This window comes from Chiloscyllium plagiosum, unplaced genomic scaffold, assembly GCF_037043375.1.
Source record: "Chiloscyllium plagiosum isolate Xiang-an unplaced genomic scaffold, Cpla_swu_hap1 HiC_scaffold_9, whole genome shotgun sequence".
Taxonomy (NCBI): Eukaryota; Metazoa; Chordata; class Chondrichthyes; order Orectolobiformes; family Hemiscylliidae; genus Chiloscyllium; species Chiloscyllium plagiosum.
In genome coordinates this window covers 59,484,736-59,618,125 of record NW_028270147.1, presented here as the reverse complement: position 1 = coordinate 59,618,125, position 133,390 = coordinate 59,484,736, and the positions used below count along the sequence as shown (strand labels likewise).

The window sequence follows — 133,390 nt, the reverse complement described above, 5'->3', positions numbered from 1 at the left end:
TCAACCAATATCTACTACTTTTCTTCTTAAGCAGTTTCTCATGGTCACAGTTGGTGTGCTTCCACACTAAATGTGAGTTTTCAGGTGACCAAAGAGTCCAATGCACATTCTTGCTGGGACAGATGAGGTTGGTGAAATGAAGGTCTGGGATGCCTGGGTTGCCACATACACCTTTCTCTGTCAATATTTTACCTCAGCTCTCAATTAGTGCTGAGCCTCAATGTGTACTGATACTTCCCAGATGTTTTCTCTGCAATTTGGGTAGCGTTGGGTCAGGTTTGCAGATGTTTGATGGCTTTGAAGGTGTCCTTGATGTGTCTTCTTTACCCTCCGGCAGCTTGCTGGCCAAGTTGAAGCACTGAGTAGAGCACTTATGTCAGATGTGCAGACAATGTGGCCCACACAGTGGAACTAATGGAACATAGTCAATCCTTCAATGTGGGCAATGTTGGCCAGAACAAGGGCACTGATATTGGTGTACATGTCCTGCCAATGGATTTACAAGACTTTGTGGAAGTAGCAATGAGTTTTTAAGGCACCTGCTGTCCATAGTCCAGGTTTTTGAGCCACATGGAAGGCTTGTATCACTACTACTATGTGAACCATGATCTTGCTGCCAAGTTCGAGCATCTGGTCTCAAACACTGTTTTCCTCAGCAGACCAAAGGCAACACTGGGGACATTGTGTTCAACCTCATTGTCAATGGCTGCCCCTGTTGACAGCAAGCTCCCAAGATATGGAAAGTGGACCATGTCATGATTTTACTAATGGAGGAAAAGTGTGATGAGTTGAAAGCAGGTTGGAGAATCTTTCACTAATGAATGTTTAGAGTATGGCTCATGCTGTCATATGTCTTGGCGAAGGTGTTGATGATGTTTGGAGTTTGGCCTCAGAGTGTAGGCAGAAAAATGTGGTGATCTTGGAACTGCAGATGGTGGAGGTTGAACCAGTTTCTCTGTGCATTATCTCCACTCTCGTGGGAAGCTTGCTGAGGAAGAGGTGGAGCATTGCAGCAAAATAAGTCAAGAAGAATATTTGTGCATGACACCAACCCAGCTTGACCCTATTCAACTATGAATTGTTGTTGTGTTATTTAGGATCACAGCCTGCATGTGTTATTTTTAAATGCATTCTCAGGATATGCGCATCTTGGGTTAAGCCAGCATTTATTGCCCAGAGAACATTTAAGGGTCAACTGCATTGCTGTGGGTTTGGAGTTACATGTCAGCCGGACTAGGTAAGAATGCCAGTTTCCCTTCATGAAGAACATTCGTGAAGCAGTTGGGATTTTTCTGACAGTTTTACGATCATCAGTATACTCTTGATTCCAGATTTTTATTGCTTTCAAATTTCACCATCTGCCGTGACAGGATTCAAACCCAGATCGTCGGAACATTACCTGGGTCTCTGGATGAATAGACTGGCAGTAATACCACAGGGCCATCATCATCATGGAGGAGGAGAAGATGGTGTCAAACCTTTGGGGCTTTTTGCTGGACCTTAGCATTAGTTGTTTGGAGAGCTGCTTTATAGTGCTTAAGTTGGACTCCTATTTGAGGTTCAGAAATGTCTTGTGCTTGAGGCTTATCATCTCCTGTATCACCTTTGCAACCTCGTCGAATCAGAGTTGGCAATTCCTGATTGAGGGATCAAGCATCTTGTTGCAGGTGCTGACTATGGGTGCCTTGAGGAGATGCCAGGCCCTGTTTGCATCACAGGAAGTTATCAGGTTGGTAGTAAGATGCAGGCAGAATAGAGAGCTCTTATCAGTATATTTGAGTGCCTAAGTGTTAATTTTACAATTACACTGTTTCTGTTGCCTTTGCTACTTTGGGGCAACATTGATACGGATGAGGGAATGAATTCAGCAGTGGTTCATCCAGCAGTTGCCAGCTCCTTTCATAGTATGAGTAATTCAATCATCCTTGCGATTTCTCACTTAGATAATGCTGTAGTCAAGCAGCTGCCAATGTTTGGAGAGAGGATGTTGCTACGAGGCCTTGTACTTGACTCTCTACTGGAACAAGGTGTTGTTTATAGAGGCAAACAGTCACAGAGATGTACAGCATGGAAACGGACTCTTCGGTCCAACCCGTCCATGCCGATCAGGTACCCCAACCCAATCTAGTCCCACCTGCCAGCATCTCATTCATATCCCTCCAAACGCTTCCTATTCATAAACCCATCCAGATGCCTTTTAAATGTTGCAGTTGTATGAACCTCCACCACTTCCTCTGGCAGCTCATTCCATACACATACCACCCTCTGTGTGAAAAGTTGCCCGTAGGTCTCTCACCCTAAACCTATGCCCTCTAGTTCTGGACTCCCTGACCCCAGGGAAAATGATTTTGTTTATTTATCCTATCCGTGCCCCTCATGATTTTATAAACCTCTATAAGGTCACCCCTCAGCCTCCGCGCCCCAGGGGAAAACAGCCCCAGCCTATTCAACCTCTCCCTATAGCTCAAATCCTCCAACCTTGGCAACATCCTTGTAAATCTTTTCTGAACCCTTTCAAGTTTTGCACCATCTTTCCGATAGGAAGGAGACCAGAATTGCATGCAATATTCCAACAGTGGCCTAACCAATGTCCTGTATAGCTGCAACATGACCTCCCAACTCCTTAAGTCAATACCCTGACCAATAAAGGAAAGCATACCAAACGTCTTCTTCACTATCCTATTTACCTGCGACTCCACTTTCAAGGAGCTATAAACCTGCACTCCAAGGTCTCTTTGTTCAGCAACACTCCCTAGGAGCTTACCATTAAGTGTATAAGTCCTGCTAAGATTTGCTTTCCCAAAATGCAGCACCTCACATTTATCTAAATTAAAGTCCATCTGCCAATTCTTAGCCCATTGGCCCATCTGATCAGGATCCCATTGTAATTTGAGGTAACCTTCTTCACTGTCCACTGCACCTCCAATTTTGGTATCATCAGCAAACTTACTAATTGTATCTCTTATGCTCACAACCAAATCATTTATATAAATGATGAAAAGTAGTGGACCCAGTACTGATCCTTGTGGCACGCCACTGGTCACAGGCCTCCAGTCTGAAAAACAACTCACCACCACCACTCTCTGTCTTCTACCTTTGAGGCAGTTCTATATCCAAATAGCTAGTTCTCCCTCTATTCCATGAGATCTAATCTTGCTAACCAGTTTCTCTTGGGGAACCTTGTCGAATGCTCTACTAAAGTCCATATAGATCACATCTACCACTCTGCCTTCATCAATCATCCTTATTACTTTTTCAAAAAAACTTAATCAAGTTTGTGAGACATGATTTTCCATGCACAAGGCCATGTTGACTATCCCGAATCAGTCCTTGCCTTTCCAAATACATGTACGTCCCGTCCCTCAGGATTCCCTCCAACAACTTGCCCACCACCGACGGTAGGCTCACTGGTCTATAGTTCCCTGGCTTGTCCTTACCACCCTTCTTAAACAGTGGCACCACGTTAACCAACCTCCACTCTTCCGGCACCTCACCTGTGACTATCGATGATACAAATATGTCAGCAAGAGGCCCAGCAATCACTTCCCTAGCTTCCCACAGAGTTCTCGGGTACACCTGATCAGGTCCTGGGGATTTATCCATTTTATAGAGTTTCAAGACTTCCAGCACTTCCTCCTCTATAATATGAACATTTTTCAAGATGTCACCATCTATTTCCCTACATTCTAGAACTTCCATGTCCTTGTCACAGTAAACACTGATGCAAAATACTCGTTTAGTATCTCCCCCATCTCCTGCGGCTCCACACAAAGGCCACCTTGCTGATCTTTGAGGGGCCCTTTTCTATTACTAGTTACCCTTTTGTCCTTTATGTATTTGTAAAACTCTTTGGATTCTCCTTAGCTCTATTTGCCAAAGCTATCTCATGTCCCCTTTTTGCCCTCCTGATTTCTCTCTTAAGTCTACTCCTACTGCTTTTATACTCTTCTAAGGATTCAATTGATCTATCCTGTCTATACCTGACACATGCTTCCTTCTTTTGCTTAACGAAACCCATAATTTCTTTAGTCATCCAGCATTCCCTATACCTACCAGCCTTTCCTTTCTCTGGATTCTTGTTATCTCATTTCTGAAGGCTTCCCATTTTCCAGCCGTCCCTTTACCTGCGAACATTGGCACCCAATCAGCTTTTTAAAGTTCTTGCCAAATACCATCAAAATTAGCCTTTCTCCAACTTAGAACACTTTCAGTGGCTAGTGTATCAGGAGACCCAGATCCTGTTGCTTCTCACTTTCCAAATGTATTGCCTTTTAAATAAAAATTTGCTTTCCTGTTTTTGCTACAAAATGAATAATGTCACATTTATCCACATTTGCTATGCATTTGCTCACTCACTCAAAATGTCCCAAGTCACATTGAAGCACTTCTGCATTCCCCCCACAATTCACCTTCCCAGCTAGCTTTGTGTCATGGCCAAACCTCATTCGCTCAACTAAATCATTAAGTATATATTGTGCATAGTTGGGGTCCAAGCACTGATCCCTGCAGTAACCCACTGGTCATTGGCTGCCACTCAGAAAAAGATTTGTTTATTCATGCTCTTTTATTTCCTGTCTACCGACCAGTTCTCTATCTATGTCAGTACAATTGCAATTGCAGGACCGCACTCCCATGTGCTTTAGTCTTATATAATAATTTCGTCTATGGAATCTTATTGTAAGCCTTCTGAAAAGTAAACCATATCCACTGGCTCCCCTTTATCAACTCTACCAATTGCATCCCCAAAAAAATCCAGTAGATTCATTAAGCATGATTTTCTTTTTATAAATCCACGCTGACTGTGCCCAATCCTTTACTGTTTTCTAAGTGCACTGCTATTAATTTTTTAATCATGGACTTTAGCACTTTTGCACTACTGGTCAGGCTAATTGATCTAAAATTTCCTGTTTTCTCTTTCTCTCCTTTTTTAAATACTGGGGTTACACTAGCTACCTTTCTAACCATTGGAACTATTCCAGAGTTTGTAGAACCCTGAAAGATAACTAACAATTAATCTTTAATTTCAAGGGGCACTTCCTTAAGTATTCTGGGATGTAGATGACTACACCCTATGGATTTATCAGCCTTTAATCCCGTCAATTTCCCCAATGCTATTACTTCACTAATACTGAGTTCCTTTAGTCGTTCACCCTCACTGGATCCTGCATTGCCCAATATGTCTGTAATGTTCCTTCTGTCTTCCTTTGTGAAAATAAAACTGAAATGTCACTGGACCCAAAACATTAACTCTGTTTTCTCCCCACAGATGCTGCCAGTTCTGCTGCGTTTCTCCAGCATTTTCTGTCTTTGTGCATTCAGTTGTTCTGCCATGTCTTAGTTCCACGTTATAATTTTCCTTGTTCCTGATGTATGTCTGAACAATTTTTTTCTCTCTATACATAACTATAGAAGCTTTTACAATCTCTGTTTTTGTCTAATCTCTATAAGCTTCCTCTTGTGAGCCTCAGGGTCCAAGCATTCTAAGTTCTGAACTTTGTGTTGAAGCCTCGAAGGTACATCCGGAAGGGGGAGAGTTACCTGGATGCTTTGTTTCAGGAGGCAGTCACACCTGGGAGATTAAGTAATTCACATTCAGCTAGTGATCAGGGACAAAAGAGTGTGACTGTAAGTGAGGCAGGTAGGGGGAACCGGAGTTCAGGAGTGGAGGAGCCTCAGCCCTTGACCTTGTCCAACAGGTACGAGATTCTTGCTCCCTGTTCGGATGAGGAAAAGGGCTCTGGACAGGATGAGCCAGCTGACCAAGGCACCATGGTGCAGAAGGCCATTCAAGAGGGGGGAGCTAATAGACAAGTAGTGGTTATAGGGGATTCTATAATTAGGGGGACAGATAGTATCCTTTGCAAGCCGGATCGGGAGTCTCGCATAGTGTGTTGCCTGCCCGGTGCCAGGGTGCGAGACATCTCCGACCGGCTTGAAAGGATATTGGAGCGGGAGGGGGAGGATCCAGTTGTTGTGGTCCATGTTGGTACCAACAACATAGGCAAGACGAGGGTGGAGGACCTGTTTGGGCATTACGAAGCACTAGGCAGGAAATTGAAGCACAGGTCCTCAAGGGTCATAATCTCCGGATTACTGCCCGAGCCACGTGCCAATTGGCATAGGGACAAGAAAATTAGGCAAGTAAACACATGGCTAACGGATTGGTGTGGGAAAGAGGGATTCCACTTCATGGGGCATTGGCATCAGTTTTGGAACAGGGGGGATCTGTACCGTTGGGACGGTCTCCACCTGAACCGATCAGGTACCAATGTTCTAGCGAAGAGGATAAATAGGATGGTCAGTAGGACTTTAAACTTCTGAGTTGGGGGGAAGGGAAAGTGAAAGCGACAGGGAGTATGGAGGTAAATGGCAAGATAAGCAGCAGGATAGCATGTTTCCAGGCGGATTTAAAATTGAGGCAGACTGAGAATGCAGTAAAAAGCAAGGATAACTTAGGACATATGACTTCCAACATCTCTAATGATAAGGAAGTTAGCATTAAGGCACTTTACCTGAATGCTCGTAGCATTCATAACAAAGCCGATGAACTAATGGCACAGATAATAGTGAATGATTATGATGTAGTAGGCATCACAGAGACTTGGTTACAGGGGGGTCAGGACTGGCAGTTAAACCTCCATGGTTTTTCAACTTATCGAAAAGACAGAGAGGTGGGCAGAGGGGGTGGGGTTGCCTTGTTAGTTAAGAACAAAATTAAATCTATGGTATTGAATGACATAGCGTCGGATGATGTGGAGTCTGTGTGGGTGAAATTGAGGAACCACAAAGGCAAAAAAAACATAATTGGAGTTGTGTATAGACCTCCTAACAGTGGTCAGGACCAGGGACGCAACATGTACTGGGAAATAGAGAAGGCATGTCAGAAAGGCAAGGTTACATTGATCATGGGAGACTTCAATATGCAGGTGGACTGGGTAAATAATGTTGCTAGTGGATCTAAAGAAAGGGAATTCATGGAATGCTTACAGGGTGGCTTTTTGGAACAGCTTGTCATGGAGCCCACAAGAGAGCAGGCTATTCTGGACCTAGTGCTTTGCAATGAACCAGACTCTATAAAAGATCTTAAAGTAAGAGAACCCTTAGGAAGTAGCGACCATAATATGGTAGAGTTCAGTCTGGAGTTTGAAAGGGAGAAGGCAAAATCGGATGTAATGGTGTTACAGTTGAATAAAGGTAATTATGAGGGCATGAGAGAGGAACTGACTAAAATAGACTGGAAGCAGAGGCTAATCGGGAAGACAGTAGAGCAAAAATGGCAGGAGTTTGTAGGTATAATTGAGGACACTGTACAGAGGTTCATTCCCAAGAAAAGAAAGATTAACCGGGGAGGGATTAGACAACCTTGGCTGACAAAGGAAGTCAGGAAATGTATTAAAGAAAAAGAGAGATCCTATAAAGTGGCTAAGAACAGAGGGAAATCAGAAAATTGAGAAGGATACAAAAGCAAACAGAGGATAACAAAGAGTGTAATAAGAAATGAGAGGATCAAATATGAAGGTAGGCTAGCCAGTAATATTAGAAATAATAGTAAAAGTTTCTTTCAGTACATAAGAAACAAATGACAGGCAAAAGTAGACATTGGGCCACTTCAAACTGATGCAGGAAGCCTAGTGATGGGAGATAAGGAAATAGCAGGAGAACTTAACAAGTACTTTGCGTCAGTTTTCACAGTGGAAGACATGAGTAATATCCCAAAAATTAAAGGGTGTCACGGGGCTGAGTTGAGTATGGTTGCCATTACGAAAGAGATAGTGCTAGAAAAGTTAAAAAGTCTTAAAATTGATAAATCTCCTGGCCCCGATGGGATACACCCTAGAGTTCTGAGAGAGGTGGCTGAGGAAATAGCATAGGCATTGGTTGAGATCTTTCAAGAGTCACTGGAATCAGGAAAGGTCCCGGATGATTGGAAGATGGCTGTTGTAACCCCCTTGTATCAAGAAAGGATCAAGGCAAAAGATGGAAAATTATAGGCCAATCAGCTTAACCTCGGTTGTTGGTAAAATTCTAGAATCCATCATTAAGGATGAGGTTTCTAAATTCTTGGAAGAGCAGAGTCTGATTAGAACAAGTCAACATGGATTTAGTAAAGGGAGGTCATGCCTGACAAACCTGTTGGAATTTTTTTGAAGAGGTAACAAGTAGGTTAGACCAGGGAAACCCAGTGGATGTGGTCTATCTAGACTTTCAAAAGGCCTTTGATAAGGTGCCACACGGGAGGCTGCTGAGCAAGGTGAGGGCCCATGGTTTTCGAGGTGAGCTGCTGGGATGGATTGAGGATTGGCTGTCTAACAGAAGGCAGAGAGTTGGGATAAAAGGTTCTTTTTCAGAATGGCAGCCGGTGACGAGCGGTGTCCCGCAGGGTTCGGTGCTGGGGCCACAGCTGTTCGCATTATATATTAATGATTTGGATGAGGGAACCGGGGGTATTCTAGCGAAGTTTGCCGATGATACGAAGTTAGGTGGACAGGCAGGTAGTACTGAGGAAGTGGGGAGGCTACAGAAGGATCTAGACAGGTTGGGAGAGTGGTCCAGGAAATGGCTGATGGAATTTAACGTGAGCAAGTGCGAGGTCTTGCACTTTGGCAAAAAGAATAAAAGCATAGACTACTTTCTAAATGGTGAGAAAATTAATAAAGCCAAAGCACAAAGGGATCTGGGAGTGCTAGTCGAGGATTCTCTAAAGGTAAACATGCAGGTTGAGTCCGTGATTAAGAAAGCGAATGCAATGTTGTCTCTTATCTCAAGAGGGTTGGAATATAAAAGCAGAGATGTACTACTAAGACTTTATAAAGCTCTGGTTAGGCCCCATTTGGAGTACTGTGTCCAATTTTGGTCCCCACACCTCAGGAAGGACATACTGGCACTGGAACGTGTCCAGCGGAGATTCACACGGATGATCCCTGGAATGACAGGTCTAACATATGAGGAACGGCTGAGGATACTGGGATTGTATTCGTTGGAGTTTAGAAGATTAAGGGGAGACTTAATAGAGACGTACAAAATAATACATGGCTTGGAAAAGGTGGATGCTAGGAAATTGTTTCCGTTAGGCGAGGAGACTAGGACCCGTGGACACAGCCTTAGAATTAGAGGGGGTCATTTCAGAACAGAAATGCGGAGACATTTCTTCAGCCAGAGAGTGGTGGGCCTGTGGAATTCATTGCCACGGAGTGCAGTGGAAGCCGGGACGCTAAATGTCTTCAAGGCCGAGATTGATAGATTCTTGTTGTCTAGAGGAATTAAGGGCTACGGGGAGAACGCTGGTAAGTGGAGTGAAATGTGCATCAGCCATGATTGAATGGCGGAGTGGACTCGATGGGCCGAATGGCCTTACTTCCACTCCTATGTCTTATGGTCTTATGGTTCCTGTGCATGAATTCTTTTAACATCGAGAGGCAGACCAAAACCAGTGACAAGCTTGTCCAAGATGACTAGTGACTAGCCCCTCCATATGGGCCAAGGATGTACAGGCACATATAAATCTTTTATCCTCAAAGCTGTCTAGACAACATTGCGTCACTGTTGACAGTGTTGGCCAACCTTTTATTGCAAACATTTTCTGGTAAAAACCCTGGTAACTTTGGTAAGATGCACCTCGTATGAAGAGCCATAAGGTGAGTGCTGGATGAACTTATGGAGAGGGGAGGGAGAAGGAGACAGGGCTACTCGCCTGGGCTCTGTCGTGTCCAGGGGCACACTCCTTGCTCAACAGCTGCTAAGTGGCATGGGCAGAGGCTGCAGAATGAACCAGTGGGAGGTGGGAAAGGCTCATCAACACCTAGTGTAGGCTAGAAAACACTGAATAAAATCTGCAAATCCCACATTTGCAGCTCTGAGGCTTTTTATTTAGCATCACGCCCATCTGTGTTTGGTTATGGCTCACGTGGAAGGCTGAGGTCATGCATGCACGTGGAATCATTGCTGTAACGGTAGAAGGCAAATCTTGAACTTGCAGCCATGTCAATACTTCAGAATATATCCAAGAAATATTTTTCTCTCTTTCTGTGTCTCACCTCAAAACCATCCTTGAAAGGAATTACAGGGTGAGTTGCATGCATGAGCTGAAACACAGTGTGTGAATAAGAGAGAGTAATGGGGTATAGATAATAAGGAGGAAACGATGCTGACTTGAGCATGGGAATGGTTCAAAATCTGGGGAGCAGAAAAAATATACCTTCAGAAGATCAAGCTTAGGTGTAGGTACTACAGAGTGCATTAGAGTGCTGCGGCTGGTAGTTGAGGAGTCTCACTACTCTGCAGCACTGCAGCCCATTCTGAAGCACTAGACAGCTCCAGCAGAAACCCTGACAACAGTTTATGCTTTTTCCTTGGCATGACAGGTAGGATAAAGTGGTTTTCCACCTTAGGTTGTGACACAAACAGGTAGATCCTTGGTCGTACTGATAATATTGGTATTCTCGGGTCTCATGATCTGTACTTCTATGCTGTAGAACTTAACACAGTGCTGTTAAGCTACCGGGGTTAAGAGTTATCCAAAGTTAAGCACAAAACAAAATTTCTTCCCTGAAGGTTTCTGGAAAACCCTTTGCAATCCACAGTTAATAATATTTTAAACATTTCAGGCTCTCCCACTAGCTAAAGATCATCATCATTTATCATTACAATGATTCTCTGATTGTTTTCAACGTCTTTTAAAACACCCACACGTCGATGCTATGGTACCAGATTAAAATGTTGTAGATTTAATTATGTGTCCTCCCAGGCCATAGTAAGAGGAGAATTTTCCCAGTTGGTTGAATTAGAATGTATTGATCAGAAGTGTTCTTACTTGGTAAACATTGCAGCTTTTAACTTTTTAGGAAAAGCTATCGGTGCTTTTCCTATAGGAGGTGTTTGTACATGGTAATCTTATCTGAGGGTAGGGTTTCTTGCTCAGGGATTAAAATGAAGCTGTCCTAATTTCCTACATCAATTGAGCATATAGGGTGTTTAATTTCGACAGCTTGTGTCTTTTCATTAGTCATAGTTACAGAGCCATTGACTTCCTAAAAGCACTATGGGCTTTTGAAGTTAAAGGTAATTTGTGAAATATACAAATTGAAGACAAGTATAAATGGAACAGGATAAGTATATGCCTGGAATTCCAAGTAGTGTTTATGTACCCTGTGAAAATATGATACAGAATCTTTGCAAAAGCTTTTCCTTTTATTCTTTTGTCTTTGATTTTCTTTTTTGTCACCTTAGGATTTTAGCTTGGATTTTCTGCTTCCTGGTTTTGGTCTATCCACATTTTGCAAGGTCACTTCAGTCCACCACCAGACTGTCCCATGTTCTATGGTGACAGAATGGCGTCATGTGTTCTATTTTTGATCATTACTGCCTCATTCAAGCTGGAGATAAATCATACTCATAAAAGAGGCAATTTGTGTTGCTAGGCAACAATGTATAGTTGGAAGTAGATTTAAAGAGGCTAAGCTGCCTTCATGAAAGGATGCATAAAATGAATCAACTGTTTTGAATTTTCTACCTGTTTTTTTGTTGCAGACAAATATTTCATCAATTTCATCATCTCCTTTTGTGTTTCTTAAATTTCCAAATCATAAAGTCTCCTTCACTTGATTTCTGGGTACATGCATGAAGATTCTTGAGTATAAAAGCTTCCTTTTATACTCAACTAACATTTTTTTTAAAAGCCACAATGGGTTTCCATCTAGCAACATCCCTGTAATATTTATTTGTTTTAAGAAAAGGAAAAATGTTGAGGGAAACCAGGACAATGAAGAGTTATATACCAAGAACCTGTTGATACCTTCTTCACAGAAGACACAGACTAAGGCTTTCATACCTCCAGCCCACGTAGGAGCAGTTTATTACAGAGATTGTGCCTCATAAAGTAAGCTATCAATGCGTCATGCAACATGTTGTAAGCTAATCTTGCCCATTTACACCAATGAGCTTGTGGCAGCTAACTTCCAAGCTGTTTCCCAAGAATTGTAATGCTACAGGGTTATTGCACATCAACATCTGTAATATTGGCCCCTCAACCTTGCACAGTTATACAAGATTAGTCTCAGATCAAATATTTGCTGGTGCAAGACATTTTATTCATTTGCCCATGGATACAGCAGTATGGGTCATTGCAGTTTCACACAATGCCAAGATTCTCCAAGTTTTGAGGTTTTCATCATCCATGTTTACGTGACATATGTTTGCTTTCCTAAAAACAGTTTCGTCATTTTAAGGCAGTTTCCAGTGAATGGAGACCCTTACCTGGCAATGTACATGTCTAGCAGGTCAGGCAGCATCCAGGGAACAGGAGAATCGACGTTTCGGGCCTTAGCCCTTCTTCAGGAAGCCCTTCTTCAGGGCTTATGCCCGAAACGTCGATTCTCCTGTTCCCTGGATGCTGCCTGACCTGCTGCGCTTTTCCAGCAACACATTTTCAGCTCTGATCTCCAGCATCTGCAGACCTCACTTACTCCTCAATGTACATGTCTAATCATTTGTTCTTATTTCAGATTTACTCAATCTGCACAAGTTTACTTTTACTCAGGCAATCTCAAAATAGATCAGAAAAAGACCTTTTACATCTTGGCACCTGCAGGATATCCAAGCAGCAGTAAAATGAAGTAGCCTTAGAGGGTTCAAACTCTGGGCATTTTTTAGTGGCTTGCCCAAGTGGACAATCTTCATGCATGTACCCAGAAATCAAGTGAAGGAGACCTTATGGTTTGGAAATTATGTGGTCCAGTCTCAGGGCCACTTGAGAGTGATTGCAGAAGGAACCCTAAATAATCATTTTCTTTTAGCCATCCAGGGATCTTAAGGTCAGTTGTTGCATCCAACAGTTAAGTAATGATCTGAGAGCAAATAGGAATATTGCGTGCAATTCTGGTCTTCCTATCAGAAGGATGTTGTGAAACTTGAAAGGGTTCAGCAAAGATTTGCAGGGATGTTGCCAGAGATGGAGGGTTTGAGCTACAGGGAAAGGTTGAATAAGCTGGGGCTGTTTTCCCTGGAGTGTCGGAGGCTGAGGGGTGACCTTATAGAGGTTTATAAAATCATGAAGGGCACGGATAGAGTAAATAGACAAAGTCTTTTCCTTGGGATGGGGGAGTCCAAAACTAGAGGGCATAGATTTGGGGGAGCGAAAGATATAAAAGAGACCTGAGGGGCACCTTCTTCATGCAGAGGGTAGTGAGTGTATGGAATGACTTGCCGGAGAAAGTTGTGGAGGCTGGTACAATTGTAATATTTAAAAGGCATCTGGATGAGTATATGAATAGGAAGGGTTTGGAGGGATATGGGCCAGTTGCTGGCATGTGGGACTGGATTAGGTTGGGATATCTGGTTGGAATGGACGAATTGGACCAAAGAGTCTGTTTCTGTTCTGTACATCTCTATGACTCCATGACTCTAATTCAGCACAAAGCAGTAATCAAAGCTGAATTATTGTGGAGTGGTAATTCTGTAGCACATCCTAGGACCATTCAATTAGACCATGGTTGATCAATATCTTAACTTCACTTATCACTTTCACCTTGTAACCCTTAATACCTTGCTTAACAAATAAACAAAAAAAGTACATAGCATGATTCACTTAACTCACTGCAAGGAGCTCAGTTTAAATGTTCCTTTAAAGTGCCCATCTAAACATATCTCAATGAAATGGAAGACATCAGAAGAAAATCAGACATCAATTAATTATAACTAGAGTACTGAAATTTTGCCAGCTGCTCTATATCCATAATCATGGGCCAAAAGAAATGGAATGCTCTGCGATCATAATTTGTACCAAGCTGTCAGATAAAATATCAATATTCCAGTTGTTTTTGTGGCTACTTTAGACATTGACTCAACCTCAGAATGACATTTGTGAATTAGTACTGAAGTGGAAAATGAGTTGAGTATCAATGATGCATAATGTAATTATGTTATTTACACCCTGAATTAGGTAAATGGATTTGTTACTGTCATGATCCTCAACTCAGCTCTGATCTGTGAAGGTCAGCATCTCAAACTTTTTTAAAATATGAATTCAATCAAAATAAAACTTAATATCCACTTGTGAAGTCCACCTGGATTTTCCAACCCCACCTCAGTTTTCTCTTTTGTCACCTAGGATTTCCATAAATTTTAGCTATTTCCCAGATTAGCATTACTGGCCTTCCTTCTAAACAGCCAATGTCTCTCACAGTTCCTCTGCTTTTATTCTAGCCATAACTAGTGACAGAAAGGATGAAGAGAGGTTGAATAAGTTGCTGAAAAGTAGAGCCAATATGTTCCCTTCAGCAGTAGAAGTTGTGAGTGTTTTGCACTGTACTTTGGAAATAGTAAGGTACAATAGCATGAGGAAGAAAAACAGATGATTATAATCCAGTGGAAAATTGATGCTTGGAATGGCTAGGTCACTGAGTCCAGTTTACTTGCATTCCCAGTTGCTCAAGAAGTGAAAGTGAAGGTAATGAAGGAATGACAGTCCGACCATAATGTTTCAATCTTCCTTAGATGTGGATGAGATGTTAGATGATTATGGAATGGCAAATATGACTTCTTTATTCAGGACAGCTTGAAATTAAATTTTTAGTAACTGCAGGCATTCAGTTCAATTCATCGATGAATAAGGTATTGAGAAGATGATTAGGCAAAGAAATGAACAGGCACTCCGAGATGTTTTAGTTCATTTCGGAGAAACAATACATATTTGCAAAAGCATTGTGTGCTCGAATAATCTAATGCTGAAACATTATAGAAGGTTGATAAATGGAATGCAATGGATTTTAAGAAAGCCTTTGGAAAAGTACCACATAAAAGGCTGGTTAACAATCATGAGCTTCATGGGATCGAAGGGTCAGTGTCAGCTTGGATAAAAATCATTGGCTTAAGAATGAAAAACAGAAAGTGGGTGAGAATCTGACTGAGTGTATTTGTATGGAGAATAAGTAACAGAGTTGGACTTGGTGATGTGTGAGCTGGAATCAAAGTAATCAGAGAAGCTGGACACTGTCTAATCGGCATTTAATCTTTGGTGCTTAACATTGGTAGCAGAGGGTGGTTAGCTTTCTGAAAGTCAACAATTAAAAACTAAGCATTATTCTAATAAAGAGTGATTGGAGAAAACTTCAAATAGATTGTTGAAACAAAATCTATAGTAAATCTGAATATGATTTACCACCCTTGATTTCTGAATATGAGCGTGATGACCAGAGGAAGAATGAAGTAACCATGTGGGCATGGGTTACTTTTTTGCTGAAGAGGAAACAAAGAATGGATTTGGCACTTCTGCATGATCCAAAAACAGGTTATGAAGCAAAGTTTTTTTTAAAATTTGATTACGATGATTTGAACATGGATGAAAGTTTGGACAAAATATTAACTTTTATGAATAAAATTGATCAAAAATTGTGATTTATTAACTGCTTGTGAAGTGTGGTCTAATTTTGACAGTTGGGAAAGAGCGAAGGTAGTTCTGTAGGAAAGTACATGATGGACTGCAGTAGATTGTATACATGACTACAAATATTCCACCTGGAAATTCTCCAATCTATGTTGGTATTTAAATTATTAGACTGTGAAAAGTATCTAATATAGACAGAATTCTTGCTTTAATGGGCATTAATTTGCAGTTGAACACACACTGCTAGAACAATTGTCAGGAGTGCTAAGGAAATTCTTTGGAATGTATTCTGTTCCAGCAGGGCTTCTGGTAGAAATTGGGCAATCAGCCATGTGACAGAAAATAGAAGAACATAGGCTGGTGAAACTGTCTTGATGCAGGTCACGGAAGACAGTATGAAATAATAATTTTAATTAAGAGAAAGAGGACAGAAATGCTTTTGGCAATTTTGTGAAGCAAAGAGAATTTGAGAATTATAATACCAGAATGAACTCCAGAAATGCTGAAGATTTGGTCAGTTGATATTTCAGATTCAGAGTGTAAATTTGTTCAAACAGTTCAAATTTGTGAACTGTTCCAAACAACATAATAGAGTACGCAAATCTAAACACAAAATTAATGATTCAGAAGAAGAAGATAGAGTTATGGATCAAACAGAAGATATTGTTTTGGACACAAGAAGGTGGCAGAAGTATTTAGTTGTGCGCTGTTAGATGGTCAATGCCTATCAGACTGGCTGAAATGCAACAAGACTCTGAATAATAAGTCTTGGAACAAAATTAAAGGACTTGAGAATTCTACAAGTTTCACATTTGGAGATGATAACAGTCAAATCTTTCAAAAGGGTAGCAATTCCCGGTAAAATAGTTGGACTTTATCATTTTATTAGCATGGATAAATTATCCAGTGAAATACCATTGTTTTCAAGATGGTCATTGACAAAAAACGCACAAATGAAACTGCATGTGGGAAATGACAAAACTATTGTATTTGGAAAATCTGTGCAACCGCAAGTGACACAATCAGGTCATAATTGTGCTGCTTCAATGGAACATAACCACTCCACTAAAGAAATTTAAGAAATGTTATTGGTATCAGGGGGCAGAAATTTAGAAGCCAAAAGTAAAATGTGTTAAACTACACAGGCAATGTACCCATGCATTATCCTAAAGATTAAATGTTTTAGTACAAGATGCAGAATGAGAGAAGAGGAATATAATTTGTTTATTGATGAGTTAAGTGATACATGTGAGATTTGTAAGAAATATTGAAGAACACTTTCAAGGCCTATGGTAATTCTGCCCTTGAATAGTGGCATAGGAGGATAGCAACAAGGTCGTGACTGTGGATTTAAAGATGTGGGAAAATTTTCATTTTATAGTGTTTTTAGATTTAGCAACTAGATTTAGTCAGTCAACAATAATACACAGTAAAGATAAGAAAATAGATAAAATAACAGAGAAATGAATAGGGGCTGGACTTGGACCATTGAAAATTTCTCACTAATATGCTGATTACAAATTTAGGGATGTGTAAGTATGAACTTAATAGTTAAGAATATGGCAATGCAGGAAATGACAAAATGGTTCATAACATTTTGGCAGAACAGCCAACATCAAATTTATTGTCTCCATTAGCATGGGCCATGCTAAGAATTCACAGCAAGATGTAGTCATATTAGTTAGTTTTTGGTAGAAATCCTAAAGTTCCATCAGTAATAAGTGATCAGTCTCTAACTTGGTGTGGGACAACAATTAGCTTTAGCTTTCTTGAGCATTCGAATACACTGTATGCAGGCAGAAATACTTTCATTTGAGCTGAAATCGCAGAAATAATTTGGAGAGCCTTAAGACATAACATAAGGTAATTGGAAAACAATTTTCATTCGGAGACATGATTTATTATTAAGAGAGAGGATAAAGAATGGAGAAGGTCTGGAAAGGTTATTGACAAAGATGGGATCCAGACAGCTCAGGTTTGCTCTTCAAGGTTGCTTGGTATGGTTTACAAATGTATAGATTCGAAAGGATAGATTAGATTAGATTAGATTACTTTACAGATTAGATTAGATTAGATTAGATTAGATTAGATTACAGATTAGATTAGATTAGATTAGATTAGATTAGATTAGATTAGATTAGATTAGATTACTTTACAGTGTGGAAACAAAGGAATTAAAGAAAGTAACAAAAAAACAGGTTTTTCTCATACCTGTATGTTGCACAGGCTGTCACAGTAGATAATTTGTGGAATGAAGGACAGATCAGTCCCAATGATCAAAATGAGGGATCAGTACCAAAAGACAACTACCAAAAATAGGCACTGAAGCCAAATATTTACCAGGATGCCCTGGTCAATGCAAATATGCAAGTATTATAAGTAGAGGAGGGAAAAACACTGGAAAATATAACAACTGTTTAATTATGGGATGAGGCACAAGAAATTTGATAAATGAATTGGGAAAGTGTAATAAAAAAATCGAAGTCATTAAATTTTGGTGTAATCTCAGACAGTGGCTGTAGAAGTCAATATGCTCTTGGAAAGACATTACAAATCATGAAAAGAAATCCTTTAACTAGGGGAGGGGAGTGAAATAGTAACAGTGCAGACACCGAAATTGGAGGTGTAGTGGACAGTGAAGAAGGTTATCACAGAGTACAAAGGGACTTTGATCAAGTGGGCAAATGGGGTCAAAGTGTGGCAGATGGAATTTAATTTGGATAAATGTGAAATGCTGCATTTTGGTAAGGCAAATCAGGGTCAAACTTTTACACTTAATAGTAAGGTCCTTGGGAGTATTGCCGAATAAAGAGATCTTGGGGTGCAGGTTTGTAGTTAATTGAAAGTGGAGTCGCAGGTAGATAGGATAGTGAAGAAGGCATTTGGTATTCTTATCTTTATTGGTCAGTGCCTTGAGGGCAGGTGTTGGGAGGTCATGCTGCAGCCGTAGAAGACATTGGTTAGGCCACTTTTGGAATACTGCTTTCACTTCTGGTCTCCCTGCTATAGGAAAGATGTTGTGAAACTTGAAAGTGATCAGAAAAGATTTAAAAGGATGTTGTCAGGGTTAGAAGGTTTAAGCTGTGGGTGGAGGTTGAATAGGCTGAGGTTATTTTCCTTGGAGTGGAGGCTGAAGAGTAACCTTATACAGGTTTATAAAATTATGAGGGGTATGGATTGGGGAATGGCCAAGCTCTTTTCCCCAGATTAGGGGAGTCTAAAACGAGAGGGCATAGTTTTAAGATGAGAGGGGAAAGATTTAAAAGGGACTTAAGGGGTAACTTTTTAATATAGAGGGTGGTTCGTGTATGGAATGAGCTGCCATAGGAAATGATGGAGGCTAGTACAATTTCAACATTTAAAAAGGCATTTGGCTGTGTACATGAATAGGAAGGGTTTAGAGGGACATGGGCTAAATGCTGGCAAATGGGACTAGATTAATTTAGGATATCTGGTTGGCATGAATGAGTTAGACCAAAGGATCTGTTTTTGTGCTGTACATCTCTATGACTGTCTGAAAAAATATCGAAGGCAAGACATAGCTTAAAAAGGGCAATAAATATAATATAGACAAAGAATGCCACTAAGGAAATATCCAAGTCATTGAGAAGTCTTAGTGGCTATGAACAAATTAAAAGCAGCCCAACGGCAAGTGTTACAAATCTGGAGTGAATTTGGGGTGTCCACAGAGGGACCAGATAGGGGACAGTCATCTGATGGCAGTTATGAGCCTTAAGTTAGGCTAATGCTTGAGATTTTAAAGAAAAAACTGGAGAGACCAAGATACGGGGCACGGTGGCACAGTGGTTAGCACTGCTACCTCGCAGCGCCGGAGAACTGGGTTCAATTCCCGCCTCAGGCAACTCTCTGTGTGGAGTTTGCACATTCTCCCTGTGTCTGCGTGGGTTTCCTCCGCGTGCTCCGGTTTCCTCCCACAGTCCAAAAATGTGCAGGTCAGGTGAATTGACCATGCTAAATTGCTAGTAGTGTTAGGTGAAGGGGTAATTGTAGGGGAATGGATCTGGGTGGGTTGCTCTTCGGAGGGTTGGTGTGGACTTGTTGGGCCGAAGGGCCTGTTTCCGCACTATAGGGAATCTAAAAAAAAGGAGATATTCACTTACAACAAGGAAAAGTTTCAAATATTTCCTTGGCTTTGTTAACAACAAATACTTCAGAATATAGACCGATCGATATCAAAGCTGTATTTCTGCAAGAAGATCAGCTCAAAAGGGAAGGGCTTCTTTGCCTTCCAGAAGACATGCCAAGTGTAGCAGGGACACTCTGGAAGGTAAATAAATGTGTACATAACCTAAATAACACCTTCGGAGTTTGGTACTTTTCAGTAAGTTCCATCTTATTAATATTGAATTATCTCTGAATGAAAGCAGACCTTGCAAGATTTTACTGGTACCATGTGGGTCATCTTTCAAGCATCTTTTTGATGTTCATAAATGAAACATTGTGTTTGAAAATTTTCATATATGGGATGCATCAGGAACATGAAACTTATTGTTTTCAGTGATGCTTCTTATGTAAATCTCTCTGATGGGCTGCCATGTACAGGAAGATTGTTTTTTTTCCTTTGGGGAGACGGAGACAAACGCTGGACTTTTGCTTGGGAAGGTCAGAAATTAGTTGAAAAAAAATTAGCAGAAGCCATTACTCTTGATAAAGTGGAAGATATGGCTATTTGTTATTGACAATATTGGAAGAATTTCTTGTAGCACAATAGAATGATCATTAACCTCCTGCCCCTTGCATACCTCCAATATGTGGAAGGTAGGTGTGTGATATTTTAAGCTATTGGTAATTTAATCCAAAGATATTTTTATGCAGCTTAATAAACTTTATCCTCACTCAAAATTTGCCACTGAATTGACTAAATGATGTCCCTTCCTCAGGGTATTACATAAACGATCTGCGAATAGGCTCTCTACTACCAGGTATTAGAAGATTACATACAATGTTCAGTTTGTCTTTTGGAATTCAAATAGTTATACAGGCACCAAGATTACATTTATTGAAAACTTGTTGGATAGGGCCCTTACCAACTAATCACCTTGTAAGTCTGATACTGAGATAATGGATATAAAAATGATCTTGTATGGTAATGACTACCCTTACAAAATCATTATCACAAAAGGGCCTATGTCTATTGCTTTTCACCCCGAATGGTGCACTTCAAATTACCTTGGCAGGAGAAGGTGTCTCAAAAGTTTGAGTAACAGATGAAGTCAATAGATGAACTATCTTGTGTGGTTTCTTTACAAGGTTGTTTTACAAATGGTTTTCTCCACTAACAGGATACTGCCACCAAGTCAAAAAGAGGTTTGGCCCACACAACTGAGTAATGTGATATCTGAATTTCAGTGCTTGTGTGATGCCAGATATGTATGCTGTATGCCCCAGTGACTGGCAGACCATATCAAACAACACATTCCATTGACCATTCACAATAGGCAGCATAGCAATTACTTTCAACAAACTCCAGAACTGGGGACATGTTATGGAGACATCTGTTTTCCCAAGGGCCTGAGTGACAGTCCTGTACAGTATGGTAGGATACAGTCATAGAGTCATGAAGGATTTCATACAGTGGTATTCACTCTGGTAAATCACAAGAGATTGTTCATCCTTTTGCACCAGCACATCCAGTCATGCCTCCAAGTTGATTGTACATAGACTGCCTGAGCCACCTCCAGTAATGCTGCCTTTATAGGTATTGGGAAAATACTCTTTTGCTCACCCTGGGAAATAGGGTTCATGTCCTTCCTGCAGGAGTAACTTAGGGGAGAGTTGTTAAATTTGAACACTGTGCTTTGTCTCTGTTCTACTATCACCAGGACTGGGTGAGGGTCAAGATACAATGTCCTCAGATGGACTTGGGGTTGAGGCAGTGAAGTGCTCAGTTGCTTTTTAAATAGAGAGCCCAGAAGTTAGAGCTTGCAAGATCCTTTTGAAGACCAGGACATTCTACCCAGTACCAGTGAAATGTGTACATGTGGTCATGTGAAACAGCACACAATGAGCTTTAAACAATGTAACTGCACAAGAAAACCCAACCTGCCTCCTGTTTTTCAGGTGCACTGTTACACTCAGCGACAGAAGTGAAAATTCGACCCAATATTTTCCCTTTGTCTGAGTGCAATTTGAATATACTGACTGGTATTGAGAGTGTTTAAAATATTTGACATTGAGTCTAATGCTAATAAATGCAATATCCAGCAACAGAGTCATAGAGTCATAGGGATGTACAGCATGGAAACAGACCCTTCGGTCCAACCTGTCCATGCCGACCAGATATCCCAGCCCAATCTAGTCCCACCTGCCAGCACCCGGCCCATATCCCTCTAAACCCTTCCTATTCATATATCCATCCAAATGCCTCTTAAATGTTGCAATTGTACCAGCCTCCACTACATCCTCTGGCATGTATACATACATGTATCACCCTCTGCGTGAAAAGTTGCCCCTTAGGTCTCTTTTATATCTTTATCCTCTCACCCTAAACCTATGTCCTCTAGTTCTGGATTCCCCGACTCCAGGGAAAAGACTTTGTCAATTTATCCTAGCCGTGCCCCTCATAATTTTGTAAACCTCTATAAGATCACCCTTCAGCCTCCGACGCCCCAGGGAAAACAGCTCCAGCCTGTTCAGCCTCTCCCTATAGCTCAAATCCTCCAACCCTGGCAACATCCTTGTAAATCTTTTCTGAACCCTTTCAGGTTTCACAACATCTTTCCAAGAGGAAGAAGACCAGAATTGCACACAATATTCCAACAGTGGCCGAACCAATGTCATGTACAGCCGCAATATGACCTCCCAACTCCTGTATTCAATATTCTGGCATAGGTTTAGGGTGAGAGGGAAAAGATTTAAAAGGGACCGAAGGGGTAAGTTTTTCATTCAGAGGGTGATGCGTGTATGGAATGAGCTGCCAGGGGAGGTGGTGGAGGCTGGTACAATTGCAGCATTTAAAATCCATCTGGATGGGTATATGAATAGGGTTTGGTGGGATATGGGCTAAGTGCTGGGAAAGGAGACTGGATTAGGTTAGGATATCTGGTCGGCATAGATGAGTTGGACCGAAGGGTGTGTTTCTGTGCTGTACATCTCTATGACTCTATGACTCTAACAATGTGGTTTTCTCTTAACTGCCTTCAGGGCAATTAGGGATGGGCAATAAATGCTGGCCTAGCCAGCGATGCTCTCATCCTGAGAATGAATTTTAAAAATTTACAAAGCAGTTTGAGAATTTTTAAAAACAGAATTTAATACTCTTTTTGCCTATTGTTCCCAGTAATACATCTTTGCACCACAGGGTGGCATAATTTGACAACCAACATTCACTGTTCTAACATTCAGAAAGATCAGAATCAAGGTTTGATAGATGTCAATGAACCAAGGTCTGACCAGTTTGCCTTCTATCATCCTGGTAGTCAATGCAATGGCAATTGTGTAGTGTACCCAGCAATGGAAAATTTTTTTTGTTCATTGAAGGAATGTGGGCATCACTGACTAGGATCTATTGTCCATCCCTATTTGCCCTGAGACAGTGGTAGTGAGCTAACCTTTTGAACGACTGCGGACCTTCAGCTGTAGGTTCACCCACAATGCTGTTAGGGAGAGAATTCCATGTTTTTAAATACTGAAGGAATGGTGAGTTATTTCCAAGCCAAGATGGTGAGTGGATTGAAGGGGAACTTACAGCTGTTGGTGCTCCCATGTATCTGCTGTTCTTATCCTTCTAGATAGTAGAGATCATAGACATCACAGTTTTGGAAGCTGAAACCATGGGTAAAGCTCCAGTGGTAGAGAGTTTTAGGAAGAATAAATCCAAAGTCATTTTTTTCCTTCAAACCAAGTTACACTTGTCCTAATCACATATGGTCAGTTAGCTCAGTTGGCTGGATGGCTAGTGGGCTTATGCCCGAAGCATCGATTCTCCTGCTCCTCGGATGCTGCCTGGCCTGCTGTGTTTTTCCAGCACCACATTTTTCAACTCTGGATGGCTGGTTTGCAATGGAGACTTGCCAACAGCTTGGGTTCAGTTTCCACCACCGGCCAAGGTGACCATGAAGGACCCTCCTTTTTGACCCTCCCTTATCTGAGGCATGGTGAACCCTCAGGTTAAATCCTCACCTGTCATCCTCTCTAATGACAGAACAATCTATGGTCTAGTAGGATTGTAGAAACTTTGCGCTTACACATTTACTTGCAATAACACTTTGGTAACCTGTTACAGGAAAAACAAAAAAAGGTGAACTTTAAATTCTACTACGGGCTCTTAAGAAAGTCCTATCTTCTCAGAAACATATAATTGAAAATAACTATAGACTTCCTAGTCAAATCTACATTATCAGGTAAAATTTACTCTTCAGTACTATTTCTTACCATAAGTGCTGGTTGATTCAGAGATACACTACTGTCAAACAGTGTCAGGATTGTTGCAAACTGAACATTTTCTCCATGTGTGTCTAGCCTGCAAGTTTAAGTAGTTAATTTGATCATGAAAGCATCACAGTAGGTTCTGACAAGTAGTCCTCATTTTGCACACATTAACACACATGCAGTTTTCTTCAAGTAATCAGGAATGAGAACCCAAATAGAATTCTCTTATTCCTTCAAGACAAATGTTACTGACGTCAATTGGAGACCGCAATTTCCCTTACCACGTGGTTAAAGATGCCCTCCAACGCATCTCGTCCACATCCTGCACCTCCGCCCTCAGACCCCACCCCTCCAACCGTAACAAGGACAGAACGCCCCTGGTGTTCACCTTCCACCCTACCAACCTTTGCATAAACCAAATCATCCACCGACTTTTCCGCCACCTCCAAACAGACCCCACCACCAGGAATATATTTCCCTCCCACCCTTTCCGCCTTCCGCAAAGACCGTTCCCTCCGTGACTACCTGGTCAGGTCCACGCCCCCCTACAACGTACCCTCCCATCCTGGCACTATCCCCTGCCACTGCAGGAACTGTAAAACCTGCACCCACACCTCCTCCCTCACCTCTATCCAAGGCCCTAAAGGAGCCTTCCACATCCATCAAAGTTTTACTTGCACATCCACTAATATCATTTATTGTATCCGTTACTCCCGATGCAGTCTCCTCTACATTGGGGAGACTGGGCGCCTCCTATCAGAGCACTTTAGGGAACATCTCCGTGACACCCGCACCAATCAACCACACCGCCCCGTGGCCCAACATTTCAACTCCCCCTCCCACTCTTCCGAGGACATGGAGATCCTGGGCCTCCTTCACGCTGCTCCCTCACCACCAGACGCCTGGAGGAAGAACGCCTCATCTTCCACCTTGGAACACTTCAACCCCAGGGCATCAATGTGGACTTCAACAGTTTCCTCATTTCCCCTTCCCCCACCTCACCCTAGTTCCAAACTTCCAGCTCAGCACTGTCCCCATGATTTGTCCTACCTGCCTATCTCCTTTTCCACCTATCCACTCCACCCTCTCCTCCCTGACTTATCACCTTCATCCCCTCCCCCACTCACCCATTGTACTCTATGCTACTTTCTCCCCACCCCCACCCTCCTCTAGCTTATCTCTCCACGCTTCAGGCTCTCTGCCTTTATTCCTGATGAAGGGCTTTTGCTCGAAACATTGATTTCGCTGCTCCTTGGATGCTGCCTGAACTGCTGTGCTCTTCCAGCACCACTAATCCAGAATCTGTTTTCCAGCATCTGCAGTCATTGTTTTTACCTCAAATACTGTCCTGGTTGAGATCTGCAGCCCTCACTTTCTCATGGCTGAGTTCACCCAATTCATACTCAGAATCAAACTGTGAACTTCAGATCTTCATTTATCTGCTAAACCATTGGGACAATCTTCAAAATCTACTAGGCATGAAGGATTATAGTGTGGGCTTGTATAAAGATTTGGCTTTCAAACAATTTTGTAATGTTTCCTTTGGTATGATTCACGATCAGCTCAGTCATTCTTCTACTGCAGGCATAACATAGTTTAGGGTTAAACAAACAGCACTGAAATAAACGACCAAATAATCTGTTGCAGCAACATTTGACGTGAGCATCCATTTCTCAGTTAAGAAAATAATCTGGTATTGGAAAATATGCAGTAACTTAATGGTAAAAGAATCCACTTTTCTCATTAATTGTAAATGCATTTCAGAGACTAAGTTGAGCATATTAAATTAGGTTGGCAAATAATAAGACAAGTGATATATATATCTCAGAATGATGATCATGTTAATTGTGAAATGAAAGAGATCCTGCTGCAGTTTGTCGTTACTCCACAGTTTTAATGGGTTGGTGTTTCAGTGTTTTTACTGACTGTTGTTTAGCTAACTTCTCACATGCCATTTGTGCATCTAACATGGCTAACGTAAATGTTAATCATTACATTAAACATGTTAATCATGTTTCCTGTCATTCTAGTGATATCTGCTACATGTGGAGTGAATTAAGCAAGACTGCTATGTTCTGCAAAGGCCCACAATATTATCTGCTCAGAGTCACCATGACAAATGGTCACCAGCTGTGTGAGATTTAGAAGACTTACAGACTCTTGAAAAGGTATCCAGCATAAATCAGCTCCTACACAATTGAAGTAACAAATTGTAACATCAAAATTCCTACATCCCATAGGAATAGACGAATTACTCAGGAATGGAAGAGAAAATTACAATTCATGTATCTGGTCACAATTTCTAGAAAATATCTTATCCTAAGCTCCCCTCCACATCTTTCTGTCATATTACTTTCTTGCAGTATTAATCCAACTAGTTTTTGAATGTGCTGATACTATCACTCTCTATTACCTGTCTGGGTAGTCAGTTACATACTTTCAGCACCACTAAATTAAATCAAAACTCTCCTTTTATGGATGGCTAATTTTAGGATGCTTTATACTGTAAAATCTCTGGCTCTGTCAATCATATCAGTATTTATCTTTTCCGTGCCCTTTAGGAAACTGCATTTTCAATAAGATCACTCAAGCCTTTTCTTTGCCAAAGTAAACATTCTCTGCTTCTTCAGCCTCTCCCCATAACTCAATGTCAAACTCCTATCTATCAATTTATTTATCATTTCTCACACTCTCTTTCTAGAAAAGCTTGGATATTTTTCTGAAAAAAATGTGACCAAAATTCCAAGTAGGGCCAGAGCAGTGCTCAATACAAAAATCAGGAACACTTACTGAGATTTAAATTGTTATATTTCACTCAATATTCATACCAAGGTCCTCCTTGCAAGGACAGAAAGGACAGACTTTCCAGTAAGATTTTCGTGCTTCTAATTAAGATTCAGTGACTTGTCCATCAAATGCAGAAATCATTCTCCTGGCCATTTCTGATCTCATTCTACAGGAAGGATGTGGTGAAACTTGAAAGTGTTGAAGGATTTGAGCTATAGGGAGAGGCTGAATAGGCTGAGGCCTTTTTCCCTGCAGTGTTGGAGGCTGAGGGGTGACCTTAATAGAGGTTTATAAAATCAGGACGGACACAGATAGGGTAAATAGTCAAGGTCTTTTGCCCAGGGTGGGGAGTCCAAAACTAGAGAGCATAGGTTTAAAGTGAGAGGGGAAAGATTTAAAAGGGACCTAAGGGGCAACTTTTTCATGCAGAGAGTGGTACGTGAATGGAATGAGCTGCCAGAGGAAGTGGTGGAGGCTAGTACAATTACAACATTTAAAAGGCATCTGGATGAGTATATGTACAGGAAGGGTTTTAGAGGGATACTGACCAAGTGGTGGCAAATGAGACTAGATTAATTTAGGATATCTGGTCGGCGTGGATGAGTTGGACTGATGGATCTGTTTCCATGTTGTACATCTTTATAACTCTATTTGGGAAAAGTAGAGGCAATTACAACTTGTTTCACCCTGTCACAGCAGATTGTAACCCTTAATCACTTGTAGATACATGGAATTTTTAAGTACAGCATCTGTTTTTAAAAAGCCAAAAGACGCTGAGATTGTAAATTCAATGGCTACCTAAAAGCTTTTTGTGATTTAAAATGAGTATTGAAAGGAATCAAGGAATGTTGAATGTGAAGAATGTCAAGTGAACTTCAGACAGCAACATTTCAAAGGGAGAGACATCATTCAAAAATTAATTTGTGTTGTCCGTTTGATTGTGTTATAGGATAGGTTGGGCAAATCAAATTAGCCACAATGCCATAGAGGAAAAATTCCTGAAGTGTATGCGGGATGGTTTTCTTGACCAATATGTGGAGGAACCAACTAGAGAACAGGCCATCTTAGACTGGGTACTGTGCAATGAGGAGGGAATCATTGTCAATCTAGCTGTGTGATACCCCTTGGGGATGAGCGACCATAACATAATAGAATTTTTATCAAGATGGAGAGTGATAGAGTTGATTCAAAGTCTAGGGTGCTGAATCTTAAAAAAGGAAACTGTGAAGATATGAAGCATGAGTTGTCCTTGATAGATTGGGTAGAGTTACTTCAAGGGATGACAGTGGATAGACAATGGCAAACATTCAATGAACGCATGAGGGAAATTTAGCTGTTAATTCCTGTCTGGCACAAAAGCAAAATGGGTAACAAGGCTAATCCATGGTTTACAAAGAAAATTAGAGATATTATCCAATCGAAGGAAGTAGCATACAGATTGGCCAAGCAAAATATTAGGTCTGAGGATTGGGAGCAAATTCAGCAAAGAAAGACCAAGGGATTGATTAAGAAGGGGAAAATACAATACAAAAGTAAGCTTGCAGGGAACAGAAAGATTGACACTAAGAGCTTCTATAGGTATGTGAAGAGAAAGAGATTGATGAAGACAAGTGTAGATCACCTACAGAGAGGGGAATGTATAATAGAGGACAAAGAAATGGCTGAGCAACAGAATACATATTTTGCTTCTGACTTCACAAAAGAGGATGCAAATCAGATACGAGAAATGTTGGAGAAAGCAAGATTTAGTGAGAGGGAAGAATTGAGAGAGATCAATATTATATTGTCTATATGGACTTTAGTAAAGCCGATGCTGGGAACCTTGTTATTTGTTATTTAAATAAATGATCTGGATGTGAATGTACTAGGCATGATTAGTAAGCTTGCGGATGATACCAAATTCGGAGCTTTTGCTGATAGTGAGGAAGATTATCAAAAACTACAGAGGGATCTTGATCAGATGGGGAACTGGGCTGAGGATTGGCAAGTGCAATTCAATACAGAGAAGTGCGAAGTGTTGCACTTCGGAACGTCAGAACAATGTAGGATGAAGACAGTAAATGGTAGGGTCCTGAGGAGTGTTATAGAATAGAGGAATAAAGTAAATAGTTCTTTGAAAGCGGGATCACAGGTAGACAGGCTGGTGGAGAGGGTATTTAGCATGCTGGCCTTCATCAGTCGAGACAGTGAGTAGAGGAGTTGGAATCTTATGTTACAGCTGTAAAAGTCGTAGGTGAGGCCGCTGTTGGAGTATTGTGTACAGTTTTAGTCACCCTACTATAGGAAAGGCATAATTAAACTGGAAAGAGTGCAATGAAGATTTACGAGGATGTTGTCAGGACTAGTAAGCCTGAGTTATAGGGAGAAATTGGCTAGGGTAGGACTTCATTCCTTGGAATGAGGGGTGACCTTATTGAGGTGTATAAAATTATAGAATCCCGACAGTGTGGGAACTGGTCATTTGGCCCAACATGTTCACACTGACCCTCTGAAGAGTAACCCACCCAGACCCATTCCCCTACTCTGTTACTCTACATTTACCCCTGACTAACCCATACATCCCTGAACAATATGAGCAATTCTAACATGGCAAATTCACATAACCTGCACATCTTTGGACTGTGGGAGGAAACTGGAGCACCCAGAGGAAACCCACGCAGACACGGGGAGAATATGCAAACTCCACACAGACAGTCGCCCGAGGCTGGAATCAAACCCAAATGCCTGTCGCTGTGAGGCAGCAGTGTTAACCACTGAGCCACCGTACTGCCAAAATAAGTGAGAATTTCACATTCCTTATGAAAAAGGAGAAAGTTTTGTGTATGTAAAATACAGCAGGTTGTCGGTTTATCTATAGTGTTGTACTTGTTTTAACAATTATTCTGCTGGCTGGGTGGAACTGTGTTACTTCAAAGCAAAAAAGAGGGGAGAAAGGCCTAGTGCTATTTTTGCAAGACTGTTAATCCAGAAATCCAGCTAATGTTCTGGGAACCCGGGTTTGAATCACATCGTGGCAGACGGTAGAATTTGAATTCCAAATTGCCAAGTATTGGAAAAGTCCATCTGGTTCACAAATGTCCTTTAGGGAAGGAAACTCCAGCCCACAGCAATGTGGTGGATTCTTAACTGCCCTCTGGGCAATTAGGGATGGGCAATAAATGCTGGTCTAGTCAACAATCCCTTCATCCATGAATGAATTTTCAAAAACGACATTCTCAGAAGTGCCCTTGGTCATAGAGTTTTGTTATTTTTGTCAGGGCTTAGAAATTAGAATATACTCTTCAGTTTTTAAGCTTCAAGTGAAGGAACATGTTTTTCCAAACTTCTTACCTTTCGAAGGACCGCCTAATTATGCTGACAATTTTTAGATTTATTCTGTAACAATCATGAGGGGCATAGATAAGATGAATGCCAATGGTCTTTTTCCCAGGGATGGGGAATTGAAGACTAGAGGGCATAGGTTTAATGTGAGAGGGGAAAGATTTAAGAATGACCTGAGGGGCAACTTCTTCACATAGAGTGGTACGAACATGGAAGGGACTGCCAGAGAAAGTGGTTGAGGTAGGGACAAGAGCAAAATTAGTATTTACTGTGGAAAAGGATATGGAAGATATAGACTGTAGGGAAATAGATGGTGACATCTTGCAAAATGTCCATATTACAGAGGAGGAAGTGTTGGATGTCTTAAAATGCATAAAGGTGGATAAATCTCCAGGACCTGATCAGGTGTACCCTAGAACTCTGTGGGAAGCTAGGGAAGTGATTGCTGGGCCTCTTGCTGCGATATTTGTATTATCAATAGTCACAGGTGAGGTGCTGGAAGAGTGGAGGTCGGCAAACGTGGTGCCATTGTTTAAGAAGGGTGGTAAGGATAAGCCAGGGAACTTTAGACCAGTGAGCCTGATATTGGTAGTGGGCAAGTTGTTGGAGGGAATCCTGAGGGACAGGATGTACATGTATTTGGAAAGGCAAGGACTGATTATGGATAGTCAACATGGCTTTGTGCGTGGGAAATCATGTCTCACAAACTTTGATTGCGTTTTTGAGAAAGTAACAAAGAAGACTGATGAGGGCAGAGAAGTAGATGTGATCTATATAGACTTCAGTAAGACATTCGACAAGGTTCCTCATGGGAGACAGATTAGCAAGGTTAGATCTCACAGAATACAGGACAAACTAGCCATTTGGATACAGAATTGGCTCAAAGGTAGAAAATAGAGGGTAGTGGTGGAGGGTTGTTTTTTAGACTGGAGGCCTGTGACCAGTGGAGTGCCACAAGGATTGGTGCTGGGTCCTCTACTTTTTGTCATTTACATAAATGATTTGGATGCGAGCATAAGAGGTACAGTTAGTAAGTTTGCAGATGACACCAAAATTGGAGGTGTAGTGGACAGCGGAGAGGGTTACCTCAGATCACAACAGAATCTTGACCAGGTGGGCCAATGGGCTGAGAAGTGGCAGATTGAGATTAATTCAGATAAATGCGAGGTGCTGCGTTTTGGGAAAACAAATCTTAGTAGGACTTATACACTTAATGGTAAGGTCCTAGGGAGTGTTGCTGAACAAAGAGACCTTGGAGTGCAGGTTCATAGCTGCTTGAAAGTGGAGTCGCAGGTGGATAGGATAGTGAAGAAGGTGTTTGGTATGCTTTTCTTTATTGGTCAGAGTATTGAGTACAGGAGTTGGGAGGTCATGTTTGCAGCTGTACAGGACATTGGTTAGGATACTGTTGGAAAATTGCATACAATTCTGGTCTCCTTCCTATCGGAAAGATGTTGTGAAACTTGAAAGGGTTCAGAAAAGATTTACAAGGATGTTGCCTGGGTTGGAGGATTTGAGCTATAGGGAGAGGCTGAACAGGCTGGGGCTGTTTTCCCTGGAGCATAGAAGGCTGAGGGGTGACCTTATAGAGGTTTACAAAATTATGAGGGGCATGGATAGGGTAAATAGGCAAAGTCTTTTCCCTGGTGTACAGAACTGGGAGTACAGAACTAGAGGGCATAGGTTTAGGGTGAGGGGGAAAGATATAAAAGAGACCTAAGGGGCAACCTTTTCACACAGAGGGTGGTACGTGTATGGAATGAGCTGCCAGCGGAAGTTGTGGAGGCTGGTACAATTGCAACATTTAAGAGGCATTTGGATGGGTATATGAATAGGAAGGGTTTGGAGGAATATGGGCCGGGTGCTGGCAGGTGGGACTAGATTGGGTTGGGATATCTGGTCGGCATGTACAGGTTGGAACGAAGGGTCTGTTTCCGTGCTGTACATCTCTATGACAATTAAAAAAACATTTGTATGGGTACATGGATGGGAAGGGTTCAGAGGAATATTGAATTGAATTGAATTTATTGTCACATGCACTGAGGCACAGTGAAAAGCTTTGTCTTGTGAGCAATGCAAACAGATCACTTAGTTAAATAGCATACATGAATAAATAATAGGTAAACAACAGCAAAACAAAAACACAGGGATAGGCAAATACTAGGAGTTTATGAGTCCATTCAGTAATCTAACAACAGTAGGGTAGAAACTGTTTCAAAACCGGCTGATGCATGTGTTCAGGCTTCTGTACCTTCTCCCCGATGGTAGAGGTTGTAGAAAAGCATTGCCAGGGTGCGATGGATCTTTGAGAATGCTGGCGCCCTTTCCTTGGCAGTGGGCCTGGTAGATGGATTCTATAGATGGGAGGTTGGCCTTTGTGATTGTCCAGGCTGAGTTCATCACTCTCTGTAGCCGTCTCCGATCTTGAACGGTACAGTTGTCATACCAGGTAGTGATACATCCAGACAGAATGCTCTTGATGGCGCACCTATAAAAGTTGGCAAGGGTATTCACCGTCATGCCAGATTTTCTCAGTTGCCTGAGGAAGAAGAGATATTGTTGGCCCTTTGTAACCAGTGCGTTCCCATGAAGAGTTCAAGAAAGCTTGCTGTTGATGACAACTCCCAGGAGCTTGACACTCTCAACTCCTTCCACCTCTGTGCTGTTAATGTGTAGGGGGGCATGAGTAACATCCCACTGAAAGTCAATAATGTGTTCCTTGGTTTTCCCGGCATCGAGAGCTTGGTTGTTCTCAGTGCACCATTTTTCCAGGTCTTCCACCTCCCGTCTATAGTCTATTTCATCACCATCTGTGATTTGACTGACTATGGTGGTGTCATCAGTGAACTTATAAATGACATTTGTCTGGTATTTGGCAACACAGTCATGGATATACAGTGAGTACAGGACAAATGCGGACAGTTGGAACTAGCTGAGTGGGTATCATGGTCAGCAGGGACCAATTTGGGTCGAAGGGGCTGTTTCCATGCTGTATTACTGTATAACTCTATTATTAGTGGAGAAATGATGCTGGAAAAATTCAGGGTGATTGAAGGTTGATAAATCCCCAGGGCCTGATAATCTACATCCTGGAATACTTAAGAAAGTGGCTGTAGAAATAGTACATGCGTTGGTGGTCATCTTTCAGGATTCTAGGCTCTGGTACAGTCCCTGCAGATTGAAGGGTAGCTAGCGTCACTCCAATATTCAAAAAGGGAGGTAGAGAGAAACCAGGGAATTATAGACAAGTAAGCCTAACAGAAAGACAGTCAGCATGGATTTATGAATGGGCAATCTTCCTTGACAAACCTGTTGAAATTCAATGAAGATGCAACTAGTAGAGTTGACAAGGAGCCAGTCAACGTGGTATATTTGGACTTTAAGAAATCATTTGACAAAGACTTGCAGAAGAGATTGTTGCATAAGATTAAAGTAAATGGGACTGGGGAAAGCATATTGAGATGGATAAAAAGCTGGTTGACAGAGAGGAAACAAATAGTAGGAATTAATGGGAGTTTTTCAAATTGGCAGGCAGTAACTAGTGGGGTGCCACAGGGATGGGTGTGAAGACCCCAGCTATTCACAATATGTATTAATGATTTGGATGAGGGAACAAAATGTAACATCTTAAAGTTTGCAGATGATACAAAGTTGGATGAGAGGGTGAACTGTGACGAGGATGCAGAGATGCTTCAGCACAATCTGGACAGGTTGGGTAAGTGGGCAAATCAATGGCAGATGCAGTATAATTTGGATACATTTGAGGTTATTCACTTTGGAAGCAAAAACAAGAGGGCAGATTACCACCTGAATGGCTGTAAATTGGGAGAGGTGAGTACACAGCAGGATCTGGGTGTCCTCGTGCACCAGTCGCTGAAGCTAAGCATACAGGTGCAGTAGGTGGTAAAGAAAGCAAATGGTATGTTGGCCTTCATTGTCAGAGGTTTCGAGTACAGGAGCAGGGATGTGTTGTTGCAGTTATATAGGGCCTTGGTGAGGCCACATCTGAAATACTGTGTTCAGTTTTCGTCTCCTTTTCTGAGGAAGAATGCTCTTGAGGGAGTGGTATACCAGGGAAGGTTTACCAGGCTGATTCCGGGGACAGCAGGACTGACATATGAGGAGAGAGGTTAGAATTGTTTTCGGTGGAGTTCAGATGAATGAGGGGAATCTCAAAAAATTCTAACAGGACCAGACAGGGTAGACTCAGGAGAATGTTCCTGATGGTGGGCATGTCCAGAACCAGGGATCACCGTCTGAGGATTTGGGGTGGACCATTTAGGATGGAGATGAGGAGACATTTCTTCACCCGAAGAGTGGTGAGCCTGTGGAATTCATTATTAAAGGAAGTAGTTAATGCCAAAACACTGAATGTATTCAAGAGGCAGCTGGATTTAGCACTTGGGGCAAATGGGATCAAAAGCTATGGGGAGAAAGCAATATTAGGCAATTGAATTGGATGATCAGCCATGGTCGTGATGAATGGTGAAGCAGGTTCGAAGGGCTGAATGGCCTCCTCCCGCTCCTATCTTCTGTGTTTCTATATTTCTATGACTGTAGACATGAAATGGGTTGGAAAAAGTTGCTTTGGGCAAAAGATGTGCTTGCGTTTGTACCTTTCCAGGAAAAGATAAGACAGAGAGTGAAAAACCAACTTTAATCACAGGTCTGTGTGTTCCAGAGAGCTGGTGGGCTCGTTATCAGCTTGTGGTTGAAGTTCCACTGTAGTGATATGCTGAGCAGTTTACTTGTGTGTGCAGGTAAAAATAACGTCTCTCTGTCTACCGAAAGCAAGCCAGCATAGCCACAGTTGAATTAAAGAAATGTCTTTCAGTTAGCTACAGAACCATAAATCTCCAAACAACTGCTCATCTGCCAAAGTTAGTGCTACCAGAGTCACTCAGCTTAATGGTTGCAATGTTTCAGAATCGATTAATCACAGAAAAACCAAAGCCTGATTTGCACTTATAATTTTTGCCTCCTTGGGGACTCACTTCTCATTTCTAATCCTTGATTACGTGTATCACATGTTTTGATCTTCTCTTGCATTTAACAAATAGACTCATTCATTCTTAACTGATTACATTGGTCCTTTTAAAACATCAATGTATTCTGACTGGGAAAATGTATCCTTTTCAAATTAATGTTGTTGTGAACAACCAAGGGAAGAGTTCTGTAAAGAAGAGTAGCCGGTTCTTCCCTTCTCACCCATGATCAACTGAATGGTAGATAGGATAGTGAAGAAGGTGTTTGGGATGCTTTATTGGTCAGAGTATTGAGTACAGGAGTTGGGAGGTCATGTTGCAGCTCTACAGGACATTGGTTAGGCCACTGTTGGAATATTGCGTGCAATTCTGGTCTCCTTCCTATCGGAAAGATGTTGTGAAACTTGAAAGGGTTCGGAAAAGATTTACAAGGATTAATCACAGGGTTGGAGGATTTGAGCTACAGGGAGACGCTGAACAGGCTGGGGCTGTTTTCCCTGGAGCGTAAAAGGCTGAGGGATGACCTTACAGAGGTTTACAAAATGATGAGGAGCATGGACAGGATAAATAGGCAAAGTCTTTTCCCTGGGGTCGGGGAGTCCAGAACTAGAGGGCATAGGTTTAGGGTGAGAGAGGAAAGATATAAAAAAGAGCTAAGGGGCAACTTTTTCACACAGAGGGTGGTATGTGTATGGAATGAGCTGCCAGAGGAAGTGGTGCAGGCTGGTACAATTGCAACATTTAAGAGGCATTTGGATAGGTATATGAATAAGAAGGGTTTGGAGGGATATGGGCCGGGTGCTGGCAGGTGAGACTAGATTGGGTTGGGATATCTGGTCGGCATGGACAGGTTGGACAGAAGGGTCAGTTTCTGTGCTCTATTAATCTAATTAGCGACCTTTACTTGGAGACTAGTTGTAATAATCCTAACACTTGATACTGCTGGTTCATTATTAGATTTAGCATCGTGGATGCAGGGAGCCCTGTGGTACTTGACAAAAAGACATTTACCTTATCTGGCCTCAGGCAATGATTGTCAGTTGGTTACTTGCATAAACTGGTGTCATTCAAAACCTATTGAGTGAGAAGTAGTGTGCAAGAAGCATGGTTGAATTTCCCTTTCCTAGTCCAGTAAAGCTCCCTTAACATTTAATGCTGCCTCAGTAAGACCAAATAATTCAGCAGAACCCTTGCATTGCACCTGAGACTTTGATATTGAAACATATAGATCTGAAATCAGGCAAATAGTCTTAGAAGGTAACAGTTTATTGTGGAAGAGTTGCTTTAATCTCAGCCAGGATTTGGTTTAATTAGGAACTGGAATTTACTGCAATGTAGAGTTTCATAGTTCCTCTCATTACCAGAATACTTCCCTCAATTAAATATTTCAAACAGTCTGGTGCTGATTTTTTCTTCAGTGAGAAATTAAGACAGTTAATAAATGTATATATTGCATAGCAACAATGCCATAGCAACTTGAGCATGGAAAGGTCACAGGATTAACACAGACCTGATAACAAGGTTTATTGCTTCAGACAGCCAAATAGTTTTTGAAAACATGCTGTCTCAGTTCCTGGCAGGAGTTCTGCAGATAAACCTCATCATCTTGTTGTAAAAGTGAGAGTACAAGAGATAATTCAAGACAGACATGACCTTTAATTCTGGATTGTTCAGCAGTTGCTTTCTCCCATACTACAATTAAAAAAGGGACGTATTCTTCTGACTGGAACCCAGCACCTGCTCCTGGAAAATCATGAAAGCCGGAAGAAGACTGTTTTGGGATTAGCTGTGATGCTTCCCTCCACTTCATCTACCCCTTACCCAAATAACTTGGTGACATTTATGATTCCATACTCATTCGTGGGTAATGTAGTGGAGGCTGCTGGCTCCCATTGTACTGCATCGTGGCAAATGACTGGCTGCTTTGGGAGTATTCAATCAATCAATAAAACACTGAAAATGTTTCTGGACTGGCTAAGCACAAAATTATTGTGTCTAACCTTTCCACAATGAGGAAAAGATTTTTTTAATGCAAATCACAGAACATTATAATCTTCATGTGAAGCAGTTCAGGTACAACCCTCACGGCATTTGTATAATTTACTCTCTGTTGCTTAAACCAAAATATGACAAGTTAATACTGCTGGATCCACAAACCATCTCCCCATCTTCAATACTTTCAGACATTGTAATATAATCGAAGGAAAGTTAATCATTTCATAATAATTTGCATTCAAACTGGTCCTGTGTATTCATGCAGCTCAATTTGGTGGTACTACAGGAATAAATATATTTACAAGCCAGGAAGAAGTGTCTAAAACACAAACCTGATACTCCCGAAAAAGATTTTATATATTTGCGTAGGTTTTCAGAGAGCATTTCTATACTAGCCTCCTAGAGCCACTCCTTCCTGTTTACAATTCCCACCATTTAATCGTAGTTGTAGAGGAACTCGATTCATGTAAGTATTCTCCCCGTTTGTACGTATGTGCAAACACAGTTCAATCCACGCACTGGAGGTCACCTGCCCCCTCACTGGGGCTTTTAGCAAATGTTCTCTTTTGCATTCCACTGGGCTTTCACTCACAGGAGTCTGGGTATTGGTATCAACAACAATATGATTTATATTATGTATTTAATGAAGTCAAATGGGCCAAAGCACTTCACTGCAGAAAAATATCAAGCAAAACAAGGCATACAAGGCAATATTAAGGTAGAACAACCAAAACACTTGCTTAGATAGGTATGTTTAACGAACAACTTGGAGGAAAGAGGTGAATTAGAGAAGTGGAGAGGTTTATGGAGAGGGGAATGCAAAGGAGATCAGCCTAGTCAGTTCTAGGCAGGAAGGGAAGTTGGGCTTTGTGATTTAGTTCCATGCAACATTGAAAATATATTGTACAGAATAGGACTGGTCATATTGGCTGCACTAGTCATTTCTAGTTGCAGTGTATAATATATTGTTCTCTTTTGTGCTTTTGCCAACCAAAGGACTTTGGACCATTTGCTCTTTTTGAACCTCTCGACTATATCCCAAGAAGCCACAAGAAGTCAGGATGATTGTGTGACATATTTCATTTGTTCCTTTAACTTGTTTTAATTCCATTGGGCTACAACTGCTATTTTTAAGCACAGCTGATGCACTGGTGCAGTATTCATAAATTAGAACTTAAAGATCTATCAATACCATTTAGCTTAAGAGTTAAATTTTGCAAAAGGGATCCAAAAGGTACCTTAATAACCCATAAAGGCTAAGATGCTGGTGCCATATCACCACATCCATGATGCAAGGGCCAGTACCTTTTTTAAGCGTATGGATTATCATTAAAAAGCATCATTATGGTTTTCCTTTTGCAGCAATGCCCCTTTTAAGATTCATTCAGAATACTAAACACTGAAGCAGGTGGCAATGGAATACAAAAACAGGAAATGAAACATTTTGCAATAATGAATAAATTTACAAGATTACTTGGCACATTTATTGTAAGATTTGGAATTGTAAAAATTTAAGTTCTGCTTTACTTCCAAAGTCAACATGTTTGTAAGTTTGAGCAGTCTTCAATTTACCCAGTTCCAATAAATTCCCGAAAGAGAGATATCTGATCAGCAACAATGGGGCTGAATGGAAAATCTATCAGTTAGTATGGTACTGAACCATGCAAGCTGGAAAGATTCCAAATTGGTTCCTTCATCTGTTCTAAATTAACCAATCTCAGTGACAATGAGACACTATGATTGACCTTAGCATCTTTTCGGAGAAAGTGAGGACTGCAGATGCTGGAGATCAGAGCTTAAAAATGTGTTGCTGGAAAAGCGCAGCAGGCCAGGCAGCATCAAAGGAACAGGAGAATCGACGTTTCGGGCATAAGCCCTTCTTCTTTGGGAGTGAATGCTGTGAAATTCTGACAGGTTAGACACAAGCCTTTCTTTAACTTACCTTGTTGGGCCAGTAGTATAAGAAAAATGCCTTTTTGGACCTCGCATGGCCAGGACGAGCTCACAGAATGGGTTGGCCTGGTGGAAACTCATTGATATTTCCTTTCACTCACCCAGTTACAATTTCAGACAAGTTTTGATAACACCATCAATATTCTCAAGTTGGTAGTTTTAGGTGGCTGTACTCTCTGTGTAAAAGCAGGTAAAAATCAGAGCCTGTTAACTCCTGATGGTTTCAGAGTAGTTAATTAATTTGAATGTTAATTGCCACCTACCTAAGAATTAAAATTGCCCAATACACGATGGAAATTTGAAGTTCATTTCCTGATCAATGCCAAGTTAGCTTATTTCAGAATATGCACACATTTTCACAAATGAAAATTACACCTGAGCATCATTTAAGTTTGAATCACTTACCAAAACTGATGGTCTCAGTTTCCAAGTTAAGAACAGAAACTGACTGAGGCACCTGCTTCTGTAGAACTAGCATGCTTATATAAATACAGAGAAAAACATGGCAAACATTTATCTAATAGAATGACTGTGCTGACAAATGTTACTCTCCAATAATGATTAAAACCTCCTTTTCTCTCATCATTTTGTATTCATCAGTTGCTCAAACTGCTGATTAAATTTGTTTTGCTGTCATATTTCAAACTTAACACAATCTGAACCAGACCAATATAGATGGCTTCAATTGTTCTGGTTTCTGCCAGTTCTTTAAACGCACTTGAGTAACAGAATCTTTCATACTGGATTACAGCTGAACTCAACCATTCTTATTCAGTATACAGTACATTGCAGGCTCCATTTCTATCTTTAAAGTTATACTAATGGCTCATATTTTATTACTTCAAAGTTGCACAGGAAATTATATTTTGAATTGCTTGAACTTGCTTTCATGCAGTTCTGTTTACTCCTGCTGCAGACTAGTTTGATGGAAATGCATCTTTCTAGAGTTTGATGCGTAGATTTTAGATACACAAGCAAGAGGAAATTTTGACACGCATTATAATTAGGTGCTCGGGATATAAAAATGAAATGGCACTTTGAGTGGCTTAGTGTAAAATCACACAATCCAATGTTGCACTCAGTAAGATGTCTCAGGAATGTTCAATCAGGTCCCAGCTGAATTAACTCAGTGAGTGAAACAATTGACATAGCACTTCAGATTCAGGCAAAGGAATGTGGAGAGTCAGAACGGATTGCATCACTCAATGCTATTAGCCTCTGCTGAAAAGGACATGCAATCAGGGAACAGAATGTTAGAACTTGCTGTGGGTGAATATCTTTTTGAGATAGATTTTTTGGCTTTATGTGAAATAAAAATCTACCTAACAATGGATGGAATGTTAGTGCCAATGTAATTGTACCACTGAGGAGTTGCTACCTTCAGTAGGAAGAAAGTAGGAGTATTGTATCCACATCCAAAGCTCGGAAAGGGGTTGGTTTAGGAATCATGTCAAAGTGATTGAATATTGCTCTTGCAGCATGAACAAAACAGATGGAGCAGTAGGATTATTTGAAAAAATAGATTTGGATTCAGTGGGATATTTTTTCAAAAGGTAGTCAAATACTACAGGCTGTTTGTTTTGCCAAAAAGAAATGGCCCAGATTGCAGTAGTTTGACACATACCTCAGCATTGACTGTTGGATTTCTGACAGGTTCTATATCACTTTGAAAAAGTTGGCTATAAACAGACTTCTATAAGAGTGATGTAGCATCAATGTTCTTATTAATCCCGACATTGAATGGTAAAGGAAACCAAGCAGATTTCTCATGGTATGGACCAATTTAACTCACATTGCAATCTCTAAATTGACTATCTTAATTTTGACAACTGCTGTGTAATTTATTTGATATCACTTTTTCTTAGTAAGGGACATCAGTTTATTTGTGATTAAAATGGGAATGGGGTAAAAAGATTTTTAAAAAGGCTAGGATGCACAGTGAAGTCAACAATTATATTGGATAAAATTTCACCTCTGAAACTGAGCTTTGATTCCAATAGGTTAACAAGGATTCACATGGTCTAGTTCAGTTCAATTGTGTGTACAGACGGAAAAATAAACATTGGTACAGATGTATTACATTAGGCAGGATAGTAGGTACATTAGGATGGCCCCATAAGATAAAGGGCAATGAAGGAGGATGATGTGGATGACCATTACAAAATAATGCAGAGGAGGTTATTTTGTTCACACAACCTCAAATAATCTGCTAATGTCAATGTCAGATCTGGACAAATCTTCAGGTGAAAAAAATAACTCATCTCAGTTTGTGTGAATCACAAAGGTGCAAAAGACAAGGCAAATTGCTACAAACGTAACAGTTAATCTTACAGATAGAAGACAATAGCTATTTCTTTCCCTCCCAAATGATCCAGTACAAAACTGCTGCTGTGGATTGATCAACTGTTACAGGAGCTGCTAGATCCTAATGGAAGTAATTTTCTGGCCATTCCTGGGCAACAACTCTTATTTCTCCTAACGTACTTTCAAAGAGATGGTGTTTAAGATTGCAGCAGGGAGGTGTAGAAACCAATAACCTGGTTGCTTTCAACAGTTTGATCAGTCACAGAGGATATACACAAATGACATAGTATACAAACTTTATTTAAAATTAGCATACAAGCAAAGCTACTTCCAAGTTAAAAAAAATCCTAGCCACCTTTCACCTAAAATAATAATTCTACATTGTTATATCATTAAATAACTACAGTCAGTAAAGCAGTACAACTGTCACCTCAAGTGTTTTGAGTCAAAGAAAGGACATGCCATGTCCCTTTTAAATAAAAATGTGGCCACTGGAGTAAATACTTTTTCAACTTTTAATGTTTGAGATATTGTATTGTGCAATATATCCCTACTCCAAGATACAGATGTCTGATGCTTACATTTTGCAAAGTTAAAAATCAATTAACACCAGGTTACAGTCCAATAGGTTTATTTGGAAGCACAAGTTTTCAAAGTGCTGCTCCTTCATCAGGTGAAAGAGCAGCACTTCGAAAGCTCGTGCTTCCAAATAAACCTATTGGACTGTAACCTGGTGTTGTGTGATTTTTAACCTTGTACACCCCACTGGCTCCACTACATTTTGCAACATCTAAGTTTGATTAGTTGACTGACATCTTTGTTCACATTTGTTGATATCAAGTCCTAATTTACATCTATTCACTTGACATAAGATTTTTTCCTTTTTGGGAACAAGATGAGAAACACTTTAAAAGCATCAGGCACAGTTGGGTAATTAATGATATGGTAATACTGAACGAAAAGGACATACAATATTAGCATTTTCCCTTCTGTTAATCTCAGCTATATCATTGGCTTCCATGTCTCCATTGATCATGGTAGCCTGGGCTAAGAGGAGGGAAAATCTTAAAAAGATCTTTGTTACATTCCTGATCTGTATCCATATATTTGTTGATATGATCAGATTGTTGCTGTACCTTTGTTTGGTTGCTTAATGGTCAGCCAAAATCTATTCAGAGCAGAACACAGATGAAGTACCAAGGGTTGCTGAGAGGTAATGGACCCAGCATCTTTAGTAAAGGAAGGAAGGAAAAACAGGGGGGAAAGAGATACAGAACAAGGCATCCTGTATAATAAATTCATTAATGTTTTTGGGTGTGGGGTCATATACCCAGTGTTTTGCTCAAGTGAGACACTTAACATGGTGGGTTGCACCTCCAATTCCTCATAATCTGTATTTGATTTGAATGAAGGTCTGACACTTTCCTCAAAATTCCAGATTGATCATGTAATTGTTGAATTACTCTGCTGTCTAAAGCATTATTTTACTTCCTTTTACTGGACAGAAAGGGAGTCACATAGAATGTCAACTTTGACAACATCTGACAGTTGTGAATGGAAGCCCAGGGTACAATATGAACACCAAGTGGACTATGGATGAAAAGTGCAACATGGAATTTGCAAAATGAACAATGCTGGTTTACAATTACACAAGTCTTCTGGCTATTTGTATATAGCATAAACTAGCATGTGTATTTACTGGCAAGAACAATTTCAACAAATTAAGCTCCACATTCAACCTCCTTTAGGTTTTGCTTCCTCTTTCAAAATAATATGTATTTAATATCACCAAAAGCAACTGTTTGTGTATGCAAAAAATCAGAGTTTTAACAATGCTTTTGTAGTGTATGCAGAGGCGAGTGTACTGAAAATAATATTGATGTCTATCAGGAGTTACATCTGCACTAATGCCCTTCCTTATAAGATTGGAACTAAATCCATTACCTCCATGTAATTTGTTACATGCAAAGTGCTTTGGGGCATCGGGAGACTTGATAAGGCATTGTTAAATGTGAGTTCTTTCTTTCCTTCTTGCACACTCACTTAGGACCAATCCCTTGAGCACTGGAAGTGGTTGCCTACAGAGAGCAGCAATGCTACAATATTTTATATACTTACCGAAAGTAATGTCAGTGAGATATAAACTACAGTGACAATGATTTGCTTTGACAAGTAAAATGTGCATATGGATTCTTTCAGACTTAAAAATCTCATTTTATGAAAGCCAACTCTAGAATCTTCCACAGACATCACAAGTTGTGGTAACATTATTGGAAGGAGATCCCTCCAGCAACAGAAATGTGACATAAGTACCTATCACAGAATGTCCACACAATGAGCAGTGTAATACAGCTTTCCCATTCGACAGGAAAGCCTCATTTGACTTGTGTTGCTGGGATCGGATTTCCTCAATTCCTTTCCAATAATTATTCTTGTGCTTCCTTGCCAGCCAATCTGTAGATTTCAGTTGGTCCATCAGCATGGGTAATTGTGGTGGTCAACTGCAGCTCCTCACCACCACTTACTCCAAGATCACCTAGGAAATGCATAAAATGCAGAATGCTATTAGGCCAGCACAGGAAGAGTTTTATTTGCCCCCTTCGATTTCACTTCTCCCATGAGGCAGTGTGTTCTGTGTACAAAGTTTCATTGCTAACTGGCTGAGGCAAGCTTTGTGACTTATCATCAAAGTAAAATTTTGTGTCATTCATTTAATTCGAATGTACTGTTTTTGCAGTTAGTATCAGTTTTGCTTGAACATTATTTCATCTGGTTCTGATGCAGGATCACATCACCCAGTAATCGATACCTCCCATTCCCTACCTCTTCAGCTTCTAGTACTGCTATAACTCCTCTTCCTGCAACTTTTCAGAGAAAAATCATAGAGATGTACAGCTCAGAAACAGACTCTTTGGTCCAAGGTCTCTTCGTTCGGTAACACTCCTCAGGACCTACTGTTAAGTCTAAAAGTCCTGCCCTGATTTGCCTTTACAAAATGCAGCAACTCACATTTTAGGAAGAGTTTGGGACAGGCATGTGGCAAGAGAGCGCGGGTCAGCAAGCACCATTGACAGTGACTTGGGGGGAGTGGATGAGGCAAAGAGCTAGTGTAGAGGCAGTACATTACTTACACCTTTTACATTTCAGTTATTTAATCTATCCAATTTAGGAATTTAACAAGTATTTTAACTTAAAGGATATAATGCTTTCATTTTTTTTAATACAAAAGAACCTAACTCAGTTTTTATATTGACTATAATGTGAAAATCTTATTCATTTAAAGATGCACTTTTTAACAATATAAACTAGAACAATAAATGAGGAATTACTGCATATGAAAATGTTTAATGAGCAAGTGTAATTTTTAAGAGGTCTCCCACATTTTCAAACCTTGCTTTACGGTGGTGGTAGTAAGTTTTCAAAGATGATGGTTGAACGGATTTCCAAAATGATTTTAGTATGATTTGAGTTTATGAAGAACCGTTGCAGTCAATTCTGGCCTGCTAGTTTCTGTATTTTTTTGATGCTTGCTCACTTATATGCCTATTTGTTAATTCATGATTTGTGAGGAGCATACTTGGCAAGTGGACATTTCTAGCAGGGCCAGTACTTGACTGTAAATTCCAAGGTTCTTAGTTTTTCCTAACAAGATGATATCATGCATTTTTCTTTAACTGCTGTAGTTTATAGTAATAGGATACATCAATCCCTTACCAGGTTGCCTCACGCCCGAGTAGGAGTCAGCCACCTTGGTGTGGGACTGGAAAAAGTCCAAATTACAATTCCTAAAAAAAAGGAATGAGTGAACCAGTTGGGTTTTTAACAACATTCCAGTTTATGAACAACATTGAGCCAATTGAATTATCATGGTTTGTATTCGCAACAAACCAATACCTTTAACATTGATAGTTGGACACTGGATGTGGTGACTGATAATATTAGTAAACAACTATTTTATGAAATCAAAGAGCAACATATTTGTAACCATCATCCTCCTATTGGAAGGATGTTGTGAAACTTGACAGGGTTCAGAAAAGATTTACAAAGAATGTTGCCAGGGTTGGAACGCTTGAGCTACAGGGAGAGGCTGAATAGGCTGGGGCTGTTTTCCCTGGAGCGCTGGAGACTGAGGGGTAACCTTATAGAGGTTTATAAAATTATGAAGGGCATGGATAGGGTAAATAATAAAGTCCCTGGGAGGGGGGTGGGGGTCCAGAATTATAGGGCTTAGATTTAAGATGAGAGGGGAAAGATTTAAAAAGGGACCTATGGAAAAACTTTTTCACACAGAGGTGGAACGTGTATGGAATGAGCTGCTGGGGGAAGTGGTGGAGGCTGGTACAATTGTAACATTTAAAAGGCATTTGGACAGGTATATGAATAGGAAGGGTTTGGAGGGATATGGGCTAAGTGCTGGCAAATGGGAACTAGCTTAGTTTAGGATATCTGGTCGGCATGGATGAGTTGGACCAGAGGGTCTGATTCCGTGCTGTACATCTTTATGACCCTATCTAATCTGAGCTATACAAAGTGAATATATGAGGCACATTTGATGAGGAAGGATGTTAACTGGTCACTATTCCCACAAGGGTAGATAATGTTGTTGGTTTTCAATTTTGACTAATTGTATTGAAAAGAAAAAGTTAAATATCCAAGTCAGATTTTAGACTGAAAGAATGTAGCAAGGAAGTCAATGCAACATCCCTGTAACCTTTCCTTTGAGCTTTTATCACCTTTTACTTTTATCACTTTCGCAAAGCCAAGTGGTAATGTCCCACATGGTCAGTGTAACATCAGATTGTAAAACTTGCCAAAATCATTCAGTAAGGATGCAAACAATTTGCATAGAGCCTTGACATATTAAAGATCTCAATTGCCTTTCTGCCAATATTCTCCAGAGGAACAAGTGTTCAGACATTCAGCACTTGACTTAAAAACAAATACGCACCATTTGACTGATCAGCATCACTGTAACACTTGTGGGATGGAGCATACAGAAACATGATCGCAACGACGTAAAGGTTCCACATGCCATAAATGCCAGTGAAGAATGCACTGTTTACTTGGACAATGTATTCACCCCACTTCCAGTGTCCCTCATTTACCTGAGGAAGGAACATTAGAATTTGACTTGTTTGTCAGAGCTGAAGAAAAACAAAAGTGCTGAAAGGAATATAAATCAGAATCAAATGAGTTTCAACTTTTATTCTGCAGATGCTTTTAGGTCTACTATATATTTTCAGATTTATTTGCAGCATTTACTATTACACAGTTCCTTCTTTTCCTGAAGGTGCAGGTTTTTATTGAACTTCAACTTGCACCAAAACAACAAACTGGGGAAATGTCAGGCAAGCTAAAATGAAAAGGTCAAATGGAAATGTCAGGACCAGCTCAGGCCAAAGTGTCTCCCTTAGATTTTAAGCAAAGTGCTGAAGTAACTCATCACGTCTGGCATCATGTGTAGACAGAGAAACAGAGTTATTGTTTTGAGTCCAATAGGACTGTTGCTCGTTCTGAAGAACACAATTTTATAAGACTTAAAATGTTAACTCAGTCCTCTCTCTACAGATGCTGTTAGACCTGCTGTGTTTCTCCAGTGCTTTCTGTGGAATCTGGAGTACTTAGCTTTAATTTGACTGTGTCTCCCTTTTCTGGTTTTACATTGCTATATAATCTGTTGTTCATGCACAAGCTGTGGCTATGGAATTGGAGGTCAGTTTTCAGAACTAAACCTCCCGTTCTCCTTGCGTTGGAGTTCACAAACAGACTTTCCAGCAGCAATCACCACATAACCATCTGAAGTGAAGTGATGTATTTCTTTGTTTTTGAGGCCGATTGTAGCAAACTTATAGGCATGCTGGTTAAGATCAGAGTCATTACAGACTGGAGACTGACAGAAGTAGAATTATTTCCACAGACTTCAAAACTCTTCTTGTTTTTAAAGACACAATAGATATCTCCAGGGTAGAAAGTAGTCATTCTTTGAGAAGATTAAAATATAATGGACATCAGTGCCTTTTGTAAACTCAAACTTATGCAGAGTAGTAGAACTTTTGTCAAACATTTCCAGTATTCAGTGTGTAGTGGTTGATGAGAATTTCTACATTGGATTCACAGGTTAAAGTGATGACAGCCAAAGCATTTCCTAAACATTTACCACAGGACATCTATGTAGCAACTAAGGCAGGAAAGAAAGTCAAAAATGCAGCCAATTGTTGTTAAACACATTCACAAACTCAAAAATTGTCCCTGACGTGACAAGTAATTTAGGAGCTAGAAAGAGTATCAACATCAGTTCCTCTTTACATTCCTGTGCTGTTGCAAACAGCAAGCTGTGTGAGTGCTGCAATGTGAGTGACACATGTGGGCATATTCATTACTCCGGTTCTGGATCGGCTGTTCAAAGCCAATTTTGTTCAATTATTTGACAAAATTAAACAAGACCTTCAAAGATGGGAGCCATTTCTGGTCTCGTAGTTGGGTCAGATAGCGCTTATTAAGATGAATATTCTCCCACCGCACCCCCCCCCCCTCCCCGCCAAAATGGAAATTTAACATTTACTGTGAAATCTAAAATCCATTTATTGTGAAATTTGTAAAAAGAGAAATGCTTTCTAAATTTGATACTGGGCTCAAGTTCACAGAGCTTTTGCTGAGTTCTGCAGTTAAGGAGATAGCTTGTTTCTGTTTCTGCGGAATTTAGTAAACATTCAACCTAGCCTTGTGAGCAGTCAAAATTCAGCAAAAGCTATGGGATATGAAGGACAGTATGTCCAAATAACAAAAGGAATGAAAACGAATAACAATTCAAATGTGCATAGTCTTTTCCTTGATAATGAGATAAGAAACACTATAAGTCAAGCATTTGAATTATGCTCTGGGCCTTTGCTCGCTGCATTGTGCCCCTCTGTAATACAGAGGATAGACTAATATAATAAAACTCTTTTTCTTCACTTTTGCTAATAGTTGAGTTGAGTCGATTTAAGTTCCACGACACCGCACACCCCCACCACCCCCCCCGCCCCACTGTTTGTTATACCCTATACAGATGTTCCCCCTGATTTTCAATAAACAAACATTTAGGAGACTGACCAACGGGTTCAGCTCTTTTATTTGGCATCGTAAATGGTCTCTCATTAAATTATCTAAACTGCAGTTGCCTCACAGATTGGGGGAGTGGATCTCCCAGATATTAAAAGCTACCACCTAAGCTTGCTTTTATCCTACGTGAGTGATTGGGCCTATGGGGACTTTCAATATGGTTAAATATGGAAACCTCCCAGGCAAGGTGCCCCCTTACTAGTTTGCTGTTTTTGGACAAAATGAGGACATTTAGGGAATATTGCCATAACCCATTATTTATAAATACTGTTGAAGCATGGAGCGCAATTCAGCAGAGGGAAGGCAATATTTGCAAAACATCTTCTCTTACACCTGTAATGGGTATGCCGGGTTTTCAACCAGGAATGATAGATTCAGGAATCAAACATTGGGCAGCTAGGGGTGTGTCTTGCATGGGCGATTTATTTGAGGGAGACACAATGATGTCCTTTGATCAGTTAGCACGGAAATATGAGATATCTAACAGGACCTCTTTCATTTTTTTCAAGTTAGTCTTTTGAATAAAATCCTTACACTTTCGACTGATCCCTACAAATCCGACATTGAGAGGAGGGTACTCAGTGCTCAGCGTACACATTCTGTCAGTACTTCATATCATCAATTTGGTGGTGCCCCCCCCAGATGTGTTCGATTGACTCTGCAGGGTGTGGGAGACAGAGCTAGATGTTGAAGTCTCCTCAGAGGCATGGGAAGATTTTGGGAAAGCGCAAGAAAGATATCAATTTGCAATAGAACCCATGCTTTACAGTGAAAGATTCTCCACAGGGTCCACTTGGCTCTGGACCATTTGTCAAAATTTAAACCGGGGGTATCTTCAGCATGTTCCAAGTGCAAGGTTTCTACGGACACTCTTACCCATTGTGTCTGGTCCTGTGGTAGGCTTCAAACATTCTGGAGTGCTGTGGCAGGTGCAATGGAGAGGATTTTGGGTGTAAGGGTGGAGAAGGACCTGACCTCTCGTCTTCTTGGCCTGCCCAGTGTGTTCATTGCAGGTGCACCTAAGAAAAATACTTTTCAACATCCTCACTTTCTGTGCAGGAAAGAATATCTTGCAAGGCTGGGTATCCGAAAACCCCGCGGGCCTGTTGGGTTGGCGGAAGATTGTTATGAGCATATCCCTTTGGATTTTCTCACAAGCATGGTACACCACAGAACTAGGAATTCCTGTGCTTGTCTCTGTTTGGCCTGTCCTAGGATGGATACGCTATCCCAGGCGAAGTAGTGTCCTTCTTCGCCTGGACTCACTATCACTAGTATCCTTACGTAGAGATGAAGAAGGGCACCACTTCGACTGGGACATAACATCAGTGCTTCACCAGAGGCTTACTGATGATGTTATCTTGTATGGTAACGAAACATCTGAAAACAAACCTTCCAGCTGATATGGACCAGGCACAACCCCTCAAAACATTTTTAAGCAGGTAGTGCAGACTGTAACTTTGGTATATGTTTTAGGTAAGCATATAGTGGATATTCCTGGAGTGAATTAGCTGGTCCGACTACTGCGAAGTTTTAAGAGAGACAGAGAGAGACAGAGACACAGAGAGTAACAAAGAGAGAGACAGAGAGAGAGAGAAACAGAGAGAGAGAGAAACAAAGAGGGAGAGAGAGAAACAAAGAGGGAGAGAGAGAATGCTACACAGCTAGCTGGCCACTCCCCTTTGATAATACTGGCTTTCTTCAGACATGAAAACCTAAGGATTATCTGTTAAGGGCTAAACAAAAAGTACCCCTATAAACTTTTCAAACCAAGCCTAGTTGGAGCCTGGCCAATTACCCCCCTATCTGGAAAAAAACTCAGGGGCATAGTAACCTTGTTAAAAAGACCAGCATTGTGACACAGCTCAGCGAACAAACTTACAACCTGAAGCAAAAAGGTATTGGAGGTTTTGGCAGATTCAAAAGTGAAGGAAGGAAATTATCGGGACTCTAACCTGAGGTTTTAAATTGCTTCTGGACACAGGGGAGGTGCCAGAAGACTTGAGATCAGCTAATGTGATTTCACTTTTCAAGAAGGGTGGTATAGACCAGGGAATTACAGGCCACAGAATCCTTAGAGCATAGAAGCAGGCCATTTGGCCCATCAAGTTCACTGTGTCCCTCTGAAGAGTATCCCACTCAGACTCACCTCTCTAACCTATCTCTGTAACCCTACATTTTCAACAGCTAATGCATCTAATCTGCACATCCCTGGACACTATGGGCAATTTATCATGGCCACCTAACCTGCTTATGGGTCCAGGGTAACTTGGAAGATGGACCTAAAATTAGCTTAGTAACAGGAAACAGATGGTGCGGTAGAAATTTGTGTGACTGGTGCCCTGTGTACAGTAGCACCGGGATCAATGCTGGGTCCCTTATTATTTGTGATATTCATAAATGTAGTAGCTGAAAATGTGTGAAGGAAAACAGGTAAGTTTGCAGATTGCACAAAGATTGATTGGATGGCTAACAGTGAGAAGGAAGGTGATAGGTTATAGGAGAATATAAAACAGATTGATCAGATGGGCAGATCAACTGCAGATGGAATTTAACCCTGATAAATATGAGGAGATGCACTTTAAAGGAAGGACAAAGGCAAGGGAGTACTCAATAAATGGCAAGACACTAGGAAGCTCAGAAGTCCAGAGGAATCTTGGGATGCTTTTCCTCAGATCCCTGCAGGTGGCAGGACATGTTAATAGTGTAGCTAATGTAACATGTCGGATGCTTGTAGTTATCAGTTGTGGCACAGATGATAACAAAGGCAAGGGAGGTCATGTTGGTGCTGTACAAAACTTTGGCTAAGCTACACTGAAGTACTGTGTGCAGTTCTGGTCACTGCTCTGTAGGAAGAATGAGACTGCATTGGAGTGGAGGCAGTGGAGATTCACCAGGATGTTGCCTGGGATGGATCGCTTTCGCTATAAAGAGATGCTGAATAAGCTTAGATTGCTTTTTTTTGGAGCACAGAAGGTTGAGGATGAATCTGATAGAGCTGTGTAAGATTATGAGAGGCATGGACATGATGAATAGAAAGCAGCTGTTCCCCTTAGTCAATTACAAGGGAGCATAATTGTTAAAGTGAAAAGCAGGAGGTTTAAGGGGCATTTTTGGATAAATTTTTTTATCCAAAGGGTGGGAGTCTGGAATGCATTGCCTGGGAGGGTAGTAGAGGTGGGAAACCTCACAACCTTTAAAAAGGTCTTTGGATGAGCATTCAAGGCAATATAAGAAATTGGGACTAGTCTGGAATGTAGGCTTTTTTGGCAGTACAAATTCGATGGGCCTAAGGGCCTCTTCAGTCCTGTGTGATTCTATGATCCTTCTGTCTGACCTCAAGAATACAACAGCTGTCATTCTTTAAAAAAGATGAGATAGATCAGTTTTGCAAACTACTATGCTATTTCCCTCTTGTCCGCAAGAGAGGAAGTCATATTTTCTGCGGCTCAGAAAATCCTTCTGAGGTGCTCTTCCTATTGGACATCACGATGTATTGGTGCTAGATGGATGTTCATTATTAATCAAAGAAGTAAACAATATGTCCAGCAGACAACAGTCTCCTGAGGATCAAGTGATACAGATATCACTGACACAAACAATGACAACACTGACTTAGGATGGCTTTGTATGTGCCTGTATGTGATAGTTTGTTAAAATGAGGCCATGGTGTCAGCAAACCACTTTTTGCAGTGCTTTTCCTCATGGCTCCACTCCAGACATCATATGACCAAACCAGCCATTAGAGTTCCCAGAAGGATGACCTTTTCTTCTTTTGGAATAGCATTGAAGATTTCATCAAGATCAGACTGGCCCTTTTCCTTAATATCTTCATCTGAGTGAAGGGTCAGGACATAAATGTTGATGATAGAGTCATTTTGGTTATGGCTCCCCGTCAGTGAGGTGTCATAAGCATTTCAGTTAAACAGCTGGAAAATTCTAGCACTGTACCAAGATCCAATTTCCAGATGGTAAAACCAATTGTTTGGATATTAGGATTGCTGCATTCTTTCTGGGAGTGTCCCCCCAGCCCTTGTTCCTTCAGCTGCCCCTGCCAAGAAGTCAGGTCTCACTAAGGGCGGTGGTAGAACTGAAGTTCTCCCTTCCAAATGGCTATTTGGGTGTTCAACATTTTCTAAATTGTGGGACATTCTTCCTTTGACCACAAAGATGGGGATCCCAGAGGGACTAGTCCCCAGTTAGGAGAAATTAAGACACTATTTCTAGCACTCATTTCAAGGCAATAAAGCATACCTTAAGTGGACTCCTCAGTCACAGATGCTGCTGTGCAAAGACATCTGTGACCCACTGTTGTCCAATCACTTTCGCGCATTTGTAGGACATGTAAATTCTTGATTTGGGACTCCATGCTCACAGTTCTGTTCCTATCACCACGGGACTTAGCAAATGGACCCTGGGAGAAACCTGTGCAAAGTCTTTTTTAAAATGAGTCCTTGGGACTCAGCACTGTAGGCCAAAATCTGACCACCAACCTGAGAAATCATAGAATAGAATCCCTACAGCGTGGGGCAGATCATGTGCTGTGTCAAACCATGATAATTAGGATCACCTCAATTTGCTTTGTGGTTGAACAGCAGTATTCCTTTGCCTGTTTTGCTGTTGAGAACTTCTTGAACCACACTTTGCCTTGTCATCATGGGTGCCCCTCCAAGAGTAAGGAGCTCCCAATGGTATTGCTCAAGCACTCACTGAAATGCAGAAACCTCAACCACATCAAGGTAGCAATCCACAGCAAAGCAAATTAAACACAAATGAAACAAAGTTGCTAAATGTCATGGATCAGATTGATTATAGGCCACATGACTCATGATTAGATGATCAAACTCTATTGAACAGGTTATTTGAATAGTCATTAGCTGTTACCACTTCCTCCCAAATGGGCGAACATGAAGATTTCACATCGGCACACTTTGATGCACAAAGGCATAAATAGACTTATGATTAAAAAAGTGTAGAATTCTATTCTTATTACATGGGGTTCTAAAACTTTTACTGATACTTTGGGGCTCATATTCAGTCCTTGTATCCATTCTTTGAAAACAACAATGTAATAGCCCTGCCCATTTTTTTTTTAATAGATATTTTTATTAGAAATTTAACATTTTTACAAGTTTACAAAAATAAACAAAACCCTCAGATATAAACATTGATATACAATTAGCTCAAATATACAATAGCCAAAATTTGACAAAAAAAACAAAACACCAAAAAAAAAACCGAAAAGAAAAAAAAAACAAACAAACAAAACTCAACTATCTACTAATCTAACCTACAACTAACCAGGGTGTATATTTAAGTCTCTTACATGCTCGGGATGTGTTAGCATCAGATATAATAAAACCCGTATTCGTGCGGGATTCCTCCCCCGAGGGGCCGCGGACCAGCCAGGTTTGTAATCTCAATTAAATAAAAGCCCTTGTTAGAATAGCCGAAATATCTGTATTTATGTAATTCAAAAAGGGCTGCCATATTTTATAAAATAATTCGGTCTTTCGGTGCACCATATTTGTAAGGAAGTCAAGGGGAATACATTCCATAATTAGTCTGTGCCAATTTGAAAGTCCAGGGGGGAGCCCTGCCCATTTTTAAACTTTATTTAAACAGTCAGAGGGAAATGGGTCTGGGTGGGTTACTCTTCAGAGGGTTGGTGTGGACTTGTTGGGCTGAAGGGCCTGTTTCCACACTGTCGGGAATCTAATCTAATCTAATCTAATTGCAAAAGAGGAAATTTGCATCAAAATAGATTGGAAGCAGTTGGTCTTGCTTGTAATCAGAGCCCATATTTAATAGGTGCCTGTCTTTCAGAACTGATTCAACTCATTATGGGAAAGCAAACATATTGCAGAATGAATGCTGATGGTCTTTAATTAGATTCAGTGTTAGCTCTAGGTAATCAATGCATTTTGATGTGCTGAAATATTATGCAGTGCTTCCAAATAAACCTGCTGGACGCTTACCTGGTGTGTGATTTTTAAACTTTGTCCCTTACTGAAGGAAGACCAGGAGAAATCAACAATAGGGTCAAACATGAATGCATAGAAAAGATGAATATTCAATGGCTCACCATTCACCCTGACAACTCAATTGATAAACGTAAAACTTCATTTAGTGTAGTTTGTTTGCACACTAAGAATCATAATTATTGTTCTGTAACTGGTCTCCTTATGGCAATAAAGGAATCCATGACTGGCCATTTGGCTACCATTTACTGTTGATGATATCCAGATTTCATTTTCAGCCAGAGAATTAAAGTTGACTGAAATTCTTTACCGTTTGGTCATATAGGACACCAGTGACAACTATTTTAAATTGTGTTTAAGAACACTTGAACACGTGGCATGATAAAAGTCAAATGTGATGATTAATCTTATTTGTCTGAAATAAAAACAAAGTCTTGGAGAAATCCAGCAGCCCAACAGCATTTGTAGAACAAACAAAGTTAATGTTTAGTCCATTAGGATTCTTTGGATATCCAGCATCAATGGTACTTTGCTTTTAGTTTACATTATTTACTTGCCTTCTGCTGTAGTTTCTAGTCATTAGTGTCATTTGTTTACCTATGCTGCTCAGATAATCATCAAAATGAAACCACTCCAATTTACAAAGAATGGTAAGTGTTCTATTGTATCTAGCCTTTAAGACAGGGTTCACTTTTAGAAGAGTCCCATGTGCTGAATGCATACACATGTTGCGACTCTGCCTGACTGTTCATCTGTTTTTGCGTCTGCGAACTGCATACATGGGAAATCTGTTGGATTGTTGTCATGTCTGTTTTGCAGCTTGTAAGAGTCAGAGAGTCGTACAGCATGGAAACAGACCCTTTGGTCCAACTCATCCATGCTAAACAGGTATCCTTCTAAACCCTTCCTTTTCATGTATCCACCCAAATGTTTTTGTTTAATAACATAAGAGGTACAGTTAGTAAGTTTGCAGATGACACCAAAATTGGAGGTGTAGTGGACAGTGAAGAAGGTTACCTCAGATTACAACAGGATCTTGATCAGATGGGCCAACGGGCTGAGAAGTGGTAGATGGAGATTAATTCAGATAAATGCGAGGTGCTGCTTTTTGGGAAAGCAAATCTTAGCAGGACTTATACACTTAATGGTAAAGTCCTAGGGAGTGTTGCTGAACAAAGAGACCTTGGAGAGCAAGTTCATAGCTCCTTAAAAGTAGAGTCGCAGGTGGATAGGATAGTGAAGAAGGCATTTGGTATGCTTTCCTTTATTGATCGGAGTATTGAGTACAGGAGTTGGGAGGTCATGTTGCGGCTGTACAGGACATTGGTTAGGCCACTGTTGGAATATTGTGTGTAATTCAGGTCTCCTTCCTATCGGAAAGATGTTGTGAAACTTGAAAGGGATCAGAAAAGATTTACAAGGATGTTGTCAGGGTTAGCAGATTTGAGCTATAGGGAGAGGCTGAAAAGGCTGGGACTGTTTTCCCTGGAGCGTCAGAGGCTGAGGGGTGACCTTATAGAGGTTTACAAAATCATGAGGGGCATGGATAAAATAAATAGACAAAGCTTTTTCCCTGTAGTGGGGAGTCCAGAACTAGAGGGCATACGTTTAGGGTGAGAGGGGAAAGATATAAAAGGGACCTAAGGGGCAACCTTTTCAAGCAGAGGGTGGTACGTGTATGGAATGAGCTGCCAGAGGAAATGGTGGAGGCTGGCACAACTGCAACATTTAAAAGGCATTTGGATGGGTATATGCATAGGGAGGGTTTGGAGGGATATGGACTGGGTGCTGGCAGGTCGGACTAGATTGGGTTGGGATATCTGAACGGGCTGGACCGAAGGGTCTGTTTCCATGCTGTACATCTCTAAATCTACTCAGCCTTTTCTACTCCATTGGAAAAATACAATTACTTAAGATTTTCTACTGTCACTATAGTTCTCTAGCACAGATAAAAGCCAATGGAGCGTTGAGAGTCTCATAGTACAGATGCTTAAAAATACTGTAATCCCCTTCAGTTTCCAAATAGAATTCATTCAACTTAGCTTGCACAGCAGTAATCCCCTGCAGGCTAACCTTGAAAACCAACTAGATGTGGAAAGATTGTTTTCTCCTTGTGGGAGAGTCTAAGACCAGACAGCATTACCTCAGAAAAAGGGTCACCCACTTGGAACACAGATGAGAAGGAATTTATTTTTTAGAGGGTTGTGAATTTGTGGAATTCTTTACCACAAAGGGCTCTTAAGGTTGGATCATTAAGTATGTTCAAGACTGCGATTGATTTTTAATCAATGAGAGAATCAATTATGGGACAAGGTGGCAGGGAAGTGGACTGATCTCATTGTATGGCAAAGCAGACTCAATGGGTTGAAGGGCCTACTTCTGCACCTATGGTCTTACAAAAGTAAGAACTCGACGCAACTTCTTTCCCCCAGAAAAAGGTGGGATGCCTCCAGATATGATCAGGCAAATGGAAAAAGGTTTGCCCTTGTGGGAAAGAGGAGCATCCTTATTCAATAAAAAAAAATTAGTTCGTTTTAAACTGTGTGGGCCTCTTCTGACCCTCAATCTAGATCTGGTGAGAAAGCCAAGCAGACCTCAGGTTAAAATCCCTGGTGAGGTATTCAGAGCCCAAGATGTATATTAAAAGAGAACCACAATTGGCTTGGAAGAGTGATCCTTGCAGACCAGGATTTAGTGTTGAAGTCAGTCAATCAGATCTGGTAGGTAAAGAGTTGCCAAGTCTGTCTATTTTAACAGCAACACCACCTCATTTCTCATAGCTGGTTATAATATGTGGGTATCACTGTGTGTCCTGTTTTCATTTACTCAACATTGAACCAGAAGTAGAAATATTTGAACAGGTTAATTTTATGGGTTATAGCTTACCTGGCTTATAATGAAAAACACAATAGTCATGGCAGCACATGTCAATGTGACAAGCATCAAGAATTTGAAACGAAAGATTAGGCCCTGTTAAAAAATAAAGAGGCAGTCAGCAAAACCACCGGTGATATGCTATTTGATACTGGAAATGGTTCACGCTTCTATCCATTTCAAAACTCCAAAATTATCAGTCCTTACCTGTCAGAAATTCCACACCCAGTGAAACCCTGACCCTCGCTTCTGTCTTCAAAGTCCTCATGTATTTCTTAAGATCAATGCCCATTGTTCCTGCAACTTCCTATCCGAACCCCCTAGCCAGGTTTCCACTTCTCCTAATTAAGTATCACAAATAAACTCTTTGGACTTCCCCTCAGCCTTTAACAGACCAAACCATTCACCTTCCTCCAGTGCCTCTCCTCCAGTAGGTCAGCGAGGTTCCTTTTATCCAAACATCCTCAGAAAAACTTCCTAACTCTGTTCCATTATTTCTAGAGTCACACAGAGAGCCATCCCTACATCCATCTTGTTTGGTTGGTACCTTGCAGCAGCAACGTTCACAGACTTAGACCAGGTGGGTATTAAGTGCAAATGTCCGTTACCTCCACAACTAATCCCAACCTTCCAAATTTCATTCTTGGACAAAATCAATTTCCTTTTACCGAACAATGGGATAACCATAGTGATAAATTTCACCTCAACCACAAACACCATAATTCATTTCCCCTCCCTTATTCACTTTCAATCTTGAGTGGAGCTTGAGCTTGCAAAACCAACATTCTCTCCAACACAAAACATCCCTTCCATTTCTGAAGCAATTCCTGCCCATATCAACAACAAAAATTAAATAAATTGCTGGGGGGAAAAAAAAAATCAGCTCGTCTGGCAGCATCTAGAGATAAAAACCAGAGTTAATGTTTCAGGTCCAGTGACCCTTCTTCATAATTCTCCTGCTCACCTCAGTTTATTTTGTCACTAAAATCTAACCCTTGTTCTTGTTATCCTAAATTCTCATCCACTTTTATAAAATTTTACCTCATCAACATCCAATCCAGCAATTTCATTTGCATGCCATCCATTGAGTCAACTTATTCCCAGATCACTGATATCAATTGTCATCTATTCTAAATTCATTCATGGTTTTGTCCTTGCTTGGTCAGACAACATTGATTAGCATTAACATTAGTTACTATGCTTTCTATTTAATCATAGCTGTACCAACACTATGGAAAGTGGATGTGTTTGTTTTGCGTTCTGGGGTACAGTCAGTGGAACGGAATCTTGGATAGGTGCCAGCAGGTAACAAATGTGACACAAATTTGAATTACTGTTCAATAATGAATTTTTGCCCCTGTTCACATCCATCTTTCTTTCATTAGTTCACACCTATCATGGCACCCAAGGGCTGTGAAAAATCAAGTCACTCAGACATGACTATCTCTGGTCTTTCCCACTGCAATATCTTGCTGCCTCATTGCACTAGTATTGACAGCCCCTCCATGTATTGCCTTGAACCAACATATTCTCCCTCCCCCCATCTGATTCTGGGAGCCCAACAAATGTTGGGAGACTCAAGGACAGAATTTTCAGAGTACTTGCACTCCTTCCAAAGCACAAAGCAAACTATTTGTACTACACTTATTCAGTGATCTAGACAAAGTGGGAAATTTGTACTTGAACTTAAACATTATAAACATTCTTAATGCTCACTATCAACCAGTGATACATTCAAAGGATTGTTAGTTTAGGAGTTATTAATTGTAAAATGTTACATTTTGAATGCATTCTACTAAAATCATTAATATAAATTACAATTTTTAAATTCTTTCAAATATTTGCATACTGGAGTTCTTCATCATTCAGTCCCTTCCTATACCTCCTCTATTTTAAGTTTGTAAGGCTGCTTTCTCCTCTTTTCAACCCCTCATCATTAAATCAAAATTTTAGATTGAAATTTAATGTCTGACCTGGCAGTGTGTTTGAGGATCCATTTAACTGGGTTGAAGGGCGCTTGCTGGGAAACCAGCCACTTTCCTGCCTCCATCTGATTAAATCCAGGAATTTCCACCCAGATACTAATTGAAGTCTATTGGGTTTGTTTGCTGACTTCCTTGGGTGAGGTAGGGAGGGGAAAGCATAGTGCTTGATTGATGATACCAGTATCAAGGGGTATTTTCCGAACACTGCCTAGTTCAGCATCTAATTGGTACCTACATCTAGCATGTCTTCCCTAATGATGTGACGCTGGATTCCCACAGACAACCGCCCTGTCAAATTTCACCCATACAATGTTTACAACATAGAGGAAGGCCATTTGGCTTGTTTCCATTTCCACACTGGCTCTTTGAAAGAGTAAGTAGTTTGGTCCCCACAGCCCTCAAAAAGGCTGTTCCTTTCCAAATAATTATCTAACCTTGTTTTGAAGGTCTCAATTGAATCTGCCTCCACCACAATCTCAGGCAGTGCATTCCAGCTTCTAACCACACAGTTTGAAAAAGTTTTTCATGTCACCATTTATTCTTTTGCCAATCGCCACAGAGCAGTGTTCCCTTCCTCTGGATTCTTGCACCAACAGAAACAGTTTTGACAATCTACACTGTCCAGACCCCTCAATCCAGCACTATTGTGGCCCAGACCCACCAATGGTTTGTACTCATACTTTTTTTTCCAAGTACTGTTTTGAGTGATCATTCCTGTCAGGCACATATTTCCACTATTCCCCACATTTCCATCCCCTGTTGATGCTGTAAACAGCTGAACAAGAGTGCATTCTCTTGTAATGCCATGTACCATTAAATCAATACTGGATGCAGTTTTAGCAGAGTAGTCCAACCATGGTGTTATTGGTAACCATACTAACATCATTCAAATGTCTTTGGAAAGATAAGGTGAAGGTTCAAAACTATTCCTTCATAATTTATTTGGGTTTGGATTCATTCCAGACTGGGGTGAGAGAACAAGGTGAGAAACTCACAGCAAATAAGACTCTAACAGGGATAAATGGGGGCTGGCAATATACAGGTGCACAATCCTTTATCCAAAATGTTTTTCATGGAGTGTGGAGCATCATTTTGTCATGCGAGCAGGTGACCCAACCCCACACCCACTTGAACCACGTCACTCAGATGTGACGTGGCGATGTGGCCAAGCACTGACAGGCATCAATTGTGTCTCAGCGCATGTACTATTCACACGTGCATCTGCTTTTAGTTTTTTTTTAATTTCATTGTGAAAATGTCATTTATTCTGAAATCTGAAAATGTCCGAATTCCAAAAAACAACAGGCCCCAAGGATTTTGGATAAAGGATTGTGCAGAAATAATAGAGTCAGCAAGGAGCTATGGACTAGACAGCGTTTCTATGATTCATACTGAAGGATTAAATTAAAACAGATCTCGACCAAGTATGCAGATTTATAAAAAGATCATGCTTGACAAATTTAATTGTATTTTTTGAGAGAGTAAAGAACATGTACTGAGATTTGGAATTGCAGTACCGCAGGATTTTTTAGAAAAGGCATCTAGTTATGAAGCTGCCATAGACTGGATAAAATTAATGCAGTGGTGTTAAAAGGGAATATGTCCTTTTTCAGGGCAATTACATTGGACTGGCCTTCTTTGAATGAGCTATATAACCCATGATATACCCAGGGGCCAATGTTACAATCACGACTGAAAAAATGGTACACACTTGGCTGTAGAAGGTACAGCATCAATGTTTGCAACTCAGTGTGATTTATAGAGGAGGAGGATAGCTGTCAAGTGAAATTTCGCTAATTGTGCGAGCTTACATCTTTGGAGGAGGAAGCATTACATGTTAAAATGTGGAAAGTGTACAAAAAGCGAAGTTGTGGGCTTCAAATGGAAAAACAAAACTACACATTAGGAAGATTAAAAGTGCATTTAAGATTAGAGAGTATATAAAAGAGGCTAGAATACAAATAGAAGGAAATTAGACTCTACAAAATTGTTGAGGAGAAAGTGAGGTCTGCAGATGCTGGAGATCAGAGCTGAAAATGTGTTACTGGAAAAGCGCAGCAGGTCAGGCAGCATCCAGGGAACAGGAGAATCGACGTTTCGGGCATAAGCCCTTCTTCAGGAATGAGGAAAGTTTGTCCAGCAGGCTAAGATAAAAGGTAGGGAGGAGGGACTTGGGGGAGGGGTGTCGGAAATGTGATAGGTGGAAAGAGGTCAAGGTGAGGGTGATAGGTCAGACTGGGGTGGGGGCAGAGAGGTCAGGAAGAAGATTGCAGGTTAGGAAGGCGGTGCTGAATTCGATGGATTTGACTGAGACAAGGTGGGGGGGAGAGGAAATGAGGAAACTGGTGAAATCCGAGTTCATCCCTTGTGGTTGGAGGGTTCCTAGGCGGAAGATGAGGCGCTCTTCCTCCAACCGTCGTGTTGTTGTGGTCTGGCGATGGAGGAATCCAAAGACCTGCATATCCTTGGTGGAGTGGGAGGGGGAGTTAAAGTGTTGAGCCACAGGTGATTGGGTTGGTTGGTCCGGGTGTCCCAGAGGTTATCACTGAAACGCTCTGCAAGTAGGCGGCCTGTTTCCCCAATATAGAGGAGGCCACATCGGGTGCAGAGGATGCAATAGATGATGTGTGTGGAGGTGCAGGTGAATCTGTGGCGGATATGGAAGTTTCCTTTGGGGCCTTGGAGGGAGGTGAGGGGGGAGGTGTGGGCGCAAGTCTTGCACCTCCTGCGGTTGCAGGGGAAGGTGCTGGGAGTGGAAGTTGGGTTGGTGGGGGGTGTGGATCTGACGAGGGAGTCACGGAGGGAGTGGTCTTTACGGAATGCTGATAGGGGAGGGGAGGGAAATATATCCTTGGTGGTGGGGTCCGTTTGGAGGTGGCGGAAATGACGGCAGATGATGCACTGTACATGGAGATTGGTGGGGTGGTAGGTGAGGACCAGTGGGGTTCTGTCCTGGTGGCGGTTGGAGGGGCGGGGCTCAAGGGCGGAGGAGCGGGAAGTGGAAGAGATGCGGTGGAGGGCATCGTCGACCACGTCGGGGGGGAAATTGCGGTCCTTGAAGAAGGAGGCCATCTGGGTTGTACGTTTTTGGAACTGGTCCTCCTGGGAGCAGATGCGGCGGAGACGCACCTTTTCCTCCGCTACATCGATGCCCCCACCTTTTCCTCCGCTACATCGATGGACTGAACTGGTCCTCACCCTGAACAACTTCTCTTTCCAATCCTCCCACTTCCTCCAAACGAAAGGAGTAGCCATGGGCACCTGCATGGGCCCCAGCTATGCCTGCCTCTTCGTAGGATATGTGGAACAGTCCATCTTCCGCAACTACACTGGCTCCACCCCCCACCTTTTCCTCCGCTACATCGATGACTGTATCGGCGCCGCCTCGTGCTCCCACAAGGAGGTTGAACAGTTCATCCACTTCACCAACACCTTCCACCCCGACCTCAAATTCACCTGGACAGTCTCAGATTCCTCCCTCCCCTTCCTCGACCTTTCTATTTCTATCTCAGGCGACCGAATCAACACGGACATCTACTACAAACCGACCGACTCCCACAGCTACCTGGACTACACCTCCTCCCACCCTGCCCCCTGTAAAAACGCCATCCCATTCTCCCAATTCCTTCGTCTCCGCCGCATCACAACCACCTGATGAAGGAGCGGTGCTTCGAAAGCTAGTGCTTCCAATTAAACCTGTTGGACTATAACCTGGTGTTGTGTGATTTTTCAAGTTATGGATGAGTTGCAAAGCAGACTTAAGATACAAGGATGAGTCACTCAGAAGCAGGGAGCAGGGAGCAGGAAATGACATTTTTCACTAAAGTAAAAGAGATCAATGGAAATATTCAGAAGAGTAAAGGGCATTGCTTAAAAAAAATTATTTGATCAGTCATTGGAGGATACAAGGTTAAGATTGTTCAATGAAAGAGAGATTAGAAACGTTTCAAACTGCACAGAGCTGTTAAGTAACATGCATAAATAGGATACAGAGTTCATGATGCATTTTGAAAAGGGAAATGAATAAATATTTGAAAAAATAATTAAAGGGAATTGTGAGTAAGACTAAATGGATCCCTCTTTAAGGGTTCGTGAAACGATGAACTCTTGCTGTGCTGTAAAATTCAACATTGCATTATACAGTCTTCATTTTTACCTCATAGTGTAGTCTCCTTGCTTTGGACATGGCTGGGAGTGAACATCGTTTGCCGCTTATATTTCGGAAGACCTGGAACACCATGAAACACAAAAAAAAGAAATACAGACAAGCGCAGATCCCTGCGACTATAATGAAGGCCATCTATATTTACAGTTGTCAAGGTAAACACTGATTTGACTTAGTGGTTTAATATGCTCTTGAACAGACCATCTCCAACAGAAAACAACAACATTAACCATTAATTTGTGAGAAGAATTGTAGCTCAGGTGCTCGCTGTTGTGGTTCTGTTCGCCGAGCTGGGAATTTGTGTTGCAGACGTTTCGTCCCCTGTCTAGGTGACATCCTCAGTGCTTGGGAGCCTCCTGTGAAGCGCTTCTGTGATCTTTCCTCCGGCATTTGTAGTGGTTTGAATCTGCTGCTTCCGGTTGTCAGTTCCAGCTGTCCGCTGCAGTGGTCGGTATATTGGGTCCAGATCGATGTGCTTATTGATCAAATCTGTGGATGAGTGCCATGCCTCTAGGAATTCCCTGGCTGTTCTCTGTTTGGCTTGTCCTATAATAGTAGTGTTGTCCCAGTGGAATTCATGTTGCTTGTCATCTGTGCGTGGCTACTAAGGATAACTGGTCGTGTCATTTCGTGGCTAGTTGGTGTTCATGGATGCGGATCGTTAGCTGTCTTCCTGTTTGTCCTATGTAGTGTTTTGTGCGGTCCTTGCATGGGATTTTGTACACTACATTGGTTTTGCTCATGCTGGGTATTGGGTCCTTCGTTCTGGTGAGTTGTTGTCTGAGAATGGCTGTTGGTTTGTGTACTGTTATGAGTCCTAGTGGTCGCAGTAGTCTGGCTGTCAGTTCAGAAATACTCACCAGAACGAAGGACCCAATACCCAGCATGAGCAAAACCAATGTAGTGTATAAAATCCCATGCAAGGACTGCACAAAACACTACATAGGACAAACAGGAAGACAGCTAACGATCCGCATCCATGAACACCAACTAGCCACGAAACGACACGACCAGCTATCCACACAGATGATAAGCAGCATGAATTCCACTGGGACAACACTACTATTATAGGACAAGCCAAACAGAGAATAGCCAGGGAATTCCTAGAGGCATGGCACTCATCCACAGATTTGATCAATAAGCACATCGATCTGGACCCAATATAACGACCACTGCAGCGGACAGCTGGAACTGACAACCGGAAGCGGCAGATTCAAACCACTACAAATGCCGGAGGAAAGATCACAGAAGCGCTTCACAGGAGGCTCCCAAGCACTGAGGATGTCACCTAGACAGGGGACAAAACGTCTGCAACACAAATTCCCAACTCGGCGAACAGAACCACAACAATTAACCATTAATGCTGCCAAATGGTTTATAAATAAAAATGGAATGTGAGTCACAAATTATACATTGGAAAGAGCATGAATGCCCAAAGTTACTAATTCAATATAGGATATAATCTCAGCCTTTTACATGTGACAGCAGCAGCAATACATCCAGACAAGGTTTCACGAAACCGTCACCTCACTAAATAAAAATCCAAAATGAGAACCATAACTGATCCTTATCCTGAAGCGGAGCCCAAATGTACAACCTATCTAGCCCCATTCTACCCCTCCAAACCCACCATAACTGAGATCAGATCACATAGAATCCTTGTATCTTCTAGTTTTTATGGGCCACACACCCTCCCCATACTTGCTTGTGACTCTGCAGGTGAGATACTGAGAACCCAGTATCACCTGTCATTTTATAATGCATTTAATAAAATAATTGCCAGTGGTACACAGCATTTATAAACAATTAAGAAACAAAACTGCAAATTCTGGATACCAAAGTGAATAACAGAAACAGACAAAGCCGATCAGTACACAACAGCTCCATATGCTGTAAAAAGGACAAATGGGAGTGCACTCATTATACCTGCCCCATGGAAATCATTCAAGGAAATTTCTTCTCTACACTGAAGTCTATTTTATTTGCATTGGATTTAAATTCTAGTGCCCAATCTAGTAAACAATTGCATAATCAGGTTTCTTGTCATGTTTAACCATTGCATGGTACAGTATCTTATCTTTTTCTCTTTAAATACACTGTCAAGTTCCAACATTTTTCCATGCTTGTTTTTCTCCCAGTTTTGTACATTTTCCATCTAATCCCATGTGTGTGGGTGTCAATAGAGTCACAGAGTCGGAGAGATGTACAGCATGGAAACAGACCCTTCAGTCCAATCTGTCCATGCCGACCAGATATCCCAACCCAATCTAGTCCCACCTGACAGCACCCGGCCCATATCCCTACAAACCCTTCCTATTCATATACCCATCCAAATGCCTCTTAAATGTTGCAATTGTACCAGCCTCCACCACATTCTCTGGAAGCTCATTCCATACACGTACTACCCTCTGCGTGAAAAAGTTGCCCCTTAGGTCCCTTTTATATCTTTCCCTTCTCACCCTAAACCTATGCCCTCTAGTTTTGGACTCCCCCACCCCACGGAAAAGACTTTGTCTATCCATGTCCCTCATAAGTTTGTAAACCTCTATAAGGTTACCCCTCAGCCTCCGAGGCTCCATGGAAAATAGCCCCAGCCTGTTCAGCCTCTCCCTATAGCTCAAATCCTCCAACCCTGGCAACATCCTTGTAAATCTTTTCTCAACCCTTTCAAGTTTCACAACATCTTTGCAATAGGAAGGAGACCAGGATTGCACGGAATATTCCAACGGTCGCCTAACCAATGTCCTGTACAGCCGCAATATGACCTCCCAACTCCTGTAGTCAATACTCTGACCAATAAAGGAAAGCATACCAAACGCCTTCTTCACTATCTGATCTGCCTGCGACTGCACTTTCAAGGAGCTATGAACCTGCACTCCAAGGTCTCTTTGTTCAGCAACACTCCCTAGGACCTTACCATTAAGTGTATAAGTCCTGCTAAGATTTGCTTTCCCAAAATGCAGCACCTCGCGTTTATCTGAATTAAACTCCATCTGCCACTTCTCAGCCCACTGGCCCAGATCCTGTTGTAATCTGAGGTAACCCTCTTCGCTGTCCACTACACCTCCAATTTTGGTGTCATCTGCAAACTTACTAACTGTACCTCTTATGCTCGCATCCAAATCATTTATGTAAATGAGAAAAAGTAGAGGACCCAGCACCGATCCTTGTGGCACTCCACTGGTCACAGGCCTCCAGTCTGAAAAACAACTCTCCATCACCACTCTCTGCCTTCTACCTTTGAGCCAGTTCTGTATCCAAATGGCTAGTTCTCCCTGTAAACTATGAGATCTAACCTTGCTAATCAGTCTCCCATGGGGAACCTTGTCGAACACCTTACTGAAGTCCATATAGATCACATCTACTGCTCTGCCCTCATCAGTTTTCTTTGTTACTTCTTCAAAAAACTCAATCAATTTTGTGAGACACGATTTCCCACACACAAAACCATGTTGACTACTCCGAATCAGTCCTTGCCCTTCCAAATACATGTACATCCTGTCCCTCAGGATTCCCTCCAACAACTTGCCCACCACCGAGGTCAGGCTCACCGGTCTATAGTTCCCTGGCTTGTCTTTACCGCCCTTCTTAAACAGTGGCACCACGTTTGCCAACCTCCTGCCTTCCAGCACCTCACCTGTGACTATCGATGATACAAATATCTCAGCAAGAGGCCCAGCAATCACTTCTCTAGCTTCCCACAGAGTTGTCAGGTACACCTGATCAGGTCCTGGAGATTTATCCACCTTTAACCATTTCAAGACATCCCGCACTTCCTCCTCTGTAATCTGGACATTTTGCAAGATGTCACCATCTATTTCCCTACAGTCGATATCTTCCATATCCTTTTCCACAGTAAATACTGATGCAAAATATTCATTTAGTATCTCCCCCATTTTCTGTGGCTCCACACAAAGGCTGCCTTGCTGATCTTTAAGGGGCCCTATTCTCTCCATAGTTACCCTTTTGTCCTTAATATATTTGTAAAAACCCTTTGGATTGTCCTTAATTCTATTTGCCAAAGCTATCTCATGTCCCCGTTTTGCCCTCCTGATTTCCCTCTTAAGTATACTCCAACTTTCTTTATACTCTTCTAAGGATTCACTCGATCTATCCTGTCTATACCTGACATATGCTTCCTTCTTTTTCTTAACCAAACCATCAATTTCTTTAGTCATCCAGCATTCCCTATACCTACCAGCCTTCCCTTTCACCCTGACAGGAATATACTTTCTCTGGATTCTTGTTATCTCATTTCTGAAGGCTTCCCATTTTCCAGCCGTCCCTTTACCTGCGAACATCTGCCTGCAATCAGCTTTCGAAAGTTCTTGCATAATACCGTCAAAATTGGCCTTTCTCCAATTTAAAACTTCAACTTTTAGATCTGGACTATCCTTTTCCATCACTATTTTAAAACTAATAGAATTATGGTCGCTAGCCCCAAAGTGCTCCCCCACCGACACCTCAGTCACCTGCCCTGCCTTATTTCCCAAGAGTAGGTCAAGTTTTGTACCTTCTTTCATAGGTACATCCACATACTGAATCAGAAAATAGTCTTGTACAAACTTAAGAAATTCCTCTCCATCTAAACCCTTAACACTATGGCAGTCCCAGTCGATGTTTGGAAAGTTAAAATCCCCTACCATAATTACTCTATTATTTTTACAGATAGCTGAGATCTCCTTACAAATTTGTTTCTCAATTTCCATCTGACTATTGGGGGGTCTATAATACAATCCCAATAAGGTGATCATCCCTTTCTTATTTCTCAGTTCCACCCAAATAACCTCCCTGGATGTATTTCCGGGAATATCCTCCCTCAGCACAGCTGTATTGCTATCCCTTATCAAAAATGCCACTCCCCCCCTCTCTTGCCTCCCTTTCTATCCTTCCTGTAGCATTTGTATCCTGGAACATTAAGCTGCCAGTCCTGCCCATCCCTGAACCATGTTTCCGTAATTGCTATGATATCCCAGTACCATGTTCCTAACCATGCCCTGAGTTCATCTGCCTCCCTGTTAGGCCACTTGCATTGAAATAAATAGTTTAATTTATTAGTCCTACCTTGTCCCTGCCTGCCCTGACTATTTGACTCACTTCTGTTCTCAACTGTGCCCGTCTCAGATTGATCTATTTCCTCACTATCTCCCTGGGTCCCACCCCCCACCTTACTAGTTTAAATCCTCCCAAGCAGTTCTAGCAAATTTCCCTGCCAGTATATTAGTCCCCTTCCAATTGAGACAGAAATATTTCCTTGCTTGCCTGCTTGAGGATACAGAGGCAAACTGTACCATTTCCTAACTTCAAATGCTACAGAGGCCAGGGCTTCCTGTTCTGGATAATCCATTCCAGTCCACTTACAGGGCTGAACAACTAAGTGATGAAACAGCAGCATAACTAAGCATGGACAACAAATAGCCAGGTTAACAGTAATGCTCAAATTCTAAAATAGCGGAATAGTGGACAAAACAAAACAAAATACATCTGTAGGATGATGGAAAATGTAGCTTTAAAACAAGTGCATTAAAAGATATTTGTGCTAATCTTTAACAACTTGAAGTCATGGGTTTTAGACATCCTGACATGGGCAAGTTGCCAACAGATGGTTCAGTTGTGAAGCTCACTCCAGAAGATCATGATCCTATTTTCATTGCATGTCCACAAACTGTTCACCCCCCAAAAAAAATGAATAAAAGCAACTGGATTTTCACACATCCAGGCCAAAGGCTTTAAGGAATTGAATTTAAAAACTGCCAAAGAATGAGAAAATAGTCATTTGGTAGTAAAGAACGTCAGCATTGCTGAAAATAAAGACATTGGGTTAAATCCTACTTTGTTTTTTGCTAAGTGCATTGAATATTTTTACAAAAGGGGATTTTCACTGCAAGGCCCAATGAAATTTTGGGTTGTATCCGAACAAACTTACCTCATTAACCACCTGCCCAGTTATATCCTCGTACTATGCACCATACCCAGCACACCTCACACGCACTGGATATGTGCTGAAAGAACAGCATCCTTTGTACATGCGCCATCTTTAAAAGCCCATTGTGCATCTACACAAGCACAGTGGCTGGAGCTGCCCTGACATTTACCCTAGACATGGCAGACAGAGGAAAATGGTCCCTACGTTAAAGGCAGGGACCTGGAGGTCCAGCTGGACAGGATGATGCAGAGGTGGAACATTTTCTACTCCAGGATCAGCAGAGGGGAGCACAACATCAGATCCTGCCAGTCTGGTCTATGGTTGCCAACCAGGTCAATGCAGTCTCAGCTGTCTGGAGGAATGACCAGCACTGCAGGAAAAAGGTCAATGACCTTGGCCACTTTGCCAAGGTAATGTCATCACCTTCTCCCCAATACTCATTCACTGTCTCTCTGCTTCAGTACCCATCTCCGACCAAGGTTCATACTTTCCCACTCTGACTACCTGCAACATCTTCACTCATTTACTCTCATCTCCCCAACATTATGAACAATGTGTGGCCTCAGCGTTGCCTTCTCACTTGCAAGGGAACCCTTCCACCTGCAATGAAAGTAACTATGCCACCCTTTTTCATATCCTACAACTAATTGCCTTTCTCATTCCAGGAGGAAAACAGACTGCAGGAGAGCAGAAAGGGTTAAGATGGCTGGTGGGCTGCCTGATATTTGGCTTCTCATTCCTTGGGTGGAGAGCATCCTGACTGACTGCCCTGAGGTACAGCATTGAAGTGCAAAAGTATCCTGTAAGTTGATCAGAGATATGCCAGCCTCTAAGAACTCTCACGGCCTATGTTGGATCCTGATGTCTATGGACAGCGATGCAGTGCCTACAGAATGTGCCCTGAGATGTTGACACCTGGCCATAGAGGTCTACAGCACAGAAAATGCCCTTCAGCCCATCAAGTTTACGCCAGTCTAAAGCATCCACCTAACTATTCCATTGCCATTTTCCAGCACTGGTCTTATAAGCATTGACATCGCAGGTTTACATCTAATTACTTCCTAATTATTGGAAGATTTATGCTTCTACCACACTTATAGGCAGTGTGTTCCACATTGCAACAACCCCTGGATGAAAATAAATTATCCTCACAGTTCCTCTAAACTTCCTGCCCACTATCCTAAACCTACACCCCAGTCAGTGAATCCTCCACCATGGGCAAGTTTTCTACCTAACCTGTCCATGCACTTGATAATTTTGTACATCTCAAGCATGTCTTCCTCAGTCTCCTTTGCTCCAAGGAAACACAACTCAAGTCGATACAATCTCTTTTCTTAACTAAAGCTCTTCAGCCCAGGCAACATCCCAGTAAACCTCCTGTGCATCCTCCAGTACAATCACACCCATCTATAATGTGGATTCCAGAAAAGCATACAATAGATGTGGCCTAATCAACATTTTATACAGTTCAAGTATAATCTCCCTGCTCTTAAACTCTATGCCCCAGCTAATAAAGGCAAGTATTCCAAATGCCTTAACTACTTTATCCAACTGTCCTGATACATTAAGGGACCTATGAACGTGCACAAAGTTCATTTGATCCTCTGTGCCCTTCCCAGGGTGTTTTTTCATCATGTGTTTCCTTGTCTTGCTTGTATAATGCAAGTGGGTCATCTCACACTTATCTAGTTTTCATTCCAATTGCTACTGATCAGCCCATTTGACCAACCCAACTTTATCCTGCCGTAATCTAATGCTATCCTCTACTATTTAACATTCCACCAATTTTCATATCATCTGTGAACTTACTGACCAACCCTCTTACATTCAAGTCTATACTACAAACAGCAAGGGCCCAACGCTGATCTCTCCACTGGACACAATCACAATCACCTCTCAACCTTTACCTTCTGCCTCCTGTCACTCAGCCAAATTTCCTTGGATGCCACAAGCTCTTGCTTTTGCTGTTAGTCTCCCATGGGGAACCTTATTAAAACATGGTGATCCTCTGGAGCAAGCAACATGTTGAAGTTGCTAGGTACCTGCTCTGACTTCAATGTCAATAATTCTCAACAATTAGCTTATTTGGCACATTTGTTAAGATAGGAAGCTGACTGGTATTGAGAAAAGTTGCAGCTTGCTGCTGCCGAGCAAGATGGTCCAGGCAGAGACAGGTCTTGGTGGACTTCTCATTTGATTCTGCTCCAAATCCCACCAATGCTGACATCACTCAGACCTCCAAAAGGATTCTGCCAATAATGTCAGAGCATTAGGAAAGGGGTTGCTGATTGGCAAGAGGACACTGAACAATCAATGTGTATTCTCCTCACATACAATAGAAACTGTTTTCCACCTACTTGGCAATTCTTGAAAATTATCCTCATGAGTGCAAGATGAAAAACTTTGACGACTGTCTTTTTAAAGAGTGAGCAATGAAGAGAATGAGAAAAAGCTAGAAATATAAAAATAGGTAGCAGGATTTTTAACAGGTATTTTAAAAGAAAAAGGTGTAACCTTGAGAGAACATGTATCTGAGGCATGAATAATGGGAAATAAAACAATGGCTGACTGAAAGCTGTTTATTTTCACTATGGAAGACAAGTAACATTCCAGAAATACTCCTCAAAAATAAGTGAAAGGAAGAAAGGAACTTAAAGTAATTACATTCATTAGGGACAGAGAACTAGAAAATTGTTCAAACTAAAGAGAACAAGTCATCAGGTTCCAACAGACTTTATCCAAGGGTTTTAAAAGAAGCCACTGTTGAGATAACAGGAGCATTGATCGCAAATTAGGAATTTTGACAATTATACCAATCTCCAATTGGAAAATAACAAACTTTTGCATTGGTGAAATGGAGGGAAACAAATAAAATGGGGAACTAGAGACCAGGTAACATGACATATCATCAGAAAAATGCCAGAATCTATTATAGAACTCACAACAAGGTCCTTAGAAAATGTTAATACAATCAGACTGAGTCAGCATCGTTTTATGAAAAAGAATAGATAATATTTCAGTAGTTTTTGATTACAGATTACATTACAGTGTGGAAACAGGCCCTTCGGCCCAACAAGTCCACACCGACCCGCCGAAGCGAACCCACCCATACCCCTTCATTTACCCCTTACCTAACACTACGGGCAATTTAGCATGGCCAATTCACCTGACCCTGCACATCTTTGGACTGTGGGAGGAAACCGGAGCACCTGGAGGAAACCCACGCAGACATGGGGAGAACGTGCAAACTCCACACAGTCAGTCGCCTGAGGCGGGAATTGAACCCGGGTCTCTGGCGCTGTGAGGCAACAGTGCTAACCACTGTGCCACCGTGCTGCCCACATATGAAGTGGGAAAATGAGAACCTGTCCACCTCTGACAGAAAAGCAGCATATTATTTAAATGGAGAGAAAGTGCAGAATTCTGAGGTAGAGGAATCTGGCTGTCCTGGTATATGAATCACAAATTACTATTTAAGTACACCAAGTGGTTAGGAAATTGTTCCCTTGTGGGAGAGACTACAAATAGGAACAGTATAAAAGTAAGGTAGAGATGAAGATATATCTGTCCTGTTGGAGGACATGCTGAATTCTCTTTGCCTGAGCAGAGGAGGCAAGATAATTGAATATATCTTTTTCTGATTGGGTTAGACAGATTTGTTATAGGAGTGGACAGGAAAGCAGAGAAGTTCACAAACAAATCAGCCATGTTTTGATCAAAAGACAGTGCAGGTTTGTGTGGTCGAAAAGCTATCTTGCTTCCAATTCATATGTTTGTCTGTAAATATGATTATCTATAAATGTGATTGTAACATACTGTTTTAACTTATATCAGCAAAATTTATGCATTCACAGGAATCAAACAAAAATCTGATCTACATAGCTTAGCTACATACTGCTTTGAGCAACTTAGACACCAAGAGAGCTGAAGCAAAAGACTTTCCTTTTATGACAAACTCTATCTTATAGTTTTTTATGGATCAACTTAGTGGATCCTCCATTTGCTTTTGCAATCTTGTAGTCACTAAATGGTGACAGATATGGTAAGAAGCCATTGTTTCTGTTCTACTCTGGGCACTGTGAGTACAGTCAGTCAATCTTGCAAGAGGAAGGAGGAGGAGGAGGAATGCACCCAGGCTGTTCCCAGCGCTGGCACTTGTCCAAACCAGCAGGCTTTTCACAAAACTAAGAACATTCTTCAGAGTGATCTCTGCACTAGAATTAAACAATGACTGAAATGTTGCAGAATGCAAAATGACTTTTTGTAAAACAGTTCCACCTACAAATCATTTTCTTGCAGACCAGTTGCTCTGGATGAATCAATAAGGGCACAAAAGAGAGTTTGCACAGGCCAAAGGCAAATTACCATGAAACGCCCAATTGAAATATTTACTAAGCGTTTGGAATTAGATGTCAGCAGTCTAGACATGTTTAACCCCGTAGGGTATACTGCTGGTGATTTTCTGATTCTTCTTTTTTTAGTTGCAAAGAAAACAGTCTGTTAAACATTTTGCATGCCTCCACCTGTCCCCCCCCAATGTTCCCCTTCCTTGTGAAGGTAGAGATCCTTTGGGAGCTCAAATTCAAATAAATCCTCTTCGGTACTGTCAAGTAGCCATACAGCCATGTGCTGACAGGAAATGTAATTTCTGTGAAATAGACTGTTACTGTCAAGTTCATCACAGCTGCTGGAATCTCGAAGATCTTTGCTTTCATAACTCAGTTAAGCTAATTTAATAGGATGCAACACAGAATTTAGCACAAATCTGTCACAAACTCAATTCCCGAGGGACTGACTCATCTCTTTCTCTCTCCCTGGGAACTCTCCGAAGATGAAGCGAACAGTACCCAAGCTTGGTGTCAGCTGTCTGCAAGGGGAGTTTTTGGCACATATCTAGGCCATCACTAAGACCACATCAGACAGAACACCTTCTGAATCCACCTGACCCAAATTCATCCATCAACAAAACCCTTTTGCATGCTTTTTGACCTCTAGACTTCTAACAAACTGCTGTCAGCATCCAACAATCCATCTATAATACTTAGTCCTCCAACAAGTTCTGCTAACCAAGTTCTTACCTGCACTTAGTCTTGATCATCCATTACCCCTGTACTTAATCACCTATTCTAGCTCTTGGTCAAACAGCTTTTGCATTTTAAAATTCTGCTTATCTACAACCTGACCAGGCATCTGTACCAGGGCAGATGACTTGTGAATTTTGTCAAATTGTGCTGCATAACTCCTTTGAGGCACCTAGGGATGTTTTATCACATTAAAATGCCAAAAGACATTTTGTATAAAACAAGGTTTTGATGTTGAATTATGCTGCAAGTAAAATATGTAAAAGGAATCATTACCCAAAAACCAGACTTGCCAAAATAAAAAAAAAATCAAATTTCCCATAGTGACCCATGAGTGAGGACTTTTTTTTAAAATGGTGAGGTTCCTGCTCCTGAAATCTTTTCAGTTTCCTCATGGAAAAGGCACATAACCCTGAAACATACCAGGTGTCAGCTCAGTTCCAGTAAACCTGTGACACAAGGAGAAAAAACAACTTGCACTTCTAGAACCTCCCAGAGCACAAAACATCCAGACAAACTTTACTGACAATGATGTTTTGTTGTGAAATGCAGTCACCTGAATAATGTAAGAAAACTGGCAACAAATGTGCACACAGTAAGCTGCCACAAACAGAACTGTGACAATGATCTAATTTTTTTTTCTATATATTGTAAACAATGAAAGGATTAGCTCTCTTCCTTAAAAATGCCCAGTGGGATTGTTACATCCACCTAAGAGATTAGATCACCCCTTGGTTTAACAGCTCTTCTGAAAGACAGTATCTCCAACAGGACAGCTCCAAACTACACAACTGTCTGCCTTGATTTTGTGTTGGAGTCCTAGAGAGAGATTTGAATTCTCAACCTAACACTGGTGGAGACAGCACTATCAATGAAACCAGTTGGACTTAAAGTAATGGGCATCCATAGCCAGCAATAAAGTCAGCTGATTCTGCAGAGGAAGAAGAGAGAAATCAGTTTGTAAAAAACAAAACAAAACTTGAGCTTTCTTTCAATAGTCGAGCTCATTGTTGTAAGTGTTGAAGCAAGTGAAATATTGCAATTAATTGCTTTGGGGCTGAGCTGAAATTGACTCTTCTTTCAAAATCTCCCAGCATGATTTACTGAGAATACCGCATGTGTTCAAAGGAACTGGAATTAATCACAGTAGCTTATCTCTAATGCACACAAGAGCCAGAAAAAGCATATGCTTCCAAATATTTTAATAGCAAATGCATCCATCTCACACTCCAGCTCAGAGGCTTTAGAAACAAGGAGGTGAACTCTAATTGTGCAATTAGCTCAGCATTGGGAAATAAACAACTGCCCCTGCTATTTTCTGAGACTATTTTGAGATTGACCTGAAGTGCTTTTCACCAGCATCTCCAGAGGCAGCTGCATTATAAACAATGCAGTTGCTGGCAGAGACCATTACATCTAAAACAAGCAATGAGCAACCACGTTACTCAGGCTAGAAACAGAATTCTATTACTAGCCTATATAAGCTTTCCAAAACAATCTGAGATCCAGTCATCAGCAATGGAAGATTTTGTTCCCCTTAATTTGCATGAACATTGTTTCCCTGAGAAACCAACTATTTAATACCATCAGAGTGATCAAACTTGATACCTTTTTTAAATGATGGAGGGAGCACTCAGGCCTACACATTTCATGTAATTAAATCACTTCAGTTTCTTTCCCTGCATGGATATAAGTTTTCTGATGAGAAATTCACAATAAAAAAGGATACAGCCAATTCAGTACCAACATCAGTGGCCCAAATACTGTAGAATGGGTTGGTCAGTTGTACACCCCTGTAGGAGGATTACAAAAACTTGAGAACAAGTCTTTGAGGAAAAAAAATCTGTACCTGAAACATAACATTTAATGTAAAGAAAAAACATGCTTGGTACTGTTTAGTTTTAATATGCAGCTTGGGGAAAGGTTATACAACACTGTTAGAATGTTTGCTCCTAACCCATCAGGACAGGGAGAGAGACACACAGACACACATACACGTGCACACACAGACAGAGCAAACAATGTGGAGTGAACAAACACACGACACCAAGGCGAAGCAAGCAGTCGCAAGAGATTGAGAGAGGTTATACCAAAGCAAAAAAAGCTAACAGTCAGTCTAATTCTGGTGGTTAAATGCAACAAAGACTGGGTTAGGTATCCAATTACATAGCAATGTGTCTTGGCTGTTGGTTTCTCAGTGTTGCCAGAAGAAAGCAGTGCTCACAGCTCAAGGAATACAATACTCCTGATGGATTCCATGTCAATCAATGCTCTTGCGAAATATCATATTTTCAGGCTGTTTCCTCACTGCTCAGTTGTACAGACCTTCCTTAATACTCAGGAAGGTTGGTGAACAGCAAACAACAGAGATTTTCCTAACAGGTGATACATATTAGCTTGCATATCCCTGACACTTTCCCAGTCACCACTGGAGTTCTAACTGTACGGGAAAATGAAATGGGCTACAGAATCTCGAGAAATATGCTAAAGTGCATTGTGAAATGTCCTGAATCTTTAGTTCCTACTTCTTTATCTATCCAAAATTAGCAAAGTTTACATTTCGTGGAGTGATTAAATTTACAAAAATCAGCACCAGGTATTTCATTCTATCAACTCTGTCCAATCAGTAATGATACACATACTGTGCCAAGAGAGTGAGAGCGGTCATAAAATCCTTGTCTGTGGCTAGATTAAACTGGACCACTCACTGAAATGTGTAACAAATATTTACCTCTCACAAAGGTCAAAAATGAAGAGGCAGAAGGAACCAAAACCAATCGGCACAATTTGCTTCAGGTAAACAGACAGTCGATTCCGCTCATTCTGATCCTAGGGACAGAACCACAATGCAATGACAGTATACATGAACAAGAACTTAATCCGAATACTGAAATAAAAAAAAACCAAGACTCTTAGCAAGAAATAGAATTTCCCCAATAGTCCAGAGTAACATTAAGTCAAGAAGCCCATTAGATTTGGGTTTAATTTCCAAGCTGCACTGCGTATCCAAACTCTGTTGGGATATCTATAGCCCAGTGCTGCAGAAGGGTTACATCTGAATCGTGACTTCTCCACCTCCTGATGCTGCGTGGCTTGCAGTGTTCTTCTAGCCTCCTGCCTGTCTACTTTGGATTCCAGCATCTACAGTTTTGTTTATCTCTAACCAGGAATATCTACAACTGGCATTCTAATTTATCCTGGGGTTAGGGAATTTAAAATAAAAGTCAGCCACTGAATTACATTCTCTTGGATATTTGCATACAGCAAAGGTTTCAATTAACAAATAATCTGTTAATGTTTGGGGTCAGCACTGAAATTAACTATTTGGGCCAGGCATCAACAGGCTCTTGATACCTACAGAATGGTAACATCACAGGTTGAGTCTTTTAAATAAAAAAAAGTTTTAAAAAACCATTGCTCCCCAATCTCTAGTCCCATAATCCCATCTCCCTGGTACCACATTTCAAATTGTTTCACAAAGCTGTTTAGTCTGCCTTTGTCTAACGCTACCATGGGATGCTAAACATTAAGGGGCAGGATCAAAAATTAAGCAATTGTTATTAACAGCACAACATCATTTACAAAATAAGAACAGACTGGAGTTGCAAAACTCTGGATGCAGTGTCACTGTGAAAATGAACATCTTTTAAGATGTAACAATTCTTGGACTTTGATTATTTTAAATTGCATATACATGCCTGCATGATCCAAAATCAAGAGTATGAATCTTGCAGTAGTGAGACAGTCTGATACCAAAGGACAAACAGATGAATATTAAAATGGTACATTTATGCTCAAGTTAATGGATGTTTGTTATGCTGGCATTTAGAACATGCACCACGCACTGTAAGTTCATATCTAGCAGATAAATTTTGAGTGAAACTCTCTCTCCTTCATCCAACAATGCACTTAATAACTAACCTTATTAATTTCATTGAAACATCTGTGCTCTTCAATATGGTCAACTTACAGGTCAAATCAAAGGACAGTTTTACAGAGTAATAGTGTGAAATGTCAGTCTAAAAGCAGCATCCTACAGCAACATAACTCCATCTATGCATTTGCCCAGCAGTGAAATTCATTTACCCACTCCTGAGTTAAGGAACTAAGAAGGAAAAATACAGGGAAAGAGGACACAGTGGAAAAAGGAGGAAGCTGTTGATTTTGTTATTGATAAAGTTTAATTTTTCTCCCATAACAATAATAGTAATAATGCACTGCAGACAGTGCACTGAAGTGCCATATTGTATTTAAGAACCTATTTATTAGATAATACTGTGCCCAGTTAGTAAAGCCCAGAAGCCTTTCATTCTAATAAAGTGTAGACTTCAGCCATTGCTTTTGAGTCAATTATTACAAAATATCGATTTTGCTGTATGCTCAGATGGGAGTGAGGCTCTAAAAATTTTATTCTACAAATCTGTCACCAAGAAACAAATCTAAAATGGAGACAAAAGATAACAGCTGAGCAATCCTAATAAAGATTTCAAAGATCAGAGAGGAGGAGCTTGCCTATTAACTCAACCTCAAGATTGACAATTCCTTTTAGCAACATTATAACACTACACACAGTAAGTAAACACAGCATTAGTTATAACCAAAATTCATTAACTTCAAACATCCACTGTAACCAAGAAGAACAATAAACCATGCCTCTATCCTCAGCAATTGTTTATGCACACCTTCTTATAGTTTGTTTTGGCACTGAAGAACACCAATACTTTCATAGGTTGTCATTATTTGACAAGAACTTGTCCCTCTCAGCTTTTGACTTCCAAGTGCAAGTTGATGTTCTTTATCCAATAAAGTCAAAGAATTACAAGCTCATTTGATCTACTCCCTTAATCAAGGACTAGCTTATACAATCATCATTTATACTGGCTCCAACTGCAGCCCAATTCCATAAGTTTCTCTGGCATAATCTACGGATTTCCCAAAGTGAATGGGTGACTTATTTTGACACATCTTGAGATATTAATAGGTTCAGTAAGTGGGTAAAAGGTTGGCAAATGGAGTATAACGTGGGAAAATGCAAAGCTTCATTTAGGAAGGGAGAACAAATGGGCAGAGTATTATTTAAATGGAAAAAAGCTGCAATACAAAGCAACTTGGAGATACTTGTGCACAGGACACAAAGTTAACAGGCTCAACTGATAATCAGGGAGGCTAATGCAACATTGGCCCTTATTTCAAGAGGATTGGAGTACACTGGAAGTCTTACTGGAACTGTACAAGGTACTGGTTAGACCACATCTGGAGCAGTTTTGGTCCCCTTAAGGAAAGATCGCATTTCATTAGAGGCAGTTTTGAGAAGGTACAGTGGGAAGATCTTGGGTATTCAGGGGTTACCTTATGAGGAAAGGTTAAACGTGTTGGGAGTCTACTCACTGGAGTGTAGAAGAATAAGAGGTGATTTCATTGAAACCTGTAAGATTCTTATGGGACTTGACAAGGTAAATGCTGAGAGAATATTTCCCCTCATGAGACAACCCAGGACCAGAGGGCATAGTCTCAGAATAAAGTGTGCCAGTTTAAGATTGCGATGAGGAGAAATTTCTTCTGAGGGTTGAGTATCTTTGGAAGTACTTGTTTCAGAGAACTGTAGGGGTGGCAGAGTCCTTGTGTATTTTTAAGGCTGAAATAGATAGATAGATAGATTCTTGATCAGTAGAGGAGTCAAGAGTTACTTGGAAAAGGCCGGAAAGTGGACGTGAGGAATATCAGTTAAGCCATGATTGTACTGAATGATGGAGCAGGTGCAAGGGGCTGAAAGATCTACTCCTGTTCCTATTTCTTACGGTCCTATGGGCCAGAAGCATCCAGGACAACCTTCGTTTACTGTCTCTGTTCAAAATGGCATAACTACATTCCACAAACTTCTCACTTCCGAGTTTTCAAATTCAATGTGAAAATACCTCCCATTGGGTAAACATGTATCTTAATCAGTCAGTCTTCATTTGAATTTGAGATAAAAATAAATAACTTGGCAACATTTGAAGCTGAGTAAGTGTGCTTCACAGAAAACTAACCATAAGGTGCTCCCCACAGAAGATAATCCAAAATGACAGCAACATTGCATAGAAGATCCCCTGTCGAATGTCACCAAACAGCAGCATCCATGTCCAGTCAAATCCAATGGAAAACCATTCCACTGGGATATTTATAAAGGTCATTGAGATTCCAAGTGCAAAGATTACTCTGTAAATAAAATATGAACAACTTTTAAAAATGCTACTTCAATAAAAGCCTTTTACAGCATTGTTTGGAAAGAGCTTGCATAACTATTACAGTAGCTGGATGAGTGTCTGTTTGTATCCTCAAAATAAGAAATGTTTTAATCCCCACCCATTTTTAGAATTTCACTGCAAAAATATCAATGATGCTTGGGGATACAACAAATCATTTCAGTAGCTTTTGAAAAAAAGTCCTTCCATCACTTATCACAACTTCAAAGCGAAAAAATAATTACCGTCAGATTAAAATCTTGGTGAAAAAAAATCTTACTTCATGCCACATTGTACTGAGATAGCAGCACTTTACTCCATTTTTCACATAATGGCATATTAAAAGTGGCATTACTTCAGATGCTTCCAGAGGCACACCCATCAACTGAACTCCTGAAGTAAATATTTTCAACAACTTAATTTTCTAATTACCATTTTTAGAACAATTTCCAGTTATGTGAATACTGAATCCCACTTCTAACACTAACCAATTGCAAATGAGAGCCAAAACAGATGCAAAACACATCTGTTAAGAGCCACAGAAGAAGAGTAAAGTGAGTCACAATGAACAACAGTTGGAAGATGACTACAGTAAAACAGCAGCTATGAACAGTCAACATGAAAAGCAGCAAACTAAACCATTAAAAATAAACACGCTAGTTAGCCATCAGACCTCTCTTAGTACTGGACTTACTTCTCTAAAAGAACAGGGGGCCGAGTCATCATTGTTATACGTCTCCAATACCAGATCATAATGATAAGAATACTTGGAGTCAGGAAGGTCTTCATTGCAAACCAGACCCTTGTGAATCCCCCATTCTGATGGATTCCCTGCAGAAAGAATCAGATTGATAAAGATTAGTTTAAATTGAGCAAAATGATAGGTTGATAAAACACAACATTTTAATTAAGCTTCTCAGAACTTCTCCAGCACTGCATATGGCATTAAATTTAGCATAACACCAACCAGTCAGGCTTGAAACACTCTCAATTCCATTAGTAGATAATGTTACATTATAAGATAAATGCAGGCCATTCAGCCAAATTGGTACATTGCTATGTTTAATGTTCCACACAAGTTTGCCCTCAACTTCACTCCATATGCAGAACTATTCCTTTATCTCTGTATTGTTTATCTTTCTATGCATTCAGTTAATTTGCCCAAATGATTCCTTATGCTAGCAGGTTTTACAGGCCACCCCCTCTTTGAGTAATAAAGTGTCTTCTGATTACATTAGAGTTATTAGTGACTATCTCATAGACATATCCTACCCCATAGCTCCAACAAGCCCCAGAAGTGGGATTCTCTCCATTTATCTGTCAAACCCTTTAAGATTATGCAAGGCATCAATTAGGTTACCCTTCCCCTTTCGAGAAAAAGAAATCCCAGCTTGTTCAATTGGAGATTTCTATCAGAGGCCACAGCTTTGACAGAGGAACGATGAAGGTTTTTACTGCCTTGTGTAAAAGTTAAGTTATCCAGTGCAATATTGTCCACATTAATCCAATGGCATCAGTCAACCGTCCCACTTATCCTACTCAAAACTCCATTAAAGACAAACATTATCCCTATTAAAAACAAATAGAGCGTAGAAGATGCTCTTTCCCAGCTCCCAAATTCACTCCCTTTTTGTCTGTTTATTTTGAAGTTTAACAACTGTACTACAGGCATGGTAAAGAGAGTTGAATAAGGATTGGTGAGTGAGGAATAGGTAATAATTCATGAAGCACTGCTGCCAGTACCTGGGGCATCTGTTCCATTTAGGGAGCCTGTTACCGTAGTAAAGCAAAGCAGCCTGCACTGAAACCTCATTGGGATTGGTATCTTGGCAAATCATATAACAAGGCTTTAAACTAAATAGTGAGGAAGGATGGGGGCTTCAGAGAGAGGGCATTTGGAAAGTTAATAAGAAAGGACAAGGCAAAAGTGCAACTATGCAGCTAATGTTGACCAGAATAGGAAGGGACCAAGTGTATGAACCCAAGTGCAGCAGCAAAAGAAAGGTCAGAGTAAAGAAAATGACAAACAGGACAGAATTTTATCTGAATAAACAAAGCACTCAAGGTGGTGAATCGATATCACAAGTACAAATAAATGATTGTCTTATGATTTCAGCCATATTTCTGTATTGGCTAAGTTACCAAGGCTGGCAACTAAATAGTCGTGAATATTTGGCATTTCAGATAAGAGAAAAAAGGTGGTGGGGTAGCTGTGTTAATAAATATTTGGACCTTTAAAGAGGTTACTGCTGAAAGTAGTTTACAGACAGGGTTTGTATTGCAAAAATTGTGCATGGTTTCAATCTTCAAATAGATAGAATGTATCAAATTGTTAAACATATCCTCAAGGCTAAATTCATAGGATGTATGTCAAGCAATTTCTTTGAATAATGCATTACAGAACCAACTGGGAAACAGGCAATTTTAGATCAGATAATCTGTAAAAGAGATGGGAGTAGTTAATACAAACTTAAGTTGAAATAGCCTGCTCCGCCATTCAATAAAATCTTGGCTGATCTGGTTGTGGTCTCAACTGGACTTCCCTGAATGCACACCATAACTCTGTTCCCCTGTCTACAGAAAACCTAAAAACAATTAACTATCAGTGTTAACTAACGCTACCCACTGAGGAAAGGAATCCCATTCTGACAACCAAAGAATAAAATCTCATTATTTTAAAAGGGAAGCTTCTTATTTTTAAGACAATATCCTCTAGTTTCATTGCTGACCGACAAACGGAAACATTTTCCTGACATCCATCCTAGTCCTCTCAAGATCTTCTGATTCAGTAAGATCACCTCTCATTTTTCTAAATGCCACTGTGAAATGTTCCTCTAGGCAAAGTGATCATTATATCAGTTTGAAGGCAAAAAGCTAGATCTGAAATCAGTGTTTTGAAGGGATTTACAAAAGTATGGATACAGAGTTGGCTACAGTGGACCAGGGAATAGGTTTAAAAAAGGTAAGACTCTTAATATGCAGACCTTAAAATGAATTTTTCAAAAATCAATATATTGAAGGGAGGAAAGAATGACTCACCATTGTTGCTTAACTAAGGAAGTTAAGGACAGTATATGTTTAAAAGAAAAGCCAGATAATGCTTCAAAGATGAGAAGAATGGAAACATTTTGGAAGCCAGCAAAGGATGATTAAAAGAATTTGAGAGGGAGAAATTAGAATTAGGTTAAACTGGCAAGAAATAGAAAAAAAACAAGTGTTTCTACTAGTATATTAAAAAGGAGGAGACTAGCTAAAAATAAGCATTTATCCTTTAGATAAGACTGGGGAACTAACAAAGAGAAAACAAGGCAATGAGCAAATATTGTGTGCTTATTTGATGAAGATACAAGAAGCATGCCAAGAATGATGAGAAAAAAAGATCAAGGGACAAAAGGGAAAGTAAAACTTAAAGCAATCACAAGAGGAATAATACTATAGATAACTGATGGAACCGAAAGCTGACAAGCCTCCTGGATCAGTTACGTATCCAAGAGTATTAAAAAAGAAGTGCTAGCTGAGAAAAAGGCTGCAAAATTCTCTGTAGTCTGGAAAGATCCCTGTGGATCAGAAAATGAAAACCTAACATTATTTTTTGGGAAAGTCATATAGATGTACAGCATAGAAATAGACTCTTCGGTCTAACTAATCCTTGCTAACCAGATATCCTAAATTGATGTAGTCCCATTTGCCAGCATTTAGCCTACATCCCTCTAAATCCTTCCTATTCGTGTATCCATCCAGACACATTTTAAAGTTTGTAACTATATCCATCTCTACCACTTCCTCTGGCAGCTTGTTCCACACATGCACCACTGTCTGCATGAAAAAGTGCCGTTTAGACCCCTATTAAATCTTTCCACTTTCATCTTAACCTATCCCCTCTAGTTTTGGACCCCCAGACCATGTGGAAAACCTTGGATAATCACCCAATCATGCTCCTCGTGATTTTATAAACTTGTATAAGATCACCCCTCAGCCTTCGACGCTCTATGGAAAATAACTCCAACCTATTCAGCCTCTCCCCATAGCTCAAACCCTTTAACTCTGGCAACATCCCCGCAAATCCTTTCTGAACCCTTCTGTACAAAAAAGGAGAGAGACCAAAAGCCATTATAGACCAATTATCCTAACATCCAACATTAGGGAAGGGCTAGAATGCATTATTAATTGCATGTTATTGAATGATAGGCAGGTTTGAGGGGCCAAATAGCTTACTCATGCTCCTAATTAAATGTTTTTTGGTACTGGCAGCCTTCATGTAATGCACGAAGCTATTCTACAAGTGTGTGCGTCACAGTCTATCCAAACACAGACCTCACTGACATACAAATCACAAATTCATTATATTGACTACGGTACAGATGACCGAATACCAAGACAGAATAGTAATGATATCAATGACATTACCACCAGCCTGAGATCCTTGTGCTTTCCAATTTTCATGTTGATATTCTTCTTCTCATTGACAGGAAGTCGAATGTTAATCAAGTAATATTTGTGTGCCACACTCCCCAACTCCATGAAGGGAAGCAGATCACAATCATACAGTTGACCCTGACTGTCATGATGCTGTTCAAGACAAGAAATAATAGAATGATACAAAATTAGAATTTATTATGCTGCACATCAAAGTAACTGTCTAACAGAAGATTAGAATTATTCCTGCCTCGCCTCATCGTATCAACTGGTGCTACGAGAAAGTTTCACGGACGTTAAAAAGCGCACTCTTTATTTGTGAAACTGATATTAAACTTCAGTAGAAGAAATTAAGAACAATGCTGACCCGACCCAAATCCACATGATTTAGGAGCAAGAATCCTGGTTTTAGTTTTATTGATATGCAACTTGCTATCAAGATTTTTTCTTAAAGTGATCTCAGATTAATGTCAAATTGATTGGCTCTTGGGCAAGATCAACCAAGTGTATTTCAACCTGAGCTTGAAATGGGGTGAGGTGGGCTTTGTGATAAATACTCACTTATCTTTTAATGTTTATGATGATATTTTTGTATTAGCCTTAACTGTGATACTTGCCATGGGAAAGTAACATTTTCATGTGTCATGAGGATCAAACATGAAGATGAGGCGCTTGCAACAAACTGGAGGATATATGCGTAGTGCTTGTGAAGTTGCACCCATTCAAGTCTAAGGACTCAGAAGGCACATCAGTGGACCATTGAGCTATCTGAGATTTCAGAGCCCTGGCCTCAACATAACATTCAGATCAGTTAATTTTGCAGGGTGGTAACTGGATAAAAGCATGAATAGAAACTTTGGCTGAGTTTTGCCTATATTTAACTGTCTGTGTGACTGTTAATTGTACTGCCTAACTGTCATTCTAACTAAGAACAACTCACTCAGGTCAGATCAAGACCTGGAATCCATTAATCTCATAGCCATTAATTTCAGTGGGGTATTGCATAACTGGTTCATAAATGGGATGCTATACATAATTTCGTTTGTAAATTGATTAGCAATAATGACACAGATCAAATAATGGAGAACTTTAAACGATAGATCTTCTATACATACAGTATTAGTAACACACTGGAGAAATGAACTATTACTTACCTTTGGAGATGAGAAGTTACAATTCAGTTTCCGGCTCTCAAATGAATGGGCCATCTCTGTCCATTCACTAAAGCGGTCATCACGATAGCCAAGCGAAACATCCAGTGTCACCACAGCTCCCTCGCCTGAAGACAAAAAAAATTTCAATTTTAATACTTATTAGTTAATTTTGGAAATAAATCCTTCTCTACATACAATGAAGCAACTATGACATAGCAACAACAAAATGCAGGGGCAAATGTATTTTCTTGAATGCACTTGCCAACTAAATAGCAGTATGTATAATTCCACCAGTGACTGTCTACACAGAACCTGTAATTAGGATTTTTGTCTCAAGGCACCAGTGTTGGCTGAAGTTTGCTTGCATATCTCCAGAATGGTCCAAGAGAAGGAGCATCTAGTTATGTTTAAGATTTAACCAAACTAGAGAGAAGGGTCTTCAGTTTTTTGCGTAGTGGTGCAACTATCTATCTTACATTTGCTGTGATAACTGATGTAAAAATACACACATGTAAAAAAAAAACTTTATCATCAATGCATCATTCCAACCTCCTTTTCTCCAATAGCACCACTGCCAGCAACAGCCCCAAAGGATACAAGAGATATTGAATAAGTTTTTATTTTTGAGTTTAGCAGAAGGAATTACATTACTGAAAGATTCTTAGAGGACTGGACAATTGGAGATGCTGCGACACCAGTTCGTCTGGTTATTTAGTCTAGAACTTTGGGGCAGAGTCGTTGGATTAGGGGTTGGTCATTTACAACTGAAAGAAACAGGATCTTTCACACAAAGGACTGTAAACTTTTTTCAATTTCCTAAAAGTGCTGCAAATGAGCAAGGGTGACAGATAAAATCTTTGGGCATTAGCTAGGAAAGTGGAGTGGTGATAGAAGATTGGTCATGATGTTATTGAACAGTGGAGAAGCCAGTGTACAATAAATAGGCAAATGTCAAGATGTTGCAAGACTCACATTTGATAGCTTTGCCAGATCTCCTTCACCTCTAAGGCATTGCTCCTAAAAGGCAGAGACTACTAGTTTGTTTTTCAGTTCGTCACAGAAGTCAACGATAAGATTTCTTTGATACTTTGCACTCACTAAACATCTCCAGGGATCTTCCAGCCAGAAGTGGAAGGGAGTTAAATTTTTTTCAGAGTGAGATGTAGATCTGATTGTTAATTTGTGAGTTGGATTTGTCAGAATTCAAAACACTCAAAAATTTGTCCAGGACATTCTAATTGGAGACTTCAATCTGCTATTACAAGTCAAATGCTTTGAAGGTTCAGCTTAGTAATTAAAATAAAAAACTAATTTATGACAAAGGGACCATTTTAAATAGCATTTGAAACAATTATTCTAAATATCAAGATTATATTACTGCTTTGAAAGAAGTGCCCAAGCATCACTTGCAGTTGCTGGGACTAGGGGTAATATTTTTGATCAGTACCTGCTCATATGTAGGTATCATTGATGCATGAAGGGACCAATTCAAAAATTGACATATCTCGGAATACAGATTTATTGGAAAATAAGCACTAAACAAATCATATTTTGCAACAAGGGCTTGGAGAGAATAAACACCACTATAATTGCATTATAATCTGTTTTGTTATTTGTTTCTCGATTTTGGTCTTATGACATGCTTTGGTAGTCCTAGTTTAACATGTGGTAGCTTCTATTAAAGCATAATCCCACAATTCTCATGAGAACATTCAGGTTTACTTGGATACCTTTGCTAAATGACATTAGTGGAGTATCACTGCAAAGTCTGGTTTGATTCTTAACCAAATACTGTATTCAGGCATACACAGCATTTTCCAGCAGGATCACTTGGAATGAAAATCCAACTGCTATTTTCATCTGCTCAACCGTCTAGGATAAAGCAAATTACCAGAAGAAAACAGAATAAAAAAAGGAACCCAGGTCTTTATCCAAAGGTGTTCAGTGGAGTGCAAGTGTATATACTACACATGGACAAAGCACCAAACACTGGATTTTTAGAAAGGCAGGGTTGCTAATGAGTGAATTCTGAAATCAATGCAGAAATGTAGAGCTCAATCAAAAGTAAGAAGAGATCGATGTTTCAGGCATGTTTATCGTACAAAGTCTGTTGGATCTATTTTTGATTAGGGCTAATTGCTACATACACTTTCCTTACGTATTTAATCAATATCGGCATAATCAATATTGACATTTCAATTAATTTTATAATAGGTTCTGGACACCTTAAAAAAAAAGTGCTGCAACAGCTAAGTTAAATGGCAGCCATTGCCAAAGTCTTGTCTGTCTTTTGCTCTGATTATTTGTATATTTAATACCAAATACTATACTTAGTTAGGAACTAATATTAATATATACCAGCATTCTTAAGTATTATTCCTGCTATAAGCTAATCTGTGTGATTCTCCCTGTGATAGAGGGAAGATCCCAACAGGAATAAAAGTATAAGGAAGCCTTTTTGTAATGTGCAGACACACCACATATGTGCAGTAGCTCCATGACACCTAAATCTGCCCTGTCATTTAAACAATTTAAATTCAGCAAGAATAGGAACTGTCACTATCTTGACTTGCCCTGAATGGAATATGAATGCCAAAGCAGCATTTAAAAAATACTCAGACTTTCACACTTTAATTTTTGATGACTAGGTAATTTAAACAATTTTAAGAAGGAGCCATTTTTGGCATCAATGCAACAGCTATTTCCATTTCAAAGTCTAGGCATCAAAGAGTTATTGGTATTACAGGCATCCGTCATCACTGTATCATGCCCCTGGTTTCACTAACTTCAAAAACAAAAGGAAAAATATATTTTTTACATAAGGTCACTTTCCAGAATGGAGTAATAAATATTTTAGTGCTTTACTTCCTTCTTTCCTTCCTACATAATTCTTTCAAATTGAACTAGCAAAGAGTTAAAAGGAAATCATTGTCAAATACGGATGTACAAACCCAAAGTGTTGCCCATAAAATGCCCTAGTTGGAATATTTCACGGCCCCAATTAAGCAACAGGCCCATTTCCTAGGAACACAAACTCTGGAACTATTTATTTTTTCAGTTCCAGCTCTTCACTACTATCCAACATCTTTCATTAACATGGGTATTGAGTTTAATAGCCGCGAGGTCTTGCTGCAGCTCTACAAGTCCCTAGTGAGACCACACTTGGAATATTGTGTCCAGTTCTGGCCGCCTTACTATAGAAAAAATAGAGAGACTTTGGAGAGGGTGCAAAGAAGGTTTACCAGGATGCTGCCTGGACCGGAGGGCTTGCCATATGAAGAAAGGTTGAATAAGCTCAGACTTTTCTCTCTGGAGAGAAGGAGGAAGAGAGGAGACCTGATTGAGGTGTACAAAATAGAGTCAATAGCCAGAGACTTTTCCCCAGGGCAGGGTTGACTGGTATGAGAAGTCATAGTTTGAAGATATTAGGAGGAAGGTATAAAGGAGACATCAGAGGTAGGTTCTTTACGTAGAGAGTTGTGAATGCATGGAATGTATTGCCAGATGAGGTGGTGGAAGCAAAGTCATTGGGGACATTTAAGTGACTGCTGAACATGCACATGGATAGCAGTGAGTTGAGGGGTGTGTAGGTTAAGTTATTATATTTTATATTAGGATTAAGTCTCAGCACAACATTGTGGGACTAAGGGTCTGTTCTGTGCTGTACTTTTCTATGTTCTATCTCTTCCTACAGATTGTGCGAAGACATTGAGTCAAATAGTCAATCAGCTCTCATATGGAACATGGTCAATTGGAGGGAGTTCCTGAGATGTTGCATTCACCTGTTACACCACATTAATCTGGTCAGCAGCTTTTTTTAAAAAAAATGTTTATCTCAAAATCATAACTCAAAATCAAACTTGAAAGAGGAAAAAATTGTAGTGCTATGGAAAGGAAAGTTATTTCAGAGACCTGGTATGGACAAAACAAAAAGAAAATTTGCAACACAGAATATTATTCTGCTTGCAGAAGCTTATAGCATAGGTAGCCTCCATTCAATCCAGCATATCTGTGCTGGTGCTTATCATTTGAAAAGAAAAAAGGCTTTTCTTTTAAAAGAAAAGGTCTGCAACTCATAAATTGGCCCGAGAATTCTTGCTGACATTCTAATCAGGATGAATGTTGAGTAATGAGACACAAGAATAAGTGAGAAGAAATACCACAGGAAAGTCAGTGATACAAGGTCAGTTAATATCGTCAACATACTATAATGATACAGATCATATTACAGAGATCGACTAGTGAAACACACTGGTCATTTTCTGCTTTTAGATTGAACAATCTTTGTTATCCATATATAGACTGTTATCAGTAATACAAATATATCACTTGTTTGAAAATTTTTTAAAATTTTCATGCCTATCCTGAAGTGATTGATTGTACAAGCACAGGTTTCCTTTCCTAATAGCCAGTTGAGAGCCATTGAACAGCAACAAATATTAGACAGTGGTGGGCACTATACAGACACACTTTAAATATCTGCATTTTCTACAGCAGACACACACACACACTACTTTAAAATATTTTCAAGTGTAAGATATGTAACTTTTGTCAATATGCCAACCAGCAGCTGGAAATTCAGCAAAGTGGTAACAATGGTTATTGCAGCAGTGGTTTGGGAGGGATTAGTTAAGATTCTCAAATGGTTTAAAGAGCAAATGCACTGCCTAGTTTTGGTGATCCCCACACCGATCCAGATTAAATTCTCAGCTCATGCTGATTTAGCTGAATTAGGTTACAGCAACAAAAGGGAGCAAATAAATGAATAGCGATTTATGCAAAAATATATAATGAGCACTCTGAGTTTGTGTTTACACTTGAACTACACGTTCTGGAATGTGCAGTCATGAGCAATGAGTCACAGAAACTAGTGACTATTTTCTTGATCCCAGAATATAATGCAACTTGGGAAAGAAAGAAGTGTTTTGTGGATTTTTCAGCCCAGTGACAAGTTCATTTCACATAAACGTCTCCTCCCTTCTCCATTAAAATGTAGGCGCATAGACTGTCTAAGGCACAACAAAAATTCAATAATAGTTTAGAAACACTCCAAATGTTGGAACATAAAATCTTTTTTGTGAAGCTTTTCTTTGTCCAAGAGCAGAACAGAAAACTTTTTGTGGTCAAGCGCCAGATTAGTGTGAGTTCTCTTCAAGGCCTGGAGTACTCGCCAATCTAACATTCTGTCACTCCACCATGTCTGTCACCCCTGACAACTAATCCACTTCAACAGCTGTGTTATTGCTGGAGAGCTGCCAAATGTTGTTGAAGTAGAGTATTTATTTCATCCTGATTGTGTGAATAAGCTTCATTTCAGCCACAGGGGATATGATTGCTATTGGCAGTTTTTGCTAACTCTTATCAATTATCTTCCTGATCTATCAAGACGCATGCAAACTAAGCTCTCGATCCGACGGCCTGTTCAAGTATTTTGCAAAGTCTTTCAGTACAACTTAGTCAAATATAAGGCTCGATCTTCCTCCCACCCTTATGATTAGCCATAAAAAGCTCTCTTACAACTTATTTAAATGACCATTATTTAGGTAAAGCCTTTCCAATTGGTGCTGGCTAGCTATTTACTGCAGCGTGGATACTTTCCTTGGGTGATGTCAAAAATGCCCAGCACTGTAGCAGGAAACACTGTGATGGAAATAGGAGTGCGTTTTTCAATATCAGTTCTTCCAAAATCTCAACTATCTGTAAGAATAATAGGGTAGTTATGGTAGGGGATTTTAACTTTCCAAACATCGACTGGGACTGCCATAGTGTTAAGGGTTTAGATGGAGAGGAATTTGTTATGTGATTACAAGTCAATTTTCTGATTCAGTATGTGGATGTACCGACTAGAGGTGCAAAAACTTGACATACTCTTGGGAAATAAGGCAGGACAGGTGACTGAGGTGTCATTGGGGGAGCACTTTGGAGCAGACGACCATAATTCTATTCAATTTAAAATCATGATGGAAAAGGATAGTCCAGATCTAAAAGTTGAAGTTCTAAATTGGAGAAAGACCAATTTTGACGGTATTAGGCAAGAACTTTCGAAAGCTGACTGGGGCAGATGTTCGCAAAAGCTGACTGGGGGCAGATGTTCGCAGGTAAAGGGACGGCTGGAAAATGGGAAGCCTTCAGGAATGAGATAACGAGAATCCAAAGAAAGTATATTTCTGTTAGGATAAAAGGAAAGGCTGGTAGGTATAGGGAATGCTGGATGATTAAAGAAATTGAGGGTTTGGTTAAGAAAAACATGGAAGCATATGTCAGGTATAGACAGGATAGATTGAGTGAATCCTTAGAAGAGTATAAAGAAAGTTGGAGTATACTTAAGAGGGAAATCAGGAGGGCAAAAAGGGGACATGAGATAGCTTTGGCAAATAGAATTAAGGAGAATCCAAAGGGTTTTTACAAATTCATTAAGGACAAAAGGGTAACTAGGGAGTGAATAGGGCCCCTCAAAGATCAGCAAGGCGGCCTTTGTGTGGAGCCACAGAAAATGGGGGCGATACTAAACGAGTATTTTGCATCAGTATTTACTGTGGAAAAGGATATGGAAGGTACAGAATGTCGGGAAATAGATGGTGACACCTTGCAAAATGTCCAGATTACAGAGGAGGAAGTGCTGGATGTCTTGAAATGCAAAAAGGTGGATAAATCCCCAGGACCTGATCAGTTTACGCTAGAACTTTGTGGGAAGCTAGGGAAGTGATTGCTGGGCCTTTTGCAGAGGTATTTGTATCATCACTAGTCACAGGTGAGGTGCTGGAAGACTGGAGGTTGGCAAACGTGGTGCCACTGTTTAAGAAGGGCGGTAAAGACAAGCCAGGGAACTATAGACTAGTGAGCCTGACCTCGGTGGTGGGCAAGTTGTTGGAGGGAATCATGACGGACAGGATGTACATGTATTTGGAAAGGCAAGGACTGATTAGGGATAGTCAACATGGCATTGTGCGTGGGAAATCATGCCTCACAAACTTGATTGAGTTTTTTGAAGAAGTAACATAGAGGATTGATGAGGGCAGAGCAGTAGATGTGATCTATATGGACTTCAGTAAGGCGTTCAACAAGGTTTTCCACGGGAGACTGATTTGCAAGGTTAGACCTCACGGAATACAGGGAGAACTGGTCATTTGGATACAGAATTGGCTCAAAGGTAGAAGACAGAGGGTGGTGGTGGAGGGTTGTTTTTCAGACTGGAGGCCTGTGACCAGTGGAGTGCCACAAGGATCGGTGCTGGGTCCTCTACTTTATGTCATTCACATAAATGATTTGGATGCGAGCATAAGAGGTACAGTTAGTAAGTTTGCAGATGACACCAAAATTAGAGGTGTTGTGGACAGCGAAGAGGGTTACCTCAGATTACAACAGGATCTTGACCAGATGACACCAAAATTGTAGGTTTAGATTAGATTACTTACAGTGTGGTAACAGGCCCTTCGACCCAACAAGCCCACACCGACCCCGAAGAGCATCCCACCCAGACCCATTCCCCTACATCTAACACTACGGGCAATTTAGCATGTCCAATTCACCTACCTTTTGGACTGTGGGAGGAAACTGGGAGCAAACCCACGCAAACACAGGGAGAATGTGCAAACTCCACACAGACAGTTGCCTAAGGCGGGAATTCAACCCGGGTCTCCGACGCTGTGAGGCAACAGTGCTAATCACTGTGCCACCATGCTGCCCAAAGGAGGTGTAGTGGACAGCGAAGAAGGTTATCTCAGATTACAACAGGATCTGGATCAGATGGGCCAATGGACTGAGAAGTGGCAGATGGATTTTAATTCAGATAAATGCGAGGTGCTGCATTTTGGGAAAGCAAATCTTAGCAGAACTTATACACTTAATGGTAAGGTCTTAAGGAGTGTTTCTGAACAAAGAGACTTTGGAGTGCAGGTTCATAGCTCCTTGAAAGTGGAGTCGCAGGTAGATAGGATAGTGAAGAAGGCTTTTGGTATGCTTTCTTTTATTGGTCAGAGTATTAACTTCAGGAGTTGGGAGGTCATGTTGCGGCTGTACAGGACATTGGTTAGGCCACCGTTGGAATATTATGTGTAATTCTGGTCTCCTTCCTATCGGAAAGATGTTGTGAAACTTGAAAGGGTTGAGAAAAGATTTACAATGATGTTGCCAGGGTTGGAGGATTTGAGATATAGGGAGAGGCTGAACATGCTGGGGCTGTTTTCCCTGGAGCCTCGGAGGTTGAGGGGTGTCCTTATAGAGGTTTACAAAATCATGATGGGCATGGATAGGATAAATAGACAAAGTCTTTTCCCTGGGGTCAGAGAGTCCAGAACTGGAGGACATAGGTTCAGGGTGGGACGGGAAAGATATAAAAGAGACCTAAGGGGCAACCTTTTCACGTAGAGGGTAGTACGTGTATGAAATGAGCTGCCAGAGGAAGTGGTGGAGGCTGGTACAATTGCAACATTTAAAAGGCATTTGGATGGGTAGACGAATAGGAAGGGTTTGGGGGGATATGTGCTGGGTGCTGTCTGGTGGGACTAGATTGGGTTGGGATATCTGGTCAGCATAGACAGATTGGACCGAAGGGTCTGTTTCCATGCTGTACATCTCTACGATTCTAAAAGCACACACTGGGATCATCCTACTCTATATGGCTCCATTTCATTCTAGACTGTTGCAGGGAACACACATGCACAAACATAGATTGGGATCTACTTTCAACCATTTGTGAGATTCATTCCTGATTGGAACACTTTCGTTATGCCAGGTGAAGATTATACTCTGACAAATTGGACACTTGGACTCCCACAGAACAGTGCTCCAGAACCTAATGCTTGGATGCTGCAAAGTCAAATAAAAGTAAAAACATCCAGAAAGGGAAACCGGATTAAAGATAAGAGTACTGTCCTAATAGATCAGTAGATAAAAATACAGACATTGGATAAAAAGAAAATCGAAACAAAAAGTAATAATATTTTTCGGGTTATTCTGGGTTATCCTTAGCTAGTGGAAAATAATGTGCACGCACATTCAGACCAGTGTCAAGAATTTTAATCCGTACCCAAATAAATAAAAGACTTCATCTCAATTTCCTATCCCTACATTGGAGGGCAATGAAAACTAAGAAAATCCTAGATTTGAAATTTAGCCTGAGCTGACTCTACTGATCAGCTACGAAGTGTTACAATTACTGTGCAAACAGGTTTAATTCCCCCCTCCCCCCATTTATCTCCCCATCTCATGGCATCGACTTATAACAGTAAAAGTTTTTAATAGTTTTGTAATATCGCAACCAAGAGACCAAATGTTGAGCCTTGAAAACAAGTATGACAAGCTGTTTAAGATCAGGGTCCAATGCAAACAAATCACTGGAAAGTGATCAGGAGCCAGAACCCAATCTGTTCTTGCTGTACTCCTTCTCCTGCAAACCAGGATATTGAAGCTGATTGTTGTATAAATGTCACTGGTCAAATTCAGCTTCAATGATGAAAGGTCACTGACCTGAAACATTGACTAGTTTTCTGTCCACGGATGTTGCTGAACTAACTGAATAATCCTGACATTGTGTAGTTTACATATTCAACTCCAAAGTATTTTATTTGTAAAATATGTATTTTCCTGTACTTTCAGAACCCATACAGCAAATCTCCAGTGCTTTTGACTTAACAATCTCACAGGGTATAACTCTGAATCAAACCACAGAAGTCCACATGAAACAAAATTCTCCCCTTTGTGGAAAACAAACTTGTTCTGCACTATTCTGGATCCCAAGAAGAGCGTGCAACCACATATTAGCAATATCACTGACTGATAGCTAATTCCCATCTCCAGAACACACCACTCCCCATTACTACTCCAGCTTTTTCAGCTGCTAAACCCTCAAAAATACCTTTGTTACCTACAGACTTTTGTATGCTAATACCAACCTGGCCAGCCAACCTGTGTCCTAACTCACATGAAATGCTGTTTACCCATCAACCCCATACTTGCTGACGTACAGTGGCTTCCGCTACATGAAGAAATGCTCCATTATTACAATTTCTTATCCTCTAATTCAAAATTTTACATGGCGTCCCCTCTTCCCATTTCTGTAATCTCCTCTAGTTCCAAAATCCTCAGAGTTCTTTGCTCTCCTCTAATTCTGATCTCATTAGCATTTGATTATAAATTGGTTACACCTTTCATGGCTATGCTTTCAGCTTTTGAAACTCCACGATGTGGAATTGCTTCCCTTAGTCTTTCCATCCTTCTCTTCTTCAATACCCCACTTAAGCAACTATATCATTTGCTCCATTGCAGCTTGTTTAGTTCCTCCCCAAGAGAAAATCATACATATATTCATAGTGCTCTGTGAAGCACTTCAGAACTTGCAAAGCACTAATGCGCTATACAAATAAAAATTCTTGTTATATCTATCCCTTTCCCACTCAATAATAAAATGAACCAATTTTCATAATGCAAATGTCTCTCTATCCTCATTCCAACACTTACTAATCTCATTGCCGATTTGAAATTCGATCTCAAACTGCAGAACAACCAGCAGAAACTGAAACCAGGAACTCATCTCAAGACTTTGGTGTGGAACATGGATTGCAAACACGATATCATTGGCTCCAATCTGTTGCTGCATAGCTTCAGAAAACTTCTGGATTTTCTTTTCACACTGGTTGGGACCCCACGGCATGAACCACTTTGATTTTTGATGATGCTTCTTTACATCCACACATTTTGTTGCAAGGTATGAAACTCCTGAAGTTGGACTTGGAGCTGAAAAACAAAAACAGAAACATGTTAGAAATGTTGCAGTTTTATAGGGATTAGCTTCCTTCTTTGTCAAATGTTCTCAACAGCTGGTTTCTGGATTCAGCTAGTTGCAGACTCTAATAATCTCTGCCACAGCTGGTTTCTGGATTCAGCTAGTTGCAGACTCTAATAACCTCTGCCACAGTTCACTTAAATGGCTCCTCTAAGTACTGTATGAAGACTAGATATCAATTAGATTTGCAACTACCATTCAATTTTCAGTCAACTCCCACTACACTGGGAGTGATAAAAACTTCATTGGCTCTCAAAGAAGTGCTGTTTCCTCAGCTTAGCTCCCATTTCTCTCTATCATCAAAATCAGAAAGATTGTTCAGATGAATCGTAGCATTAGAAATGCAGCGGCCAATTGACCAGAAACCAAACCTCCCAATCTACATTTAACTGCTTAGAAACTGTAAATTTTAAACCCAAACACTAAACCACAATTTCTGAATATGGTTGATTATTGATGCTTTAAATTGAGAACACAGTCCATGAATGAAAATTACAGAAACAATGAAGCTCCAAGGCAATTAGCTTTTCAGCAGTCCCATCACATTCTGTCCTTACTTGACATGTAGAGACGTAGAGAGATTACAGAAGCGCAGCCAGTGTATGTGGCAACTCTCCCACATACTCTCCCAAATAAGCATTGTGTGGACTGCCATCCTACTGCATTCTCCCCTTTCTAGCATACTTAGTAATACGTATATAATTGCTTATGGTTTTCATTTGCCAGAATGACTTAGTTATGAGCCAAATGGAAAAATACTGAAATTATCTGAAACCATAAGGTTTGCACTAAAGGGTGAAACAGTAACAAGAAGCCATACAGATGGGATTATCCATAAGGAGAATGGATAGGGCTATTTGAGAAAATGTTGCTCCCGCTGCTCCACTCTGTTCCCCACACAGGTTGGTTTGTTAAACGGCTGGATTGCAGTGTGGGTTCAACTCTGATACTGGCTGAGATGAAGAACTCACCTCCTTAACCTTACCCCTTGCCCGAAGTATGGCTACTCTCAGGTTAATCCACCACCAGTTGTCTCTCTAATGACAGAGTCTCCCTTTGGTGTGACAACTTTATTGGAATATGGAAATCACCACTGCAAGTGGTTCTAGAGATGTTGAACAATTTAAAAAAGCTGGAGCAGGGTTAGGATGATGGAGGGTTGCCATTCTAAAATGCTTACTGGTCTTCTAGCAACAAATAAATTACCAATGCATGTCATGTAGTTTCAACAAAATGATACTTAATGAGAAGGTATGAGAGCAAACAATTTGGTTTGCTATACTTTTATTAAAAACAAATAGAAAAACTTCAGAAAGGAATTCCAGATTTAGGGCCATTGCAGTGAAGGCATAGCAATCAATAGTGAAGCTTTGAGGTAGTATCTTTTCCCACCACAGCACCTCCCTCCCCTGCCCCTACATCAAGATCTTTCTCTGTAACTACAAGCAGTAATGCTTTTCAATGTGTCAAATAACAAGAATAACAATCCTCAACATCCACGTCCACTCTCCAGGAACAGAAACTTCCAGCACTTTCTATTTTTAATTCAGAATTCCAGTCACTGCATTGTGCCCTTCAAAAGTGAGATTACAGGTAGATAAAATACTTGAAAGGAAAAGTATACAAAGAGAGAAACAAAAACCTAAAAGAAATGGGACTAAACGATAGTTCCAGTTAAGAGCTAGCATGGACACAGACATAGTGGGTCTTTTGGTCACCATCTGTGTTGCAATTTCTGTAATGTGAACTCTGGATTAACACCTTTCTTTTTAAGTGGGAAGACAATCAATAAAGAAATACAAAAGTGTATGTAGGAAGATGGTGTGGACGTTTATTGCACAAGTATGTTATTGAAGCAATTTCATTTCTTATATCACATAAAAAGACACAGGAGAAATAAAGAACTTTTCAAAACTGGTCTCCATAGTATTCAACCTGAAGCAAACTTCACTTAATTAACATCTGAATATGGTCATCTGCCCTTCACAGGCTATTGACAATAGTCTCTCACAAGATTGATACTATTCATTTCCTCTTGCAATGACTGAAGAGGACATTTCCTGAACAGACAATAGTTGCCCTAAGGGAATCTGCTAATGTGCAAATGGATTTAATAGCAAAGCTAGAAACATCCTCAGTCACTCACACACTCAGCAATAATGATATGGAAACAGTACAACAAATAACTGCACTGCAGGCAGAAGCAGACAAAAGACGATTACTGGGTAAGCAATAAATATTTGCATTTATGTAACCCCTTGGAAAAGTGCCTTGCCTTCCTCTATTGTGAATTCCTTTCCTAAACCTCTCCTCCCCTTTCCTCTTTAGCACCGTTCTCTGAGGAGGTTTGCGATTATTTACCGTATTGGCAGTTGGGGCTGTTCAGACCACAATTCAGGTGGCTGTTTTAGGATTGCGTTAAAAGTAATTCATTGGATTTGAAGTATATAGAGATCCTTCCCGTTTGGCATTAACTCTATGAAGAATTAATTTCAGTGGAGGAAACAGTCCGTGCCAAGAAATGTGCAATGATACAGCTTGCAAGCCCAGGTGGAGTTTTTTTCCAAAAATATACTTTCACAAAAATCTATAAGTACATATAAATGTTTAAAATCAGTTCTGTGCAGTCTCTTCAGAGAGAAAAATAAACCAAAACATTAGAATTTTGACACTTCTCAGGGCTTCACTACTGCTGTTTAAAAAAAAGTGTTTTCTACTTGTGCAGGAAACTTCATTTTGAGGCACCCAAAGGGTCAGACAACTGATTGGTCTCTTGTTGTACTTTGTCAGAAAGACCCCAATTGGTGTTTTTCCCCAATATGCCTTGGTAGCAACTGCTTTAGAGTGTCCTTCAGCACATAGTCCTGGACTTTGGAATGTGCCTGTCAGAGGTCAGTTCCTTGTTCTGGAAGACCGACAAGTTTCGGGCAGACCGAAGAGCCTCTTTCACTCAATTAACGGTCCTCTAGGCACAGTTGATGTTTGTCTCAGTGGTGTCCTGGAGAACAGACTACATAACACAAAGTTAAGCATCACGGAGCTGCTCTGGATGACACTCCACAAAACCACTGCATTTCTCTCCAGACCTTCTTTGCATAGGCACTTTCCAGCGGGAGATGTGGACAGTGTCTGCCCTGGTGAAGAAACTGTGCGCAGTGGTACACAGAGACTGTGCATGAAGGACTTGACAGGCAGTGCCCTTCTCACCACCAGCCAAGCAACATATTCATGCTTCTGGACAAGTTCTGTTGCTGAGGCATTCTGCCAAATGACTGAGTGTCTACCTCAGGATCCACTCAACATGATCCACTGTCTGCTTCTCCTCTGGGGTCTCAAAGACGTTACATGCTGACCACTTCTTGAAGGACTGTGGCCAAAGGTGTTTTTCTTTGTAAATGTTTCCATGAAGGACAGGTGATATGGAATGTGCAAATACTTGGAGCATTCTTCGGCACAGAGGTCAGACTCATCCTTCACAACACCAGGGATAGGTAGAACCTCAGTCTGTGCTAACAACAAGTAGGAACCCAATTCTGACCCCAGTAGGAGGTGCACTCTTATTGTTCCCCTGTCTCCTGAGGTTTAGCCCATGGACTTCCACATGATTTACCACAATATGGACCAATGTTTTGTTTTTGCCTTCTGAAAGATGACAGACCAGAGACATTCCCACTTTTTCATTTGCCATCAGGCATACTGGAAGAATTTACAGGGTGGCAACCAACATGTTTGGCCACATTACAAACACACTTTCCAAGGCCAAGTAGTCCTGAGGAGCTTCTGACCCAGAGACAGGGAATCTACCATGATGCCACACTATGTGAACAGTTTGAAGTGAAAGAGAATGATATTGCAGGGTTTGGGGTTAAGGAGAAAAATGAATAAATGAAAATAAGAACTAGGAGCAGGAGTAGGCAATCTTGCCCCTTACAAAGTAATAGAGGTCTCCAGCATGGAAACAAGTCCTTCCACTCAACCTGCACAATTTAAACTAGTCCCATTTGCCTGCATTTGATCCACATCACTCCGTACCTATCCCATCCACGTACATGTCTAAATATTTCTTAAATAACAAAATTGTACGCGCTTCTACCCTTGAGCCTACACCATCATTCAATATCTGATTTGATCTCAGCTCAATTACCCTTTCCCGCCCATACCTGCCACTGGCAGCATGGTGGCTCAGTGGTTAGCACTATTGCCTCACAGTGTCAGGGAGCCAGGTTTGATTCCAGCCTCGGGTGACTGTCTGTGTGGAGTTTGCACATTCTCCCCATGTCTGTGTGGGTGTGCTCCGGTTTGCTCCCACAATCCAAAAATGAGCAGGTTAGGTTTAATTGACCATGCTAAAATTGTCCATAGTATTCAGTGATGTGTAGGTTAGGTGTATTAGTCAGGGGTAAATGTAGAAGATTGGGTTTTGGTGGGATACTTGGAGGGTTGGTGTGGACTTGTTGGAAGGACTTGCATTAAATTGGGTCTTGCAAGTTGGCTATTGGCAAATGAGAAACATTATATGCACTTACCCTTTCAGCAGCAAAGCCAAAACACAAAATTAAGGATATAGAATAAAGGAGGAAAATTGTTACACAGTTTTAATTAAAAGGTATGAAAATATTTTTAGAAAATAACATTTAACCCATAAAATTTTAAATTTGTAATAGGCCTCGTATAAGTTCTCAATGCATCAAATCAAATTCCTATGATCACCGACACCATTAACCAGCATACATCATATGTAATTTTGCTGAATAATGTGCTTATGGGTCTGCAAAATTTCTATTAAATGGTGCTATATTAATGCAAATTCATAAGTAAACAACTCAAGGCACATTGACAAGGTTTGACACCAACTACAACAACAAATGTTTGGTGATCAAATGTTTGGTCAAAAAAGTAGCTTTAAAAACAAAAGGAGAAAGTAGTAGGGAGGTTGGGGGGGTGGGGGGGCGGCAGGGAGAGAGGGGGTGCGTGATTCCAGAGCTCAGGATCTATGATGTTTAGGGCATAGCGAGCAATGGTGAACCGTGGGCTGGAGATCCCAGGGCTGCGGTGGGGGCAATAACATATAGAGGAACTTGAAACCAAATAAACACGAAAGATCGAGTAAATATAAAATGGAGAGCGGGTGAAAGAGACAGAGAGGCAGAATGTGGATACATAAACCCCATTCCATGACTCAAACTACAGCTGTATCACATGTTAAAATGTATTAGTATTTTCAGTCCACATTATCAGTACATTTAATTCAGTACATTATCTTCTCACACCCACTACTGCAGTGACAAACACTGCCAATTAACAGTTTGCATTAGTTCAAAGAATTATGTAAGCATCATTGTATAACATTTTCTTCACAATCATCTTCTTGGTTCCTTTCTGAATGCTGAAACTTGAAACAAAGTTTTGAAAAGAAAACTTTTGGGAATTGGATTGGATCTTCAAACATAGGTTTTAAAGAAGTATTCTCGAATGATTCCATCTCCATAGCAAAATATCAACAGTACACCAACAGAAATAACCTCTTATATCTTACCCTCCCTTTACCTGTTTTAACTTTAACACAAACTGACTTTCTACTCATTAACCTCACAACTCCATGGACATAACTATGGGATAAATTAGACCATGATTCTGCTTCATTTCACTAACTTGCTGCAGGAAAGGACAAGCATAATAATTTAATATTCAGTAAGAAAACTTCAGCAGTAACAGTGCCATGTGCTCCTCATACATTTTGGAAGAAGCTATTAATAGATGATGGATTGTAGCTTTTGCAGTGAAAGACATCACTTTCAGGCATCATTCTGCTGGAGTGGCACTATTGGGTGAACAGTGTTTTGATCTAAACTCTCATGTGCTGTGCCACAACTTTGTTCTGTTGAAGTGCCGCATTTCAAAAACTTGTGAAGTTAAATGTTTAATGGTTTTTGAAAGAAGCCAGGAGCTCCTTCCAATGATCCAGTGGCTAAATGGAGCAGCCAGAATAGCAATGTCAGATCAATCATAGAGTCATTGAGTCATAGAGATATATAGCATGGAAACAGACCCTTCGGTCCAACCTATCCATGCTGACCAGATATCCCAACCCAATCTAGTCCCACCCGTAAGCATACGGCCCATATCCCTCCAAACCCTTCCTACTCATATACCCATCCAAATGCCTTTTAAATGTTGCAATTGTCCTAGCCAACACCACTTCCTCTGGCAGCTCATTCCATACACATATCACCCTCTGTGTGAAAAAGTTGCCCCTTAGGTCCCTTTTATATCTTTCCCCTCTCACCCTAAACCTATGCCCTCTGGTTCTGGACTCCCCCACCCCACAGAAAAGACTTTGTCTATTTATCCTATCCATGCCCCTCATAATTTTGTAAACCTCTATAAGGTCACCCCTCAGCCTCTGACACTCCAAGGAAAACAGCCCCAGCCTGTTCAACCCCCCCCCCCCCATATAGCTCAAGTCTCCCAACCCTGGCAACATCCTTGTAAATCTTTTCTCAACCCTTTCAAGTTTCACAACATCTTTCCGATAGGAAGGAGACCAGAACTGCATGCAATATTCCAACAGCGGCCTAACCAATGTCCTGTACAGCCGCAACATGACCGCCCAACTCCTGCACTCAATACTCTGACCAATAAAGGAGAGCATACCAAGTGCCTTCTTCACTATCCTATCTAACTGCGACTCCACTTTCAAGGAGCTATGAACCTGCACTCCAAGGTCTCTTTGTTCAGCAACACTCCCTGGGATCTTACCATTAAGTGTATAAGCCCTGCTAAGATTTGCTGTGTATCAAGGTGGTACTATGGCCTCTACAGTTGATTGGACAAGGTACTGTAGGCCAATCAACCACCTGCCAATGAGAAGCTAGACATCATTCAATGATGTGGCATTTGATCCACCAGTCACTGGATAAGGTTAAGTGATTACTTTTGGTGTAAGCAATGCTATGACCCAGCCAGGGAAAATTTCCATATTCCCTCTGCAGGAATAATTTTAAAATGGGACCAATGAATTGAAAAGTTCATTCAGGAGGCCTTCCTGATGAAGGGTTTTTGTCCGAAACTTTGATTTTCCTGCTCCTCGGATGCTGCTGACCTGCTTTTCCAGCACCACTCTAATCTAAGTCCATTCAGAAAACCATCTTTACTGTTAAGGTTATTGACTGAAGGAGAATAAACACCTATTTTTCAAACAAAGTGAAAATGTCTTAGCAAAGGGAAAAACCAACCAGGACTTCAAAATGAAATACCCCCAAATTTGGTGATTTCTGCAACAGCAAACTGCCTGCCTGATCTTTTACTCACATACTGGGGCGCATGGTGGCTCTGTGGTGAGCACTACTGCCTCACAGCACCACAGTCCCAGGTTTGATTCCAGCCTCAGGCGACTGTCTGTGTGGAGTTTACACATTCTCCCCATTTCTGCGTGGGTTTCCTCTGGGTGCTCCAGTTTCCTCCCACAGTCATGTGCAGGTCAGGTGAATTAGCCATGCTAAATTGCCCAGTGTGCTAGGTGCATTAGTCAAAGGGAAATGCATCTGGATGGGTTACTCTTCGGATGATTGGTATGGACTGGTTGGATCGAAGGGCCTGTTTCCACATTGTAGGGAACCTAATCTAAAAAGGTGCCGGCCAATCAGTATCCAAACTATTGTCTCCTTTTTACAACGTCTATGCACATGTTTCTAGCAAACATCACGTGGCAGCTTTCAACTATCTAAATCACTGTGACAAAGGCCAAACTCTAAGCAGTGCAGCGTGTGTAATTTGAGATCAACTCAGTACAAACTGACATTCAGACATGGGATTACTGATTTGTACAGCTCATGGGATAATAAGCAGTTGGGAGTGATCTACATAACTATCGACAATATTAAATGACAATAGATAATTTTAAGCAAAAAAAGCAAGAATCCAAACCTTATTTTAAATACAAAACAATAATGAAAGATGGTGAACTTATCGTCAAGGGGCATTAAACAAAAAGTGCAAGTGAGGGGGACCTGAAGACACAGTCAACACCACCCAAGAGAGAGAAAGAAAGGAGACCCTTGTGCTTCTGCATCAGCACAAAAGCAGGGATAGCTGCTTCATAAAGAGAGGAGTGCACCTGAGTGAGAACGGCAGTGGCAGTGGCAGTGGCAGTGGCAGTGGCAGTGGCAGTGGCAGTGGCTTAAGAACCAGCAGCACAAAGCCCCTTCAACTTGTTTCACCGTCAGAGTCATACAGCATGGAAACAGATGGTCCAAGCAGCCCATATTGACCATATTCCCAAAATAACTAGTCTCACCTGCCTGTTCCTGGTCCACATCCCTCCAAACCTTTCCTATTCATGTACCTTATCCAAATGTCATTTAAACATTGTAATTGTACGAAAATGTTATAAAGTTAGCATTATACAGCACAGAAACAGATCCATCAGTCCAACATATCCATGCCAACCAGATATCGTAAATTAATCTAGTTCCATTTGCCAACATTTGGCCTACCTCCCTCAAAATCCTTCCTATTCATATACATATCCAGATACCTTTTAAATGTTGTAATTGTACCAGCTTCCACCATTTCCTCTGGCAGCTCATTCTACACATGCACCATGCTCTGCAATGAAAATATTGTTCCTCTCACTTCAAATCTATGTCCTCTAGTTCTGGACTCCCCTACCCTGCAGGATAAACCTTGGCTATTCACTTGATCCGTGCTCCTCATGATTTTATACATCTCTAGGACATCACCTTTCAGCCTCCAATGCTCCAGGAAAAAAGCCCCAGGCTGTTCAGCCTCTCCCTATAGCTCAAACCATTCAATATCAGCAACATCCTTGTAATTCTTTTCAGAATACTTTCAAGTTTCACAACATCCTTCTTATAGTAGAGAGACTAGAATTGAATACAGTATTCCAAAAATGGCCCAACTATGGGTGGCACGGTGGCTCAGCGGTTAGCACTGCTGCCTCACAGTGCCAGGGTCCCAAGTTCAATTCCAGCCTTCAACAACTGTGTGTAGAGTGTGCACATTCTCCCAGTGTTTGCGTGGGTTTGCTCTGGTTTCCTCCCACATTCCAAATATGTGCAGGTCAGGTGAATTTGCCATGCTAAACTGTCCACAGTGCTAGGTGCATTAGTCAGAGGGAAATGGCTCTGGCTGGGTTACTGTTTGGAGGGTCAGTGTGGACTTGTTGGGCCGAAGGGCCTGTTTACGTACTGTAGGGAATCTAATAATGTTGTATACAGCTGCAAAATGACGTCCCAACTCCTTACTCAATGTAGTGAATAATAAAGGCAAGCATACCAAATGCCTTTTTCACTACCCTATCTACCTGCACCCCCACTTTCAAGGAACTATGCACCTACACTGCAAGGTCTCTGTTCAACAACAGTTCCCCAGGACCCTACCATTAAGCGTATAAGTCCTGCATGGATTTGCTTACATCACAGGAAATCAGGTAACTAATTGGCTAAGTGGCTTAAATTAGAGACATTATTACAGTGGAACAGAGCAATTAAGAAAGTCTTTTAAGTATTGAAAATTATATATTAATATTAAAAGGGCTTCTTTTAAAAAGTAGAACCACGAATGTAATGATTTCATAAGTACTACCTGAACCGTAAGCAAATTGGCACAGGGTAAATAGAGAGGTAAATGTGTGTCTCAAGAAGATTGATGTGGGAGAAATAGATTCTGATTTTTGCGATACAGGTACCAGTACTGGGGAAAAGACATGTTCCATTGGGATGGGTTTCATTTGGACCATGCTGAGAGCAGTATCCTAGCTAGTCATAACTAGGGTTGTAGATATGGCTTTAAATTAGTTACTTTGGCAAGGGATAGGGTGTTCAGATAAAAACATTCATAAAATTCAAAAAGAAACAAGAGAGCAGGTGTAAATGAAATGGGGAAGCAAATAATAAGCAAACTGTGACAGGAATGCATACAAAATATATACAAATCAGAGTAAGTAATTATGATATAAGTCAAAGTTTAAAGCTATTTATAAATGTTGTATGCATTTATGTTAGATGGAGGAGTTGATGGCACAAATAGAAATATAATCAATTAATACTTGATTAGATTACAGTGTGGAAACAGGCCCTTCGGCCCAACAAGTCCACACCGACCCGCCGAAGCGAAACCCACCCATACCCCTTACCTAACACTACGGGCAATTTTAGTATGGCCAATTCACCTGACCCTGCACATCTTTGGATGGTGGGAGGAAACCGGAGCACCCGGAGGAAACCCACGCAGACACGGGGAGAACGTGCAAACTCCACACAGTCAGTCGCCTGAGGCGGGAATTGAACCGGGTCTCTGGCGCTGTGAAGCAGCAGTGCTAACCACTGTGCCACCGTGCCGCCCAAATTACTTGATAGTTATGTCAAAAATGGGGTTGCAAGTGACCAACACAGGAAACTCAATATTCAAGGTTATTCAACATTCGAGAAGAATAGGCAAAAAAAAATGAAAAGGAGGTGAGTAATTTCGTTAACAAAGGAAGGCATCAGTGTGATGGTGAGTTGGGATATAAATGCAATAGATCATGATATGGAATCAATTTTAGTGAAAATAAGGAATAGCAAGGGAAGGAAGTCATGGATGGAACTTATCTACAGGTTACTGAAGAAGACAAAGGATAAACCTGAAAATGTTTTAGAAGGGCATGATGATTGTTGTTATTGAACTATTCCAGAATTCATTGGATTCGGAGAAAATTCCAGCAGATTGGGGAATCACTAATGTAATGCCATTCTTCAAGGAAACGAAAGGCCAAATAGCCTACCTTATGTCTTTATTAAAGAAGAAATAGCAGAACATTGGGAAAAGCTTAAAATGCAATCAAACAGCATCAACATGGTTTTGTGCAAGCAAAATCGTGTTTGACAAATTTACTAAGAGTTATTTAAAGATATAACAAGTAAAGTCAATACAGGGGAACAGGTAGATGTAGTGTATTTGGATTTCCAGAAAACATTTGTTAAAGCTGACACATACGAAGTTCTTGTACAAGATACAAGGTCACAATATTGGGGTTAACGTACTCACATGGATTGAGGATTGGTTAATGCACAGGAGACAAAATTTGGACAAATATAACTGACAGTGTCAAAAGGGTCAGTCCTATATTTGGTACTTTTTCAATGATTTAAAGGAGGGGAAAGATTGTAATGAATCAAAACAAGATGTGGGTGGACATGTTGTTATGAGGACATAAGTAATCTTCAAGGAAATATAGGCAGATTGAGTGTGGAAACAACTTGGCAGATGGATTTTAATGTAGGAAGGTGTGAGGTCCTGCACTTTGATAGGAAGATTCAGAAGGCATACTATATTTTTAAAAGGGGACTCCAAAAAAAGTGCACAAGAGAGAGATCTGATTGTTCTTGTGCAAGAACTGCTGCCTCACAGCACCAGCGACCCGGGTTCGATTCCCACCTCGGGCAATTGTCTGCAAGGAGTTTGCACACTCTCCCCGTGTCTGAGTGGGTTTCCTCTAGGTCCTCTGGTTTCCTCCCACTATCCAAATGATGTGCTGGTCAGGTGAATTGGCAAATTGCCCATAGTGTTAGGTGCATTAGTCAGGGGTAAATATAGGGTAGGGGAATGGATGTGGGTCGGTATGGACTTGTTGGGCCAAAGGGCCTATTTCCACACTGTATGGAATCCAATCTAATTTAAGATGCAAGTGCAGCAAGTAATTACAATGGCAAATGGAACTTTGGCCATTACTTCAAGGGTTGGAGTTTGAAATTAGAAAAGTTGGATGGCACAGTGGCTCAGCGGTTAGCACTGCTGTCTCACTGCGCCAGGGACCCAGGTTCGATCCCAGCCTCAGGCAACTGCCAATGTGGTGTTTGCATATTCTCCCCATGTCTGCGTGGGTTTCCTCTGGAGGGCTTCGGTTTCCTCCCACAGTCCAAAGATGTGCAGGTCAGGTGAATTCACCATGTTAAATTACCCGTAATGTTCAGGGATGTGTAGGTTAGGTGCATTGGTCAGGGGTAAATATAAAGGAATGGGTTTGGGTGGGATATTCTTTGGAGGGTCGGTGTGGAACTTGTTGGGCCAATGGGCCTGTTTCCACACTTAGGAATTCTAATTCAAAAGCTTTGTTACGACTTTACAGAGTGTTGGTGAGGGCTGGTGAAGCGGCACATGAAACGTTGTGTACAGTTTTGGTTCCTGCATTTAAGAAAGGATATGTTGGCATTGGAGACAGCTCAAGAGATTCATAAGACTGATTCCTGAGGAAAAGGTTGATTTTTCAAGAGCAGTTAAATAGTTTAGACTTTTATTCACTCGAGTTAGAATAATGTAGGGATGATTTTATTAAAACGTACAAAGTTCTGTGGGATCATAAAACGGCAGATGTTGAGAAGACATTGTGCTCTTATTTGAGGTAGTAGAATTGTCCCCTTACTCTAAATCTCATTTAAAACTGCGATGCAAAGGAATTTCTTACTGTACAGAGGGTAGTGAATATGTGAAGTTGTAGCCTCCCCAACTCTTTGGGATAGAGATCACTAAAAGTATTCTAAGAAGAGGTGGACAGATTCTTGAAATACTGTAAAGTTCAGGATGGTGCAGATCACCATGATATTAGAGAATGCAGGACAGGCTTGTGGGGCCAAGTGGCCTATTCCTGCTCCTATCGTATGTTCTTATGGCTATGAAACTATCAAAACAAAATTATGGATCAACTGCAATCCTGAACAAAAGTATTTAATTAAAAAGGACAGAGAGTTACAGCAATGGGACAAAGCTATATCAATATGGAGCAGGGCTACTAATGTGAAAGGAATGTATTACAGAAAATAAACTCAATGACAGAATAGACAAAAAAATTGAGTTAACTGAATCCATTTTATAAAGCTGTGTCATCAACATCCAATCTAAGCAAAAAAAAATGTTTAAGAATGGAGTTCCTCTATTGAAAGAGGCACATATAGGTGTTATATTCAAAATGTCCAAGAGTATTCATGGCTCAGTTTCTTTTGCAAATTTTAAAAAGGATGATGATTTGTACTTTTCAGAAAAACCTAATTTCACAGAGTGTGAGCACTGACATGGCCAGCATTTATTCCCCATTCCATGCGACATTTCAGAAAAGAGTTAGTGAACCCTCTTGAACTACTGTTTCCACACTGTAGCGAATCTAATCTAATCTATTACAATACATGTGTTGAAGCCACTCCCACATAAGCACTGCTAGAGCAGAAGAATGAAGAATTTAAGCCAATTATGATGGAATGACAGAAATCATCCGTCCTTGAAAACATATTAAGGGCAATTAGAAGTGTTCCCCTTGTTCTGAGCAATAATGTGAACATGCACAGTTCTGTCAAAAAAAACCTGGATACATTGCTACAGTGCATGCTTTAGATGATACACATTGCAGATTCGTGTAGTGACAGATGGAGTGAATGCTATAATTGATGAATAGGGTATTGAATCAAACAGGAGTTTTGCTCTGGATGGGTCGAGTTTTCAGTATTTTGTTGCTGTATTCATCCAGGCAAGCATAGAGTATTCCACCACACTCTTGACCTCCACAGCAATGTCGGGAGACAGGAAGAGTATCACCATCCCAGAATTCCCAGCTTTTGCACTGTTGCTGTACTATACATGGCTGATTCAGGTCCATTTCCTGTCAATGGTAACCCACAGGATATTCATAGTTGAAGGTTCAATTATAGTAATGCCATTAAGCATCAAGGGTTGAAGGGTGAATTTGCTTTTGGAGATCCTCATTGCGTGGAATTATGTGGCACAAGTGTTACTTGCCAAGCCTGAATATCATCCAGGTCATAGACTGCATTTGGACACAGACTGCTTCAACTTCTGAGAAGTCATGAATGGTGCAGATCATCAGCTCCTGCTGAAATATCCTAAGCGTGAGGTGACTGGTTTCCAGCAACCACAATCATTGTTCTTTGTGCTGGGTAGGACTCCTGCTTAAAAAGAATATTCCATAGACCTCAATCTTTTGAAGTACTTAAAACCATAGTTGGTCAAATACTGCCACAATGTCAAGAGCTGTCATTCTCACCACCTCCAGAATTCTGCTCTTTTGTTGATGGTAAAATCAATATTATAATGTGAACTGGAGCCAAATGGCTGCGGTAGGCCTCAATATGAGCGCTGGTGAACAGGCAATTAAGTATTACTTAACAGCATTTTTCAATGATACCCTCCATATGGACTGATATGGTGGCAACTGGACTTGTCTTGCTTCCTGTGGGCAGGACATACTGGGCATTTCTCCACATAGATCTCACTATTGTAGCAGTAATGGAACAGCTTTGTTTTAGGCACACTCATTCTGGAGCGCAAGTCTTCAGTACAACTGATAAAGATGTTGTCAGGATATATAATGTGTGCTGCAATAAGTGCATTCCATTATTTGGAGACTAATGTTTGGTAGGTATGGTTCCAGAGCTATCAGTGGCCTTGCCTAAATTACATTCTCTTATGTAAGCCCAGACAATGAAGCGGCTGAAAACAAATTCAGAGCAATTCACAGATAATCAAACCCTATCCACACTACTGTTGTAGCTATTAGAAAACAGCATATTAATTGTACATGTTAGGAAATGGTAAAGAAAGTGTGCAAGGGTGATGGGTGTTAGCACCTAATCATTTATAACCTTTTGATTTCCCCAATGGCTGAACCTGGAAAGACCCAGTCAAAGTAGGAAGGCCCAGGTTCAATATCTATAACGTTCAAACTGCAGCTCTCAAGCAGGGCTCCGCCATGGCCCATAACTCACTTAGTTCAAAATTGGGGCAAAGAAAGCAAAAAGCCTGAGTTCATTCTTTTACTCACCATCTGATGCCACCTGCCCAATACTTTAGATGAAGACAAAGAGATATGCCCCAATCAAATAGCTGCATACTGGTCCAACAGGTAGCAAAATATTGCCTCCTAACGGAGATTAAAAGTTCCAAGGAAAAACAATAGTAACTAAAGGAAAGTTTATTTATTAACATCCATGACTTAGGGAATTGACAAAGGACCAGTCTCTAAATCCACCTTGTTAGCTACAATCAAATCAGAAAGACGGGATTGTTTGGGATAAAGGATTGGAATCTCAGCCTCAACATATAAAATGTATTTTCTTCCCAATTTATTACAATTAATTATTTGAAACCCCAAGGAATAATTAAATTACTTGCAACTGTGGAAACAAAATAAAATCCACCACCATAGATCCAACATACAAAAGGAATTCTCTCTCAAATGCAGAATGAAAATAAGCCTCAACTGAAAATATCTTTTCCACAGAGCATATTTTCTAATATTTAAAAAAAATTGATTCCTCATAACTTGTGGTCTTACAATAACAAAGAGATATTATGGTTGTGGCCAGCCATTGCATGACAGGAACAAAATGAATCAAATTCTTCACTTGAAACTTTATTATTATGGTCAGCCAGATGGCCACCATATGTGGAAACTCATCACCACATTAAGAATTGCGAAACCAAGTTCTGAGGGAACAGACTAGTTTGTCTAATGTTCTCCCAATGTACAGATACACCCCTTTTAACCAAGAATATAAATATTTAGATGCAATTCAATGTGTGAAGAGCTTGGCTGTAATTTGGGAGGAAAAAGTGAGGACTGCAGATCAGAGTCGAGAGTGTGATGCTGGAGCATCCGAGGAGCAGGAGAATCGGCGTTTTGGGCAGAAGCCCTTCATTAGGAATGAAGCTTGTGGGCTGGGGGGCTGAGAAATACACGAGAGGGAGGGGTGAGGTGCAGGTAGCTGGGAATGTGACAGGTAGATGATGGTAAGGGGGAAGATGACAGGTTGGAGAGGGGGGTGGTGCAGATCGATGGGAAAGGTGATAGACAGGTCAGGAGGGTGGTTCCTAGTTGGAGACTTGGGACTGGAATAATGTGGGGGAGGGGAAATGATTAAACTGTTGTAATCCACATTGATTCCATGTGCTTGCAGGGTTCCATGGCGCAATATGAGGCGTTCTTCCTCCAGGCGTCAGGTGGTAAAGGTTTGGTGATTGAGGAGGCCCATGCCTGCACGTCCTTGACGGAGTGGGAGGGGTGCTGAAGTGTTCAGCCATGGGACAGTGGGGTTGGTTGGTGCTGGTATCCCAGAGATGTTTTAGATTAGATTAGATTCCCTACAGTGTGGAAACAGGCCCTTCGGCCCAACTAGCCCACACCGACCCTCCAAAGAGTAACCCACCCAGACTCATTTCCCTGTGATTAATGCACCTAACACTATGGGCAATTTAGCATGGCCAATTCACCTGACCTGGACATCTTTAGACTGTGGGAGGAAACCCACGCAGACACAGGGAGAACATGCTAACTCCACACAGGCAGTCACCCGAGGCTGGAATCGAACCTAGGATCCTGGTGTTGCGAGACTGCTGTGCTAACCAGTGAGCCACCATGTTCTCTGAAACAAACCGCAAGTAGGCATCCTGTCTCCCCGATGTAGAGGAGACTACATTGGGTGCAATGGATACAGTAGATGATATTAGTGGAGGTACAAGTAAATTTCTGTTGGATGTGGAAGGATCCTTTGGGGCCTTGGATGGAGGTGAAGGGAGTGGTGTGGTGCAGGTTTTGTACTTCCTGCGGTGGCAGGGAAAGGTGGGGGGGGGGTGGACCTGACAAGAGAGTTGCGGAGGGAATGGTATCTCCGGAATACTGATAGAGGTGGGGAGGAAAATATATGTCTCTGGTGGTGGGGTCCGTTTGTAGGTGGCGGAAGTGGCAGAGGATGATGCAAAGTATGCGGAGGTTAGTCGGGTGGAAGGTGAGCACCAGGGGGGTGTTGTCCTTGTTGCATTGGGAGGGGTCAAGTTCAAGGGCGATGGTGCGGTAAGTGGAGGAGATACACTGGAGGGCATCGTTGATTACGTGAGAGGGGAAATTGTGATCTTGGAAGAAGGAAACCATCTGTAATTGGCTGTAATTTTACCAGTCACAAACTCAAGTCGACCAAAACAGGCCAAAGTTACTTAACCATAATTATACAGTTTAACTGTTGTGGCATCGTTCAGCAGGATAATCTGGAGGCAAGGGAGAACTGTATTCTGTGACAAACCATTGCTGCAGTTTTGATTACGGGGAAAGAAAAGGGTGAAGTAACAGCTTGAAGTACTGAAAACTGCCTGACTCAGGTTCCAATATGAGTCTGCAAGAGTAGATCAATTTGTTTTTGAACTTCCCCCACTTGTGCTCTGACCATGACTCCAAAATCCATTGGCTTATGTTCCCCCCAATCTCAAGGGGGGACAGCCATCAGGTGGCTAATAAACAGCCCCAAACTTTGAGCTTAATGCACACTGAACAAAGTCTTCGGAACACCACTCAATTGGTGTACTAGTTAGCGTCATTCCTGAGAAAATTGACATCAATTATCAATATTCGCCTAAACATAGAATGGGAAGAAAAATAGTTTTGTACCCAATATTGTGTGCACTGTCAGTTTATATACAGTTACCTGATATATCAAGCTCATCCAAAACAAAAAACACAACAAAATTAGATTAGATTACTTACAGTGTGGAAACAGGCCCTTCGGCCCAACAAGTCCACACCGATCCGCCGAAGCGCAACCCACCCATACCCCTACATTTACCCCTTTAACCTAACATTACAGGCAATTTAGCATGGCCAATTCACCTGACCTGCGCATCTTTGGACTGTGGGTGGAAACCGGAGCACCCAGAGGAAACCCACGCAGACACGGGGAGAACGTGCAAACTCCACACAGTCAGTCGCCTCAGTCGGGAATTGAACCCGGGTCTCTGGCTCTGTGAGGCAGCAGTGCTAACCACTGTGCCACCCGGTTGCTGACGGGAAAAAGGTATTCAATAATTTCTCTCCTTATGAAATGCTAATAACAGACCTGGAATCAATCCTTTCAAAGCCAAATAATCTCAGGCAAAGCAATTCTTTCTGTCTTACACCAATTCCATGCAGAACTTTGTCACTTTAGAGTTCAACGTCAGTCAACTCTGTACACTATACAACCCATCTGCGTTTCCCATTTTCAATCTCACAGGCTCTATTTTCTTTGGAGCCAATGAGACTGCTCAACCTAGCAACATAAAAACTACTGTAGGTCTACCCACTGCGCGACTGCAGCGGTTCAAGAAGGCAGCTTACCATCACCCTCTCATGGGCAAGGAGAGACAGGCAATAAATGTTGGCCAGCCAGTACTGCCACGCCTCAAGTGAATAACACAGAACTTGCTCAGACATGTGAGACTCTCAGAAATCAAGTTGAAACAGAGCTGTATCAGCAGATGAGAGATTATTTAAATGTCACATGGTTTTAACTTGCAAAATAAAACTATTTGCAATAGTTCAAGAGAATAAATGCTGCAATTCAGCAGACACCTGCTTTGTTTTCATGTCCAGTACGAACTAAATATCCAAGGATACAGGTCCTATTGAAAGGATGTGCAGTGGAGTTGCCATCTTGTTATGCATTGAGTACAGGTGTTGGCAGGTCATGTTGCGGCTGTACAGGACATTGGTTAGACCACTTTTGGAATACTGTGTGCAATTGTGGTCTCCCTACAATAGGAAGGATGTTGTGAAACTTGAAAGGGTTCAGAAAATACTTACAAGGATGTTACCAAGGTTGGAGGGTTTGATCTATAGGGGGAGGCTGAATAGGCTGCGGCTGTTTTCCCTGGAGGGTCGGAGGCTGAGGGGTGACCGTATAGAGGTTTACAAAATCAGAAGGGGCATGGATAGGGTAAATAGGCAACGCCTTTTCCCTGGGGTGGGGGAGTCCAGAACTAGAGGGCAGAGGTTTAGAGTCAGAGGGTAAAGATTTAAAAGAGGACTGAGGGGCAACATTTTCACGCAGAAGGTGGTGCACGTACGGTATGAGCTGCCAGAGGAAGTAGTGAAACTGGTACAACTGCACCATTTAAAAGGCCTCTGGATGGGTATATGTATAGGAAGGGTTTAGAGGGATATTGACCAAATGCTGGCAAATGGGATTATATTAATTTAGGATATCTGATCCCCATGGACAAGTTGGACTGAAAGGTTTGTTTTCATGCTGTACATCTCTACAACTCTGACTCTAAATGAAATTAAATTGATAGCAAAAACAATATAGGATTGGAAGGCATGGGATCGATGTGAATATAGTTGAGGAACCACATAAAAAATAAACTCTGATAAAAGTTAATGTATCGGCCTCCTAGCAGTAGTCAGGATATGGGGCAAAAAATAAATCAGTAAATAAAATCATATGTAAGAAAAAGGTCTGATAACAATAACCTTGGGAGACTTCAATATGTAGCTGGACTGGGAAAATCAAATTGGTAACAGATCCCAGGAAAAGCAATTCAGGGAATATCTCCAAGGTGTTTTTTGGGAGCAGCTTGTAGTAGAGCCCACAAAAGAACAGACAATACTGGGTTTGGTGAGGAACAATGAGGCCAGACTTGATCAGGGAGCTGAAAATGTGTTGCTGGAACAGCGCATCAGGTCAGGCAGCATCCAGGGAACAGGAGAATCGACGTTTCGGGCATAAGCCCTTCTTCAGCTCAAGGTCAAAGAATCTCTGGGGGCAGGGACCACAATATGATAGAATTCACCCTGCAGCAACAGGAAGAAGCTTGAATCAAATGTAACAGTATTACAATGGAGTAAAAATGTAACGACAAAGATGTGAGGGAGGAGCTGGTTAGAAAAGGAGCCTAGCAGGGAAGATGGTTGAGCAGCAATGGCAAGAGTTTCCGGAGGTAATTCAAGAGGCATGGTCGAAATTCATCACAAACAAGAAGAAACATGCTAAGGGGAGGATGAGGCAGTCATGGCTGATGAGGGAAGTCAGGGACAGCAGAAAAGCAAAAGAAAGAAAGCAATGTAGTGAAAATTAGTGGAAAGCCATTTAAAATCCAGCAGAGGAAAACTTAAAAAGCAATAAAAAGGCAGGAGATGAAATATGAGGCTAAGCTAGCTAGTAATAAAATAAATTTATTGCAAGAGTTTTTTTAGATATATAAAAATGTAAGAAAGATGCATGAGTAATCATCAGGCAGCTGGAAAATGAAGCTGGAGAAGTAGTAATGTGGAACAAAGAAGTGGTGGAGACACTGAATAGGTACTTTGCATCAGCAGCCAAAGTAGAACATTGAACATAGAACAGTACAGCACAGAACAGGCCCTTCAGCCCATGATGTTGTGCCGACCACTGATCCTCATGTATGCACCCTCAAATTTCTGTGACCATATGCATGTCCAGTAGTCTCTTAAATGTCCCCAATGACCTAGCTTCCACAACTGCTGCTGGCACTGCATTCCATGCTCTCACAACTCTCTGTGTAAAGAACCCGCCTCTGACATTCACTCTATACTTTCCTCCAACCAGCTTAAAACTATGACCTCTCGTGTTAGTCATTTCTGCCCTGGGAAACAGTCTCTGGCTCTCATTATCTTGTATACCTCAATTAGGTCTCCTCTCCTCCTCTTTTCTCTGATGAAAAAAGTCCGAGCTCAGTCAACCTCTCTTCATAAGATAAGCCCTCCAGTCCAGGCAGCATCCTGGTAAACCTCCTCTGAACCCTCTCCAAAGCATCCACATCTTTCCTATAATAGGGCGACCAGAACTGGACGCAGTGTTCCAAGTGCGGTCTAACCAAAGTTTTATAGAGCTGCAACAAGATCTCACGACTCTTAAACTCAATCCCCCTGTTAATGAAAGCCAAAACATCATATGCTTTCTTAACAACCCTGTCCACTTGGGTGGCCATTTTAAGGGATCTATGTACCTGCACACCAAGATCCCTCTGTTCCTCCACACTGCCAAGAATCCTATCCTTAATCCTGTCCTCAGCTTTCAAATTCGACCTTCCAAAATGCATCACCTCGCATTTATCCAGGTTGAACTCCATCTGCCACCTCTCAGCCAATCTCTGCATCCTGTCAATGTCCCGCTGCAGCCTACAACAGTCCTCTATACTGTCAACGACACCTCCAACCTTTGTGTCGTCTGCAAACTTGCTGACCCATCCTTCAATCCCCTCATCCAAGTCATTAATAAAAATTACAAACAGTAGAGGCCCAAGGACAGAGCCTTGGAACACTAATAGCATACCAGAACTTCAAGACAGTCAAGGGAGCAGAAGTGACTATACTGGCTAACACTAAGGGGAATGTCCTGGGGAAGCTAGAGTCTGAAGGTGGATAAACCATTAGGACCTGATGAGACTACACCACAGGGTTCTGAAGGAGGTCGTGGAGATGGTGGAAGCATTGGTGGTGATCTTTCAGAAGTCACTGGAGTCAGCCAGAAATAGAAAGTGGCTGATGTAACATCCCTGTTTAAGAAGAGAAGACAGTAATTTATAGATTGGTTAGCCTGACCTTAGTCATTCACAAGATTTGAATCCAACTTTAAGGATGTGATTGCACAGTACTTGGAAGTGCATGGTAAAATAGGGCTGAGTCAGCAACACTTCATCAAGGAGAGGTCATGCCTGATAAATCTGTTAGAAGTCTTTGAGGAGGTAATGAGCAAGTTAGACAAAGAAGACCCAGTGAATGTGAATTATATTTGATGTCCAGAAGGCTTTTGAAAAGGTGCCGCACCAGAGTAAGCTAAAATAGGTAAGAGACCTAAAATAGGTAAGGTAAGCAGTTTTGGGCTCCATATCTAAGGAGGGATATGTCAGGGCAAGATACTGGCATGGATAGAGGACTGGCTGAGTGGCAGAGTGGGGATAAAAAGTCTATTTCAGGATGGCATCTGCTAACTAGTGGAATTCTCAGGGGTCAGTATAGTGACCACAACTATTCACATTATACATTAATGATCTGGATGAAGGAACAGAGCATTATTACTAAGTTTGCAGATGAGACAAAGATAGCTGGAGGGACAAATTGTGTTGAGGACTCAGGGGCTGCAGAAGGACTTCAACAGGTTAGGAGAGTAGAGAAAGAAATGACAGTTGGAATACAATGTGTAAAAGTATGAGGTTATGCACTTTTGTAGGAAGAAAAGTCATATACTATTTTCTAAATAGGGAAAAACTTTGGAAATCTGAAGCACACAGGTACTTGGGAGAGCTAGTTCAGAATTCTCTTATGGTTAACATGCAGGTTTAGTCAGCAGTTAGAAAGGCAAATGAAATGTTAGCCTTCATTTCAAGAGGGCTACAATACAAGAGCACAGATACACTGCTGAGGCTGTACAAGTCTCTGGTCAGACCACAGACTGAATAATGCTAGCAGTTTTGGGCTCCATATCTAAGGAGGGATATGCTGGCCTTGCAAGGTGTCCAGAGGAGGCTTACAAGAATGAACCTAGGGATGAAGGGCTTGTCACATAAGCAGCAGTTGAGGTCTCAGAGTCTGAAGTTTGGAAGGATAAGGGAATCTAACTGAAATTTATAAAATACTGAGAGATTCGGATTGAGTGGACTGAAGATGTTGTATCCACAAGTAGGAGAGACTAGGACCTGTGGGCGCAGTCTCAATGAAGGGACCACTGCTTAGAATTCCTCTTACATGAGGAGGAGGGGTTTCTTCAGCCTGAGGGTGGTAAATCTATGGAACTCATTGCCGCAGAGGGCTGCGGAGGCCAAGCCATTGAATGTATTTAAGACAGAGATGGATAGGTTCGTGATTAGTAATAGGATCAAGTGTTATAGGGACAAGGCAGAAGAATGGGGTTGAGAAACTATCAGCCATTACCGAGTGGTGGTGGAGCAGACTCGATGAAATAGAGAGGGTTATCAGTCTTTTGAACATTTGAAATAAAAGTCAGGGTTTTTCGGAGGAACGCGTTGGTCGCGGTTTGGTGTTGGGTGTTGGGGGGGGGGGGAGAGGAGAAAGTGCTCCTTCCAGCCTGAATCTGCCCGTTTTTGCAATACGGCGGAGCCTGACAGCTAGAGCCCTCCTCAGTGGGGTATCTCCGGCTCCGCTCCATCACTCTCCCGAGCACCGCGTCCGCTCGGCCGGGAGCCGCGCAGGTCACTTCCCCGGCTTAGAAATGAGCGGCACCTCCCCCTCCCCACCCATCCAACAACAAGAGGTCAATTCGGCGGCTCCCCCTCCCCCTCCCCCCCCAAACAGAGGGAGGCGCTGGGCTTCTCATTGCAGAATTCGTCCTGGGGGCTGAATCCTCGGTTACACAAATAATTCCAAAGAAGCAGAGAGTTTGGGAAGTGAATTCCCTGAGAACCCACAGGAGCCCATTAAAAAGTCTGTCCGACCCTTTTAAGATTCTTCCGCTACCACATCCCCAATCCCTTAAAAATTCCACACAAACACCGTGAAGTGTGTTCGACCATAAAAGTGCAGAGTCTCGCCTCGATCGCAACTGGAGGCGGAGAAGGTGGAGCTACAAAGTTCAGAAACTGGACTGGAGCGAGAACAAAAGGCAAAAAACAAAGTTTTTCCTTTTTTTAAAAAAAAAACAGATGGGGTTCAAAAGTTTAGTACTCAAAAAAATACCCTCGGATTTAGAAGACGTAGGTAATTATTCTGAATACCCTCGTAAGCACAGAACTTTGGAGAAATCAGAAATCGGTGCAATTCACTCGTCCAGATTTCAGCCCGTTTCACCATACTGGCGGAACCAAAAAAAAAATCAACTGGAACCGCACCACACAGGAACCACTCCTCAAAGAACAATTGTTTTCTTCTGCACTTTTCTCTCAAAAGCAGCCGCTCCAAGTACAACTGTCCACAGCAGGAGTAAAAATTGCAACCCTCCCAAGATTCTGTCGCCATGCTTCACTTTCCCCCTTTTATTTGTTTTCCGAAAAAAATAGTTGATACTGAAAGTAGGCCAAAAGTTTTCTTCCACTTTACGCACAAGACTGAACCGCTACAAAGAGCCCATGCAGTTCCTCTCTCCAAGTACAATGGCAGTACTAATTAGATCATAGTACGTTGCTACCGATACTGTAATAAATAGCTAACAAAAGAAAGCGCCAAGTAAAAGCCACTTACCGATCAAACCTCCCACCAGAAAGGAAATTACTTGGAAAACCAGCAAAATCCCTCCAAAAATGCACAACTTCCTCGTACTCATATTTTCTATAATTGCGCCTGCCATCGTTTATTACCCTGTTTTCACTCTTTTCAGGCCGTGACAGTAACTAATTGAATTAGAGTCAATTTAATCCAAGCGAGGATCTGGTCGCAGCTCCAGTGTCGGAAGCTGTGATTCTGCAAGCGAGCTCCCCCTCTCTCTCTCTCTCGTCCTTCAAGCTTTTTTTTAAGGGGCGCTGTGGGAAACCGACAACACAGATACACACACACAAAAAAAAATCAATCACATGACTTGCCACATTCCCAGATCTGGTTCGGCCGACTGCTACAGTATCTCAAATAACTTCATTGCCAGCGCCGCGATCAATAACGTTTAATTCATTGGCAATTTTAAAAGGCCAACCCATCAACCCGCAAAGTTAGGGGTATGGTCAGCCGTGTCGTACCTGTGAAGAAGGGATGCTGACGGACAATTTAACTCCCAGATAAAGCCGCGAAGATCAACGAGCCTCATGAGGGCATCCTGCTGGAACTAAGATGCCTTATGATGGAATGGCATCATACTCAGATAAATAGAATTAAAGCTATATTTTCAGGAGGGGAGAATAAATGGACCAAACACTTTTTTCTTCTTGTTTACTTTGCCGGTTAGTGGTTCCTGTGACTGTTCTGAGAACATAATTTAACGTGTCAGATTTTTGCCTCTGGAATTTTTGACCGGATAAAAGGAAGGATTTACATTTATATAGCGCCTTTCCCAAACCTCAGTCGCCTTTACTTCAAAGTGTTTTTGAAGTATAGTCACTGTTGCAGATGTTGCAAACAAGGCGCACAAATTAAGGTCCTCCAAACAAGAGTGTGATAATGGCTAGATCTGTTTCTTTTGTAGACGGTCCACCGATAATTATAGAACTAATACATGAAAGAAAGACTCACATTAGGCAGTACTTTCCACAAGTATCGCACGTTTCAAAGCTGGGCTTATGCCCGACGGGTCGACTCTCCTGCTCCTCGGATGCTGCCTGATCTGTTGTGCCTTTTTCCAGCGACACATTTACCGACTTAAAGTACTAGACAGCCATGACGTATTTTTTGTTCGTGTGGTCATTGTTTTAATATAGGAAATGCAGCACTGAATTTGTACACCGCACAAACAACAATGTGGTAATGACCAAATAATCTGCTATGGTGATGTTGATTGGGAAATAAATATGGGACAGAGTCAACTCCCCTTCTTTTATAGGGAATGGATGCAGGAGTATACCATTGAGTGAATCAATCCTTCTCTGACATTCAAATAGATCAGACCTATCTTCTATCTCATGCCATCACGCTAAGGGTGCTGCTAGGATTTGAGAGTTGTTGCTCATTAAATGCCCAGCATCTCCTGGAAGTGGGTATTCTTCTCAGATGGAGACAGATGTCTCACCCTCTGCCTATTAACGGGCCAATGGCTATGAACTCAGCTCTGGGTGACCACTTGCCCCCTACTTTCAAGACAGGAGTCTAGGTGTGGCACCATTGTTTCCATGTAAAGTTCCAGCCATTGCATATTATCTAACATTTCTGCTCTTGTGTGTGAGAGGCTAGATGACCATGGTCCTCACACTGCAGAGTCTGATCGTGTCTTACCCTAACATCACATATGAGCAAGGATAGATTTTTTGCTTCCCTGTGCCTGAGTTAGCAGAAGGATATAAAACATTAGGTGAGATCAGTTCTTCTCAACTTTCTCCCCCAAATTTCACAGGGCCTCTACAACCTATGGGTATCATCAATCCCTAGGCCACACAGGCTTGCTGTACCTAAGATATCCCCAAATCTCTAAATACCTTTAATATCTAGAAATCTATCAATCTCTGCACAGAATATATTCAACAGCTTTTTTTTTATTTCCTAAGAATTATCTTTAAAATAATGCCAGGAGATCACTTAAATTCACCCAAACAGCAAATGAGGACTCAGTCTGACATCTCATCCAATGGACCTCATCTCTGACTGATCAGTACTGTACCATAATATCAGGTTACAATCTGTTCCTAAATCCCTAGAGTGGGATGTTTTATGAATCTGAGAGGAGAGTTCCACCATTGGACCAAGATAACTGCTTATGCCTTTTACTTAATTACTTTATAAAGGTTTTAATTTAGTGTATGTTAATGGCACCCATTTTGCAGAAGCAGACCACGAATTCTCACCATGGCTAATTGAGTAAGTGGTAAGTGTAATGTACTGAGTCATAGCTTCTTCTTCTTTAGTTTTTTTTTGTCCAAGACAGGTTTAACACACAGCATCACAGTTCCATCTTGGGAAGGGCAAGGAGGTGGGTCCCAAATCCATTCCAGCTGAAACAGGTGTCAAAACCCATGCTGGTGACACCATGCTGATCCATGTAGGCCATCCAGCCAACTAAGCCAGCTGGCCCTTAAAGAGTCCAATATGGTGGAAGAATTTGTAGATTGGCACTTAACCTTTTTAGCCATGTTATCAATGCACCTTTCTTGGCCATCAATGCCTGGAATGGGATATGTATCATGCAACTGGAGTTTCTGGCTCAGAGGCAAGGACATTACCCAATGTTCCACAAGACATCTTTGAGCCATGGACAACAGCAAAATTCAAAATTCTATCATTCTATCATGGTTAAGGTTGTTCAGCTTTGTTGAAGTGCTGTGTGATTCAGTTATCATCTGTACAGTTGAGTTACGAATGAAATTAAATCAGCTAGGCAACCCCTCTTATTTGTTATCCAGTGACCCCTGCTGAAATTGAACATTGGTGGATGTTTGGGAGTTAGGGCAATGCATGATCAGGTTCATCTATACATCTTTCACAACTAGGAAACACTCCCTGTATTGAAATACATTTAAGTAGTGTGGCTATTGTCATAAAGTCATGATTCAAATCAAAAAATGACTAAGTATTTACTGACTGAAAGCCACTGAATGAGTTTTAAAAGACTGAACAAACATTCCAGTGACTTGAAACTGCAATTTCTAAGGTGGCTGATCATTTGCATGCCATCCAAATGGAGTTAGGCCTGTCTAAAAAGCCTGGACAGTGACAATTGTCCTGCAGAGTATGAATGGGTCACCTTCTAACCCATTCTCAGGGTTTCTAAACAATCATTTAGTTGTTCAACTCAGTAAGGACAAAACATGAACTGTAATTCCTTTTACCATAATACTGGCTGGGAGATGAATTTACCCAGCTATAATCTAATTATGTAAACCATGGACCCGGAGTTCACTAACCATGACCATGTTCAAGTACCTGGTCAGTTGGAGAGACAGGATCATTTGACTCTTATGTGTTGAAGTAATTGCTTTCTATGAGTCACTGCAGAAGCAGAAATACTCTTTTTTATTTCAAAAATATACTTTATTCATAAAATTATTTTGATATCTATATAATTGGTCATGCCATACATACGTATACATTCCGTTTCTTTACATACAGAGATCGGAATTAATCATTCCTATATACAGGTCTGTACATTGACAATCCCTATATTTACCTGAGGCTTCAGTGGAGCCCACTTACTGAATGGGCCCCCTGTTCTTTCTTTGACAGGCAGACGTTACACGGTGGTCTTTCCCCATCGCGTCTTGGTGGCAGCTGCCCCAAGCTTCAGCGAGTCCCTCAACACGTAGTCCTGGACCTTGGAATAAACCAGTCCGCAACACTCAGTCGGGGTCAACTCCTTCAGCTGGAAGATCAACAGGTGTTGGACAGACCAAAGAGCGTCTTTGACCGAGTTGATGATCCTCCAGGCACAGTTGATGTTCGTCTCGGTGTGCGTCCCGGGGAACAGGCCGTAGAGCATGGAGTCCTGCGTCATGGAGCTGCTCGTGACAAACCTTGACAAACACCACTGCATTCTTCTCCAGACTTCCTTTGCGTAGGCACATTCCAGAAGGAGCTGTGTGACAGTCTCGTCCCGTCTGCAGCCGCTTCGAGGGCAGCGTGTGGTGCGGCAGAGAGTCCGGGCGTGCATAAAGGATCTCACAGGCAGAGCCCTTCTCACCACCAGCCAAGCCATGTCTTGGTTCTTGTTGGAATGTTCTGGTGATGAGGCATTTTGCCAAATGACTTTGACAGTCTGCCCAGGGAACTGCTCGACAGGATCCGCCCCCTCCTTTTCCCGAAGGGTCTCAAGGACACTACGTGCTGACCACTTCCTGATGGACTTGTGATCAAAGGTGTTTTTCTTCATAAACTTCTCCATGAAGGACAGGTGATACGGAACAGTCCAACTACTTGGAGTGTTCTGCGGCAGCGAGACCAGGCCTATCCTTCGCAACACCGGGGACAGGTAGAACCTCAGTATGTAGTGACACTTAGTTTGCGTAACGGGGATCCACACACAGCTTGATGCAGCCACACACAAAGGTGGCCATCGGGGTGAGGGTGGCATTGGGTGTGTTTTCTCCCCCGTTGCCCAGATCTTTATACATCGAGTCCCTTCGGTCCCGGTCCATCTTTGATCTCCATGTGAAATAGAAGGTGGCCCGGGTGACTGCGACGGCACAGGTTCTAGGAATAGGCCAGATCTGTGCCACATATAACTACACTGACAGTGCCTCACGCCTGATGACCAGGTTTTTTCCTGTGATGGAGAGTGACCGTAGCTTCCATCTGCCCAGTTTTTGCCTCACTTTCCTGATACGCTCCTCCCAAGAGTTGGCGCACGCCCCAGCCCCTCCGAACCAAATACCCAGTACCTTCAGGTGGTCAGTCTTGACAGTGAAGGGGATCAAGGATTGGTCGGCCCAGTTCCTAAAGAGCATGGCCTCGCTCTTGCCTTGATTTATCTTGGCCCCCAAGGCCCGTTCAAACTGGTCACATATGCACATGAATCTGTGCACAGACAGCGGATCCGAGCAGAAAACAACGATGTCATCCATGTACAGGGAGGCCTTAACCTGTAGGTCCCCGCTGCCAGGAATAGTCACCCCTCTCAGGCTCGCATCCTTCCTGATGGACTCGGCAAATGGCTCTATGCAGCACACAAACAAGGCAGGAGAGAGAGAGGGCAGCCTTGCCTACCTCCAGATCAGACTGGGAAGCTATCTGATTCCCACCAATTGATTGAGACTGAACTGACAATGTTGGTGTAGAGCAGTCTGATCGAATTGCAGATTCCCTCCCCAAAGCCCATTTTGGAGGGAACATCTCTCATATACGTATGCGATATCCTGTCAAAGACTTTCTCCTAGTCCAGGCTGATGAGACAGGTGTCCACCCCCCCTGTCCTGCATGTAGACGATCGTATCCCTGAGGAGTGCGAGATTCTCAGCGATCTTTCTGCCCGGTACAGCACAGGTTTGGTCAGGGTGAATCACCGATCCCAAAGCAGACCTGACCCGGTTGGCGATGACTTTTGACAAGATTTGGTAATCCGCATTCAACAGTGAGATTGGTCTCCAATTTCTGATTTCCTCCCTTTCCTCCTTCTGCTTGTAGATGAGGGTGATGGATTCACTCATGGTACCTGCCAGAAGCATACTGACATACACCTCCAGCAGGTCCTGGCCAATCAAGTCCCACAGAGCAGAATAGAGCTCAACTGGTAAGCTGTCGCTTTCGAAGTAATGCCCAAGAAGCAGATTCCCAGAGTGGAACTTTTCCTTTCTCCATTCAGCCTGCAGACTTGAGCCCTGTTTCCTGTTAGACCATCCACAACAAAGTCAGAGTTTTGAGAGCCAACCGAGAGGCGGCAAACTCTGTAAAAAGAGATACATTGTCTCTCAAATTATTTAAATTGTCTCACACCGAATCTAGTGAGAATTTTGAGCTCAGCCTCAAATCATTCAAATCTTCAATGTCCAAAATCTGTATATATTTAATTCTTTTTGGATTTTTAAGAAGACCACTTAATCTGTCCTCCCACTCTGTGTATGTGTGTTTGTGTTTTGAAGCTTGAGTGCATTTGTGTGTGAGATCCAGTATGTTTTACAATTTTTTATTATCCCTGGTTAAGTACAATAAATATTATGTTCTTCCTTTAAGAAAGTACAACAAAACTTGCCTGTTTCTACCTTTTACAGTGACAATGTGTGAACAGCCACTTACTGAATTCACAACCCTATCCTTTTTTAAAAGCCTGTTGTGGTCAACGAGGAGTAGTTGAAGAAAGAGGCCATTCTACTCCCCATCACTTGATTGTAACACTATAAACAGATTAGGTAACTATAAACAGATTGTTAACACGTGCAAAGAGTTTGCCAACACATTCGCTACCTTCAATAAAAGAGAAAAAAGAAGTGGATGTGAAATAAGCAGTCATTGCAGCATATTGATTTAGATTAATGTAACACAGTGTAACCTACCTTCTCACAGTTCTTTAACGTAGTACCATACTGCTGGAGTATCCAAGCTTCTGTCATAACATTGGTATCTACCATGAAGCTGAAAGGACTGAAGATAACTTTTCAATCCAAGTTCTCCTTAATTTTTATGTAGTTCAGCATCCTAGTAATTAAATGTTATGTTTGTGGACTTTTTGTATTGTGCTTGGGATGTGGGCATTGCTGACTCAGCCAGACTTTATTACCCATCCTTAATTGCCCAGAAGGCAGTTAAGAGTCAACCATATTGCTGTGGGTCTGCAGTGACATGTAGGGCAGACTAGGTAAGGATGGCAGCTTCCATCCCAAAGGACTTTAGTGAACCAAATGAATTTTTATGATAATTGTCAATGGTTTCATGGTCATCATTAAATTCTTAATTCCAGATTTTTATTGAATTCAAATTCCACCATCTGCCTTGATGGGATTCAAACCCAAATCAAACCCAAAATATTGCGTCAGTCTCTGGATTAATAGTCTACTGATGTTACTACCAGGCCATCACCTCCCCTCCAATGACATTGCAAAAATCAGCCCTTTCTAAAACTATGGGATAACAACAATCAAAAAAGATAAATCAGCCAAATAAAATAGTGCTGCCTGGCTTTATAGATCAGAGCTTGGATTTGCATTTAACATTTCAATATTCAGTCATGCAACGTAATACAATTCCCTCGATAAATGTGCTGCTCTAAAGTGGCAGACTATTCTAGATCAATGGCACCAAATTTTCAAGTGCTCCCCCTCAGTGAGACACAGCAATTTGACATTTTGTTTTAGATCAAAAACACTTCAACTTCAGCCTACTATCAGTGCCCATGGGCTATTTGACCAAAGATGTGTCATAGCCAGGCAGATTAAATCTCCATTTATTAAATGCATACATACATTCCAGGAGGGAATCATTGGCTAGACATTAGCCTCTGTCCCTAGCCTAGGGAAACTGGGACCAAATGTACTACCCCAACTGTTTTTGTCTGTGATTGACTAATTCTGTATAAATGGATGATCGAATTTAAGGCTTTTATGTACTGTATGACTACACCAGCTGTACGCATTGAGCCATTGTGAGACTATGATGATAGAAGATAGTGAAACATTCTATATGACTGCTCAAATAATAGACAAATAGACTGAAAACATGTAAATGGCAAAGAAAAGAATTAACTTAAGTAATAATGATTTTCAGCAGTTAAATTATTAAAGGGAAATATTTCTAAGACTTTGTAATTTATTATGTAAATTAATTTTTGGTTTAGTACACCAATCTTCTCTATTAAAATGCCGTTAACTCTGATAACATCAATACCAATGGCAGGAATATAATATAAATGAGGTGATGCTGCTCATGTGTGAACAACTGTCTCCAGTTGTAAATCTGCACAGGCATCATTGGTGGTGAGTTTGTACAACCATCAGCAGTGGTACATGCAAGGAATCTTTAGTGGTAGTGGACATGCACAATTGTTAGTGGGAGCCATTGCTCTTCCAAACCCAATGGATAACTGACACACAAACAGAAAATAAATGTTTTGAACATGACTGGAACAACACAATCCATTTTCTGTATTTTTCTGAGTTTAGTGAGAAGATCTCAGCCAAGGTGGTAGTATTGATGTTACAATTAATTTCAGAATACTTAACTTACAATACTATACTATAGATCACAGTAGAGCAGCATTTATATTGGCATGACAAAAGCAAAATACTATGTGTTCCAGAATTCTGAAACAGAAACAGTATCTGCTACCCTTGTCCTTCCAGATGGTACTGGTCATGAGTTTAGAAGGTGCTGGCTAAGGAGCCTTGATAAATTTCTGCAATAGTAAATCTGACTGTTGGCATTGAGTGCAATATCAGACAGTCCTCTGGGTTGACCTTGCCTGGCTGATACTCAATGTAAAAATTTTACTCTTGAAGTTTGGGTATCAAACTCTCTATTTGATTAGGTGACTTGCTATCTGCATTGTTGAACAAGCTTACTAGTGGTTTATGATCAATTATTACTTAAAATGTTTCGGTACAAATAGAATGTTTATGATGTGATTGAGAGTGTTTCTCTCCGTAAATGATGCTATTATGAGGGTGTTAGTGATCTGTTTTGATAGCTTGTCTACCTTGTCTTTTTGCATAAGGACACTCAAAGCAACTGTTGGAGAGAGGGTTCTTGCTTACACAATGAACTGTTGGTTTTCATGGTATATGTTCTACATAAATCATAATGATGTAACTGATCACACAACTCTGGCATCAATAAGAGGGAAAGCACCAGTCTAGAATGAATATGTAAACAGAAAGGTCTAAGACATTACACTGTAAATGAAGGAATACTACAGTCTGTAAGAAGCTGAAAACCCTTTCTTAATGATATAGAGCAAGTAACAACAGGGATAGTGTATGTGCAGACACCCATATTGAAACTGGTATCTTTATATGCAGGTAGCAATTTTGGCTTAAAGCACAAGATAAAGTACTTTTCTGTGGTTGAAATAGGACTATGTGCAGTGTGCTCTGGTGTACAAGTGGTTTATTTGATGTACTCTCCCCCACTTTGTGGTATCTTTGATCAGATCGGATAGGGAGGCAGATGCACGGTGAGGTCAGAAATAAAGCAACTACGGTATCTGTCAATGTTTATTGACAGAATCGCAACTTCCTACATATTTGTAGGATCTGCAGCATTTGCAATAGCTGAGGCCAATTGAGCTTCAACTTTCCAAAGCTTGGGTGATACTTCCTTGCTATTGAACACATGAACAAAGAATCAGATTTTGCTTTCATCAAACAAACACTTGTCCTTATTGAAGATGAGGTTACATTCTCTAAAAGGTTGTTGGCATGTCTTGAGTTCACTTTCAGTGTGACCATAAATAAGAACTTCATCCCTCAATGTTCAGCATGCCTTCACGTTTTGGAAGTGTAGACTGGATCATGAACTGAAATACCTCAGCTGCTAAATTGACACCAAAGTTCAGCCTCCTGTATTGAAACAGTCCCAAGTAAGTGGAGAATACTCTGTGATATTTTGATTCATCCAAGTTTGATTTGGTAGTAGATGCATTGAGGTCAACGTTAGCAAATCTGATATAAATGTTTAATCATATGCTGTTGTTGCATGGAAACTGACAAACATATTGAACTCTTCGATATGACATGGAAAACAGCATTCATTCTTGTGTCTTTGAATAGGAAAGCCCCAAAATCTTCCAGTGGTTTTTCACTACTGTAAGGAAAATTGCTGAATGCTGCTGTATCTATGAGAGGATTTGCCCCTGAGCAGTCAATAGCCACTGTTACACATGGCTGATGTGTGTCCAAAGGAGAGGACAAAAGTATATTCAAGGTCGTTGTCCTCTACTTTGATTACATTGTCTTGCTGTTTGCTGTCATCAGGTTAGATTGGAAAATTGAAGACAAAACACAGCTTGATTAGCAATGATCCTATTGAGTAGCCCAAATGGCCAAATGAGCTATTTCTCCTGGTTCTTATGTTCATATAAACATGTATGGTATCCTTCACTTGGTTTGGGTTTTAATGGATAATTTTGCTAATGAGCAACAAATACAAGCAGAGTGCTTGTGTTTTCCACAAGTTTACCATGGTTGCCAGTGACAGAACATTGTGTTAATATTTTCCAATCAACCTGTTCAGTAATATTACTAAACACCACAAGAACAGGTGAGATTTAAAGCTGGGTCTCCTGGCTCAAAGGTAATGACATTACACTTCACCAAAAGATCCCTAGGACATTTTGTCCATGTCACAACAAAGTTATTGCTGATGATCGTTATCACAACAAACATCACACATTGAAGAGAGGAGAAAACTAGAAATTAAAAACAGGCAGCATAAATATTTATCTATCAGCTGATGAGTTGGAGTTAGGTGAGATTTGTGGGGTTAAATTTAGTGAGGTAAGAACTGAGTTCATAGCGAAACCTGTCTCTCAGGTGCAACAGGATTATCTTTCCAGCAAAATACTGTAAGAGAAGGATAACCTACTCACAATTTATCAACAATCCAAATTATTTACAATAATACAGTATCCAGGAGTGATTAATATGGAATTACCTGGTCATCTCCAATGGTCCAGGATTATGGTGGAACTGTATACTGTATAGCCTTTTTTTAAAAATTGCAAACATACACAGATCCATGCCAAAGCTTGAGACTTGCTCAATGCTTTTGTTACCTTTCAAACTGGCATGCCTTTCAATTTAATGTCTTTAATCCAGAGCTTCCTCCATTTTAAATACAGCTTTGAAAGGTTTGTGATGTAGGCTCATCTAAAATTAAATACATTATCAATTTTTAAATTTTACTGGAGGCAGCGTGGTATGTGCTTAGGCTGAGTGGTTGGCAGTTTGGCACCTGCCAGACTCCAGCTCTGTCAAGAGGTTCAGATTAATCTAATTTCAGAACTACAATGTGACTCAAGTTAAATTAACTATACTGGGAATGCTGCCAGACAAAGATATACCCAATGATGTTAAATGGCTGCGAATTTTCCATTTAAATTCAGTACTGAACTAACATCATGAAAAGCATATGTCACTTTAATAATCAGGTTATTAACTGTCATCATTTAGTCATCGCAGCTATTAAGAGACCAACAGAACCTTTTTGTGGTCTTTTTAATGAAAATGAAAAATTTTTTGCAAACCTTTTAAGTGAGTTCTCTGATTATTCAGGAATTGTAGTCATAAATCATTGCATGTATCAGAGGTACTTCAAAATGCTTAACATTATGTTTGTAATGTTTTAATTGGTGGTGTTAGCATAGTCATTCCAGAAAAATTCCAGATTTAATCTTTGGTTTGTGCTACGTTTCATGTTGTTGTAAATACGTTTGGAGGAATATACAAGTTAGGAGCAGGAGTAGGCCATTCAACCCCTCAAGCCTGCACCACCATTTGATAAGATCATGGCTGTACTGATTGTGGCCTCAACTCTACTTTCCTGTCTAAACCCTACACTTTTTGACTTTCTTATAAATTAAGAATATTGATGGAGTGCTTCCCCATTGTTCTCAGTTTCCACCCCACCTATGTTCTACAACTTAAAAGCCGTCATTTTCCCAGCCCACTTCAATTTTGAAGAAAAGGCATATCAGACTTGAACTGTTAACTCTTTTGGTCTCCATAGATAATGCCAGACCTGCTGATTTTAACCAACATTTTCTATTCTTATTAAGTATCTATCAAATTCAGCCTTAAATATTCAGTGACCCTACCTTCATTGTAGCCTGGGGAAGAGAATTCCACAGATCCCACACTTATATGCTTGAGTACCTGTGTGAACTTGAGTAAAGTTTGAATGTGGGGGGGGGGGGGGGTGAGTACTGATATTGAGATAATCCTGATACTGAGATTTTCTATTGTAGAATGGTCTGGCCAAAATGCTGCAATAAGAGCCATTAACAAAAACTTTGCCATAGCATCTTTGTCTACCACTATGCCCAGTTACACATTCAAAAATAATTTGTTGACCTTTATCCTTTCCCTTGTTGTGTCCTGCAGAAGCCTTTGCCTGACCTAGAGCTCCAATGCAGGGTTACCCCAATGGCTGCAGCATGGCTGGCAAAAGGCTGCTGACTTTCACTGGAGGTAGCTGTCGATGGACCAAATGGCTAAGCTTTGAATCACATCACCTCAGTCTGGACTCATTAGCTGATATGCAACAGTAAGAGTAATGATGGTGAGAGGACAGCAGATTTGTGCTCCACGGTGCCATTGCACTGCTCTGGGATACCTTTAGAAGGCAGATTTCTGGGTAGCTGTCAGATTCCTGGGCAGTTGTTAGATTCCTGTGTAGCATAACTCATCTGGAACCTAGCCCTCTGGTGAGCTGGCACATTCTCCCTGACCTGGCTACAATCCACTCATGTTTGGTGACTCACTACTGCAGATCCCAATTCTATCCTACTTGTAGAGTTTTCACATTGCCAATATCTTAACTGCTGGCACTAAGTGCCAGGTGAAGCCATGGCACCTCTTCATCTGCAATGCAGTGTTGCCATCCATCTTCCTCCTGAAGCTGGGCAGGTGCAATTCTTGGATGTCTGAAAGCAAAATCTCGGAAGAGGTTGGTTATGAAAGGATTACATGAAGGTGAAGTGGGAGTCCAGAAAGTTATAAGACAAGATCATTACATGAGTTTCTCCTTCAGTTCTGCTCTGTTCCTTTGATTTTGTACTTCATTGTACTGCAAGTGAGAGGGAAGAT

The 133,390-nt window shown here is 41.1% G+C and overlaps 1 protein-coding gene across 2 annotated transcripts; it reads right to left on the bottom strand.

Annotated features, from left to right (window-relative positions):
* Nucleotides 1-41,397: 41,397 nt before the first annotated feature.
* Nucleotides 41,398-121,013, bottom strand: wls (Wnt ligand secretion mediator). Of its 2 annotated transcripts, XM_087990665.1 has the most exons (13): nucleotides 120,774-121,013; nucleotides 96,481-96,756; nucleotides 86,023-86,147; nucleotides 84,860-85,021; nucleotides 81,147-81,283; nucleotides 80,258-80,426; nucleotides 76,960-77,057; nucleotides 75,958-76,021; nucleotides 63,213-63,356; nucleotides 57,084-57,167; nucleotides 46,064-46,220; nucleotides 44,830-44,900; nucleotides 41,398-43,651 (listed from the first exon to the last, which is right to left on the bottom strand). In XM_087990665.1, exons 1-12 carry the CDS (start codon nucleotides 120,877-120,879, stop codon nucleotides 44,839-44,841), a joined length of 1,584 nt encoding a protein of 527 aa, XP_087846791.1. In that variant the 5' UTR covers nucleotides 120,880-121,013; the 3' UTR covers nucleotides 41,398-43,651; nucleotides 44,830-44,838. The 2 variants fall into 2 exon arrangements, with proteins under 2 accessions (XP_087846791.1, XP_043555308.1); XM_043699373.2 differs by lacking the exon at nucleotides 44,830-44,900 and having other exon boundaries at nucleotides 120,774-121,012.
* Nucleotides 121,014-133,390: the final 12,377 nt, after the last annotated feature.

What these genes read in the sequence shown, in the direction of transcription:
- wls (XM_043699373.2), bottom strand. Translation starts at nt 120,879, where the DNA reads ATGGCAGGCGCAATTATAGAAAATATGAGTACGAGGAAGTTGTGCATT. An exon ending in TCTGTGGGGAGCACCTTATG is followed by an intron (nt 77,058 to 80,257) that starts GTTAGTTTTCTG and finishes TTCTGTCCCTAG; the next exon opens with GATCAGAATGAGCGGAATCG. An exon ending in TGTTTTTCATTATAAGCCAG is followed by an intron (nt 46,221 to 57,083) that starts GTAAGCTATAAC and finishes TTCCTTCCTCAG; the next exon opens with GTAAATGAGGGACACTGGAA.